Consider the following 134575-nt stretch of genomic DNA (forward strand, 5'->3'; position numbering starts at 1 on the left):
CTAAGTAGTATTTTCACCATTTTTTGGTTGATAAAGAGGGTTTCATTAATTAATAGAGATATATCAACCAACAAATTTTTAGTTTTGTGGTATTTTTTATCTTTTCAATGTCGAAAGAGATTCCAAACTCAATCGTCATTATAAAAATTTAATAACATAAAATTGAATAATCGCCCATTGAGATCCTATCTATGGGTAAATTGTCAACCATATCATTGTTCCCAGCCCTTCAAAAGTAACTATCTGAATCTTCAACTATATTTCCTATGCCTATCCATGACATTGGATAATCAAGTACACTCTTTTTTCTTCTTTACAAAAGAGGATCAACTGGTGGTTTCGTCACGGCAATCAATTCTTCTGGAGGCTGGAAAGACTTACAGAGGCATTTCACCCTCTCCTGATCATCATTGTATGATTCACTAACGGTAAGAATCGAACCCAGGATGAATTGTGGGGAATACGAATCTGGAATTTGTCCCAACCACTAACCACCCGGTGATGATTAATCAAGTATATTCTTAAACCCTTAGTTAATTACTTCACCAAATTGTATCTGCAACACTAGTGACTAGGGAGCCATCACAATTCATCAATTTGGTTGAGACTGTAAGGACTTTTAAATTTGGGAATGTGATATGAGCTGCTTGGAACTTAGTTGACTTGACGGGCACGTGAAGCATGCAGAAATCTCACGCTACCACGCCATCGTTCTTTAATTTCATGGTTAGGATTGCCAAAGCCATCTCATCAACCCTAAGAGCAACTCCATCGGGACTCCTAGCCCGATGGACCGGTGACTTTTGCAACCCAATAGCTAGAGCTGTAAGCTCTAGCTCATGCGGGCGTGTGGATGAAGGGGAGGGGGCGCCTGAGTGAGAGCCCAGCTCGAATCGATGGCCCAAGAGCCCGAGGACTAGGTGACGCCAGGCTGATGTCAGGGCAATGCCAGCCACAATATAAAATTAATAAAAATATAAAAAATTAATAAAAAATAATAAAAAAATGTAAAAAATTAATAAAAAAAAATAAAAAATTAATAAAAATGTAAAACCTAGCAGGCTTCGAACTCAACGGCTCTCGCCGGAGTTCGTCACCAAGGCTAATGATACAGCCACAGACAAATGACAGAGACTAAACCCAAGGGTTTCAACTCGAAACGCAAAAAACTAGAGAATAACTCAAGCAATTGAAGTAGGGCAATAACCTCACCTGGGTTTGAGTAATGGAAGCTTGAAGCTCTCGGTTTCAATGGTGGATCACCCAAATGGTGCTCTGATGATGCATGCAAGGATATATTCGAGTTCCTCTCATCCAGGGGATTGAGATTTTAGAATTTGTTAGTTTGATTTGCTTCGGTTTCGAAGAAGAGGAAGGATGAGAGTTCTCGGAGCTGTAGAAAGAGAATGAGAGTGTCGAGAGATTAAAGAGAGAGAGAGATTTCAGAAATGAAGGGCAAGGGTAAGAGAGAAAAAGTGTAAGGGAAATGAGAGAGAGGACTAGGTGAGGTAACTGGTTAAAGTAAAAGAAATGACGGAGTGAAAAAAAAAATTAAAAAAAAATTGATTTAATTTTCTCTATAAATATATTATCATTATCTTCTAGCTTACACCATAATTTTATATTTTCTCAAATACTTTGGGTTGTAATTTCTTATTTAATGACAGGTGGTACAACGAGACCGATTAAAAATTCTATCCGAAATTACAAATAAAATTATTTTGTATTCTTTTATAAAATAAAAAATACTAATATTTTATTGCCTATTGCCATGGCTATTCAGTTTAGGGGTGGAGATGCAAAAGCCAGTTACTGTTCATTAAAAGCAGTGACTGTTCACTAGAGGCTATTCAATAGTGAGTTGCCCTAAGGGGCCTTTGCAACGCTAGAGTTGCTCTAATGAGGTTAAGTATGTCAATTACAAGCGCAACTAAAATCTCCAAACACTTCTCTTTATAGGCTTGGTCTTAGGCCTCAAGTTGGCAGGCACGCCCGCACTCACTCAGAAGGATCAAGAGATTCCAAAATCCTTGACTTGTGGCGGAGACCAATTTTGAGACCAACAATACTAAAAGTTGTGGGGAAGGTGAGGGGATATTTTTGGGACTCCAATCTTTATTTTATTTTTATTTTTATTTTTGTGGAATATGATATTACAGGCCCTTTATACAAAGGAAAAAAATGGGGATTAGGTATAGGGCTCACTCCATATCGTATTTCAATGATCCGAACCGTCTATTTTGTTAGTCTCGATTCATAGATAATCGTTACAAAAATTTAATTCAATCTGAAACCATTTGCCTATTTAATTATCAAGATCAAATTTCATTGTTTCTTATATAATAAAATATTCGTTCATTTTTTTGAACCCAATTAGATGTCTTAAATATTTTCAATTTGGCTAATATTTTGCAAGGGTGATCTATAAGGTACAACTTGAAAAATGGACGATTTGGATCGTTAATATTCGATGTGGTGTGAACCCCACAAATAATCCCCATTTTTATAGAAAAAAAAAAATTGGGGATCCCTTCGCTTAAAGGCTTCCTATGATATTATATTCAAATTGTTGGGTTTCAAGCATATTATTGGGATAAATTTAATTCAAATAATTAAATACGGAGCAAAAAATAATAAATAAACGTACAATATATTATTCCGATTACATATCTAATTGGTTGTAAATTGATAATGCAACAAATAAATATAGTGAAGAGAATTACTTACAAGATTCTTTAGTCATGCGTGTGCCACTTTGTAAGATCATATATGTACTTGTATTCTTCCACTTCATGATTGATCACGAGAAAACTTCCCAAGTGTTGAGCCTCTAAAATTATCCATATTGATACACCAATGACGAAAGGTGGAGTTCAATTGTGCAATCAAGATCCCTCACCTGGAAATCTCTTAGGCACATTGGGATAAACTATGAAGTTTTTCTCTCTTTTTCATCACTAAGGAATTTTAAAATGATGGAAATTAAAATGACAAGATTTTATTTTCTAAAATTTGTGAATTTTCTTGTTTAGTTAACTTAAAAGAACAATGAATATGAATACGAAATTTGTTATTTTTAAACCCTCAATCATAAAAATTGGGAAGTGACAACAATTTACATTGAATTTAAACTTGGGAATTGGAGGTCTCAAATTCCAAGTTTATTTTCTTGGTGGAATTTCTAAATTTCTATATTTATGAATTCAAATAAGGGATCGATGCATATCAATTTATAAATTCTAATTTTTATTCAAGTTTCAAGTTTAATTCTCTTATTCAAGCATAATGTAAGGGATAAATATAATAATTTGGGACATAGAAGAGAACAATGGGTATTTAGAATATCCTAGCTGCACCTTTAGCTGGCTTGACACCAAATAGACTTCATCTTTGCACCAAGTATATTCCTACTTTCCCACTCGGGGTTGAGACTTGGATATGTTTTAGTTAACTAAAACTCAAAGCTTATTTTAATTAAAACCAAGTCCAATAGGTCCAAATATTTAATTTAATATAATTAATAATTAAATATATTTTAATCATCATATCATATAATACCGTTAGTACTTTAATAGGTGTGTGACCTCTTAGGTTCTAACTAAAGTTGACAATGAAATTAATTTAATTACACAAGTCATGAGCAACACCTAACAATATGTTATAGTTACCAGCATTAGATGGAAGTATTCGTGAAAAAATCATGATACTCTTTTAAACCTTGATTGTAGTTACAATGCAACTCAGTTCTTCTATCTTCCATATCCCGATCAAGAATTATATGATAGGAAAAGTGACAAATCACATATAGATATCTTTGATCACCGTGATATGAAATGTTGAAGCAGTTCTTACAAACATATCTTGATCAACAAGTGTTTGTACCATACTTCACTAATTCTGAAACTACCGAGCATCGGTCAACTAAATATCTTTGAAGACCCATTAAAGAGTTCGTGCTGAAACACCCATGCCGAAGCACATGAGTTCGTCTCTAATCAAGAGATCAATCACAATGCGACACATGTCAATGTTGAAAATTATATATTATAATATTAATTATTATATGTAATTTAACATTTGAATGGAAAATTGTAACCGTGAGTTAGTTTGAATTCAATAGGCGCGTGTTAGTAAAATGGTGTCTACTTTTAGATTGAAAGTTACATCCTTTTAATAAGCAGTACTTGGGTTCTATATAATCTTATGAAATCATTTTCATGATATGGTAGAAATTAGAGTTAATTTCTACTTTTGAGAAATAAGGTTCCCCATTCTATTTCTCTTATTCTTCGTTCATCAAATTTCGAGTCGTGTCTTGGGGGTACGAAATATATTGGGTTCGCCAGAGCTCGAAGATAGAAATGCTTTGACTTGGGATCATAGATTGTTGAATCTTGGGAGACGGACACCTACCGAACTACAAGTAAGTACAAGAGTAGGGGCTTAATTCTGTCTTTGGGACATTGTATTTATGCAAGACTCAGGGCTGGTTTGGTATTGCTGTGCTTTGAAAAAAAACTGCTTCTGCTGTGCTGTGAGAATAAGCAGCTGTGAAATAAAGCAGCAGAGTGTTTGGTAAACTTTTTTGTAAAAGTGTTTTTGAAAAAAAAAAAAAAAAAAAAGCAGTATTATAGTGTTTAATTAACTTTTATGTAAAACAGATGTGAAAAAAAGCCAGTTTTTCAAAGCTGGGTTTTGCAGCTTCTTGTTTTTGGTTTTTTTTTTCACCCAAAACTGTGAAAAAAAAGCTGAAGCTAAATGTTTACCAAACACAAAAACAGATCCCAGCTTTTTTTGATACCAGCTTTTTTCAGAATCACCTCAGTACCAAATCAAGCCTCAATCTCGAAGTTTGTCATTATTTCTTACTTTCTATGTTGTTTGTATTAATCTTGTATACAATTTATGCTATGATTTTCATTATGATTATTATCATTGAAATTTTTGTATTATTTTCGCATTTTCTAATATTGCTCCATCAGTCAACACCACAACAAAACTCATAGAGTCACACATCAACCGCAAACGAAAATAAGGGACTTTGCTCAACCATAAAATGAGATCATTCTTCCACAATTAATCCCTAATGATCATTTGAACTCTTTGTATTTAACCCTTTGTATCATTTGAACTCTATTATTAATTAGAACTCCTCTACTCTCGTGGACATAGCCCAACTTAAGGTGAACCATGTACAGCTTGTGTTTGCTTCCCTATCTCTATTTCTTTACATATTACCTTCACTTGGTGATCATAGCAAGCTTGCGAATGTCACACCTTGACACTTTATGTTGTTCAAAAGTCAACACAGTTTGATGCATCAACAACAAGTACTTTAGTTGAAAATCTATGAGATGGATCTTCAAATGGCTTTGAGGGGTATTTCCTTTGACTGAACAATTACCAGAAGATGATAGATTCCTTATTGCGCATTCATACGTCTCCATACTTATACACATGAACCCAAGTAACACACTAATGGGCCTTGCGAGGTATGAGACCATACTAATATTAGCAAGATATACACATGCCTTACCATATAGTTAATGTCCAGTTGACTTTCCAAACGTCTAAGAACTTTGTTTAAGAACTAAGGACTATGTGATACAAGTTTTTATGCCCTAATCTTGCTTAGGATATTGCTTCCACACCTTAAAACCTATGAACTTATTCATAATGTACATTATGTCTATACTATAAAGCCAAAATCATAAATGAATTAATCTTGCCCTTATTTAATTAATCTGAAGTTGTTACATAATATTCAATATTACGAAATTGACTTTTAGGGCACAATTCCGACACAAACATCATAAAATGAAATAGAAGGCAGCCTAAAATCGTTTATCTAAAACCCAAACATGAAAATCATGACATAAAATGTCTTTAATATAATGTGTTGCTCAAGTACTATCACATCACAAAGATAAAACAAAAGACATTCCTAAGTGTCTTCAATCCTATTTACCAAATTTTAAAATCTTTTTAATGATCAAAGTGTTGAAAAGTCTAGTGGGTAATGAATGCCCACATAGAAACTGAAGACATTGGGTAGATTTTCAATGCCCATAAAATTAATCTTGACATGGGAGATGAAGAAAGATTATATTGTCAAAGATGTGTGCTTGGAGTTGCCCTATAAATAGAGCACTCCGTATGCTTTCAATATAGAGCACAGAGAAAAAGAGATGAGGGCAGAGAAAGAAAGGAAGAGGAGAGGAGAGAATACATAGAGTTATCTTTGTACTCCTATTATTCCAAATTATAATGAAAGCATCATTGTTGCCCGAGGACGTACTCCAGTCACACTGACTGTAGAGGAACCTCGTAAATTTTGTGTCTTGTTTTATTTATTCCACTGTACACACATCGTCGATTTTACAACACGTTATCAGCACGAGAAGCTCTCATGTCAGTGGAAAGCACAACGCCATAAATCCGGTGAAGCACTATCCACCTCTCACCTCCGTCATCTAAAAACTCATAGAATAAAAGGTATGTCCATTTTTTGTCTCTCCCACTGCGCCAGAAGTGCCCCACCGAATTCCGGTGAGAATTGAAATTTACGACCTGCAGTCGTCACGAGATGAGAAAACTCATACTTGACAACTGGTTTCCAGAGATCCAGAAGAATCTCATCAGACTTGGAAACCCAGATCACGTTGTTTTCGACGGATCTCATGAACTCCCATGAATACTTGGTTGTTTGAGATGGTGATGGCAAGAATGAATCCACACAGGCCTCCCTCTCTTGTGCCTTCGTTAACCCCAATGTCATCTATGTCTCTGTAGGGAAGTTCTTGCTTAATGATGCCATGTTCCCTGGGTCATGCAAGAACAGCGCCAGTCTCTAGTAGCCTTTTGGTTTGAATTGAATTTGGGCAACCTCCATAACTACCCAGCTGGCCTTGTGTTTCGAGACTGGCAGAGACAAAGAAGGAAGAAAAATAATAGAAAATGGGGATTGATGGAATGGCAAGGCACATGTGAAGAAGAAAAAAAAGGATGTTGACTGCAACCTAAGAAAAAATATATATAAAAGGATTTGAATGGTGCATGACACCATTTGGTCAACATAATATAAATGGTTTCTGTTGGTGCATGGCACCATGCTGCAGAAATAAGAAAAGTAATAATAATAAGGTTTGAATAAGTGCTGACAAAAGAAAGAAAAATAATAAATAAAAGGGGGTATGATACTTCTTGTTATTTATGTGAATTGGTGTTGGTTTAAAACCCTTTCACAAGTTCTATTTACTTTAAAGCAATTTATTTATCATGGACGGTTTTACCGCCTACTGCTTTAAGTTTTGATTTATGTGAATGGTGCTGAATTAAAGCCCTTGTCACAAGCTTTATTTACTTAAATGTAATTTATTCATTATGGCTGGAATTACCGCCTATTGCTTTAATTTATTTATTGTACTTCTTTTTATTACGATAAGTACATATTGAACCCGAAGTTCCTTGATCAGATCAGAACCTGCAGTTTCTTGATCCTCATCAAATAAAAATGATTGGACCTGAAGTTCCATCAAACAAAAAGATCGGGCATGAAGTCCCTTGATCCTCAAGATCAGGACATGAAGTTCTTTGATAAGTACCTTAAGTTTGAAGTGCCGCAGTGCCTCAACTTAATTGCAATAAAAGCCATAAGAGTCTCAGTCTACAGACTATTAAATAAGGACCAAAAGTTCCTTATGTCCATACTCAAAATGGTTTAGCAGAAGCATTTATTAAGCGGATGAAATAGATTATCCGCGCTCTGCTCACGAAAATAAAATTGCCAGTTTTTACATGGGTACATGTTATTTTACATGATGCATTATTGATTTGGTTGAGACCTGTTGACAACCATCAATACTTTTCAGTAAAACTTGTGTTTGGGCACAGGCCAAACATTATACATTTACGAGTTTTTGGTTGTATTATCTATGTGCCTATTGCACTGCCACAACATATTGAAATGAAGCATCATTGCGGATTAGGCATTGATGTTGAACATCATCTATCATTCAACATTTAGAACCCTTGACTGGGGATATATTTACCGCGTGGTTTGCGGACTGTCATTTTGATAAGACAATTTTCCCGCCATTAGGGGGAGAAAATAACTTCGTTTCAGAAGAACGATGAGCAAATATCATTCTAGAAGAATGATGTGAAAAAAAAAAAAACCGTTGCAGAAGAACGAAGATAATTTGTCTTATTTTGATTCATGAAGCAATCAATATACAAACGAAGTGAGAATAATTGAATGATGCAACAATATGCAAATCAAATGCCAGATGCATTTAATGATGCAACGAAAGTGATGAAATCACATATGCTTGCTGCAAATGTGCCTACAAGAATTAATGTCCCTGTTGGACAAAATAATATGGCAGCAAATGATTTATCTGTTGCACGCCTGAAGCGTGGCAGACCCTCAAACTCAAAAGGTTCAGTCCTTCGAAAGAAGAAGAATATGGCACTACTGAACTATTGCATAACTATCACATGCCAGACGCATGACAATTGCCGCAAGGAAGCTTGTCCCGAAAAGGTCAATCTACGGACATGGGAATATTGATGTCTCATGCATGAAGCATGATAGACGTATAGGTTCCAATGACTCAACTCCCGAAGTGGAGATTAAAATCCAAGCTCTATAATGCTCAAGAGGAGGTTATGATCCGCATTCTCTAAATTATGACTATCCTGGAAGAGATAGTGTAATGCCCTTGAAGAGGCAATGGATATCCCAAAAGAAATGAAAAGCTTTTATGCATGCGCATGCACATGAGAATATGGGATCACAGATTGATGATAACCAATGGTAATTTTGGTTTTTACAAGTAGCTACTAAATTCATCAATGAGCTGTGGTGATATTGAGTCCCGTTCTTTTTCCATCAACAAAATTATGGGCTAAAAATGGATAAAGGCAAATCCATTACAATTTTGTAAGAACGTGGAAAAATAGACCTATATACTTGGATACAATACAAATAGCCAAAAGATGTTGAACCTAGAAGGTTACAAAAGATGTTGAAGATGTTATTCTTTATCACAGAGTCCCCAACCGTAAGAGGACCATTAGAAGATGAGAAGGACGGGCGCCATATGTTATCCTGACGCTGCTCGTCTGTATCAATCTTGAGACTCAAATCTAAGCAAATGTTAAATGGGCAAGCCATTTTCAGAAATGATGAAGGAAGTTAGATAAAATCTCAGAAGTGCAAGAAAGGGAAATTTCTGCAGGCAACAATTTCTGAGTGTTTCTGAACAAAATTGATATCTCTATAAAATGAGGGGCAACGGGACCACTTATTCAAAAATCGAAGAGACACCGATTTTCGACTTTCAAAAGCTGGATTTCCCTGCATGACGTTTGCCAACATTTCTCAAACGCAATCTCAGCTCTTGGATATCACGTGCAACTTTGTCAAAGATCTCTGATAAAGTTGAACACGCGTGAATCTTACTGTTCTAATTACACCACAGTTGCTGACAAGAGTAAAGGCACAACACTACTACCTGCTATTGGGAAATCCATATATATGTTAACCTCTGTCCTCCATGGCAAGGCAGAACTGAAAAATATTTAACTCTTCCTCATCTCCGAGAATGCATCTTTCACAAAGTATCTCGAAATACTCAGTTTTCTTCCTCTCCGAGAATACCTCTGCAAACAAGTCACACCAGAGTAAGAGTATCTCATATCATCAGGGACGAGAGCAAGAGTATCTTATATCATGTAATCTCCCTGTCCTTTTCTTTGTCCTTGTTCTTACCTGCCAAGACAAGGACAGAGAAAGGAATATGTCGGAACCTCCACTCAAACTTTCGCTGCCACTAAGAAGTGATGATCCATTCAAATGCAAGGTTTGCATTCCACTCCTGTATCAGAGGACAACTACTACATGAGAAGATGCCAAACCTGCATAAGGAAAATACCACTTCTGCAAGGGAAGCAAGTAAGGCAAGTGAAAATGATACATTGAAGCATGTGGAGACAAGCACAACAAACACATGTCAGTTCATCCCCGACAAAGTCTAAGATCACTTGTCACATGAAGCTCCTCATGGTCTAATTTCATTCAAGATCAAGCCTAGACGGCCTTTGAAGAAATCACAAGTCCGATTCAAGATCAAGTGTCCACCACCCTTAAATCAAATTTAGCTCCAGATAAAATAGGTAAATTCAGACCTTTGGAGGAAGTCTAGCAGAAGGCCCTCCAACCCAGTTCAAGAACAAGTCTGTGGAAAGTTAACAACAAGTGAAACACCTCATTCGGCAACTATCACCGCTAAAAGACTAAAGCAGCAGGATCAATGATCAGCCTAAATAATTTGAAATCAGGGGGAGATACTCATCAAGGGGGAGCATCCAAAATAGATCAAGATCTTAACGAGGCAACTCATGTTGATATGTGGGCATCCAAGGGGGAGTGTTGAAAAGTCTAGTGGGTAATGAATGCCCACATAGAAACTGAAGACATTGGGTAGATTTTCAATGCCCATAAAATTAATCTTGACTTGGGAGATGAAGAAAGATTATATTGTGCTTGGAGTTGCTCTATAAATAGAGCACTCCGTATGCTTTCAATATAGAGCACAGAGAAAAAGAGATGAGGGCAGAGAAAGAAAGGAAGAGGAGAGGAGAGAATACATAGACTTATCTTTGTACTCCTATTATTCCAGATTATAATGAAAGCATCACTGCTGCCCGAGGACGTACTCCAGTCACACTGACTGTAGAGGAACCTCGTAAATTTTGTGTCTTGTTTTATTTATTCCACTGTACACACATCGTCGATTTTACAGCACAAAGAAACTAATTTTTCAAGAGTACCACGTATCATTCAATGATACAGAATTTAGAGCTATTAGAAACATAAAGTTATAGATAGTACACTAATGCACTTGATAAAAAAAAAACATCTCGAAGAGAATCAAATGGGAAAATTTAGAATAGGAAAAAAAGCTTTGCACATGCCACAATTACAACTCAAGTGAAAAGGCCAGTAATCTGAACCTCTTTAATCTTATCTACCTTTGTAAGTTTTCTTCTTTTCAGTAAATGACGAATAAAACAAGCCCAAACTAACAACTAACCACAAAAAGACGGAGGGTTGTATGTCCATAAAAATCAATAACTTAGGAAAAATACAATATTGTATCCCCAATATCCATGACGGCCTCTAAGGTGTGCAAGTGATGCCACCGGATATTTTATCCTCTTTGTACATAGAGCATACATATAATTTATAGCCCAAACTAACAAGGAATATTGCTAAATAGGAAAACAACTGACTGTTGAGCTTTGTTTACTTTTGAAAATTTTGGTTGTGTTATATATTTTATAGTCCTATACACGTGTCTTTTTAATAAAAATTGAAAATAGAAAAATCTGTATTCAATTGAGATTTTGAAGGTTCTTAAAAGTTTGATGAAATTTAAGTGAAGTTTCATAGACTACTAAGTCGTTATTCAATTGAGATTTTGAGAGATTTTAATTCTTTCAATGAATCTAGAGGTATTCAGTCAGGATTTTAAGTAAAACTCTGAAATTCAAGGTGTACTTTAAGATAGTTCATTAAAATCTGTACAAGTCCATGTATTCAATTAGGATTTTAAAGAAGTTTATAACATTCCAGGTGTATACAATTCTAAATTCATGTTAAAGATTTTAAAAATTTGAAGAATTCGAGGGAATTGGAGAGATTTTATAGTGTATTTTAAGCATTCACAAATCTCACATCTCACCCTAAGATTTTGAGAAAATTGAATCAAAATTTTACATAGAATCTTTATAAATTAATTAAACTCCATCAAAATCCATTAAAATCCGATAAAATTCCAATTGAATACACCCCTTGCATGTGAATTCATTCAAAATCTTAAGGAAGAGACCTGATTTCCTAAAGCCTAAAATTCACTATAAAATCCTCATCCATCAAAATCCTTAATTTAAAAAAAAAAAACTTTAAAATTAAATTCCTAATTGAATGCACATGGAGTTTGTTGACTACTTTAAAATTTTTATTGAATACATTCATATTTCTATGGAGTTTTATAAACTCCTTTAAATTTTTTATTAAAGACTCATGGACTTTCATGGATTCATTTAAAATATTTTTTGAATACCCTTAGAGAGCTACTAGACCCACCTCATTGTCTTATTTTGCCACCCACGTTATAATCTCACCCACCTTAAAAAATTAAAATGCTATTTCCCCACCCACTATTATTCTCAAAATAACCTTTAATATATACATATATTCGAAATTATTAAATTGTCTCTTAAAAAATTGTTTTGACTCAAAATTACACCATTGGCTCAAATAATCAAGGCCGTCAAATGATTAGAGATTTTTCTTAACATTACTATTGTTTTTTTTTTTTTTTCATAGTAATTATCTTGAAAATATCCTTAAAGTGTACAGGGTTGTGATACGTGTAAAGCTCCATGTAGAAGAGGTTATGTGAAATGCCGTGTAACATTAGAGTCCTAGCTTGCATGCAGAACCACATGGAACAATACCACAAGGATGCAATTAATATTGGATGATCAACATGTGGATATGCCTTTTGGATTAGTCAAAATGAGGTGATGTGATGGGATCAGGGTGGTTTTGCAGATAATGCAAAACTATCAACCATGGTATTTTAATTATCATGCATGCATAGTTGCACTTGGACCAATATAGTGGAGAAAGAGAAGTTTCGGTTGGAATAGGATGCATTCATTTGGTCAAGCCACATATATGGGAAGATATATTTAATATTTTCAAGGGAAATTAAGAGAGCCCTTATCATATCTTGGAGATATTGGACGGCTAAGGTGATGGGACACAAGTTTGAGTCAAGTGATGTTCTACAAAGTTAGAGCAACAATTGGACTCTACAAAGCTATCAAGCTATGCCAAGAAAAAGACAGCTACTATAAATACAGAGTGGCAAACAACATTTGAGGGCCTTCAATTCAACACACAAATTGCTCTGCGCAAACCTCTTAAACATCTTGAGATTTTTTATTTTCCTTTTCCGCCAACACACCTTCAGTTTGGATAAACAACAATGTGAAGGCAACCAGCGAACATCAATTTGGATAAACAACACTGTTACCGTAGAATCAGCTGACCGAGAAGCACCTTCAATTTGGATAAACAACACTACGTCGAGGCTGATTGGTTACCTATCTAAGTCTCGGTCGAGAAGGGTTTCCGAATCCTTATTGGCAGAGGTCATCTTATTAGCCTTCTTGACGAAGTAAGGTGTTACAAGTTACTACATTCGGCACATTGAACACCGAGTGATTTTATGATTGGATACTCACAAGTGTGTTTCAAAGTTCGGCATTCTGACGGCTTAACCACATTTACCATCAAGACATACATCTCTTTTGAGTACATGTGTCCGTATAGTTTGGAGTCGGTTCGACGTGCTTATACTCTTACGAATATAATCATCGTGACCGAACCCGGCGCTGACGATTTATGAACTTCGCAAAACTAGCAGCCTTGTTTTCAGGCTCGAGAACCTGAAGGCTGAGACGTGTTCCTTCCTCGGTTGCAGTTGCATGATCAAGAAGTCAATAGCGTGTTCAACGCAACATCACAAATTTTACTCCTCAGCCAAGCTTGGCCGACGAGTTGGCACGCCCTGCATCAATCGAAGGACGTAATTAGCTCATTAGTTACTCGGCCTGCGCGCCACGTAGGCTTTGTAGTTTTTAGGGTCAACAAAAATATAAACAAATAATATGTAAATGAAAACCACTAAGGTCTGCAAATTCAAATGGAAACGATAGAGGTATCCAAATTCAAAAGAATTCGACAACGACAAATTAAAAAATATGATGAACAAATTCAAATGACCCACACACAAATTATTCTTCTACCTTTTCAATAATGTGGGTGAGAATATAAGACATTGGGGTGGAAATAACATCACCCTACCCTTAAATTTGTTAACTCTTTTAAAATCTTTTAAACTCCTAATTGAATACAACTCCCTTAACCCTTTTAGAGATTTTTTTTTCCCGCTAAGAAGAACACTAAAGAGAATGATTTGATAAAACGTAATAAATATTGGAATAAAATTGAAATATGTACCCTGGTGTGAGTTTGATTCCTATTGATTCCCCCCTAAGAATAAATATATAACCCACCAACACTATCGCTCTAGTCAAATATTAGTGAATTAGAGCATCACCAATCATGCTTTTATTTTATAGGTAAATTTTAGCTAAGAGTTACCAAAAGTTATTTTAAAATCTCTATAAAAAAAAGTGTTACTCCAATCATAATTTATAGATTAGAGAGTCACCATGACTATGAACCAATAGGAATTAATAATAATAAAGGAAGTCGTGGAGCTGGTGGCCTTCGTTTTTGCTCTAGTGTGGATGGCAGCTGTGAAGGTTATTTGAGCAAAACTTACTACTTGCTTAGAGCAGCACGTTATAAAGGTGGAGATGGATGTTAGACTTAAAATGTTCATGCATGATTAAAACATCATTGTACTAACCTTGTGAAGACATCCTTCCAAGCACAGCAAGCATTAAAGCTGCAACAAGCACTCTCGAACACTTTGAATAGGAAAAAAGGTCTTCTACACTCTCACCACCACTGTATTACTCGAACTTATAGGGAGTTCTCTAAGTATGTGTTTCAGTGGTGTATGCAGGGACCTTCCCTTGGTATTTATACTACTACAACCCTAGTGCCCTTATTCTCTAATTATAATCGGATTATATACCTTTACTTAAAGTCCAAGTTATAGCTTATAACTAAACCCTAATTGCACTTACATTCCACATCAATCCTTATTAACTATATTGACCTATTAACCGTTGGATTAGAGTTTAACATCCAACATTCTCCCACTAGGTCAATTAGTTAAATCAAGAAAAAACTTTAACGATTCTTTATTGGCCAATGGATTCAGTTGAGCTATTAAACTTCTTGCATACTTTTGTCAAGCAAAGGTTACTCATTCAGAACTATCAGAGACTATGAACTTAAACAAGTGTTCATGAGCTCTTATAATCACTGAATAAGGTCTTTACTTACATGAAGTAATCAATCAAAGACTTGGTAAAAAAGTGAGTTACAAAACCGTAAGTAAAAAACATCGACTCTATCACTTCCAGGTCCACTTAATCAATTTTATACCTGACTATCTAATGCTTCCTATGAAACTCTCAAGCTATGAGAATAGCTCATATATATTTTTGTGAAAACTCAGTTCATATGCCAAGCAATCTTATGATATAACCAACTACAGCTAATAACCTTTTGCTGTTGTATTATTCCATCGAAAAACACTTTAGTTGCCTTCAACCTTTCAGCAACCTTTATTTCAAACAGAAAACGTGAATTAAAACTACATTGAAACAATGTAATGAGTTACTGAAACAACATCCCTTTATTAAACCTTCAATTCAACCAAGTGCAGCAACTAGCAAAACATAAGACCAAACTCAATACTAACTGTCACGATACAAACTAACATGCATAATTAAACTACATATTATCATTACTCCCATTAGTTCAACAAATCTAGGGTTGCAATCATTCCCATATTGACTACATGCTTATGAAAAATTGCATTTGGTAATACCTTAGTGAGTGGATCAGCAAGCATTGCATGAGTGTCAATGTAATTAACCTTGATTTCTCTAGACTTTACTTTCTTCCTTGTCAATGCATATTTGGTGTTCAAGTGCTTAGTTCTAGGAGATCTTTTATTATTCTTAAAATAAAAGACAACAGCTTTATTATCACACCAAATTTGAACATGCTTTGCTATGGAATCCATAATCTTGAGACTACTAATGAAATTTCTCAGCCATATAACTTATGATGTAGCTTTATAACACGCTACAAACTCAGCTTGCATGGTAGAAGTGGCAACATTATCTTGTTTCACACTCTTCCATGACACTGCCTTATTTGCCAACATAAAAATATAAAATGAAGTTAACTTAAGTGAATCAAGGTAGCCTGCAAAATCTGAGTCACTATAGCCTACCAGTTCAAGTCTTGAATCTCTTTTGTATACTAGCTGATACTCTTTAGTTCTCTGCAAGTATCTTAAAACTTTCTTGGCAGCTATCCAGTGTGCATTACCATGGTTAGACTGAAACCTTCCCAGTATGCTAATGACATATGCAATACCAAGTCTGGTACATACCTATGCATATATGAGACTCCCAACAAGAGAAGCATAAGGCTTGCTAGCCATTTCTTTCCTCTCAAACTCAATCTTGGGGCACTGATCCTTACTGAGCCTTTCTTCTTTTATCATTGGAACATCACAGCCATTCGAGTATTCCATATTGAACCTTTTAAGAACCTTTTTAATATATGCTCTATGTGATAAACCAAGTAGCCCTTTACTTCGATCCCTTGTGATCTGAATCCCAAGAACAAAAGCTGCCTCTCCCATATTTTTCATCTCAAGGTGTTTTAACAAAAATTTCTTGGTGTCACTCAACAATGATGCATTATTGTATGCTAATAATATGTCATCTACATAAAGAATGAGAAAAATAAAATAGGTTCCATTCCTTTTCATGTAAACATATTCATCACTAGGGTTCTTTTCGAAATCATATGGTGAAATGACCTCATCAAACTTCAAATACCACTGTCTCGAGGCTTGTTTCAATCCATAAATGGACTCTTTAAGTTTACAGACCAAATTCTTTCTCCCTTCTTGAATGAAACCCTCTAGTTGATTCATGTAGATCTCTTCTTCAAGATTTCCATTCAAGAATACAGTCTTACCGTCCATTTGATGCAGAAATAAATCGAAGTGAGCCACTAGTGCCATTATCACTCTAAAAGAATCTTTTGTAGAGACTAGAGAGAATGTTTCATTATAATCAACTTTTTCTTGCTGATTATAACCTTTTGTTACAAGTCTAGCTTTGTATTTTTCAATATCACCCTTTCAGTCTCTCTTAGTCTTGTAAACCCACTTGCAGCCTATTGGTTTACATCCTTGTGAAAGTTCAACCAACTTCTACACTTTGTTCTTATTCATGGAATCCAATTCTAATTGCATAGCTTCTTGCCAATTTGCATTATTTAGACTCTTAATTGTTGTCTTGAAGTTCAATAGATCTTCATCTTGACTGTTAAACTCAGTTTCTTGTAGATACACAAGGAAATCATCTGAGATTGCAGGCTTTCTTGCATGGGTGGATCTTCTGGTTTCCATTTGCACAGGCTCAATGTGCTATTCTTAAATGACTGGTGTGTTGTTCAACTGCACAGGTTCTTCTGCAACCATTTCTTCTTATTGAGTAGCCTGTGTTGGTTCTTTAACTTGTTCATTTTGCACTGTAATTGGTACAACAACTTCATCTGTCACAACATCACCTAGGTTTTATCTTGCATTGCTATGATCTCTTCATTCCAGTCAAGATTCTTTTCCCATTGATCATCATTAACTTCTTCAATGAACTTGGCTTTCCCAGTTTCAATGAACCTCGAGGTATGATTGGGGCAATAAAACCTGTAATCCTTAGTTATTTCTAGATACTCTACAAAGAAGCATGTAATTATTCTAAGGTCTAGCTTCTTCTTAATTAGATTGTATGCTTTTGCTTCTATTGTGCATGCCAAAATTCTCAAGCGATTCAGCACTGGTTTTTTGTTAGTCCACAACTTGAAGGGTGTCTTGGGAATAGACTTGCTAATGACCTTATTCAACAAGTAGTGTGTAGTTTTCATTGCTTCTCCACAAAGAAAAGTAGGCAGCTTCGAAGTACTCATCATACTTTTTACCATTTCAATCAAGGTTTTGTTTCTTTTTTCACTAACTCTATTTTGCTTAGGGGTACTAGGATTGGTGTATTGAGCAACAATTCCATGCTCTTGGATAAACAAAAGGGACCAGGTTGTCTACCAGATTCTCCAAATATTCCATAGTACTCTCTACCCCTATCAAATCTTACCACCTTGATTTTACAGTCTAGTTGATTATCTACTTTTGCTTTATAAATTTTGAAAGTAGCAAAGGCAAAAGATTTCTCAATCAACAAGTATACATACCCAAACCTAGAAAAGTCATCTGTAAATGTGATGAAATACTTGTAGCCATCATGTGTTTGTGTTGGGAATGGACCACAAATGTCTATGTGGATCAATTCTAGTAGCTTGGTACTTCTAGTTGAACCTTTCTTTTTCTTGTTTATCAATTTTCCCTTAATGCAGTTAGTGGAAAATTTCGAAATCACCATAGTTCAGTGATGGCAGGATTTGTTCTCTAGTCAATCTATGCATTCTTTCTCTAGAGATATGCCCTAATCTCTTTTTGAGTTTTGTAAGTACTCTTCAATTGAGAGTACTTAGGGGGTAAGGATTTTAAGGCGAGATAAACTAGAAAGGGATCATTTATCTTAATGTTAAGTGGATTAAGTTTTGCAGCTGCATCAACCATTGAAAGAATGTGCTCTCTCACATCACCACCAAGGTACTTAGTGGTTATAAAGGTGTTCATGAGTGTCCCAGTTTCAGCCTTCTCAGATTCCTTGAACTTGGCTTTGATGGAGTCAAGATATGCCTTAGCATTATCTGATTGAATGATTGCCCCTCGAACCAAATCAAACATTAACCTTTTGATTACTAGTAGCGTCATTCTGTTAGCCTTAACCCACTTTTCATATTCATTCTTCTTTTCTATAGTTGCATCATCAACAGGCTTAGCTAGTTCATTCTCTCTTAGAGCTAAATCAAAATCCATAAGCCCTAGATTTATTTCAATATCTTGCCTCCACTTCCTATAATTGGTTCCATTGAGTGTTTGAATTGAATTTAGGGAGCTAATTACTGAAAGATTTTCAAACGAAAGTGAGCATTCAAGACTCTATATGATACAACATGAAAGCCATCCACCTTTATTTGGCAATTAACTTTCACAACTCATGCATCTTATATGTTCTCACCGAGCTATCAGTAATCGAACCAATATAAATTAGTCACACCTTTATTTGGGGATATAACCTCATTGTTATGGCTACTAATACAAGCTAATCAATTAAACCTTGAATTTTTAGCAGTTCTTGAATGATTGAAACGAATTTGTTGTGTTTCATTCATCCAATTACATCTCAAAAAACATTGATCATGTTATAAATTTTAGCATGCTATGAACCTTAAAAACTTTCGATCATTAAACATGCTTAACAATCAAGACTTCTGAAGATAACAATTTCTAAGTTTTAACAGGCCAAAAATTAGTTCTTACACCAGTTATGCATGGTAGACAGTTTTAAGGTTTCTGTGAATACCAGCATAATGCAAGAATTAATTATGGCACTTGTTTACTATCTTATATGTATATTACTTAGTTATATACTCAGTCGAGATTCATATAAATATGTAGGGATAATATCTCTCAATTTGTACATATATGTATGCATGCAAGCATTAAATACAGCAACGGAAAAGAAAATAGGATCAAAACTTGAAGAAATATTAGTTCATTCATATTGCATGCATGATCTCATGTTCGTTAGTTCTTTATGGATTTTAATCACACAAACGTTGGCTCTGATACCAACTGTTAGACTTAAAATGTTCATGCAAGATTAAAACACCATTGTACTAGCCTTGTGAAGACATCTTTCCAAGCACAGTGAGCACTGAAGCTGCAACATGCACTCTTGAACACTTTGAATTGGAAAGAAGGTCTTTTGCACACTCACCACCATTGTATTACTTAAACCTATGGGGAGTTCTCTAAGTATGTGTTTCGGTGATGTATGTTGGGACCTTCCCTTGGTATTTATACTACTACAACCCTAGTGCACATTCCCATTATCATGCATTAAAATCCCTTATTGTACAAGGATACAATCTACCAAATCTCAATCCAAATAGGATAGAATCAGGAGCCCTTATTCTCCAATTATAACCAGATTATATACCTTTACTTGGAGTCCAAGTTATAGCTTATAACTAAACTCTAATCGCACTTACATCCACATCAATCCTTATTAACTATATTGACCTATTAGCCGTTGGATTAGAGTCTAACATCCAACAATGGAATCAGATACTAAAGAGATTTTGGATAGTGACGATAGGGAAGATCAAATGGATGCATGTGGAAGGGATTATCCACAATATTCGTGTCTTAGTTCTGATTCAGAGCCAACAAAATTTTGTATTTTCCCTCCAGCTTGTAATAAGGTGGGCACATTCAGTGGTTGCTTTTGTCATTAGAGAGTAAGGTGTTTTTTCTATGTGACGACTTAGAACCCGCTTGGATTTTCAACTTATTAGCAGCTAGTGTTAATGCATCTGTCCGTATTTGATCATTAACATTTGAGAACAAACATATGAATTAATTGCCACGTAATACTATGGTCTAGTGGTATTCCTCTTCATTTGTAAGTAAGAGGTCTTAGGTTTGATTCTCATCAAAGGCGAATTTGAAAGCCCATTGTGAGGCCAAGCGCGTCCGCCTCCCTTATAGTGTAGATAATATCGTTTGTTAAAAAAAAACCTATGAATTAATTTTTTTGTTCAAACTAATATTAGAAAATGGAGCATTAATTACAAAGAGTTACTAATAGCTCAACCCTCCCTAAATATAGGAACTCTTAAGGTGTGTTTGTTTCCTTTCACTAGCTCTCAGGCCATCTCCAATCGAAGGGTCCAAAAGGCCAGAGGGCCGAAAATAGCTCGAAAACCGTTTCCAATTGAGGGCTAGGCTAGAGAGCTTGTGGGCCCTATGGAATCTGAAAGGGCCAAAGGGCCAAAAGGTTGGCCGCATGCAGCCCGGGACTGGCCAGAAATTCCAGCAATCCTATCGGATATAACCGACATGAATGCTTAAACAAAAATTTGAATCCAACGGCTAGCTGACGCCAGTTACCGTTGGATTCAAAATTTTGGGCCAATTTTATTTATTTATTTTTTTGGGTTTTTTGGCCAATTTTTTTTTTTTAATTCTTAAAAATTCTAATTTTTTTTCCTATAAATACCTAAACCATTCCTACACCATTTCAATTCTCATATTTTCTTTCCTCTTTCAAAAATCTATCCTTCAATTTTTTTCAATAATTTTCAAATGGCCTCGTTTGCAATGAAAGATAGGGCTTGGACCCAAAAAGAAGATGAAACTCTTTGCAAGGCTTATAGATGGGTGTCAGAAGATAGTGTGAGGGGGAATTGTCAAACAAATGACGGTGTTTGGACTGGTGTGTCCAAAAAATACTTAGAGTTCTATCAAGGCACTACTCCACTAAATATCTGAAACAACAAGAGTTGATCTTGATGGAAGAAACATCTTCAACCAAGTTTGAACAAATGGCATCAAGCATTGTTAGCAGCCGCAAGTCGACATGAAAGCGGCGCTAATTCCTACTACGAAGTAAGTGTTTTCACAATTTATTTTAAATATTTAATTATATTACATTGAATTTCATAAATTAATTTCCTTTAATTTTTGTAATTATATTTTCTAGGTATGCCAAGTGGAGGAATTGTATATTTTCTAGTTTTAAATTTACTTTGTAGTTTTTAAATTTAAGTTGTAGTTTTTAAATATAAGTTGTTGTTTTTAAGTTTAGGTTGTTGTAGCTTTTAAATTTAAATAATAAATTATGTTTGGCCCTATGACACTTTGGCCCTCGGTTGGAGATGATTTTTTGTAACAGGGCTAAAACGAGCCATATGGCCCTTTGGCACTCGGTTAGTAATGGATGCAAATATGGCCTTGTACTGTTCATTAAAATATTAATATTTTGAAAGACCATAGGGCTAAAACGAACCTTCTGACTAGTCCTCGATTAGCCCCATGTTTGATAGCAACCAGGACAGCGTTTAATGGAATTAGCTGGGATTCGCATCGACTAAAACCTTCGTTAGTTGGTCTTAGCGAAGAACCCCCAGAATGAGGGGACCGCTAGTCCCGCCCTCTCCCTTCTCCTTCGCATAATCGCCCTTTCATCTTCTTCCTTGTCGCACCATCGCCCTCTCTTCTTCTGCTCATTTGTCAGTTTCCAGCTGTGTACTCTACGTTCGCCACCAAAGGCCTCCTCGAATGGGCAGATAAGCACTGCGTTCGCCGCAAAAGGCCCCCCTCACCGATCGATTCTCCAACCCCAACAGCCTGTTAATTAAGTTTGTGTTAATGGGGTTTGATGAATTTATGTTAATTTGGATAAATCTCGTTAATGAGGTTTGATAAATTTATGTTAATTTGGATAAATCTTATTGGATATTTAAAGCAGCAGAGAAAAAAAAATGGGAGTTTCAATTGTTTTGGAATCATTGGTTTTGGCATTGGAAGTCTGAAGGGATTCTTGGTGGGTTTCCATGTTTTCGTCAATTCAAAGCATGAGGAAGTGAAGAATCTTTCAGTGGAAATTATTATCCCTATGTTTTTTGTTGTTATTCATGGTGTTTGCTCAAACGATTGGGTATTTTGTGTTTAGAGATTTTGGATTAAGCAAATTGGTTGAACTTGTCAGTCTTGCATGTATTTGATTGCATTTAGTATCACCTGCATCTCATGAATCACTGAATTTTGCAGGGACATTGTTCTGTACCTCTATGAGAGGTACAATTGCTTGTGTATGATTCTTAGAATTGATGATTTGTATGTTGATGCGAAAATTAACTTAACACACAAATTAAACTCTCTTTTGACAATTGTAGTGTGTGTGTGTGTGTATATATATATATATATATATATATATAAAAGTAGGGATCGTTCTTAAACTGGGGATTATGAGGGATTGCTAAACACTTTAAACTGACTCAAATAGATAAAACTAACCTTTAAAACACTTAACTCAACTTAAAAGACTCAAAACAAGTTCACAAGACTCAAAATAAGCTAAAAACACTCAAAACTGCCTAAAAACACAAACTGGGCAGATTTGACTCTAAACACAATTTTGGATGAATTTTGGTTCTAACTTGACTCAAAACACTTGAAAACACAATCTAAAACAGATTCTAACTAGTTAGACACTCTAAACTAAATGGGGATTTGGTTTTGGACGAAAATAAAGTAAACAAAACAAGAATTTAAACTAGGCAGATTTCACAAATTTGATGGAATTAAGTGGATGGTAGGCTAGCTAGGAGGTCTTTCTCCACACATGACTTACTTGCATACAAAACAATCTCCAGTTGCTTTTTCAATGAATCATTAACCTCAACACCCCAAGTTAATTAGGTACGCTTAAATTAACCCTCAAATTTTCCTTAAGTCATTGAATTGAATGGAATTACCGCATTGCAATCAAGTTATTCCTCAAAAGTTCTCTACATGAAAGCGCATAATAGAGAAACAATCAAAGATCATTAAATTCTATGAAAATTATAAGTGTTGACGAGGCATTCGTAACTATGAAAGCGCATGATACTTATGCCAAGAATTTACTTAACATGATTGTGACTAACAACCTTTACTACTTATGAATATAAGTTCCCAACGATTAGGTGAAGTTTCCTTATAGCCTAGCATCAGATTTATGCATGCAAATTAAGTGTGCACTCTTAATCCACATACACAAACAAGTTTGAATTCAAATAGATAAGTAAATTGAATTCACCATTCATGAAATCACAACTGGAAGTAATCAAATCATAATGCAAATATAGCCATGGTTTCGAAATTCCCCCTAGCCAAAAGGGGATTAGGTCCTCATACTCACAAAGCAAAGATTCTTGAAATTAAACATTGAAAAACACAAGAAAGATTACACCTAAAACGTTCCAGCAACTCCAAGTTGAATGACATGCACGTCTAGGGCTTTCCTCCTTCTTCCTTGCTGCGGCACAAGGTGTGGGTGATGGTTTTGGGGGTTATGAACGATGTATTCTTGCTTGGGATGATGAATGATGGTTGGTTATGGTGAAGGGTTGCGGCAGATTGTGTATGGAGGTGTAGGGATTGAATGGATGATGGAGAATGGAGGCTAGGGCTTGCGGCAAGGAGTTTCTAAATGGCCTAAGGGGTTGATGCGAATTTGTGGCTGAAAATATGTATTTATAGTTCGGCCAACCTTAGGGTTAATTAGATTAGGGTTACAACTTAGCAGATTTTATGGATTAGGGCCCTAGGGTTCGACACAAGTAACTTAAATCCACTTAGGAGAGGGTTTGGCCTAATTAATTTCAGAAAAGGATTTGTGTAACCCAAATCCACAAGGAATGAGGCCCTATAAATCAGAATCCATAAGGGATAAGACCTAGAGGGGTGCGGCACATATTGGAGGGAAAGAGGGAATGGCTTGCAAGGCAAGGCAAGGCCTTTTAGAAGGGAATAGGCACCACCTTTGTAGGGTTTCTAGAAATAATGTGCTTTATGGCTGATTTGGGACTTCTAGAAGAGAATGCTTCTAGAAATAGGTTCTAGAAATATCTATTTAGGTCCCCTTGCAGCTAGGATTAAGGCATGATAAGGTTAGGATAGGATAAGATAAGATAAGGTTTTGGATAAGGTTGGATAAGGTTTTGGATAATGTTTCCTCTTTTGAGCTAATTCTTTATCCACTTTGTCTTGAGTTTAATTTCTTCATCTTTTTATCAGATTTCTAGCCTTTTGAACTCCAAATTCGTCCATCCATGTTGGCCCATATACAAGCTATCCATTTAGTGCCCAAAACTGCTCCAAAATGCACCAAAATGCACTTTCTTGGTACTTTAACCCTTTGGACCTACAAACACACGAAAATGAATTGAAATACTACATTAACTAAGAAATAATAACACAAATGCACAAGAATAAGTTACCTAAGTCGCCTAAATATGCTCCTATCATATGTATTTTTAGAATCTTAGAATTGATTTAAATTCCAATGATGTAGGTAGATGTGAAGTGGGTTAATTTAACGGTTGAATTGGTGGGGTGGTGGGTGCAGGTATAGGTTGACATGCTGGTAGAGCTGGTTGGAGTTACATTGGGTTCAAAAGGAAGGAATGTGGTGCTGCAAAATAAGTATGGACCTCCAAGATCATCAATGACGGTGAGACTCTCCTCAAATAGGTAACTAGATCCACATTTGAATTAGCCAATTGCTGTTTTAGTATTTTAGAATCTTAGAATTGATTTAAATTTTAGTATCGATATAAATTGAGTTTGGTGGCATTAGTTTAACTTTAGTGTTCATAGATGACACTCAAAATATTATCTACCAAATTATCGTTCATTGCTCATGTGTTCTACTTGGCATTTGTATCTAGAAGTCTACATGAGCATCTCTTTATGGTTCCCTTTGTATTGCACACTGACTGCCCACAAAAGTTTGATCTTCCAGTTCCATTTGTATTGCACACTAAGGGACCAGAGACAATTGTTGCATTCTATTTATGATGATGTAATCTGTGCATTTGAAAGGCTTGGCTACATGTATAGGTGTAACAAATACAACATTAAACCAGACCTTGTATCTGTGGCAAAGGCTCTTCTGAATATATGCCAATCAGCCTTCTTGTGAACCCAGAAGTTTCAGATGTCATGCACTCTCACAGCATCAAGCTTGGATCTTTTTCTCATGGGTTTACATATTCTGGACACCCCGTAGCCTGTGCAGTTGCAATTGAAGCACTCTAGATCTGCATAAGTAGTTGAAGGGCACTGAAGAATATGTGAAGGAACTCAAGTTTAAGCACAAGTAGTTGTAACTTGTAAATGTATTGATAGCTGATGGTGAAAAATATATGTAGGCTTTCATGTAAAGCAAAATCCTTTCCCCATTTTGTTTATGAGATGAATAATATTTTCAATAAAGCATCTTTTATATCTTAAAAAAAAAAAAATTAGACAAGAAGGTGGAAGTTTTCATAATTAAATATAAAAAAAAATAAAAAATAAAAATTTAGTCTTGGCTAATCCGGCACTACATCAAACACTTTACAATTCTAGTACTGCTTAGTCCAAATCAAGACAATCCAGCTTGGTCCTTGAAACTAGTCTAATCCGAGTTAATCTGGTGCAACAAACGCACTCTTAGAAGAATCCCTATTATATCCGGCGGATCGAGATCATACTTGGAGTTTTATTTTTGTCAAACAGTAGTAATTTTATTTTTGAAACGGGAGTATTGGACAACCATCGACCATTCAAGAAAGATTTTAACTAAAAGCTCATTTAAAATGTCCATTAAAGATGCTCTTGGCTCGGTTTGTGGTTTGAGTTTGAAAACCAATGCTCGAACTGAATAAACTTATTGCTAAATATAGCAAATGTTTCATAAACTTGGACCGAATACTCAAAAACCTGATCAGGCCAGTACTTTAACTATTACATGAGAATAATTTATATGAAACGAGTAAACTAACACGTGGAACCTTAGTCTACCAATAGATATAGTGTAAGAATTTTTTTTGATGTGACAATATATTATGGCATCAGAACGTTTTAGTTGGGGACAATGTTAGAGAGAACAACTTTTTACCAAATTTACAAACGAAAAAAATGAATAATTAAGTGTCGATAATGTATTTGTTTTTTATTAGTAACACATCATTTAATTTAAAAGAAAAAGGAATTGATCGTGATTTTGAACCTGTTCTTTCCATGAGGAATACTTAAAGGAAGAATATTTTATATTATAAAAAATACAAATACGCTATATTATGTTATGCTTAAAAAAATCGAATGAATAAAAAAAAAATACAAATAGATGTCACGTAACGATCTGGGCAGTGTCTCGGAGAGAGGCTCGGTGAAATAGACATGTTTGTGAAGATGCGGACTACCTGCACCTAGACAGAAAGACCCTATGAAGCTTCACTGTTCCCTGGGATTGGCTTTGTGCCTTTCCTGCGCACCATCATTTAATTTAAAATTTTAATCTTACTAACATTATTTATTAAGGAAAACTAATAAAAATAACTTGAAAACTTTGAGTTTTAATGATAAAGATAAAATAAAAGGTAAATTAAATAGTATCAGAATTGACTTTTTAGTGTAAAAATATGATTTTTCCTCGTTAAAATAAACCGTACATTAGTTTTTCATTAAGATTCTCTATTTATCAGTAACTGTGAGCACGTTTCATGGAAAGTTGATGCGTACACAAACGCAACTGACACACGTGTCGGTACGAAGTCGGGTTCCCATAGAAGTCAAACAATACTGCGCGCCAGTCAATCAGAAGTCGGATACCGAAACGCCTCGTCGTTTAACATCCACCCTCGTCTACTTTTCGTTTCTTCTTCTCCGCCCAAATCTCTCTTTCTTCCTCTCACAGTTCAATGCCATGGCCTTCCCGCCCGCCGTCGACCACCACAGCCCTAACCCTAACCACCTCCACCTTGAATCCCTCCCTCTCATTGACCTCGGCCTCCTCTCTCAATCAGACCTCTACTCTCTCTCCCTCATCTCCTCCTCCTCCCAATCCCACCCCACCCGCCGCTTCGACGATGACGTATTGATCCCCAAAATCGACCGTTCCGTCTTCAATGAATCCGCCGGCAGCCGCAAGCAGACCTACTCCCGCCTCCGCCTCGCTCCTCGCAACTCCCAATTCCCAATCCCAAACCCCAAATCGCAGAAAACGATTCCCCATTTCCACCCCCAAGACTCCGAAACCCTCCAGATTATCGCTCTCTTGAAACAGCTTTTTCCCTCAGAAAAAGCCCCAAACGAAAATGACGGCGTACTCGTCCCTGTCCCCGTCCGCCTCGTCCAATATGACGCCACGCCCGGCCCCTTCGTGGAAAACTTCCCGGCTGGACTCTCCATCGATATCAGTACGAAGAGGAAGAGAGGCCGCCCGCGTAAGGATCACAATGCCATTATATCTTACCCGAGCCTCAACGCTGATGTTTCGATGAAGATGCGTGGCGGTGACAATACGCCGCCCGGGATTGTTGTTCAGAGCAGTGAGGGCAGCCGGAAGCGAGGCCGGCCGCGGAAAGATGAGAACAGAGTGGTTTCGGTGGCTAAGCGTGAGAAGAAAGTGACGGTCAAGGAAGGGAAAGTGAAGGTGGAGGAGGCTGAGATGGTGATGGTGAACGGAAATGGAGTTGTTGTGGACTTGGCTGCGGTAGAGAATGCGGACGGTTTGTTTGGGGAGGAGTTGAGAAGGAGGACGGAGGGGATGGAGACCCAGGCGCAGTTGTTAGGGTTTCTGGGAGGGTTGGACGGGCAGTGGTCGAGCGCTAGGAAGAAGAGGAAGATTGTGCCTGCGGGTGAGCTTGGTGACGTGTTGCCGATGCATTGGAAGATTTTGCTATCTCTCAAGAGGAATGGAGGGCTAGTTCGACTCTTCTGTAAACGATACATAAGGTAGTTCTCTCATTGTCAATGAAAATGCTTGAGTTTAAGTTTATGAAATTTAAATGTTATTTCGGTGCACATTGCTAATACAAAGTTTTGGGTCATACAAGTTAGAATTCCTTTGCTTTAACACTGCAAAGAAATAATGTTCATCTATTATAGGTTTATCTTTGCTTTTTCTTGCTAATTTTAGGGTGCACGTAACCAAGGATTTAAGTTTCGATTTTGTAGCCCAAATAGAGAGATATATGGAAAGGTATATCGATGCAGATAGAAACAGTGGTAAAAAAGAATAAAATGAAAAAAGAGTAGCTATAAAAATTTAAATTATATGTGAGCCTCTACAAACTCCAAAACAAACTAATAATATGTTCACTCAACATATATAATGATGGTTACAAAGATAAAGTACAAAGCAGCCTCGTGAAAACCTTGCCATAAAAATCCTCCTAAAGAAGGAAACTCCGGTCTAGGAAAGAGTACAATAAAATCTAACTACAAAATAAAGCACAATAATTAAAACTACATATGCTAGGGGAAATGCTAAACACACACATTTTATAGCTTCCTACACACCCCTGGCTAATCATGTCTGTTGTTTGTTTGATTAATTCAATTCTATGGCCTGGAAGAAAGAGTGGTGTGGGAAAAGCTATAAAAGGTGTGTGAAAATCAGCTCCTGCCTATAAAAATATGAGTACATAAACTCTTCAAAATGCATCCTCTACATTACATACAAATATTCTAATATTTCTAAGTGATTTAAATTTGTTCAAACAAAACAAAAAAGTGATTTGAATTTGTTTCTGTTAATTTGGATCGGGGTTTTATGATCAATCCAAAAAAAAGGAAAATTAGGATGCCTGCTAATTTAATGATTGAACAACCATTGGAAATTGATTCCAGCCATAATGATTCAATTTTCAATACATTTCCATTTTGACATTGGCAATTGCTCTACCTTTTAAAACAAAACGACTTCGTTTCGTTCAGGGTTTCAATTTTTTATTTTTGTTTCTTCTTCATCCTCCTCTGGACTGCCCTCAACTTGCCCCACCATCTCCGCTTCCTTGCCTCTGGGCAATTTGGGTTTTGAAATTCCACCAAAATTTAACTGATATTTCCATCAAAACCTCTGAAATTTGGGAGATATTCAACCGAAGAATGGATATCCAACCAAAACCACTGAATTTATGTGGAAAGTCAGTACATATATGATATATACCTTGACGCCCCTTTTGATTGTCGGTTACATGATTTTTTTCGAAATTTTGGGATATATTGGAAATATAAGTGAAATTTTAATCCTTCGACATAACTTCAAAGAGTAAACTGATTTCCGGAAGTTGGTGCATTTGATACCCATTTTTGATTTGTCATTTTTTTGGGAGAATGGAGTGGGAGGTTATTCAAAATTTCTATTTGTTTTTCTCAGGAGATGTGTTGTATATTGTTTCATTAATTCATAGCAAAAAATATCAACTATTTCGGGATAGCTACTATTAATTTTTGATCTTGCATTTTTAAGTTAGATGGTTGCCTGGCTCTTATACTAGTTTCCCTAATTTGGTATTATTCAGCCCTAATGGGCAGCAGTTTGTGTCGTGCAAGGAAGTTAATTCGTACTTGATCTCTTATTTTGGAGTTGGAAACAAGTCAATTCCTGGTCATACTGGTGGCAGTATTCAGCTTTCTAATAAAATGGTTTCTGGAGATGTAAGTCACTCTGCATTTTTTTGTTCTTTTCTATCATTTTGCTTTCTTCATTCATGCTATTTATTCAGGGTATGCAACAGGATACAAATCTTACCTTTGAAGATGAGAGCAAGGTTAATGAGCTTGCTAGCCACTCGCTAATGCCTGTTACTTCAGTATCACCTGGTCATGAGAAACAAGAAAACTTCTTTCATACAGAAAATTTACAGGAATTTCAAGCAGGAGAAGAAATGGGCATGACTAAGAAGGTTGACCCGATAAAGACTGGTATTCTGCAGACATCTTTGAAGATTTATGAGTCAGGTCAAATAGACAGGGAAGCATCTTCTGATGCAGTAGCCAAATATGAATCGAGTGCTGGTTTTCCTTGTGGTAAAGTGAACAATGATATCACAAATTGTTTTGGATCGAACAATAGTGAATCAAATTCATTGTCTTGTGAGGATCAAGCTTTGAAGAATAATAAAATTGGTAAGGATTTGGGATTTTCTGAGCAGGGTAGTGCAGTTATTATGACAAATGATAAGTTGGTGGATGAGCCTACTGGTCCTGGTCTCAGCTTTGCTGAAACAAATATTTTGGACTGCTTTCATGATGGAATAAATGATGGTTTTAAGGCTTCTGTGAGTTCAGTTGATTTGCCCAATGTAGACACTGATACTGCTTTAAATGGTACACAAAAAGAACGGAGGTCTGAGAATATTGATAACAACCAATTAACTAGCACAGAAGAAAATACAAAATTTGATGATGTGGATGATCGTGGGAATGGCAGGTCAATATCTGGTATTAGTGAGAGTTGCATTGGACCCCAGAATGTTTGTACTAATGTCGTGCAGCAAAGTACTTCTGAAGCCTGCTCGCTTCTTCCTTCAACTATCATACAGTCTCTACAGAAAAGAGGCTCTGAAAGAGGTTTATGTAGTACTACTGTTGAGAAAACATGTGATGTCAGGGATGATTACAATAGTGAGTCACTCTACACATCTTATGGACCCAAGTTTGATAATATTGATCTATCTGGGAATGACGACAAGGCAATCAGTTTAAGCAGCGACCATGCCATGCCGAATGTGGGTGCAGTGGAAATCAATGAGCATGTTAGAAGTACTGGGAGCTGTTCAAGCGGTCCAGGTCTGGATGGACACAGTTGTATCGCATTAAGTAATGCAAAGAATCCTAGTTGCATAGTGGAGGAACTCTGGCAGGAAAAGAGTTTTCAAAGCAATGTGTCTGTTCCATTTGTTAAACCGGGCAGGGGTTCTTCTGAAACCGGTATGATTTACCCCTCTGGCTATGCACGCAATGTGAATAGCACAAACTCAAGCTCAATGGAAGAATCAAAACATGAGGATTCTAAAAGGTCTTGGAATAACGAGGTAATGCTTTCTTTTAGCAGCAGTTACGCTGGATCAGTTGCCAATTCTATGACAAACACTCTGCATGAAAGGAGTTCTGGAGGACCGTCCCTTGTTCATTCAGGGAATAGTCAAACATTTTCCACTGGAAATAAATTAACTGGCATTTTCAGTAGCTCAGTATCGGATGATAAACTCAGTAGAGGTTCTGTTGATGGTTCAATACATCCAAATGGTGAAGAACAAATCCCTGGGATAGAACATAATATAAACAGGGTTTATGGCAGCATAATGTGGGAGCAGCCTAACACTGAGAATGCAGAAAAGTCCAGGAACAATGAGCCCCTAAATCATTCCCAACCTTCTGGGGATGTCATGGCTGAATTTATGTGGAGAAGTGATGAGCAAAATGTTCAGCAGAGTGGACTGGTTGATACACCATTTGAACTCATGCAATCATCTGGCTACTATCCGAACAGTGGTCTGTTGTCTGACAAGGTATGCTGTATATAGAGAATATATATATATATATATATATATATTAGGGACTGATGTACGCATTTATTTGAGACTGCAATATACCTTTCAATGTTTGTTTTACCTGCACGATTTCACTTGTTTTATTCTTAAGAGCACAATTTTTGACTTGTTTGGAACACACAGTGAGTTCCTTTGCTAGTCTGTCCGTCTTCTTCCTCCATTGAATTATTTCAATTTTTTCTTTACAACTAAAAGCTGCAAAGAATCTGATATGTTGTAATTTCAGTAGAAATATTTTTATATCAAATTTTTCTTAAATGAACAGGGTGCAAATGGAGCTTTAAGTGTCAATGAAAAGCGTGACAACGTGTCAGGTTTGGAAGGATTGAAACTGGGTCAGTTTGATTACAATTTCCCAAAAGTGCAAGCAACCTCACGTACAAAGGAATCAAAAGTGTTGTCATATGATGGAGAGATGGAACAAGGTTTCAGTTCATCGGATTGGCTTGAAAAGGAATCTTTGCCCTCAATGCCAAATAACGCAAGCAGGTATGAGATTAACACCTGTGTCTGGTGCAGAAATGAGTTTCATCATGAGGTTTGTGAACGGACACAACCTGGTTCTGTCGGTTTGATGTGTGCAACCTGCCAGGCCAATTTCTCAGGCAATTTTTTGTAGTTATTCATTCGTGCTGTTGCTCCCAGTGATGGTTTTCTTGTTATATATCCATCCTCCTTGCAAGAAGAAGAATTCTTGGTTGAGGTAATTATCTTATCTAACTTTACAAACTTGAATATATTTGTGCATAGATTTTTTTTTCTTTCTTTTTTTTTTTTTTTGAGGGAGATTTTGTGCTTAGAATTAACTTTACAAACTTGATGAATGTTGGATATACCCTGGTCCAGTACACTTGTGTGCTGGCCATTTTTCATTCTTTCCCTTTCCTATTTTTCTTTATTTTTTTTTTTATCAATGGGGGAGAGGATACGAATTTGGTCGTATTTCCGATCTTTCTGGGTTAAGTTTCTTCCAATTTTAGTTGTCATACTGAGTGTCAAAGGTTTGGACTTTAGTCTGTTTTGGCATTCAAGATTCAAGTCTTTATGTGTTTGCAATGCAGATTAAGCCCCAATATGTTCCATTTTTCAATGAAAAATGAATCATTTTAATGAAGATAATGGTGTTGTGAATGATTATGGATTGTTCTTTTGTGTTATGTATGATGCAGGCTTTGATGGAACTGTTTTGAAGATCACTTTTGCTCGTTGATAGATCTAATGTTCCCATGCAAGAGGCTGATATTTCCGGTTCTGGTATGGAGCTCTATGTCCATTTCTTGCCAGAGGTTGCTGCAGCACATTTACATTTTGCTTTGCCTCTCTTTAGGTCTGAATGATTGTTTCATAATCTGGCCTTTTCTTTTTCCTTTCCGGCGGAGGACATTTTTCATTTCCTCCGCACGAGAAAGAAACTGAATGTCCAGTTAGGTTTTTTGGACTAACTTGTGCATAACAACTTCGATAACATTTTCTACTCCAAATATTAGTCTCTCAAACAAAACATTTATTTTGTTAACGAAGATGGTGACGATAAGAATTCTTATGCTGTTGAGAACATGACTATTTTGTCTCAAGTGGCTCGAGATCTACTTTGTTCTCGTAGTAGAACTGGGGGAAACGTTTAAGGGCGGGTTTTAAACAATAGAAATGATTTCTGTTTGTCCTTTTTTTGTTCCTTCTGCGCGCTTTCCTTTTTCAGGCATTTGGAACGAATAAACCAAAGGAGAACCAACGGACACAAGTACAGAGAGGTATGCAGAAGAAAAAAATGCGGAAATCACTTGCATTAAGCAAGTGGTCGTTTGCTAGTTTCCGCTATCACCATCTCTCCCACCCTCTTCTTTTACATCTTTTTTTTCTTTTCATTGTTGAGCTCTTACGGGATTTTAACTTTATTTTTCCATTTCCCCCCCATCTCATGCGATGGAGGGATATGGATTGAAGGAGAGATATTATGAAGACGTTCACAGCAGTGAATTGTTGTCTTTCCTCTTAGCCAAAGGTTTAGCTTTGTAAGCTGTCTGGGCAATAAGCTACGTTTTTGGAGTGTTACTAACAAGTCTCATTTTAGCATTCACCATCGAAACTTTCAAGTGTAGATGGTACAAATGTGATATGAAAAGTATGATAAAAGTAATATGAAAAATGAACGAGCTCCTTGTTTTTTTTTTTTTTCCTTCCCTTCTCTCCCCTCTTTGCCCTTCTCTCCCCTCATTTTTTTAGTCGTTTAAAAGCACATCCAAACCAACGAGTTCAATCAAAAGTTGGTATGACAATTTAATTGCTAATTGCTATTGTATCCAAGGTTTTAAAAGATGCTAGGTACTAGTCGGGTGCCGGGTTAGGGCCTAGTGCCTAGGTAGCTAAGCGGAGTCTAGGCGGGAGCTTAGGCGGATTAGGCAGATTTAATTAAATCTATTATATTTCATATAAATAAGTGTCTATTTATATTTAAAATATATATATAATTTCATCATAAACTACAAAATAGAATGATATATATAATGAGTTATTGGAACATAATAAAGTCATGGGGAGCAAACATATAATGTGTTCATTCAAGTATTTAACAAGTCTCTTACAATTTATTGGAAAAAATAAAATGTAAAATGAACGTTATCTATTTTCTGTCTAGGTGAGTTGCAACCTAGGCGGGTTTAGACGGGTTAGGCGGGTGCCTAGGTGGTCTAGGCAGGCGCCTCAGTAGGTCTAGACGTCATTTCTTAATTGTCAAACGTCTAGACATTAATCAGGACGATGGTTAACCGCCTAGTACCTAGACGGAACTTAGGCGGCGCTAGGTAAAGATTTTTAGAACAGTGCTTACAATATCTCCAGCCTACAAGCTGATAAAAATAATAAAAACAAGTTTACACTGTCACTGACATTGGTATTGGTATCAACAATGTTGCCGCGTGGGGTGCTTTGATAGCAACCATTTGTGTTTTTTTTCTTTTGTTGAAGATGCTATTTTGTTTAAATTGCTTAAAGAATTAGTTAAAGACCTGTAAAATTTTTCAATAATTATCAGATAGTTTTTCTTGGAGAGGGACCCATATAAGCCCTTTTTCTCATTTCAATCAACTGTTCAAATAACAAGATTAGGTACTTCCAGATAGAATCAGCTCGAATGATTTGGGTTCGACTCGTCTTTAGTTTGGTCTAACTCGGTTGGTAAATGAAACTAGCCGATTTATAACAATATTAGGCTTGTTAGAAAAATGAGCTAAACTTGAGTTTTGATATATCAACTGATGACGCTGAATGCAATCATTTTAATTTATATAACTCATTAATTTTTATTTTTTATTAAATCAAACAAATGTAAGCTTGAGCTCATTCAATAAAATAAGTTCAGCCAACTAACTAGCCACCCAACAGTTTTGATTTATAAATGAGTCGAGTCAACATCAAACTAGTTTTGATTTATAAATGAGTCGTGTCAACATCAAACTTGAAGAACTAGTTCAACATGAGCTAAGCATACGTTAACGCGTTTTTTTGAGCTTAAGCACGAATAATGGTATTCGAGTCAAGTTGAGCACCTTATTACTTGGGTTAGCGGTCACTGGCCTACTGTCTCTGTTTTGGTGTCTCCTTCATGTCTACTCCTTATTTGTTTGACATGTGTTCATTCACTTAATCCAAAAATTAACAACATTAATGTTCAATCTATTAACATACAAAACTAAAAATAAAAGAAGAGATAAAGCCACCATCTTTGTTCCCCTTGAGGTCGGAAGGATCGTAGATGAATTGAGCTATAAAGTGTTAAATTTTTACTTAAGTGAATAGATCCATGTCAATCAAATAAAGACGGAACATTAAAGAGACAAAAATGAAGACAACAGACCTGCGACTCTCGTTTAAGGGACCCAAACAACCCACCCAGTAACTTTTTTGTTTTAAATTATATATAAGGAGACTTAAAACACCATTTCATAATCATCACATTAAAAAGTAGAAATTTTTTTAGAATGTTTTATTCCCAAAAGCCAAATTAAAACACCATTATATGCAAAATAAATAAATAAAGGAGATAAATATTTTTCTTTAGTAAAAAATAGGGCATGAACCACTTGGTACTAGTCTAATAGTATTTACGGGGATGTTCTATCAACATATTATTTTTTACTTATCGCGTGTAAACGTCTTATGTTCGATTCTCGCAGGCCACGTTTTTGCTAGTTCTGAGGCTGAACTCATCCCGTGCATAATATCAGGCATGGAAGAGGAAGACCAGTTGAGAACCGAGTTGGCAAATACAGAGACGCACACCAGTGTGACCCAAACAAAGAACTCACCGATATCTCCACGTCTCGGTTTTCTCCTCTGCTCTCCACCCCATAACCAAACTACCCACACCAAACCCCACCCCCACCCCCCCCACCACCCCCCCCCCCCCCCCCCCCCCCCCCCCCTCACGATACTTCCAAACAAACCAACCCATTTTCTCACAAAATTACCATTAATAATCCAATCCAATCCAATCCAATCCAATCCGCTTCCCCAACCAACAACCCTCGACGCTAAAATGCGCCGGGTTTTCTCCCCTGCGCCCCCTCCTCCTTGTTCCTCATCCGCCGTCGCGCTGTTGCTAAGCAGCTCCCTTTTTTAGCTTTTCGTTTTTTTATTTTGGTTGTTTGGTGTTTGGGGCGGCTTTGATTCTTAAATGGGGATTAGGGTTTGGGAAAGTGGGATCGTGATATTGGTTTTATGCGTCCGGCTAGTTTGCGCCGCCGAGCCCGCCTCTTGCCCGACGGAGTCCGTTGCCGACACAATCTTCGGCTTCCGGTATTCCAATTGCCCCCTCGACGGCGCTTGCAGATCCGTTGAATCCATGGGTGTTATTGTGGTACGCAATTACTTATCTATTTACTGTTTATTTTCTGGGAAGTTATGTGTTATTTAGAGTATATCATTGGGGGTGTATTTGGGTTTGAGGCGCTGATCAGGGAGATGCTGTTTTTATTTATTTATATGTATTTATTAAAAGTTCGGGTTTTTGGTAGGTGCATTAGGGTAGTAATTTGTATTGTTCTTGTAAAAGACCGAGTTGGGCAATGCCGATTTTTCAAATGGTGCTCAAAGTAGCTGCCGGCCTTTATCCGAAATGGCTTGATTCATAGAGTGTTTCCACGAGGATCATTTTTGGTTTTTGAGTTTCGCTATGTTTGTGTTTTGAGTGCTTTGCTGACCTCTGATAGCGAACCCTTTTCCGAATTTATATGTTTGGATAAACCAGAACAATACTTGTCCCAAATGCAGTTACTTGAATAGTAGAATCCTGCAACCAGTTTCTCCTGTGAATGATGTAAATATCACATGCAGTTTAGTTTAGAACCTAAAAGTTCTCCTTAGGGGTGAGGTAATGGAAGTGGTTTTCTTCCGAAAGTAGAATTGGAATATATGGTACTGAAGATGAATCTGCAATGCATAAGTGACAGAAAATTCAGCTTTTATCACAATTCCTTAGATTAGTCTATTGCTGGGATGACAAAAAATGTCTTTTTTTTTTATACGTAGTCTATTGCTTGGATCTAACGGAAGACATGATGCAAAACTGAGTGCAGTGGCGTTCTAGGATTCATTCAGCCAACCCCACTTAGTGGGATAAGGCTTTGTTGTTGTTGTATTGAAAGTTGAAATTTCTTATCTCTTACATTTGTTATTCTAATTTTGTTTATGTCTTGCTGCATTGAAGGGAGATGAGGTTTCCTTACAAAGGGCATTAAATATGGTTCACAAGAATACTCATGATTATGTGGCGGTGCTCTTCTATGCGTCATGGTGCCCTTTTTCAAGGATGTTTAAACCAACGTTTTCCATCCTGGCTTCTTTGTATCCTTCGATCCCCCATTTTGCATTTGAAGAATCAGCCATCAGGCCAAGGTTTGTAAATATCTGTAGAGACTGTATATTCTGAACGATTTGTCATTAGAAATTGAACAGAACTGATTAATTGTTTGCAGTATACTCTCCAAATATGGAGTGCATGGATTTCCTACACTTTTCATTTTGAATTCTACTATGCGTATTCGGTATCAAGGTGCCCGCACTCCTGGTTCTCTTGTTGCTTTCTATAGTCATGTTACTGGTAAGTCTTTTTGTTCAGATCGTAGGCTTTGATTGTGAACTTTATTTCTTATCTTTTATAATATTTGGTACGATGAATAAAAAGCAGTCAAAAACCTTTCATTGAGTGATGTGTACTAAAGAGAACTGGATTTTTATTCTAAATAAACTGTTTTAGATTATGTGTGACCCACCGATTCTATTTAGTCCTACAGAACAACTTGTTCGTTTTCCTGATATTCTGCATTACCGTCCAGAATCATGTTTTTTTAATATCAGATTTGCCATTCTTTAGTCTCTCACTGTCGTTGTATTTATCTTATATAGAAAACTGTTTTCCCCTGTGGTGTAGTTATTGACCGAGGTGAATTGGTGCAGGCTTCAAGACTGTATCACTGGATCAATTGTCACTGGAAAAAATTGGATACCCACTAAATCATGAGAAGCATGATAGCACTGAGCAGGAAAGCTGCCCGTTTTCTTGGGCTAGATCTCCAGAGAATTTGCTTCGGCAAGAAACATATTTAGCTCTGGCTTCTGCTTTTGTGCTTCTGAGATTGCTCTACTTCTTTTTACCTGCTCTGCTAACGTTTGCTCAATCTGCATGGAGACGGCATATTCAAGACATGATATTGGGGAGCTTGTTGGAGCACCCTTTGGCTTTTCTAAAGCGGGCAGTGCAGTTGTTTAATTCTCTAAAAGAGCCTTGCAAGAGGAGTAATTTGCAGGAAGGAGCAATGAACGCCAGGGTGTGGGCTTCCAAGTCACTTGCCACAGTTTCTATCGGGGATGCAAGCACCAGCAGGGGTTATAGCACTGACTGAATGCCATAGACGGTTTTATCTGAACAGTCTTTGATGCTTCCATGACGAAGGGTGAGGCTGCAGAAAATGTATTGTGCTAGAAGCGTTTGCGAATCATCTCAACACCCCTTGATTAGGGTTGTCTTGCAACGAAGGTGAAATATGTCGTTGTATCTTGTTGCTGTTGCGGATCATTCCGTCCTTGTCTATATGCTTTATAGGTTACGATATGTTTATCATTCAAACTGCTGAATTTGGACTCCAATTTTTGAATAGGTTTAATAACTAGTACCCCTTTCATGTGCCACTTACATTCGCTTGCGTTCGTTGTTTGTCTAAAAGAAGTGTGAGGGGTTCGTTGCAAGGTACTAAAAGGCGCTAGTCGGATGGCCGGCAAAGGCCTAGACGTCTAGGCGGGGCTTTGGTGGGGTTAGGCAGTTTTTTTAATTTTAATTAAATTTGTTATATAGTATAATAAATATCTACTTATACTAAAAAAAAATACATAATTGTATTTGGATACATGAATTACAGAATAGAATGACAATAGAGATAGGTACAGCATGGCATAGGTTAAAAACGAAGAAGATGTCAAATGAGTGGCGAAAAGGCATTTTGGTACCTATGTACAAGAGTAAAAGTGACATACAAAATTGCATGAACTATAGGGGTCCTAAGTTAATAAGTCGTTCCAAGAAGCTTTGGGAGAGAGTAATTAAGTATAGACTAAGGCAAGAGATACGGGTCTTAAGCAATCAATTCAGGTTCATACTAGAGCGCTCGACTATGGAGGCAATCTATCTCTTACGGAGGTCGATAGATGATAGATAGATATGCAAAAGGATTCGCACATGGTCTTTATAAATTTGGGGAAAAAAAAAACGTATGATAGGGTCCCAAGAAAAATTCTATGAAGGATTCTAGAGAAGAAAGAAATATGAGAGCATATATCCAAGTAATAAAGGATATGTATGATAAAAATACGAGAGCATATATCCAACCAATAAAAGATATGTATGATGGAGTAAGGAATGCAGTAAGAACTCATGAAGGACAAATTGAAATCTTTCTCATAACCATAGGGTTAGACCAAGACTCAGCTTTAACTCCTTAGCATTTCGCATTGGTAATTGATGAGTTAAAGAGACATATTCAAGATGATTGCCTAAGTAGGTAAAAAACAAAGTCTATGGAGTGTAAGTTTAGTGGCAAGTTGGGAGTCCAAATGAGATAGGGGTGAGGATTGGAGATCCTGAAGTACCAAAGAGCAAACGTGTTTGTTATCTTGGATCTATCTTGTAAAAGAGCGGAGAAATGAATGAAGTTCTCATTGTAGAATAGAAGTTGGATAGATGAAGTGGAAGAATGCATTGAGTGTATTGTGCAATTGTCGTATGTCACTAAAGCTTAAGAACTTTTTTATAAGCCATCAATGCTTTACGGCACAGAATGTTGAGCCATCAAGCATCAACACGTGTAAAAAATGATTGTAGTGAGATAAGAATGCCTTGTTGGATGTGTGGGCACACGAGAAAGGACATAATTAAGAATGAGGGTATCCAAGGTAAGTAGGAGTGGCCGCAACTGAAGATATGATGAGAAAATCGGTTAAGGTGGTTTGGACATGTCAAACGAAAACCTATAGATACTCCGGTTAAAAATTGCAATTATGAGACAGAGACTCAGGACAAAAAGGATATAGGAAGACCTAAGAAGACGTGGAAAGGGACTTTAAGAAAAGACATGGAGTACATGGAGTATATGGAGCTAATGGAAGACTTGGCACAAAACCGAGCACAATAGTATTCTAGAATTCATACAGCCAACGCCACTTAGTAGAATTAGGCTATGTTGTTGTATAGAAGTTTGAAGCATAAAATGAGATTTTTAAAGTGTCAATAACAGTATCCTAAAATGTTGTCTTAAAAACTCCCTATAAAGTTTAACTCTCGTCTTATAGGAGCCCTGGAATGCTAACTAGGATGTTAACTTCTCGTCTATACTCTCTTTAGAAAATAATCTCATGATCTATATCATATATATTTTAGGTTCTCATTCGCAGATCAGAGTAAATATTTATTCAAATCGGAAATTGTATTAAATATTGCAAATTTAAAAGATAGATTTTGTCCCCCAAATACAGTTAGCGTAGTATTAACAAACTGAATGACTAAAATTTTGAGCGATGTGTATAAGGTGGTCAATTCAAAAGTTCATCGACATGTGAGCTCTTGCTAACATAAAATCGTATCCTATATAGGGTTACCAGAATCAGTACCCAAATTTTGTAATTGGTAGGCATAAATGATGACAAATAACTAGCCATAGGTTGCTCCATTCACTGCAAATATTCATGCCATTTGTGTATAGAATCCACGTCATAAGATACATATCACCAAAATATATTAGTAAGCCAATACTCCTGTCTCCCTCTTCAATCCATCGGTTCTATATTTTTAGATATTAGTGTAAAGTAAAAGTAACGAAAAGTTTAATATCTCCATGCAAAAAACTTCTCTTTACATGTCATTGAAAATCCAAAATAAATAAATAAATAAAGATAGTCTAAATTTCCTGTTACATAGCATGCATAGATCACTATAAATTCCGAAACACAACCTTAACGCTCAACCATCAAAGCTTCGATCATCCACAACGAAAGAAAGATTAAGAAGTCTTCAATTCTCATGGCTAATAACAACATTCCCTACAATTTTATGCCAACCAAAGCTGAAGAAGAGAAGGCAAGGGCCAACATGACGGTGAAGAACACTTCTTACTACAATTTTATGCCAACAAAAGTTGAAGAAGATGCGGCAATGGCCAACAATCGCAAGCATCTAGTAACGCACACTTGTGTGGAAATCAGAGAGTTTTCGGAAACGAAGGACTTCCTTGGTTCTTAGATATTTAAGACTAGAGTGTTACCCTTTAAGTTTGTTTAGGATGTGAGGGTGTTCTTTTATTTCGTTTCGTTTTTGTATGTTTACCTAGTGGAGTTAGATTTTGTTTTTAGGACGAGGTTAGAACTTAGAACCTCTTTTATATCATTGTGTTTTATGAATATTAATACTACAATAATCTTTTGGATTTATCGTATGAATTTAAAGACCTAATTTACTTTCTTTGTTTTTTAAAGAGACCTGCTCCGGATGTTGTTCCCTCGATGTGAAACCTGTTGGTTCCGTAGTTTTAGAATTCTTGGCAAAGTAGCTAGGCTGATGGGCAAGCCCCCTCCTACCGCAATGGCGTGGGGTGTCACTGTGTCAGAGGCCTTTACACCGCGGCCAACTCAAAGGAGTTGAAGTTCGACGTAGAGCTTTTTGGTTGTTTAAGTCAGCTTTATTTGTGTCGTCACTCAATTATTATTTACAGAGTCAATATTGAGGGGAGACCCAAGAAACATGAATATTTAAGAATTTTATGAATTGACACAGAGAGGACAGACATGTTCATCAATTCAAAAAACATGCACGTTGGCACGAGGAAATTTTCGAAAATAATCATGAACAAATTATAAAACCATACCTAATTGATTTCTAAAATGATACCTATAAACAATAGCATCTTCAAATGAGACTTTAAATTCAAAATATCAAATTTAAATTTAATGACTGACTTGGCAATTTGATATAGGAGTGTGATATTCACACACCCTATTTTACTTCTCACACACCTTTTTAATTTTTGGCCGTCGGATCAGATGAATTAAATAAAATCAATATTTTCCTTTCATCCGGTATGCCAAAATTTATTGCTTCATTTATGTTTTTTTTTAAACAAAAATAATAAAATTTGGGTTGTTATTGGTCTAAAAATAATAAAATAATACTTAAATATACTAGCACTTTAAGGTAAGGCAAGCGGAATGCCTTTGGAAATAGTAAAAATCAAATTTGAAGAGAGCTTCAAATTTGACATCACTTTGTCCATATCAACTTAGTTTTTTTTTTTTTTTTTTTTTCCATGTCATCTTTGACATCTCGGTTGGAGTAAATGATATATCATTTGTTACCATTATGTATCTATATGGCATTTTTAACATCTCCTTTGGAGATGGTCAATATGTGTGCTTTAGGCTTGGTTTGGTACTGAGGTGATTCTGAAAAAAAACTGGTATAAAAAAAAGCTGGGAGCTGTTTTTGTGTTTGGTAAACATTCAGCTTCAGCTTTTTTTCACAGTTTTGGGTGAAAAAAAGCCAAAAACAAGAAGCTGCAAAACCCAGCTTTGAAAAACTGGTTTTTTTTCACATCTGTTTTACATAAAAGTTTACCAAACACTATAATACTGTTTTTTTTTTTTCAAAAGTACAGGCTCATTTGGGAAGTGTTTTAAAATGATTAAAAACATTTTCAGAGAAAATATTTTTGGAGCCAATCCTTAGTAAAAATGCAAGTTAATTCTGAAAAAAACACTTGAAATGCTTCTTGCAAGTGCTTTTGAAACCCAAAACTTTTTCTCTAAAAATGGTTAGTCATTTAGAAGCACTTTTCAAATGAGTTAACATTCTCTTACAACTAATATATCGTATCAGTGATTCATTCGCTTATAAATAGATTTTTGGAGAGCCGACTGCCTCGTATCTAAACTTCATCAGCGGTATTTCTTTCAGAAAAAACAAATCTAACGCAATATAAGGCCTAGATGAAGACTTAACATAATGAAGTCCTTAAACATATCACATTATCATTTGTCAGTTCATACAAGACCCAAAAATGGAATACATCTATTGGCATTATAAGCTTCCTTAAAACTAGAGAAAAGTCATATGGCGGCAAGATGGAACCATCAAGCTACAACTTAGATACAGTCAGATCCAAGTTGGCAGCCCGCCGCTAGTCGTCGACATCCACGGAGACAACCTCTTTGTTCACAATCTGCAAGAATGGATGCATACAGATACTTAGCATAGCATAATCAAGACTTCAGGTTTGCAGAAACTAAGCAAATGAATTTCACTGGACATAGATAATTAGATATAGACAGGGAAAGCTCTGAGCTTTTAGTACAAATCACACAACTATGAATTTTTTTTTTCTGCAACAAGGCGACAAAACAGCCGAACAAGACTTTCTCCCGAGCTAATTCCCCAGAGCAATATAAGAGTGTTGTAAATAAGTGGCAGCACCCTCGGAAAAAAATGTTCTTTCAAATGGTCTTTAATATCTTCTACCTTTTATCGTCTTCTATACTTTTACTATTTTCTTTTGGGATATGGATGAATTTAGAGAATGTTTCATCTGCATATGCATACTTGTCTCTAGGGTTTTCGGAATAATTATAATCTCCTACTAGTTTGACGCTCGTAGTTTCTACCATAGTCTTGCAACCTCTTACAGTTACTTAGGGCTTGTTTGGTATCCTACTTGAGTTCAACTTACTTTTTGAGTTTTAGGCGTTGAACTCTTGTTTGGTAGGACTCTTTTTCAAAATTGAATTCAAAACTAACTTAAAAACATAGTCTATTTCTTAAAAACACTAAAAGTGAGTTTTTAGAGTTTTTTCTGCTTTCTCCTCAACATCTCTTTTTTGCTATCTCCTAACCCTTTCTTTTTCCTCTCCTAACCCTCTCTTTCTTCTCTCCTAACCTTCTCTTTCCTCTCTCCCCATGTCACACTCTGGCTTCTCTCTCTCTCCTCATCCTTTGTCTCATCACCCTCTCTTTCTTCTCACTCCTCACTTTCTCACTGTAATTTTTTGCTCTCTCCCTCACCTCCTCGCCCTCTCCGTCTTTCTCTCCTCCAATTTCTGCTCAAGGTAGTTTGAATTCAAACTAAAAAATTCATTTTTAAAAACTCAACCAAACAGATTTTTTAAATTTTGAGATTTAAAAGAAAACTGTTTTTAGTGATGTTATCTGAAAATTATTTTTAGGAACAATCAAAGTTTTTGGGTAGGATACCAAACGGGCCCTTATATTTTCTTCTAGTTCTTTATTCTCAAAAACATAGTATTTCCTCATTTTCTATATGGAACTGCTTGTATAATTTAATCCTATTCTTAGACTTCCTCCCCCTTCTAAACTACAGGACCCCTCCTCATCCATATGATGGGCTCAGTCACTCTCTGCGCTGTCAACTCTAGTAAGACCGATCTTTATTCTAGGATAGAGAACCAATGTGTACTTTCTTAACCTTCCTTAAATGCAAACTTAACGTTTTGTTTCTTTGCAATCTTCATGAACTCTCTACACTGTTCATTGTGTTACTCTGTCTACAGCTCTACCTTGCACAAACTTTCAACTTTTGTGTCTGTGTACAGTTTGTACTTTGAATTAAATGAGTGGAGACACAAAAACTTGAACCTCTAACAACACTATGAATTCCCAAAATAGAGGACAAACATGTTCACCAATTTGAAAACCGTGCAAGTTGACATGAGTAAGTTTCCAAATATACTTTTTCTCTGTTGAGGGGAGATATATATACACTCCAAACAGAACTTACTTTTAGTTGCACAAGATACTTAATCATGAATAATATTCAGAGTCATTACGTAATTGATCTCTAAATCATACCTCTGATATGTGTGCTTTAGTGCTCTCACTAATTGGTGCATCTAAAGCTCTCTCCGCAAGCTCATAAAACAAAGTATTGCCTTCAGGTCCACTTACTTTGTCTTTCTGCAAATATCTAAAATGAAGAACAATACTTGAGATAGATACCCACAGACACAAAGAACAATAACAAAGCCTTATCTCATTGCGAATAAACAATCTTTAACAAGCCAAACCTTTGCTGGACAAGTGTGTCCAGTGCTTGCTTTATGTTTCCCAGGACTGGATGGTTTTCATTGCTTTCATCCAATCCCATTCGTCTCAAATTACGCCAAAGATCCTCTGCAGTTTCACCAGGACACCAAAAGTTGGTTGTCTCACAACACAACACAAGGTAACAGAAAATAAATAATTGCCCACATTGGTTTTTAGCATTTTAAAGACAATATGTGGTGATGTCTGATCCATGCACTTTGCTACACAATCTCATTATACCAGATGTGGAAGAGCCCATTAAGCAAGCAGATCACCAAATATCAAAGTACATTCATCACAGAATTTGGCTTATAGTTTACCAAAAAAAAAAAAAAAAGAATTTGGCATATATATAAGCAATTTCCCAACTAAATGGTTCTGCCAGCTATCCTGGCATCTTTCCTTTCGCAAATGATTAGCTTGTAAACATAAAACTATAAAATAAAACCCAAAGGCAGCCATACCTTCAGTCATTTTACCGCCGGAAATATGTACAAGACTCAGTACGACAAAAGTGAAACCATTGAGAGGAACCGTACTATCATTGTCGTTCAAGACATACTTCTTATACACATCAGAAGGAAGCTTACTCGTGATGATATAGGATTTTGCCTCCGCAGCACCTGAATAATGTGTTCATAAACTACTGTCAAAACCCGAATCCTCGAAATTACTAAGGAATGATGGGCACATCGTAAAATTACAATTGAACTTGTATCAAAAGGGAACATATAACCTACAATTGAGAAACCCACATTTCCTGCAACTTAGGAAACCTCAAATTCCATTATATATGGTTTGGCCAATACTGGCTCATATGGGTATCATATGGATCCTACCATACTCGGACCAGAACAAATCAAAACAGAATTACAATTCAAATAAATTTTGAACCTTGAGCTTAATTAGCAACTTAACCATCGAAATTTCGAAAATAAAGAATCTTACTCTGTTGTGAAATGCGTCCCTGATTAGCGGAAGAAGGACGAGACCTCTGAAGCTCCCGCATTTCGTACCCGAAAATGGAGGACAACTTCTGTATGGCCTCGTTGATGATGAAAGTAGGAAGATTGCGCTGGCGGTAGTTCTTGGTGAGCAGCTGGGTGAGCTCTTCCCTCTTTATCGGACACCCCGAGCTGTGGTGCGTCTTGAACAGCACGTATCGGATTACTTCCGCTACAAGCTTGTCCTTTTCCTGAGAAAAATAAATACCCAAAACGAAAAATCTTTCTTCTGAAATTTGGGGAATCCGAGACGAAGACTGGAATTGAAAGTGTGCGAGTGCGTTCTTACCTCTTTGGAGATGTCGAATTGAGAGAGATCTACAACTGGTTGCGACATGATAGAGGGAATTTGGGGATTTTGCCTTCAATCTGAAACCCTAATCCCCTTTTTCTTGAGCGATTTTGTGGCGGGAAATCTGTTTTCTCACCGACGAGCCACCAAGGCCATGATGAACAGAAGGCGCGCTCTTCAAGATATTAATATTTTAATAAACAATAAATGGTTATATTTACTTTCTTCTTCAATTGAGAGTCAAAGGGTTAGAGGGCTCATTTTAGCTCTGTCACAAAAAACCGTCTCCAACCGAGAGTCATAGGGTCAAACATAATTTATTATTTAAAACCTACAACTTAAATGTTGTTTAAGTTTCATGTTGTTAAATGTTTTTTTATGTAGTATAATTTTTATGTTGGTTAATGTTATTTAATGTTGTTTCATATTGTTTAATGTTGTTTCATGTTACTTAATTTAATTTAATGTTGTATAATGGCTTAGGAAGTTATAGGAAAAAAATAGAATTAAAAAAAAATATGAAACAAATTTTGTGAAATAGAAGTTATAGGAAAAAAAAAATAGAATTTAAAAAAAGATATGAAAAATAGAAGTTATAGGGAAAATTTTGTAAATAAAAAATAATAATAAAACTGTAAAAAAAAAAAATTCAAAGCATTCATGTCGGTTATAACTGACAGGATTTCCATTTTTTCTGACCTATCCTTTGGCCTTTTCAGATTCCGTGGGGCCCTCTCAGATTACACAAGCCTTCTGGCCTAACCTTCGGTTGGAGACGGTTTTCGGGCTATTTTCGACCATCTGGCCCTCTGGACCTTTCGGTTGGAGATGACCTTAGGTTTGGAATGTGAAATGTTCCTTTTAGCAGGTTCTGTTGGGCCTGGGTTGGAGGGCCGGGTTTTTTTTCTTTCAGCTTCAATGATTTCATTCATTGTTTTAAAAATCTCCGCCTAGAGCCACCTAGGCCCTGCCTAGGGGCTAGGTGGCTCACCAACTCTCCGATTAATGTTTAGACGTTTGAAAATTAAGAAATGACACCTAAACCTGCTGAAGCACCCGCCTAGCCCGCCTATACCCACCTAGGTTACAACTCACATAGACAGAAAATAGATAAATTTCATTTTGCATATTATTTCTTTTCAATAAATTGTAAGAGACTTGTTGAATACTTAAATGAACACATATTATATGTTTGTTCCCCATATTTTCATTATGTTCCAATACTTCATAATATATATGTTATTTTATTTTGTAATAGTTTATATATATATATATATGTATATTAAGTATAAACAGACATTTATTTACATGAAATATAATAAATTTACTTAAATCCGCCTAGACGCCCGCCTAAGTCCCACCTAGGCGCTAGGTCCCAATCAGCTGCCCTACTAGCGCCTAGCGTTTTTTAGAACCTTGATTTCATTTCATCTCTCATAAATATTCTATTTTCATATGCTATATTCAATTTCAAGTTACAAACTTTTATTTTATGGATTGATATTCTAATATTCTTTTTTTATAAATGATATTATTTACACTAAGAGGGTGGGGGAGTGGGCTAAACCTCACAATGGACTAGCAATAATGTGGTTTAAATTCACCTTTGACAAGAATCGAACCGAAAATCTCTCACTTACAAATACCTTAAGATATGCAGATTGTTAACCTTTTAATATTATATTCATGTATTTTTCTTAGGTGATTCTGTACATATAAAGTCTCAAATATGAATGGGGGTAATGAAATAATTCAGGAAGACTTGTTGGAGGACGAAGACATTGAGGGGGAAATAGGGGATGAAGAAATTGAGGAAGATGAATAAGAAAGGGAAATGGAGGACGAAAAATTAGAGCAAGAATTGAATTTGTGGCTAGCATTTCAATGATTTCAATAAAGATTTTGTTTTTACCAAAAGAAATTATTGACCAATGACTCTATTAGACTCCATAAAATCGCTTTCAGTTCTTTTAAAAGTATTTTCAAGCAAGCCTTATAATATAACAAAGGTATAGATAAGTCATTTCTTGGTTAAGATCTCTCTTGGTGAAACCATAATGAAAAGGAGTTGACATAACATGCAAGCATATATACAAAATGGAGCCCACTTGCAGTGCACCACTCACCACTCTCACCCTTTCCAACATCAAACACCCATCAGTGGTCGCCCCGTTCAATAGCGCACCCAACCACGTTGCTCCATGTGATCCACGTTCGAATCTAATTCCATCACCGGCCCTTATCTCGCCCTCTGAGGAAAATCCACAACCATTTCAGACCATTGATCCTAGTACCTGTCCACTAACCATATCCAACGGTCTGTCGGTCGAACTATTTGAATTGTCATGTGATGAAAGAGATAGACGGAGGGTTGTGACGAGATATATATAAGTAGATCATATTATTTAGTTGCAGAATATTTCAAAGTTGCCAAAACCAGAGTTTCAGAGAGAAAGGCTATGGAGATAGAGAGAGAGAAGCATGCTTACCAGGCGAAACTTGCCGAGCAAGCCGAAAGATACGACGGTTTGTTCTTCTTGCATGGACCCTTCTTACTTTTGTGAATTGTGGTGGCGTGAAGTGTTTGTTATATTCTCATGGCTTTTGGAATACTAGACCAAGTTATGAGTGGCATCTAAGTTTGCATCATAACTAAACCAAGTTAATTACTGCGTGTTTGATCCTATAACAATGATTATCTCAAGTTTCCGGCTTGATCCTTGATAGCTTAGCCTGGTTTGGTTTTTCGATCCGGAAAAGAGGAAATGGAAGAGTGATTACATATATCATAGGTGTTCGTAAGCAGAAATAAAATTTCCAGTTGTTTACAAGCAAAACTGGTTATGTTAAACATTCTTTGATTGCGATACATGTCATACCCCGTCCTCGATCACCTGTTCATTCTGAGACTCAATTCGGTGCCATTTATTTGGTTTGTGTGTGGCATGTGTAATATCATCTGAAGTTTAATGGAAATAGGGTATTGGTCTTATCATTTTTGCAACAAATTTTCAGGAACGTTGCTGATTTGAGTTTTGGTCATCTGTGGTGGCAGTGGTGCAAATAATTTTCTGTTTTTGGGTCATTTCTACACTTGCATAATACAAATTAATTATATTTCATTTTCTTTGTTTCAGAGATGATTGAAGAAATGAAGAAAGTTGCCAAGTTGGATGTGGAATTGAGCGTGGAGGAGCGAAATTTGTTGTCAGTTGGGTATAAGAGCGTGATCGGGGCAAGAAGGGCGTCATGGCGGATACTATCTTCCATTGAACAAAAGGAAGAGGCCAAGGGTGCTGAACAAAATGTGAAGAGGATAAAGGAGTACAGGCAGAGGGTTGAAGACGAGCTTGCGAAAATTTGCCATGACATACTAACAGTTGTTGATTATCACCTTCTCCCCTCTTCGTCCACTATGGAATCTACTGTTTTTTACCAGAAGATGTGAGAACAACTATTTCGTTATGAATTTCTTACCTTTGGTTACTTTTCGCGTGCATTATGTTCGGAGGATCTTCGCTTCGACGCCTATTCCTTTTGACAGACTAACACAATGCAAAGTAATGTTGCAGTTTTCTTTGGCAACAATACGGCATGTGTGGGAGAGAGAGAGAGAGAGAGAGAGATTTGATTTGTGACCCTTGTTGTTCTGTGTGACAGGAAAGGAGATTACTATCGATATCTAGCAGAATTCAAATCTGGTGATGATCGCAAAGAAGCTGCTGATCACTCGCTTAAAGCCTATTTGGTAAACTTTGATTCCGCTTCTTTGCTGGATGTCTTCTTCCCTATCATGTTTACAATTTCTTTTCATTGTCATGTTATATTCACGTACCAATAACTATATCATAACGCAATTTACATTTGTGCTGCAGACTGCCCTTGATACTGCTGCCTCCGAGTTGCCCCCAACACATCCAACCAGGCTCGGCCTGGCTCTAAACTTCTCTGTTTTTTACTATGAAATTCTCAACTCCCCGGAGAGGTTTCCCTAACCTTCCTCTTTCTGCCCCACTTGCCTGCCTCCTTCCAATTATTTTTACACAGCGTTTACTTTTACAACATTGAGTCACCACTTTTATGTTCCATTTGCAACATTGCACCGTGCAGGGCCTGTCATCTGGCTAAGAAGGCATTTGATGAGGCTTTTGCCGAACTTGACAGCATCGACCAAGAATCTAGCAAGGACAGCACCCTCATTATGCAGCTTCTCAAGGATAATCTCACATTGTGGACCTCAGATCTGCCAGAGGGAGGTAATTTTACGAGTCGGTTTCTTTCTGCATTGTTTGAATCTTGTGTCAACTTTCTATATTATCTTCAAGCCATGTCTTTGTATGATTTCTACAAGTCCTGATAATCCGTCTTAATTGGATTCGTCGTGTTACAAGGTAAAATCTTCTTAAATTCATTATGTTCTTTTCTCACTCTTGTGTTAGTGTGTTCTTTCGTTATCACAGAGTTTAGTTCGTCTAAATTCTTTTCCTTGTGGTGAAATTTAAATTCTTAGACCATTCTGTGTTGCTTTCACGTAAACAAAAAGAAAACGAATACGTTTGCTTTCTTCAAGAAATACTTTCCATCTGATTATGTTCTCCGATTTACCAATCTTTTGTTGTTGCTGCTTGTGTAATTAATGGAAAGTAATCAAGAGTTTATGCACTTAATTCGTGATTACTGTTTTTTTATTGAATTCTCAGGTGAGAAACTTAAAGTTGAAGAACCCCTTCCAGAGGTAAGCCAGATAATATTATGAAATAGAAAACTGCAGTTTCATCTTGGCAAAATTTCATTTCCACCTTGTGCTGTTTATTTTCGGACGTAGATTTTCTGCTTTTGTTTGTTAAATTGCCTTGTTTCCTTTAATCCCTAGTTAGTAATGAATCTGCAGAGTTAGATGGGGATCAGAGAGACTAATTATTTGGGATTGGCTTTCGGCAACGGAGCAACATAAGCCGTGTGACTCAACGGATTACTAAGTTTGTAGCAGAGGGAAAGTGAGTAGTATTGGTTTGTATCTGTGTATGTATTGTCTATCAACATAATCACACTCTGCATTTGTGATCCTGTTGGAATTTGTATGCCAAACTGTTAAACTGTTGAACTCATTTATGTTTATGTTTCCTCTCCTATCAGAATTTGCTTTCGTCTATGAACGAGACACGCCTATTGCTTGTCGACCATTAGATGCGCTTTTTTTGTTTGACTGCATTGGAAGGAATCGAACCCTTGACCACTGTGACTCGTTTGTCAACTGTAAAATTCCGAGAATGTTTGATACGAATCTGACATTGAATGTATTAGTTTACCGGGTAGGGGCGCAGATTATGTGCCCCTTACGCTAGGAAAATTACATTAAATAGGGTCCTTCAAATGAATCCCGTTTTTGTTGTACACCATGTCCAAACTAGCTAGTATGATGTTTGTTTTCGGTAGAACACAAGCTTGTTCTTGGAGCCTTGAACGAATCAGGTGTTGGCAATGTCAACAATGCGCGCGTGGGCAACTCCCGGCAGTTGATTCTTATGGGGATCAACTTTCAGAGCCTCGCCCATTGGCGCGGCGACATCTCTATACAGATGATTAATTAGTGAGTGACTGGTTTAGCAGATGGAGTTATCGGAGGGGAACGGGGCAGCGAATCGACTAAGAAGGACTTGATGTGCTTGTGGTATTCCTTGGGCTTCTCTGCGTTTAGTGCATGCCCTGCATCCTTGATTACTACAAGCTGAGCGTTTTCTCCGACGTGCCTGTGTTTTTCCAAAGAATTCAAAACCCACAAGGGTGAGCGACCGAGTGACTAAACAAATGCATTTGGTCAAAGACTTTAACGGAGACACCCCGACCCGATTAACCTTCCAGCTAAGGGTGGAAATGTGCTGGCCATTAAATTAACGATAAAACCCTATCGTAGGAGTGACAAAATACCATCAACTTAATGACTAGCCATAAGTAAGGAAATTGTGATGTGAAATATTTTGAGCTAAGCATCAGAAAAACTGACCTTTTTAATTTGTGAGCAAACTCAACTGGAAACACTTGATCATGTTCTCCCCAAATAAGGAAGGTTGGCTGTGAGAGAAAGTGAACAAAATTCGAAATTTATTGTTACTAACATTGTTCTAAATTTTGTGAATTTCGCACTCGCATACTTGGAAGATTTTTAACAGTTGACCCAATATGTATTAACGGTTGAAAATTACATAGTTAGTGCCGCGACTAACTTAAAGCATTGTTTTTTTTTGGGAAAAGACAAAGAAGAAGATTGAACCTGAGGAATCTTGGGGAGTTCTGAAAGTTTACGGTTTTGGGGGACGGCCCGGATCAAGTCTTTCTTCTCTTGCACAAATTCGGTGAACATTGCCTGTTCATTTCAAATATTTTAATCGTTAGATCTTTATTTAGAAATATAAAAATAAAAATTTAATCGTTAAAAAAATTAAATTATTTTATACTCCGCACCTTAAATTTTTTACGTTATATAATAATTGCAACAATCACTTGCATGAAATTAATTTATTATTTCTTTTAAGACCGTTTTGTACCGAACAATGTTGACCGACAAATCTTATGACTGATTGTTTGTATGCGTATACACATTATTTACACTTGTCAAAGCACAAGAAGATACTGCTAAAAAATGGACATATTCGACAAAAAAAGGACAATAAAGATACTGCCAAATGAAACGACTAAAATTAAATGCATGAAAGATTAAAAAGTGTGTATTTACGTTTTTTGGTTTTACTGAAACTTTCATGGGCTATTAAAATTTTATTATATTATTAACTATTTTATTAGAATAATTTTAGATAGATCATATTTTATATATTATATAACGTGATTATCGATAATTAAATATCGTCTTTAATTATTTTAAAAAGTAAAGATAAATCACCCTTTTTGTTATGAATATACTTTACAAGTAAGCAAAGATAAATCACCTTTTTTTTATGAATATACTTTACAAATGAGTGAAGATAAATCATGCGACAAGTGTTCCAATTATGTATAATGTAGTTAAAAATTCTCATTTAGCCCTACATTTATAAGAAAATTATAAGCCACACAGAGGACTAACCTCAATCTAAGAAGAATGATTTTCCATGTTAAGGGAATTGGAATGCAATAAAAAAAATGAAACAAACTTGTTTTGTAATATTTAAAAAAAAAAAAAAAAAAAAAATCACGTGGTTTCACCTAATAATTATTGTGTGATTCATCAACAACAGAAATTGAACTTAAAACGTAAATACTAACATGAAATTCGTTCCTAACCTGGGTCACTGGTGGTTAACTTGTTTTGTTAAATGGGTAATCTCTCAGTCGGATTCAATTAGGAGAGTTTTAATGAAAAACTTACGGTACTGTTCATTTTAACGAAAAACCACATTTTTACACTAAAAAGTCAATCCTGATACTATTCACTTTACCCTTTATTTTGTCCTTATCATTAAAACTCAAAATTTTCAAGTCATTTTTATTAGTTTTGCTTTCAATTAGTCTAATAATTTAAGGACTATTGCAAAACAATTAAACAGGGATTAAAATATTAGCAAGCTTTTTACCTGAATGAAGTCCATGAGCAAGCAAGAGGGCAACAGCCAAACTGGAGGTGGCCTGAAAAACGTGTACCTAACCAACTCCCTCAGCTTCTGCGGCGTCTGCGGCGTCAAAATCCCCGCCGCCTCATCCAAATCCGAGATCCGAAACGCACCTTCCCGGAGGTCCTTCTCCTCCAGGCACACGGCGGCGCAGCATATCACAACCCTCTCCACCGCCTCCTTGTACTTGGCAGCCAAGCTGTACGCAACAAACCCGCCGTAGCTCAGTCCCACCAGGCTCAGCCTCCGCACCGAGTGCGCCTCCATCGCCTGCATCACGCACTCCGCCTGGAACGAATCGGACCGGTCAGGCTGGGTCGTATAGGAGTCACCGAAGAAGACGAGATCCGGCACGTAGACGTTGTAGTGAGGGGTGACATGGCGGAGCAGGTCTGCGAACTGCCACATTGCGTTGAGGCCGAGGCCGTGGATGAGGAGGAGGTTGGGCTTGGAAGGGTTTGGGGATTGTGGGACCCAACAGTGCATGGTGGTGGCGCCGTCTTTGAGGTCGGTGATTGCGGACCGGAGGCCGGCTCGGGCGAAGGTGGACCGGTGGCATGAGTTTTTGGCCTGGGTGAGGCTGAAGCATGACATTTTGGGTTGTTTTCGGGACTCTGTGCGGAACTAAATTGAGGACGGGGTGAGATTGCGTGATACAATTTGGGTCGGTTTGAGGTAGGTGATGGTGATGGGTGGGTCGGACTGGGTTGGTTGGCTGCACAATTTTCATGAGGATGTAATTTTGCCTGGAAAGAAATAGGTGCAGAAACATGGAGAATGTACGCATATGCAGGTTGAAAAGTAGTTGAGAAGGAGGAATAGGATGTTTTGGGGGAGTAGACCAGTCCTAGTAATAGTGTCGACATGGATGTGGTCGTTGAGCCCACAAATGGAGAAATTAGTTTCAATGTCAACGTTTGTATATCGCCACCAGACGCTACAGTGTTGGACTAAAATTATAAGTGTGAGGTGTTATGAGGAGTTTTGTACGTCTGTGATTAGAAGATCATGTAATCTGGTCATCCACGCCAACGAATCTTTCAACTAAATGAATAAAACTATTGATCAATTGATTTTTGCCAAAACGTGTTCAAGTTGAACTAGAGAAGCAATGCCAATAATTCTTATGCAAAGATGGCACTTCCTAATATAACAAAGTGGTTGAGATGGAGGGACAAAATGATCTGGATCGCATGCTTCATGAGGATATCGTCCTAATAATATATCTCTTGAATCTAAGCATCGATCGGTTATCACAATATCTGCAAAGCAAATGTTAAAGACACACTCACTTTAGCTTTTCACACACTCTAATGTAATCATGTTTATTGTTTTCATTTGATTTATTTAAATCGATAACTAGAAATAAAGAGTGTTTGAAGTTTAAATAAAAAAAACGTGTGTGAAAAATCACCTCCGTATCTCCAAATAGATGACCTTTCGCAATGTTGTTTTCATTGACCCAACCAAGTGAACAATGTTGTTTTCATTGACCCAATTCAAATTATAACCAACCTGAATTTGGTTGGGATATAAATTGTAATAGTATATTAAGAATAAAAGCTTCCAATAGCTGGTGTCCATATTATCTATGGAATCGCGGAGAATGCTTCTGTAGACAGCAGATGATGGAAGCATTGTTACGTTACAATTATGTTCGAACAGGAGGATGTAGACAAGTTTGTAGTTTGTGAATGCAAACTGTACAAATTTCATCACAAAAACAATGATATATTTATTTACTTAAAGTCTTAAAAGTTAACATGAGAATGAATGAGTATGAGATATGAGAATTATTTCCTACTTGGTTTGGTCTAACTTCATGTTTCCTACTTTGATATGGTCCGACTTCCTACTTCTTACTTCCACTCTTCTTCGGCATTGTTTTCATACTACAAAATATATCAGGATTTATTTTTAGATCTTAAGTTCTATATTTTTCTTTTTTCTCTCTCTTTCTTACAAGCGATGTTGGGAGAGACGGCATATATTTTCGAATATGTTGATCATTCCGAACTGAAAAATTGTGATTACTCCGATCTGATTTTTGAAATTTTGAAACGAAAATTGAAAATGTTGTTTCTAATGCGATCATTCCGAAAAACACTACTAACTAAGTAGCACCCTCAAAGTTGATGGACCTACCCCAACTGATATCCTCAACAAACATCTTTATGAGACACCATAAAAACGTTGTTTCGAAACCATCCTAACTAACTGGCACACTGAAGTTAGAGTGTAAAAAAAATTGATGCCCCTACACCAACTGGTATCCTCGTCAAACATCTTTATATGACTCCCCCAAAATCACTCTGTTCCATCAAATGTATCTCCAAGACCTTGCAATGCCAAAATCACTCTGTTCTGTCACCTAATGCTTTTCACTCGATCAATTGTTGTCAAACTCTAGAAAGCATGGTGTTGCGACTTGCAAGTAATCAGATACGATGAAGGCAATGGCGCCTTCGGAAATCTACAAAGACCAACATGTTCTTAGTTTCTCGGAAGATTTGTGAGCCCCAACATATTTGCGTGATACATTTTGTCGATCTCAATGTGGTTTGGTTTGAAACAGAGAATGAATCACGAACGCTGCCTCGTAATCAATCCGGGATGGAATGGGATTCGATAACACAAGATTGTTCGTGTTTCTCTTAATTACAAAGCTGTTGCTCCTTCCACTTATATAATGGAAGAGTTTCGTATATACAGAAGATCTTGTATTGGGGAAGACAACGGCTCGTGGCATTCGAAACTCGAGAGACACCAGCATTACCTCCACCTGATTTAAGTGTAAGTGTCTATGAAGACGTTCATTGTTTGATAGTGGAGGCAGTAACACAAGTAGATTTGACTTGAAAAAAGAAGAGTTTAATTGGATGCCTCGTCCTATGAACAACACTTTCTCTGAGAGAGGATCATTTACAGCCATCCTTCATACTTGCTCATCGTATGATGAGAACATCGACAATGAGATGTGGATGTTGCAAGATTTTGATAAGAGTGGACGCGAGAATATTACACCATAGTTAGGCGTAATTGGTTGGGACCAAAGAGAGAAGTCGGACAAAACCAAAGATGGTAATGCGCCTGCATTCTTTTTAGATCCATCTCCAATAGAGAGCGCTAAAGGTAATGCATCATCGGAAATGAGGTTACCCATCGTTCAGCAAAGTTTGCTTTCCCTGTTGGTTGTAATTCAAGACTCATTGTAATATTTCTCTTGGTTAATGACATTATCGTTTTTCTTTCAAAAAAAAAAAAGTATGAGATAAATAACCACCTGATTATTCTATACCAAACTTTTTAAGGTATGTCATACCCAAAATTAATAAATGCATGATATGGCATGATTGTTAATGATATCAGAAAAATATACTCATATTTCGCTGATAAAGCACATTACAACTACAATAGATAGTTGTTTCAGCGAGGAATTAACCTTTGAAGTTTGAACATGAAATGTGCAATGTGACTAGCCACAAAACAAACCTACTCTAAATTACGCATGTCAATTATGTCAGTTTTCACACCAGTGAGATTTTCGTCGTATCTACGTCCCTTTTTTCATCGCATGAGCTGCCTTCTTCAAAACCCTACATATCACCTTCGTGATAATAAGGGTGTCTCTCTTCATCTCATTCCCGCCACCCTTGCGTTCTCCGTTGTAGTACCCTAGATTGCACCCTTCTTTCCGGCTGTGGGAACTGGATGAGCACTGGCTTAGGGAATTAAAGATATCGATATCGCTCCGGTATGCATCGACCAGTAAGTGGCTTGGTTGTGATTGTCTGTCCAACTCGTTCAAGGTAATGCCATATTCTAGATAATCAGCACCAGCCATTGCAAGAGCTTCAATTGAAGGCGGCATGTCGATTTTATTTTTGGGACTGCGGAAAGAATCTTAACTGTATTGAGGACAAGTCCTTCAGGAGTATATATAGAGGAAATTAAACGTATTTCCTGTCCAATTGTATTTCGGATTGGGTAATATTCTCTATTTTCTTTTGGATTTTCAGTTAGGAAAGAATTACCAGTCCTATTTCCTACTTGGTTTGGTCTAACTTCATGTTTCCTACTTTGATGTGGTCCGACTTCCTACTTCTTACTTCCACTCTTCTTCGGCACTGTTTTCATACAATAAAATATGTCGGGATTTTTTTTTAGATCTTAAGCTCTATATTTTTGCATTTCTCTCTCTCTCTCTTTCTCTTACAAGCGATATTGGGAGAGATGGCATAAGATTGACACGTCTAAACCTTCATCTTCGAAGCAGAAACAAACGTGGCCGAAACATATGAAGATTGGCGTAGTGTCAAAGGGACAAATCTATATCTCTTAGAGTGATTGCAGACTAGATGTAATGTAAAACATAAGAAAAAAATAACACCTAAATTAACCACTTTTCATGTTCTAACTTATTCTTAATTAGTTGCAAAGTTTCTTTGGTGTCATTCTTCCTCTACAAAATCACCGGAGTTTTTTTTGTTTTTCCTAAAGTTAGTCTTGAGTCATTGAGTATTACGGTCTAATAGTATTTTTCTTTACTTATAATTTGTAAGTAAGAGATCTTAAGTTCAAATTTAGATAATGGTGAGTTCACAACCAATTTACTCTCTCGTCCCTTAGGCTCCATTTGTTTCACCTTCATAGCTAGAATTGGACTAGTGTTAGGGATTAAGCTAAATTGACTTGGCTTGGAGTAAGTAGTAGAAGAATTATGAAGTATTTGGTGCAATGTCAAACAAAGCTATAGACTATAATATTTTGAGGACCAAAATTTTTTACGTTGGAATGGTGGTTCCCATAACGACATTAAAAATTTTGAATGAGAACCCGAAAATTTTGAAATTGAATATTTTTCGAAAAATCGAAGTGCATTTAGAGATTTCGAGAATTCTGAATTATCGATCCAAATTTTTCTGAAGTGCTTCGAACATATTACAATAAAAAAGCTTATGAAATAATCCAACTTTTTAAAGTTATTTACTAAAATTATATATTTTGTAATCAACCATTATATTTTATTGTTAGTTTTGGATACATTTTGTTCTTTGTTTTTATATTAAACATGCATTTATATATTAAAAAAGAGGACAGATCCGTGACACCACTTCTTTTATACAACTTTTTACATGTTGTAGGGCCCGCTCCTTAATTCAACGGTCATATAAGTTTAGATTTTGGTGATTTTTGGTAGACATGATCTTTGAGGGAAGACTTAAAAGATAAACAGTTCGGATCTTTGAATACATTACAAAGTGGTGCCCAAAAATTGTGTGTCAAACTTTGTGTAAAAAAATATATATACCAAATATTAAGAAAGAACAATAAATTGCATGTACAAAATAATTTTAGAGTATTTAAAAACTTATAAATTGAAAGCGTTGTTTATGATGCGATAATTTTGAAAAACACTCCTAACAAGTGGCACACGCAAAGTTGATGGACCTACCCCAACTGATATCCTCAACAAACATCACCCTCTTCCCCCTAGAAAAAAAAAATCACTCTGTTCCATCAAATGTGTCTCCTAAAAAGAAATTGATTGACAACCAAGCACAACCAATTGGACAAGATAGTTATAGAGCTTTGATTAATTTGAAGACGAAGAGGATTCTCCGACCACACCTTGGTAGCCCACGGACACAGAAAGAGTACGTGCTCCATGGACTCATCACTTTCTGCACAAATGGGACAAAGAGGGGACCCGGAGCATCGACGATGGAACAGGTTGAGTTTGGTGGCATAAGCATTACGTAGCGCCCTCCAAAGGAAGTACCGCATTTTTGGTGGTACCTTGTAACCCCAAATCCAAGCCCATACCCGAGAGTCAATACTTCGGGAAGAAGACGAGCGGTCATGATTATGTCGGGGTAGCCGGCTTTGACACCATCTATAGCCTGATTTAACCGAATAAGAACCATGCTTTTTAAGAGGCTAGACAAGCTTATCCAAAGAGAAGCGGAGACCCGCATGGATTCAAGAAATAGCCTCACAAACTGTCTCTAGGACTAGATCAACAAGCAAGTCCAAATTCCACTCCCTAGTAACTGGATCAATTAGTTCTGCAAGCCTACAGTCATTATTAGCATCCCCAGGATGGGATGCCCCTCCGTTAAGCCTGCGATCCAATTATCCAACCAAAAACAAACATGCTGCCCTTCCATAATTTGCCAACTAGCACCCTTTAGAATAACATCCCGACCATCTAAGAGACTCGCCCACGCCCATGAAGCTCTACAACCTTTTTTAGCCTCTAGGAAAGAATCATTTGGGAAATACCTACCCTTCAAAACCCGAGCCCAAAGCGAATCGGGATCATGAATCAACCGCCAACATTGTTTGGCAAGCAAAGCAAGATTAAAATCTTTAAAATTACGAAATCCCATACCTCCCTCCTTCTTTGGCCACCCCATGTCCTTCCAATTGATCCAATATAACCCACGGTCCTTATCAGCTCCTGCCTACCAAAACTTTGCCATAACCGCATCGATCTCTTTACATAAACTTTCTGGGAGCCGAAAAACACACATGGGGTACATAGGAATAGCCTGGACCACCGCTTTAATAAGGACTTCCTTCCCCGCTTGGGATAGGAATCGACACTTCCAATCTGAAATTTTTTCTATAACCTGATCCTTTATATACTGAATAGCCATCCGCTTCGATCTCTCTCAGATTGTGGGAATACCTAAGTATTTACTCGGGTCCTCCACCTTTGGCATATCTAAAATATGACAAAGTTCTGTCGCCAAAAGGGTCGGGATATTTGCTCCAAAATAAACAATCAATTTCTAGCAGCTGATTTGTTGACCAAAAGCTCTGTAATACACATGAAGAAGAATGGCAAAGTTCCTACAATTCAGCTTGGAAGCCCTCAGAAAAATGAGGGTATCGTCCGCAAACAGAAGATGTGAGAGCACTGGCCTTGAAGTCGAAATTTGAATGCCCTCCAAATAACCTTGTTGAATCGCTCTTTTAATCACCAAGGAAAGAACTTCACTGATAATGAGGAACAAGTAATGGGAGAAGGGGTCCCCCTGCCGAAGACTCTTGGTGGGTTTAAAAGCTTTCTCTGGTCTCCCATTAATCAGAATTGAGAACTCCATAGTCTTCACACAGCGCATCACTATGTTTATCCATCTCCGATGGAAGCCAAGATGCTCCATTACAGCTTCCAGGAAATCCCACTCCACCAGATCATAAGCCTTATTCATGTCAAGTTTGATCCCCATTTCGAATTTAGTCTTTGTCTTCTTTAGCTTCAAAAAATGGAAAATTTCATGAGCCAAGATAATATTGTCCTGGATTTGCTTGCCTTTGATGAACGCATTTTGACTTGGTGAGATAATATCATCCAGCAGTGGCTTCAATTGATTCGCCAAAATTTTTGAAAGGACTTTGTAAGAATAATTACACAGTCTAATAGGTTTGAAGTGACTAACAACTTCCGGGTTAGGGACCTTTGGGATTAAAGCAATGTTGGTGGAATTGATTTGGGAAGGGCATCCCTCCCCTACTAGACACTCAGCCACAATACCATAGATCTCAGTAGCAATAATATCCCAAAAAGAATGAAAGAAGATGCCTTGAAAGCCATCAGGTCCAGGCGCCTTAAACCCACCCATGTTAAAAACTGCTTCTTTGATCTCCAAATCAGATATAGGACTACACAGCGTAGCGTTCATAGCTTCAATAACCATCGAATCCAGGCAGTTTAGAATGTCACCACAGTCTCGTGGCCCCTCAGCCATAAAAAGATTTTTAAAATGGTCATCAACCGTCCTCCGGAGCCCTGCAAAGTCCCCCTGCCAAATCCCCTCCTCATTCCATATTCTATAAATTTTGTTCCTACGATGCTTAAACATAGTAGACTGATGGAAAAAGGCGGTATTCGAGTCGCTGGCCTGCAGCCATCGAATTCTTGATCGAACAGCCCAGTAGGTTTCCTCTTGGGCCTCAAGATGATTCAACGTTTCCATTTCCTCGCCAATTTCTCTATTGTTCACCTCACAGTTTAGTTGGAGATACCCAAGGTGAGAGTTCAACTTTTGAAGTAGTTTTCTTCCCCTAAATTTGTCTGCACTCCACCTAAGAAGACCACTTCTAGTAGAGCGCAGTTTAGATTTCCACCCATCCACTCCCCCACCAACACCTTCCACATTCCAACATCTGGCAATCGTCTATCTACATCCCTCATCTCTACACCAGAAAGCCTCAAACCGGAACATCGGTTTAGATTTTTGAATCGACGAGTTAGTATTAAGAATCAACAGGCAGTGGTCCGATGCCCTAGCATTTTCATGAAGCATCACATAATTTGGTCATTTACATTGCCAACTCCCGTTAATCAACCCACGATCCAGTCTTTCCTACACTAAGTTACCATTCCTGGTTCCTCTCCACATGTATTTTGGCCCCGAGAACCCAAGATCCAACAGCTCTATGTTGTTAATAAAAGATTGCAGAAAAGGAGTAGCCGTCTGATATCATTGGCTTCCCCCAGATTTTTCACCCTCAGATAACATCTCATTAAAATCTCTCGCATAGATCCATGGGCATCCGTCGGACTTAGTACCTTGGACATCCACTGCCATAACTCGTTTTTCTTATTTCTATACAGCGTTCCATAAACCCATGAGGCAAGAAACCACTCATCCTTTCCTGTCAACCGCATCTCAGTGTGAATGAGATTCCTAGTCGCCTATATCACATTCACCTCAATACAGTTGTCCCATCATAAACTCAAGCCACATGCAGACCCAACCAGAGGTACATCCCAACCACTCACAAACCCCATTCTTTTTCGGACACCACCTATTATGTGGTTTTTCATTTTAGTCTCAGATAAAAAAAACCACAGAAGGTCGATGTTTTGTAATGAGCCCATGTAAGGCTCGAACTACCATGTCCGACCCTAGACCACAGCAGTTCCAGATCAAGTGTATCATGGTTGATTTGAGGCTGTTTTGGGCCAACCACCACCGCCACCATTATTATGTGCTAATCTCTATCTCCTTTTAGTTGTCTCATCTTCCACAATATCCTCAAGGTGAGGCCATATATTTTCTACTTGCACCGGTACCTCTAGCAGATTTTCCTCCCCAATTACACCAATGTCACTAACCTAAGCAACCGTTGACCCCCGAGGCTCAGCATCCTGGGTTTTACTATCTCCCTTCACCACTCTCCCTATTGGTGTCAATTGTCTCATTATCTTTTTAAGCAGCATTTGGGCTCTGCTGTTGCTTCTTTCGTTTGCATTTTTCTTCAATCCCATCCTATTGAACAAGTCCACTTCTTCCACCTGTTCCCCTGGAAGACTAGTTGTTTGTTGCGTCCCTGTCAAATATGAGCTTACCATCGGATCCGTATGAACTTGCTGCTTCCCACCGTTTGTCCTCCCCGAGGGATTTTGTAGGCTAATCCTCTTAACATTATCTCACATTCCAACTATCATCCCAGACCCCCTGACTGTGCCCGTTATTCTCCCAACCTGCACCCCTATCCCCACATCCCCTCATCTCTACAGCTGCAACCCCCCCCCCCGGCTTGTAAGCCACTATTAAGGACATTGAAAGTTTCCGCTTCCCCCATTTCGGGATGTTGCGTCAACCTCGGTCTGCTCGGACTCGTCAAATTAATGGACATCCTTGTGGTTCTCCTCCTACCATCGCCTTCTGTCAAATTTCCGACCTCATTCAGAGTGTTGATTTCCCTACCAACCTGAGCTGGAACCCCTATTTCCTTGCTAATCCCCGCTTGTCTCCTCCTTCCTTGGGTGATATTTGTCCTTCTTTGAGCCTCTGTTTCATCTATAATCCTCCAAGTTCTGGTCCACTCCCCGTATCTAGTTACATCGGTATTACTTTCAGTTACTAAGCATTCAAGACTAGCGTGGCCAATTCTGCCACACTTATAGCAAAAATCATATAGGCGTTCATATTGAAACTCAACCCACGACTCCTTTAAACCCTCCCTAGTAACCTAACACCTCGAAGCCAGTGGTTTAGAAGTATCCACCATGATTCGAAGCCTAAGAAATCCCCTGGCTTTGGTTAGGTTCTTCACCTCTATTGGATCTCCACATTTATTTGCCAGACTGGATATGTTTCCATCAGAGCATAAACTTGGTGGAATCCCTTTCATCTGCACCCAAAAAGGAACCATATGCATCTGAACTTCCTCCATTGCAAGATTTTCCGTCCATCTTTTCATAGACAGGTTTTGCTTCATCACTGCCCACGGTACCAGCTCTAAAATACGATTTGCTACACTTTCATCACATATACCACATACCGGTTGTCCTCTACCCAGTTTATCTGTATTTCCCCAAACTTTTTCCATGCACTTTTTAGAATATTCCGAAAACCCCATTTATTAACTGGTTTTTCCACCAGGACCTTCATAATAAGCGTCACTTCTGACTCCATATTCGATAGCTCCAGGCCATTTTCCAATTGCATAGCCAGCTCTTCGATTTCGATCGCCATCTTCTCACCAGTTTTTATTGTCTGATCCTGCTTTCTAGGCAGTCTACCTATCTGTTTTCTTCTTCTTTTTACCAAATGAATGAGCCAATAACTCTGATTGTTTATGCAAAACGTATAGAAAAGAAACTGACCTATGCTCAGGTAGTTGGGGCCATAGTCAATGCTCTTCCTTTTAATAAATGCCAGTTCGACCCTGCTACCTCCATGGCCCCTCAATTTGCACCAAATATGTGTATCAAACAAGACCTCGACCCTCTGTCAATAAGTCTGGTTACAATTGTAATACACATAAGGTAGGAAATAAACTAACCTCAGGTTGGTGGAGGCATAATTAATGCACTTCTTCTTCTTAATTGCCAAAACTCCCCTTCCCCAGTTATAACCCCCAAATATGCACCAGATCAGAGATTTACACCATTCATCAACCCACAGACCTGCAGAAAGTAGTTGACCTCTCTTTGGTGAGGTCATAAATTCTTTTTGTTTCTTCAATTTCCTTCTAAGATATAAGTAAATAACCCCCGTGAATCTAGGGTTAGAGGTTTTACCCAACCCCCATTGTACAAATTCATGATTTTCCCAGAGCATTAAAGGCCAGACACCTAGACCCCAATTCCCAAAATACCAATTGTCAGTTGGCTTAGACGAGGGCATACCTCGATCTGGTTGCGAGTACAGAAAGAAAAGTGGGATTGCACAGTCCAGGCAAAACCCTACCGCCTCCCACGACAATCCCACGCAATAATCGAGAAACCAGGGGGAAAATGCACTATGTGAAAGACTTCAAGATCTGATAACCACGCCCAATAGCAGATCCAGAGAAAACAGAACTCAGATCGAAAACAAGGAATATGAGATGTGACCGAGACCGGAGAATCACGGAGAAGCCACTCTCACTTGGAAGAGAAACTCAGATCACCTTCTCATGTTGGTTCATTTGGAAGTCACGGTGTGAAGCTGTTTTTAATAGGATATCTCATTCTCCCTTTAGAACTTTGCGCTCAATAGCTACTGCTTTGGCTACCTTTCAAGAGGCTTTTAATACCCGGAGTCTGATGGCCACGATTAGCACGGGGCTATCTCGTGTTATGCTCTGCCCTTCTCTATGGTCTCCTCCCCCTGTTAATTGGATCAAGTTGAATGTTGATGCATGTTGGAAAGGGGATTCCTTATGTGGGCAGGTTGGGGTTGTTGCCAGAGATTGGAACTCTGGATGCATAACAGTGAAATGTGTTCGGGTGCATGCTTCTAAGGCTGCGATGGCGGTCTTGGAAGGATGCTTACAGGCGAGAAACTTACAGGTGCAGGAGTTGGTGATTAAATCTGATGCTCAAGCTATTATTCAGTTCCTAAATTCCCCTTCTGTGAGTTGTGATTGGGAACTGCTCCCAATCCTGTCTCGTGCTTTGGAGGTCGGGAGGAGTTTTCAATCATGCTCTTGGTTGTGGTCTCCACGATCAGCAAATATGGCGGCAGATTTTGTCGCAAGAAACTTGTCTCCGGAGATGTGCGGCTCAGGCTGGGTGGTGACACCTCCATCTTCGCTTATGGGTATTCTAAACAAAGATGGTCTTCCATGTCCTCCGTAGGGGGTTTTTTGTTGTGGTATTTAGGAAGACGCTGGGGGCCTTTGTGGCGGCGTCTATTGTTTCCTGTTTTTCCTTGTTCTTGTTTCTGGGTGTGCTGGGCACCCTTCTGTCTATTTCTTGGCCTTAGGCCTTGTTGGTTCTTTGAAGTTCTTTCAACCAAAAAAATAATTAAAAAAGGTATATAGTAAATATTAAGAAAGAATAATAAATTGCATGTACAAAAAAGTTGGAGAATATTCAAAACTTACAAAATATATGATTTTTCCAAAATTTAAGATTACTCCAAATTGTGATCTAATCTGATCTGAATTTTGAAATTCTAGAACGAAAACTAAAAACGTTGTTTTGAAACAATCCTAACTAAGTGGCACACTCAAATTAAAGTTAAAAACAAAGTTGATGCCCCTTCCCCAACAGGTATCCTCGTCAAACATCTTTATGTGACTCCCCCAAAATCACTCTGTTCCATCAAATGTATCTCCAAGACGTTGCAATGCCAAAATCACTCTGTTCCATCACCTAATGCTTTTCGCTCGATCAATTGTTGTCAAACCTCTAGAAAGCACGGTGTTGCGACTTGCAAGTAATCAGATACGATGAGGGTAATGGCGCATTCAGACATCTACAAAAACCAACATGTTCTTAGTTTCTCGGAAGAATTGTGAGTCCCAACATATATGCGTGATACATTTATCGATCTCAATGTGGTTGGCTTGAAACAGAGAATGAAACCCGAATGTTGCTTCGTAATCAATTCGCGATGGAATGGGATTCAATAACACAAGATTGTTCGTGTTTCTCTTAATTACAAAGCTGTTGCTCCTTCCACTTATACAATGGAAGAGTTTCGTATATACAGAAGATCTTGTATTGGGAAAGACAAACAGCCCGTGGCTTTCGAAACTCGAGAGACACCAGCATTACCCCACCTGACTTAAGTGTAAGTGTCTATGGAGACGTTCATTGTTTGATAGTGGAGGATAGTGGAGGCAGTAACACAAGTAGATTTGACTTGAAAAAAAGAAGAGTTTAACTGGATGCCTCGTCCTATGAACAACACCTTCTCAGAGAGTATCATCTACAGCCATCCTTCATACTTGCTCATCGTATGATGAAAACATCGACATTGAGATGCGGATGTTGCAGGATTTTGATAAGAGTAGTTACGCGTAATTGGTTGGGACCAAAGAGAGAGGTCGGACAAAACCAGAGATGGTAATGTGCCTGAATTCTCTTTAGATCCATCTCCAATAGAGAGGGCTAAAGGTGCAAGAGACAAAAAATGGCCTGATTTGTATGGCCTTAGATGAAACGGGCATTAACCCTGCTGACAGTGGATAGGGTTGCCCAAGTCATTGGAACTACGCAGTCCAATATTAGCGTAATTTCTGCTAATTTGACATGCAGGCTCACACGTTTAGAGTCAAAACAGGATGGAGAGCTCCATTGTTGCCGGCATGGCCGACGGTCGATGCATCCACGAGAGGACATGAGTTTGTTCAGGTCTGTATGACATGAAGACATTAATCTCTTCATGTTCATGTATATGAAAGAAATTTGAGTTCATTCCTTTTTATTCATTGCTAGTTTCATGTAGGTCCCGTAAAATTCACTGTCGATTCACTCTCAACAGACCTCCTCACGTGTCACATCATCAATTAAGCCTAATATGGGTTTCACACTCCCAACGACACCATGCAATGTCTCTTGATTTCCCGATTCACACTCCCAACAAGCTAAACAAACAAGGATTTACAGTTTTTTATCTTCATAACTTTGGATTTTAAAAGCAAAGGGTGAAAATAACAGAAATTAAAGTTATCGTCATTTCAAATCCTTTTATTGCAATTAACTCCACCAAATTTTGTGACCAATCCCCACACACCAACAAAAAAAAAACACAAAATCCATCAATACGCTAAAAAATTAGGGTTTATGGTAAAAAAAAAAAAAAAAAAAAAAAAAAAAAGGGATTTTACACAAGAAAAAGAAAAATTAAAGAAAAAACAGAGAATTTAAAGGGAAGATTGAGATGTTCCAAGCAAGGGATAGCCAGAAAAGCAAGAAATACTAATCCGGCATTGAACCCCAAGACTATGGAATCAATTTATGCCTCCAGAACAAAGCATTGCAAGAAATTGATCGAAAGATCTTAACCCTTGCAGCCGAAAGAAGAGGCATTTCCACATCAATTAATTCGCATCCTAATCATGCTTAATTATTGCTTAATGTACACAAAAAACAGGGAGAAACGGAGAACGCAGAGAGAGACGGAGAGAAGGGAGAGGAGGGAGAGATGTTGAAGGATGTGAGGTTAATCTTGTGTTTATATAGGCGCCAGCTTAAAACCCTAGCGGCGATGTTTGGGATTTTTGTAGACCGAAACTGTGGTGTATTAGCCGGACCTCCTGCTTCATATCATATTTGCATATTGGTACCCCTGAAAAGTTGGGATTTATGATTTTGCCTCGTTTATTTGTTGCTTGAAGGAGGCACGTTGTCAGCCCTTCTCTTTGGGTGCCTTTCCTATCAATTTTTTTTATTTTGTGCGGTCATGGTTAAACAACATTAATATTTTATATTGATTTTATTGTATAAATAATATGATTAAAAATAATAAGAATATAAAATATTAACGTGTCTTAATAGTAATCGCACAAAATAAAAGAGAATGGGGAAAATATCCAACTAAGAGGGCAATCTGCCTCCTTGTTTAAACCTACCAAATGTCATGTCTGAAAAATAATAATTTTGAAACCTGCCAAATGTCATGTGTGAACAATAATAATTTGAAGAAAATAGGAAAAGTCTACAAAATATTTTGGCTGATTTTAGCTACATGGAAACTCAATTACTTTGTTTCATTAAATTCAAAAGTGGTTATTTTATTTTTTGAAACTCATAATGTGCTCCATTTTTATTTTGATCCTATTCTTTTTTCTAAAACTTGAAAGTCGTCTTTATAAAATTCAAAATTCATTACACATTGTCTTAGATTTGTTAATTTCTTATGTGGGTTTGATTTGGGTTTGCCAAGCTAATCATTTTTTTAAATATTTTTACCATCTCTTTAATTTCTTTTAAACTTAATATTCTATCATTGTTGAATGTTAACGCATAATGGAGATTTATAACCAAAATTATTGCACATGTGACATAGTCTTATTGGGTGTTGGATCCCACATATATTTTAGAAGACGACCTATAAGTTTCAGGAAGAAGAAAGAGTCCACAAACTAAAGTGGAACGATTTTTGAGTTTCAGGAGGTAAAGTGTGACATTTGAGTTACAGAAAAAAAATGATGTCAAAATAAAGTTGTAGAGACGTGAAAGTAAAAATAAGCCAAATATTTTTTTAATACGGTCACATGTCTCACATCACATGTTAGCCCAAGAACACACACAAAGAGAATTGCGTGCACTTAAGGTCCCACACGGATCAATTTTAGTAAGCTCGAATGCAAAGAATTCTCTGGTGTGTGTTAAATGAAGGGGTAATAAACATCTAGTATTTATCTAATTGTTTCATGAAGGAGAATTTCCCCTAACATGGCAATGTTTGTTCTTTTTAAAAGCTTTCAACGTTGGAGAAATTCACCATGTTCACTGAGAGGCAAACATTGTTCCTTGTGCTCTAGCAAACCATAACATACTCTACCTAATGCTTGTATTTGGTTTTGTAACTTTTCCAAAGTTGTGCCTGTTATAAATGACGGATTCGATATCAAATTATTATTAACTCATTATATGCTTAGTTAGAACATTGAAATAAAAGTAAAGTTAGAAAGGATTAATTGGTGTAGAGTGAGATAAACGCATAAACGCATATAAAAACATCGTACTTTCGGTGTTTTTATACTTCACAATAACAACGGGGAAGAAGTATTTTTATAGGGTAAAAGGGAAAGAGGTGGTCCAAAACAAAATGCATTTCGTCCAAATCACAAACAGAATACACGTCAGACTAGTTCACCTTCTCAAACAACTCAAACAATATCAACTGCCTCTTGATTTTCCATGACCTGGATTATCACAGCAAAAAGTAAATTCTAAATGCTAGTATTTGTTCTTTAAGAAGATGCAGCTGCTGTTTAGTGAACCCATGGCGTTGTTGTCCCATCTGAGTAGCCAATCCACCTCGTGACTGGTTCTTGTTGCCAGAACCCCATCATTAGGATCCACAGCTTGTGGAGAAGATCCACTCGACTACCGATGGGCGATGGTATTGCGTCTGCAATGTATCTGGATTGTTTTGTGAGCTTTTTACATGGAAAGAGTTGTCACAGCCTGGCTTGTGTTTGCAGATGACCGCGCGGGATGGGTACAAGTAATTTCATTTCCAATAGGAACTGACTGCCTAGGTCACACCTGGTTTTCTCTGCCATGAACAAAAAAACTGCTGCATAGGAATGCTGTTATTATTGTTAAAGTTACTACGATTTAAACCTCAACCAAAAGGGTTAGCCGCCGCAACTGTCTGCTTTGCTTTTGCATAGCTAGACTGCCCGGATGCACCACTTGATGTATTAGCATGAGGAGAACTCTCACTCGCAACTGGGGGAGAAGTAACCTGCTGTTTTGACGCTGAAAAAGGTAAAGATTATGCAGCCATGTTGCTTTCATTAGCTTTTCATTGAGCAGCAATCCTCAACTGCAACAGTGGAATGAGCTGTGGCATCAAGTTGGCATTTCCAGGCTGTGAAAGATCAAAATTGTGCTCAAAGCGCAAATGCTTGCAACTGAGCAGCCAATGCAATGTGGTTATTTGGCATGTTTGGGCACTTGGCTGAGATTGTGGTGCCAGCCCTAGCCTTAACATGTTTTCGGGCATGAACCCGTGACTGACGGCTGGGCTAAAGGCTTCGATTGTCCTTGGTCTATCTGCTTTTCTCCACGATTAAAATGTTCCAGTGCCTGATTAGTATGCAGCTAACAAAAGCATGTAACAATTATCCGTAATTTGGACCAAACCTCACAGTTCGAACAATGTCTATGCACAACTTAAAAGTTCTAAAACGAATGCAACGAATGCAATCTTCGACTACAGTTGAAAAGTGTCCTCCTGGTAGAGAAAATATTGCAGGAAATGGTTAAAACACATAAAGCAACTCAAGTGTCGTAACGACTATAACATATAAAGCAAACTCATGCAGGTATGTTACACTCCATAATAAAAAGGGAGGACTGAAATTTTAAAATACAATAACACCAGTGAAAGGCATAATCACAGTTCTGAAAGATTTTTAAACATCATCCAAACAGTTTAACCGATTGTGTTTCGATAACTAAAGTTGAAACGAGAAATCCTGATTATTGGAAGAGTTGGTGCGATGAAAGTCATTCTCGCTACTTCTAAGCTTGGATAGACCATGACATCAGACAAACAAGAAGGCATGCTGAGTGCAGAAACCAACTCCAAGGAAACAAACTATCAAATATACAAAGATGTTAACAGAAGGTAGATCCTCCAGTGCTTGACCCATGTCCTTTTTAAGAGAGAGGTCCTATATTTGATGAGACTCCCTGTTATCTTGTGCATTGTATCATCCAACCTTTAGTTGGTAACATGAAAACCCAGTAATAATGCAATTTCACAAAGCAAGCACAACGCAGTTAAAATAAACTGCAAAAACGCAGAAAATTAATCCAAGGAGATCAGTAAAGTTATATTCTAAGGCAAAGTAGGTTGATCCTATTTAGGGTTTGGTGCTTGTATTTCGGTTTATTTTACCATACCCAAATGACAATATTTTCTTGCAAAGAAAATGGCTTATGGTATTGCTTCTTGATTTACCACTAACTAACGGGAGAACTTTGCAGGATAAAACTCGAATGTACACAATATACTATAAGATGAAGCACAACTCTAACAAGGAAAATAGTGAAGATTGAGTACTCATTTATTCAAGAAAAAACCAGTCATGTCCATTCAAGTAGTTACGTCATTTCATTAGTATTTACACATTGATTGAACCTTCTACACATGAGAGCTGTAAATACCTGCCATGTTAAAGACATATCCACATCTGTTTTCAATGCTGCCTCGTTCGGTATTAAGCTCACGTTCTGTAGACATCTGCACTGCCTGATAAACTCTCTTGGAATAACTCTGTGTTGCTAGGTCCATCTTCCCTTGCATACCTTCTTTTCATAACATCCGCTTTTTCTTGTTCCCAAAACAGTTTTGAATCAGAGGACATATTGTTTAGATTCTGGGACATAATTTCCCGATCTCGCTTGTCCATCCTTTCTCTCAGGAGTACCTCATCTTGTTTTCGTGCATACTCCCTTTCTCTCGCAAGTGCCTCGTCTCTTAACCTCTCCCGCTCAATATTAATTTCACCTTGGCGAACCAGTTCTTTCAAGAACTTTGCACACTCATTGAAAGAACCCCCCTTTTTACCTCTTTTCTTCGCAACCTTCTTACCCACAGGAATCGACCTTTTTTCAGTTGGTGACTCCTCTTCAACTGGGGACTCCAACGGCAAATCTCCATTAGGTGAATTGTGCCGTGGCACCTCGTTTTTGACAACGGTTGGACAAGTGGAAACAATTTTAAATCTCGGACATCCCTTCACAACGGCCCAACAATTGTGATGTTTGAATGACTTATTCTTGTTGTCTGCACTATACAACAAGAGTGCTTGTAGTGCCTACAAAAACATTGCAAGAAACAAAATTTAATCATCTACAAAATGACATTACACATTTAAATTTCAAAAAAATGAAATTTAATTATCTACAAAATCACATTACATTGGATTAAATTCTACTACCTGATGAGTAAGATTTTTGCCACTTTGAAAATCATCTTGGGCTTTTTCCAAGGCGTTTCTCCAGCTGCGTAACTTTTTGTTTAGAGTTTTCCACCTGCTACAAATACTTTGCTCCGTGCGAGTCGAATTGCTCCTCTCGGAAAATTCTGCACGGATTTGTTTCCACATTTGATTAAGCTTCAATTCGCTACCCGTAAGCGGGTCATGAGCAACACGAACCCAACACTCGCACAACAAAACATCCTCCAGAGTCGACCACGAGGTGCCGGGTTCCATGGTGAAATATTGCAAGCAAAGAAAATGGTAGCAGCAAAGCAAGAAATGCTAATCCGGGTTTATAACCCTACAACTATGAAATCAATTGATGGCTCCAGAACAAAGCATTGCAAGAAATTGATCGAAAGGAGAGGTATTTACTACTCTTACCAGGGTTTCAAGACCCATTAAACAAAACCCACGTCCTAATCAACATCCTAATCATGCTTATTGCTTAAAATACACAGAAAGTACACAGAGGGAAACATGAAGGGATTTGTATTAGGATTGGTTAGGCTAGGATTGGAATGGATAGGTTGGGATTATTGTCAAGTGTTTGGATTGAATCGAAGACTGTAACCCAAAAATGACTCTGCATTTCCAAATCCAACATGAGCCCACCTGAAAATCAGACCCGCAGCCACTCACCCAGTATCAACCCACCTGACGAACGCTGGAATTTAGAATTTCAATACCCACAGATCTGAAAATAGTGGTTGAAATTTCAATACCCACCAATCTATAGAGAGAGAGACAGAGACAGAGACAGAGACTTGTATTGAAAAAGTCGGTGGGGGAGTTTTGATTACAGTCGGCGGACGACAGCCTGTTCAACTGCGGAATCACCAGAGACCGTTGAGTTCAATGTCAGCTCTCCCAGATGAGCTGTGGAGGAGAATTCTGGAAAATTAAAGTGAGAGTGAGAGAGAGAGAGAGAGAGAGTAGATAACGACGGAAAGAGGAAGACGATAAGAGTATAGAGCGGCGCCGCGCGACTCGTCTCAGTCTCAGGATTCATTCATAGCGCTTGAGGTTTCGCGTAGATAGAGCTGTAAACGGATCAGGTTCATTGGGTTTGGATCGGTTCAATTTGACTCGTTAATTTAACGGATTATTCAAATCTAACCCTTTAAGTTAACGGATGATCTGAATCTATCTGTTAAGCTAACGAATTATCCATTTCATCCGTTAACTTCTTTTTTTTTTCTTTTTTTTTTTTAACATTTCATCCAAATCAATTATAACCCTGTTTTGTATAGTAGAATTCAACTTTCTATCAATTACATGAGTCTCCGAATCTTAGCTTGGATCGGGAAATTGTTTAAGTAAAACATAATAATTCTCTTTCTTTAAGTTTCAAATAATGTCTCGCTACAGAGTCTACAGTGGCTCTATTTTTCTTCTTGCATTGCATCCTCTGCTGCTTTTTTGCCTTCAACATTCACCTTTATTGTAACTGATGAAAAGAAAACAAAGGAAAATAAACAAGAAGCATAACAACAACACAATCTGAAGCCTGTGAAGAAACAACAAAACAGAACCCAACAGAAACAAAACAAAAGGACAAAACTAATTAACAACAACATCCCTCTTAGAATAAATAAGTAGCACCGGTCCTTAATATTTAAAGAAACTAAAGCCTGTGAAGAATCCCAAAATACACTCCCAGTAAAAATCCACATCTTCCAACTTAGGCCTTTAAGAAATCTCCGATAATAGGCTTCTCCAAACAACCCAAAGCAATTTCAGTGCATCACACTGAACCTAGCACCAAGCCCCCTTTCCTCTTCTCCAAAAGACAGAGGCTTCTCCAAAGTAATGGAGCACAAGATTCAGGGATTCCCCAGCTTAACCTTGTCTCCCTAAACAGCCTTGTCCATAAAGCTTACACAACTGGACAATGGAGCATAAAATAACAATAGAACCTAAGAACCAAGAGCATAATTTACTATAAGTAAATTATTCATATACCGCTTTTCCACCATAGGCTTAAAAGTTGATAAAAGTTGAAAAATATCTTTAAAGGACAAGTTAAAATACATACCATGCTTAATCAAGACTAATACTATTAGAGCATTGTCCTGTGAAAATTTTCTTCAGTGAGTTTCCACCATGAAAGAATATTCAACTCTTATTTTTTTATCGAGTCTCTTTTCTTCAAGATATAGATGCAATTTAGTTTTTTCAACTGAAGTTGACCCATCTTGGTAAATATTATCAAATTCCTACATATAAAAACAAAATAGAAACAAAGATCAACGTACAATATAAAGATGCATATAAAAAGTATAAAAGAGGAATAACAAATATAAATACTACCTCAAAAAGTTTGTCTCCTACTTTTATTTAAGTAGGAGTTTGATTAACCGGGTTGGATACAAGAAGATGAGAGAACTTGTCCATGTAACGACCAAAGAGTGCAAACAATGTGTCACTAACATCCTTCAACTCTCTCGACTCCTTACCATAAAGCTTGTCATAACCCCACTCTACAAATTGCAATTTATAGCGAGGATCAAGAATCACCGCAATGGCAATGATCAAACTATACTTTGACCAATACTTTTTAAACTTCAAATTCATATAATTCCCCATCCATCTCATGAAATCATCACAATCTTCCATAGCATCTCAAATACAATAATGGACTTTGAACACTTTTGGGAAGAACAAGTTTGATGTAGGGTAATTTGTTCCAAAAACTAAGCAAGTAACTTCATAAATATACCCCAAGAAATTGGAAATCTTCTCTATTTTATCTCACTCTTCCAAGGAAGGACATGAACTAAAATTAGAATCAACAAGTGCCAAATTGAGAAAAGCATAGAAAATAGCACTATCAAGCATTGTATATGTTGAATTCCGTCTGGTAGGCACATATTGTCTCAACCCTCTTTTACTACCTGCCAACCCTACTTGCACAACACAAGCAAAAAACTTATTTTTTTCTCCCTTCTGAACATTTTATATATTTGATGCATTCACGAACTTTCGTCACTGATGCATCAATTTCCTTTAGACCATCTTGGACTATCAAGTTTAGGATGTGAGCACAACAACGAACATGGAAGAACTTTCCATCCATTAATAGCAAACCTCTAAAATTTAATTGTTTCTTCAATAGCTCAACAGAACAATCATTTGCAGAGGCATTATCCAGAGTAATGGAAAACAATTTCCTTTCAATCCCCCACTCAACTAATAAGGTGTTAATTTTTTCAGACAACATAGTTATGCCTGGTCAACTAGAAAATACAATCAGTACACACATGTAAACAAGTCTAACTAATCTTGAACTCCTAGGTCTAGCCTTTAGTAGTCCAATTTATAGAGAATGAAACTACTATTTTAATCATCATGTAAAAACAAGACATATGAATACTAACAGCACAATGATGAAAATTACTTCTCTCAAATCAACATATGAATACCAATGTTCTAAAACGCGATCTAGGCAGCCGTCTAGGAGTTGGGCGTCGGGCCAACGCCGCGTTATTTCAAAAACGTTCAGGAAATCGGCATGGGTATTAGGCCGTGCCTAGATGGCCAACTAGGTAGGCTAGGTGGGCTAGGCACCAGGCTAAGCGGCCTTTGCGGCGGTTTTGTTAAAATTTTCCGTCAAACTACACTGCAATGGTGACGAAAGAGAAATCGAGAGAGCGTGAGGGAAGAGCAAACGTGAAATATATGTAGAAGGAATTAGAATAACAGTGCAATTGCAGGAAAAAAAAAAACGATAACTTTGACCTGGAAGCCCAAATTTCTTCACCGGAGAGGATTTCTTTGCTGTGCTTGAGGAAATTGACTAGACTCATGATTAGGTTTTGGAAAATTATACAGAGCAAGAAGATGAAAATTAGGTGGAGAGATGGGGAATCAGGCGGAGCAATCGAAGAAGAATGAAGGGAGAGGAAACGAGAAACTTAATTAGGTGGAGAAGATAGGGAATTGGGAGGAGCAATTGAAGAAAAAAGGGAGAAATTACAGAGGGAAAATGGAAAAAAGAAGAAGAAGAAGAAGAAGAAGAAGGGGGAACGAAAAGAAGACGAAGAGGATGAGGAAAAGGAAAGAATAAAAAAGAAAAAAAAATTTTGGTTTTCAAGGCGTCAAAATGGACTCCTTGGTTTGGGAGTTTCTGACTGTCTTGGTTGATGTGAGGCATGGGTCTTGGCTGATGTGAGGCATGGGAAGTTGGGAACGGACAGGTGAAAGGATGCATATGCACCTTTTTAGAATTCTTTTTGTTATGAACCACCTAACCGGATTTTTACTTTTAATCTTTAAAAATTAGATATAATCATTCAAAATGTATATGCTTAATATGTTTTTAAATTCTGGATTTGCTAGATATTTTATTTGCATTTTATCATTATTTTATTATTTTATTTATGTATTTTATACAAGTATAATTTTTTGTAAGTGTCAATATGCACTTATTTACAAGATATACAAGAAATTTACCTAAATCCGCCTAGACCCCGCCTAGCCACCTAAGCGCTAGGCACTAGCCCGCCGCCCGACTAGCATCTAACGTTTTTTAGAACCTTGATGAATACTAACAAGCTAAGATGCAATTTGAGAGAAGAAAAGAAAACGCTACTATACTCAAAGAGCAATAAAAAATTTAAGGGAAAAAGTTGAGGAAGATAGCCGGAGCCAAAAGGGAAGGAGCACAACAATGAGCGGTCTCTCAATCTTAGAGAGCAACGTCGTAAGACGGTGCGAAAGAGAGTGAGTCATGAGGGACCTGAGGGTTTTCTATTATGATTATTGAAATTACACAAAAGTCCTCAATAACGGGTGTTAACGGCGTGGTTAACGGGTTTTGCGGGCACCCAAAATGACCAGTTTTTTAATGGGTGATTTGTGGGTTAACCCGTTAACCACCCGACTCGTTTATCACTCACTCGAATACTAATTTTAATGGGTCGGGTTGAGTTGAGCTAACGGGTCCGGTGGAAAATGACAGGTCTAATTGTCGACTGATATTATTGTGTATTAGCCCTCATGACTTGGCAAACGGTTTCGTGCCATGTTTGTGTCTTTTTCCTATCAACACAGGAAAATGATCATCTTCTGATTCTTTTGTGGAGGGATCCAAGGGATCAATTAATCATGTCTGTTTATCGTACATCGTGTGGTCAGAAATCATTTTAAATTTGAAATTTAAGAATATAAACAGTACTCAACGAAAACTGACCGCACGATGTACTATGAACAAACATGATTGATTGATCCTCCAGATCCCCACAAAGAGGATCCGGATAGGATCCTTTTCCATCAACACATATCATCTTAATGATTTATGTCATGTTAATTTTTTTATTTTTGAACAAATAATTATTTATGTCATGTTAAACATGTGTTTTAACGAATTTTAAATTCAAACCCAATCCATTACAATAAACGAGTCACTCAATCCATTTTATCCGTTAAAGATAGTATTTTATTACTTCAATAAATAATCAAAAGAAAATCTTCACACTAAATTACCAAACATTAAATGAATTCAAAAGCTCTCCTTGATTCCGAAATACAACTATAATTATTTCACATCTATATGCCACATACATCGAGGGAGAGACTAATAGGGCTAAAACTCTAGTTTAACGGGTTACTCATGGGTAACGTGAATTAACCTGTTATTTAATGGGGCTTAACATGTTGTCTTGATAAAATCCCTTGACGCGTTAAGCCTCAATCCAAAACTTATTTCTTTCGTTTCATTTCGTGTCAGATTAACGAGTCGTGATTGTCAGGTCTGATAGGAGTGTATTTATGCGACTTTGTTATCTTATTTCTTTACAGTTACTTCGTTAATTTCTATTTATTTTGGTAATTTATGTTAATTTCGTATTACTGCAGGTCCAATTGGTAAAGACAACAATAAATGGCCAAATGGAGCAATTTGGAGCAGTTTTGGACTTGGATTGGATAGTATTTTGGTAATTTATGTTAATCTCATCTTATTTCCAGCTGCAAAAGGAATCCTTATCACATTCTAAAAAGTTCCCATTTGATTCTAGGAGTCCTAAGATAATTCAAACACCCTAATTCTTTTTCTCCTTGGATTCAGCCATGCCCTACCCTAGATATATATATATATATATATATATATATATATATATGTATGTATGTATGTATGTATGTATGTATGTATGTATATATTCTTGCCGCAACAAGCAGGGGGAGACTGGTGCTGCATGTTTTATTAAAAGCTTGTGCCACAATCTGCAAGGGCCAGAGAAGAAGGAGAGTGTCGTGTCTACCATTCATCCATTGAAGTTGTTGGAATTTTCAGAGTTCTTTTTATCTTTGTTTTAAGTTTCAATGTTTATTTTAGATTGCTTTTCTATTATGATGAACATGTGTAACTAAGTTTCTTTTTAGCTAGAGATGAATTCGAAACCATAATCATATGTTTTATATAAATTGATTACATCCAGTTATTGTTTCGTAAAACATGAATGCGATTTACTTATCTGCTTTATAGAGAACTTATTCTTGTATGTTTATTAAGGGTGCATACTTAGTTTGCATGCAGGGATTTGATGCTAGAATATAAGGGAATTTCACATAATCATTACGAACTTATATTTGCAAGTAGTAAAAGTCACTAGTCATTATTGAGTTAAGTTAATTCTTGGTAGAAGTATCATGCTTTTCATAGTTACGAATGCTTTGTCAATGCTTATTATTTTCACAGAACTTAATGATCTTTGAGATGTATCTCTATCATGCTTTTCATAGTTAGGGAACTTGAGAAGAATAATTTGGTTGCGTCGTTGAGTCCAATTCAATGAACCTAGGAAAATCTGAGAGTTAATTTGTGCAGTTCACAGTTAATTTGGGGCATTGTCATTCATGGTTTATAGAAATAATAACTGGAAATCGATTTGTATGCATATGTTTCATGTGTGGAGAACAATCCTCTAGCTAGCCTCTCACCTATATCTCATACAAGACCTAATTCGTTTACTGCAATTTACTTTATTTTTCTTAAAATTCGTCCAAAAATCCCCCCTCTTTGTTTTGTTGTTAGTTTAAATTAGTTTTCAGTTTTATAAGTTTAATTTGTGTTAATTAGCATTCATTCTAATCCCCGGAATAGAACGATCCCTACTTACTCATACTATGATTGCATAATTTATAGGGTTTAATTTGTGTGTTAGTTTTTATCACATCAAGATCTACTTTATACCGTGTATTTGAATATTGATATGACCTTCGCCCTTATTTTGTATATAACGATACAATACACTAAAAGGGTGGATGAATAAATTTTGAACTTGGATAACCATTTCGATTTTAGTTTCATGTTTCTGAAAATTTAAAGTGGTTATAAAATATGAAAACTGAAAACAAAATGGCTATTAACCGACCCCTTAATGCATCTCTAAAAGAGATGTCAAATCTTATGAGGAGATGCCACTGTGCATTTTTGACATAAAAATTCTTCCAATTAAAGTGTTATTTGTTAACTGGATTTAAAGCATTTGTGATTAGGAGTCAAATTTGATTAGTTTAATGGTAGGTCTCTTATGCCACTTGGTACTATGATCTAGTGATTTTCTTCTTCAAATGTAAGCGAGAGATCTTAGGTTCGATTTTCACCAAAGGCGAATTTGAATCATATTATTGCTAGCCTATTGTGAGGTTAAGCCCACTCCCACCCCCTTAATGTAGATTGATAACAGTACTACAAGTATCAAGAAATTACCAGCAAAAAGGAAGAAATGCATAAATGAAAGAAGAAGAAAGATAGAATTGTAGAGAGAGAGAAAGTTATGAATTTCGGTGTATATTTCACTAACTGAATTGCAATGATAGTTTACACACTTTATATAGCTCACTAATTATCTTGCACTGTAAGCTATTAGCCATAACAACTCTAACTAACTGTCACATCAGCTAGATATCTAATTGTTTTGCCATATCAACATAACTAGTCTTTGGACAATACTACCCTTCAATCGATATCAGTCAATATCCCTTCAATCTGAACTTGGGTTACCAAGTTGAAGATTATAACCGTGTTTGACAAATGAAGGACCATGTAACCCCTTGGTTAATATATATGCAGACTGATCTTTAATAGGTATGGGATTATTGACAAGAAAGACAATATATCCAATCATAGATCTTTGAGTATTCAAGCTCGCAGCCCAATCTGAGTCTGAGAAAGCATTAAGAGTTGGTTCTGCATCTGATGAGTACACAATACCATACTTCAATATCCCTTGGAGTTACCTCAGTATTTGTTTCACGGCCCCAAGATGAATATATGTTGGTGTTTTCATAAATTGACGCACTGAATTTACTACAAATGAAATATCTGGCCTAGTGAAGGTCAAATATTGCAAGGATCCCACTATACTTCTGTAAAATGTAGGATCATTATGAGGAATTGTTTTTGTCACTAGCAATGAATTATGTGGTTTGCATGGTATTGAAGCAAGTTTGCAGGAATCCATACCAGGTTTATGAATTAAGTCTTTGATATACTTTGATTGATTGACAAAGATATCACCATTTGACTGATATGTAATCTGAAGGCCCAGAAAATAGGTATGTTTTCCTAGATCCTTTAGATCAAACACCTCAGACAACTCATGAATAACCTGATGTACTTTGACAGAGTTGGAACCTGTCAAGATGATGTCATCAACATAAAGAAGAAGTACGATAATATCAGTCCCATCTTTCTTCATAAACAAGCTTGTATTAGACATAGAGGCACAGAATCCCATAGCACTCAAATAGCTTGTAAATTTAGAATTCCATGCCCTTGGTGCTTGTTTAAGGCCATATAGGGATTTGATGAGTTTACAAACATGATTAGGATATGTAGAATCAATAAAACCCTAAGGTTGTTTCATATAAACTTCCTCCTGCAAATCACCATGTAGAAATGCATTCTTAATGTTTAACTGTTTTAATTCCCAATGATTCATTGCAGCTACTGCAAGAATAATTCGTATTGTGGTATGCTTAACAATCGGGCTAAATGTATCAGAATAATCAACTCCATACTCCTGAGAGAACCCTTGAGCAACCAACCTAGCTTTGTATTTGAAAACACTGCCATCATGATTCTTTTTCACCTTGTAGACCCATTTACTTCCAACAATCAACCTATCAGTTGGAGGTGGCACTAATATCCAAGTACTTTGTGCCCTGAGAGAATCATATTATTCTTGCATAACATTCTACCAATGTGGTACACTTGTAGCTTTTCAAAACCTAGATGGTTCTGTGGTATCAGAAATCTCAGTGACAAATGAATAACCACTGGAGAATGGTTCATCTTCAGTAAGGTGTAAATTTTTCGACTCTGGAAAAGTTACTAGATAAGTAGCATAATTCTGTCTTTCAATAACCCCACTTTTCAACCTTGTAACCATTGAATGATGAGGAACTGGATTTGTAGTTGATGCATGAGTTTCAGAAATTGCATTCAATTGAGGTGAGAAATGAAAAATTACCTCTAATTGAGAACTATGATAGATAGGCATCAAAGGTGATTCATTTGTTGTAGGAGTAGAGTGATGGTGATGGGAAGTTGATGCTGAAGATGGTTGTTGCATATTTAAATCACTAATAGGTGAAACTGCCACATTCCCAATATCAGATTCTTGCTGCTTATGTGAAGATTGTTGTTGATAAGTAGTCTTTGTTAAATATTCACTCTGTAATTTCTGAATTGGAACACTGTTTGATTGTGGTACTTGATTTGAATTGCAGGAATTGGCATTTGAATCACAATAGTATTAATTCTTGCATTTTGTGACTGTGTAGAAATATTGGAATCTTGAACTGATGCAGTTCTATATGGAAATTCATCTTCATTATGAACTGCATATCTTGATAGAATCAACCTTTTACTTTCCAAATCATAATAGATAGCTCTTTTATATCCCAAAGCATAACCAAGGAAAACACATTTGGAAGATCTAGCTTGAAGCTTATTCACAGTGTATGGTCTCAAAAGAGGATAAATTGCAGTTCCAAAAACTTTGAAATTATGAATCTTTGGAACTTTACCAAATAAAAGCTAATATGGAGATTTCAAATCCAAGCATTTAGATGGCATTCTATTGATTAATAATATTGCATGAGAGCAAGCATGATACCAAAACCTTTGTGGCAAGCTTGCCTTAGTCAATAGCGTAATTGTAGTCTCTATGACATGTCTATGTCTCAATTCAGTAATTCCATTTTGCTGAGGAGTATATGGGCGTGAAACCTTGCTAAGAATTCCTTAAACTCTCTACTCATATATTCATCTCCTCCGTTAAATTGAAAACTTTTAATTGAAGCATTAAACTGAGTAAACACAAATGCTACAAACTTAACAAAGATTGGAAATGCATCTGATTTATTGATCATAGGAAATATCCACATGTATCGTGAAAATTCATATACAAATGTGATGTAGTATTTATTCCATTCTACAGACTGTGTTGGAGATGGTCCCTATATATAAGAGTGGACTTTCTCAAACAAAAAACTGGCTCTATTACATCTAACAGAAACCACTTGTCTACACATCTTCCCTTTAATACAAGAGGAACATACAGTTTGACATGAATCTTTATTAACTGGAATATTAGCACTCTTCAGCATTGAAGTCAACACTTCTTTAGATGGATGGCCTAGCCATTTATGCCACATTGCAGTTCTCACTTTCTGTCCCAAGAATGCGGCACATCTACTTAAGCTTGCAACAAAAGAATTAGCAAACACATTTACTAGAATCTTGAAGATTTCCCTACCATCACTCCTTCCTTGGTACAAAATCACCCTTGTTGCCTTGTCCTGTATAAAGAAATCCACATCATCACAAATAAACCAGCATCCATTATCTTTGCATAATTTCTTCACAGAAAGAAGATTCACAATTATTTGAGGCACATATAGAACATTATGCAATATTAAGGCATTAGAATGAGTAATAATGGAAGTAGAACCAATATGCTTGACAACCAAACCTTCATTGTCTCCAATTGTAATTTTCTCATCTCCATTGTAAGGATTGACTTGAGAGAAGGCATTGACATTTGCTATCATATGGTGTGTAACACCAATGTCTAAGATCCATGCATCACCATTAGAAAAACTATGTCTGTTGTACAGTGGTGGACCTTGACCACTATGAGCCTGTGCAGTCATTACAGTTAGAGATGGTGGTGGTGGACATCCTTGGTAAGTGAAATTATTTTGATGGTAGCATTCAAGAACAATTTGCCTTTTTTCCACAAATCTGACAGATGATGAACCCTGTGTTTCTAGTATCAGCCCTATGATAACAATTGGCAACAGTGTGTCATATTCTAGAACATATATGACACTCAGGTGAAATACCAAACCTATAATTCGTATTACTATTCCAATTATTACCTTTCTGAAACCTATTTCTAGAAAAAGTACCATTTCTAGAGAAATTACCACTCTATGACTACAGACTCTTCCCATTCCCAGAGTGATTACCATTAGTGTTTCCATTAAGATTCCTATTACCAAAGTTGCTCGAAAAAGGTCTTCAAGTATTGTTATTGCTCCCAGTATACTTCTTGTTACCTCCAGAGAAATTAGGCTTGTGAAAAGACTTACTAGCATTCCCTATGAAACCAAAACCACCTTGAAATCCGGATTGATAACCATGTGGTTTCTCTCCTTCATAACCATCTTGAGATCTTTGGGAATTAGAACTCTCACCAGTTTCAAAACTATTGTAACTACCTGAAAACCCATTAGAACCGGATCTTTCTCTTTAAACATACATTGCTGCCATAGAAGTGCTTATAGATTTCATTCTTGACTCAATACTCGATTCTACTCCAAGAAGTTGAGCTCGCAGATAATTATATGAAATAGTTGAATCCCAAGCAAGTATGACAGTTTTGATCATTTCAAATTCGGGTGGTAATCCAAACAAGACAACTATAAGAAATTCATTCTCAGTAATCTTTTCTCCAGCAGATACAAGTTGATCTTTGATAGCCTTGACTCGTAACAGAAATTTATCTATTGATTCCCCACCTTTCGGAATGGTGTGAAATTCACTTTTCAATTGATTAATTCGCACCATGGAAATTGATGCAAACCTTTCTAGTAAACGGGTTTATGCCTCATGAGAAGTCTTGCAACCGATAATATGCTCCATAGCATCATCAGACAAAGTAGCTATGAGCAAACTCAGCAAAGCCAAATCTTTCTTTACCCAATCTTTGTAAGCCGAAGCAACCTTTTTTGTAACTCCTATCTCTGTATTGATCTCAATTTTTGGAGGACATGGAGCATCTCCCGTGAAATGATAAAAAATATCATAACCTCTTGAAAACTCTATTTAACAAATTTGTCATCTTGTAATCTCACTGTGAGCATACCAAGTAACCCTTCAATCTTTACAGTAGAATCTGCCATTTGAATACAATCGCAACTAGTTTTGATCACACAATACTTGTTCTTAACAGAAAGCTGTGTTCTTCAATATCATGAACCAAACTACAAATTTCTCAAGAAACAGCTCTTTGGCCATCGGCCTTTTTCGAGTAAAAAATTAACAATCTTCAACAATTCTTATACAACTTTAACAATTTTGGCTATTGGCCTTGTATCTTTCATAAAATGGCTATCGGCCTTTCAATCTTGAACATAAATGACAGACATTTGATACCGAAGCATTAAAGTAAATAGTTGGCGTGCACATAAAAATTAGAAGCATAGAACCTAATATACACTGCAATCTTGATCATGAACGATCAAGAACTTCAATCAACCAGCAAAGAACCTTCGATCGACCAAAAGGAATCGCACAGCGGAATCAGCATCGAGGATCAACGGGCTCGTGATACCATGATAATAGTACTACAGGTATTAAGAAATTACCAATGAAAAGGAAGAAATGCAGAAATGAAAGAATAAGGAAGAGAGAATTGTAGAGAGAGAAAAAGCTATGAATTTTGGTGTATATTTCACTAATTGAAATGCAATGACAGCTTACACACTTTACATAGCTCATTAGCCATCTTGCACTGTAAGCTATTAGCCCCAAAAACTCTAACTAACTACCACATAAGCTAGATATCTAATTGTTTTGCCATATCAGCATAACTAGTCTTTGGACAATACTACCCTTCAATCGATATCAATCAATATAGATAACATCATTTATTAAAAAATAAATAAATAATAAATGGTAGGTCCCTTATTCCACTACCTTCCAACGAATAAAAGTTTGATTTTAACATTTTTTTTAATAAATACAACCAATTAAAGTTCAACATTAAAGAAATAATATTTGACAATTTGGTTGGAGAAACACAAAAGTTTATATAAGACTTCAGATTGCTACATTAGCCATCAATTGTATTTTGACTATTATATAATTTGATATTTTCATTGGACATGTTAAATAATAAGACTAAAAGACATCAAGGTATTCTTTAGTGGAGATCTAATATAAGATGTGGCAGTTAAGTCATTTGACTTCTTATTTTCTTGCTGCCTTTTTGTACAACAAACAAAGATAAAGTCAAATATATTTAATTTATCATGGGTTCCATTGACAACTAATATGATGACAAAAAAAAAAAAAACAATCAATATGATGAAAACTAGAATCAATTTTAATTATTTTTGAATAGTTAATATAACTATGAGTCCAATATATTAATAAAATAAATATTTGACATATCCATTAAAAATGAAGAAAATTTGATATTTAATCAATTGGTCACATCAATCATCAAATAAAATTATATTATATTCAACATATCATTTGAAGATTGTCTTAATTGCGAAGTCATTTTTTTTTTCGGAATTAGAACCTAACACCTCAATGAAGAGGAATATCATTGGACAATATTACTAAGAGTCGCCTCTTAGTATAAATAGGAACATACATAAGATTTATGGATACCATCGTATTTGTCCCCTACTTGTTTGCCAAAGATGCACACATAAAGGAATTTCATACATTTCAAGTTCCATACGAGCCCATGTGGAACCTAAATGTAGAAGATGTGTGTCTTGTGTGGACATATCTAAGATGAATAATGCTAGGGAGATTAAATTTGTAACTAAATTTTGCAAACTAAATGACATGGACGTTGATGGCTGAATTTTTATTTACGTGTTGATTAACATGCTTATTTCTTATTGGTGACACATTATTTAGTTCACAAATTTAACCTACAAATTTAATTTACCTAGCATTACTCATCTAAGAATTCTCAAAATCTAGGAGAGTTGTCATGACATTCTTCCAAATTCTATAGCACAAAGATATATTCTATTGGCTTTAAGGGAGTACAAAGATACATTCTCTCCCCTCCTATTTTCATCCCCTTCCTTCCCCTCCTCTCACATATTGTTTTTTGTCTTATTATCTCTATAAAATAATCAATATAAGATGTTGAAGTGGCTAAACCGTAACCGTTCAAATAGGATGCGAGGGAAGGGAAGAGAGATTAGGAGGGGAGAGAATCCTCCGCCGGCTTTAAGTGGGTTATCTAACAACTTTATTGAAGGAGATTATCAAGTTATTATGGAAATGACAAATGTTTGCACCCCTTTTGAGAGCTTTCAATGTCCGAAAAATTTATCATGTTTACTGAGAAGCAAACTCTGTTGCTTACGCTCAACCAAACTATGGACTCACTTTTACTAATCTTTGTATTTGATTTTGTAATTTTCCCATGGTAGTATGAACGTTTGTGCAAGAGTAGGCAGATGTAGCTCCAAGGGGAGCTTCTTTGTCGCCAAAATGACTGTTCACCGCCACTTGTAAGTGAGAAATCACGGGTTCAACACCCCTGAATGACGGTTTTGAAACCAATCTATTGTTGACTTATTATATGGCTTGATCCCAACCCCAGCGGCTGCCTTCAATATCGTTGTATTAAATCAACTTACCATGAAAGGGGAAGGAGAAGAATCCCAGTACCCCAGCTAAGATGAGCGTTCAATGGTAGGCAAATTTCACAATTCCATAGAGTAAATGGGATAAACCTGGTCCAAAACAAAATGCATTCCTCCAATCACAAACAGAAGTACGTCCACGTCATCGCACAGCCACGTTTGCTCATTTGTGTAAAGTAGAAGGCCATATACACATCAGACTAATTCACCTTCTCAAAGAATTCAAACAATATCAAAACACCAAACATAAAAATAAGAAGCATAAATTTACACTGACAAGCATCCCACTATTTCTCTCTTCCTTTTTCTTTCGCCATTTCCCTCTGCAGAAATTCGCTGTACCGGAACCCCCCGAACCAGGTAAGTATTCGTTGTTGTGTAATCCATTCATAAATCACCCTTGCATATGAAGTAACTTCAATTATTCCTATATAATGCACCCAGAAAGCAATACGGTTTTACTGGTATCATCCCCTCAGTCTAACAACAACGCATGAAATATCATCTTTACTGTCTCTTTTCAGTGCTTCGGCAGTTAGTTGCTTTGCTGCCTTCAGAGGGTCTTTAGTCCTTCTTGCCATATTAACTACCTCTTGATTCTCCATGACCTGGATTGTCACAGAAATAAGTCATTGCTAAGAGACTTTTCAATTTTATCTTGTTGCTATGAAACTAAAGCATGCAGTGTTTAGGCGAATTCCTCCTGCTTTTTCTAGAGTGCACAATGCACCAAGAAGAAGAAGGATCAGGTAAAATGATTCACCTTCCAAAGACCATCACTGGCAAGGATTAGAACATCAGTACTATTGTCTACGTAGACATCTTGTATGTCGGGATCCGATCGCAAATGTGACTTGAGGCTTTTGTCTCCAAAAGCACGAGAAACTGCCAGCTGCCCATTGACTCTAGGGACATCTCCTGCAAAGAAAAGGGTTCAATAGATGTCAGTTCAACGAAAGACTTAACATAAGCTCAATTGCAACCTCGTGTTACAGCAATAAATACCAATGCGCTTAATATTCATTAACAGAAAAGGCTCATAACAGGCTGATGTAACTTAGAGCTGCATCAGACAAGTATTTCAAGACTTAATCTCTTTCGCACAGATGGTAAACTAATATTAAGGTAAAAAAGAATCAAGTCATGAAGGACAAATTGAAAGCTTTCCCATAACCATAGGTTTACACCAGAGCTCAGCTTTAAGTCCTTACCTTTTTGCATTGGTAATGGACAAGTTAACGGGACATATTCAAGAAGATATCCCTGGTGTATGCTTTTCGCAGATCATATAGTGTTGATAGTTGAAACGCAGGAGGGAGTAAATGCGAAGCTTAACCTTTGGGGGAAGTGTTGGAAGCTAAAGGTTTTCTTCCAAGTAGGTCAAAGACGAGTATATGGAGTGCAAGTTCAGTGGCGGCCCAAATGAGGTAGGGGTGAGGATTGGAGATCAGGAAGTACCAAAGAGTGAACATTTTTGTTAGCTTGGATCTTACAAAATAACGGAGAATTAGATGGAGATCCCAACCATAGAAGATGATGGATGAAGTGGAAGAGTCCATTGGGTGTGTTGCGCGATCGTCATATGCCACTAAAGCTCAAGGGAAAATTTTATATTACGATAAGACCCGTGATGCTTTATGGCATGAAATGTTGGGCGGTCAAATAGCAACACATGCAAAAAATGAGTGTAGCGGAGATGAAAATGCTTCGTTGGATATGTGGGCATACGAGAAATGATAGGATTAAGAACGAGGATATCCAGGGTAAAGTATGAGTTGCCGCAATTGAAGATAAGATTAGAGAAAATCGGTTGAGAAGGTTTAGACATGTGAACCGAAGACTCACAGATGCTCCGTTTAGAAGATGCGACTATGAGACGGAAGCTTAGGGCAAAAGAGGTAAAGGAAGACCTAGGAAGACTTTGAAAGAGACTACAAGAAAAGATATGGATTACTTGGAGCTAACGGAAGACTTGGCGCAAAACCGTGTGCAGTGGTATTCTATGATTCATATAGCCGACCCCATTTAGTGGAATAAGGCTTTGTTGTTATCGTTGTTGTTTAATTGGAACTTGTGAGTTTTTCACTACCTTGTGGCATACAAGTGTTCTATTACTGTAATAACCACGTCTATACACAAACAAACAAACAAATGAACAAGCAAACGAAAGTATAACGTTCTAGGCTAAAATGAAAGCAAGGATTGCATTAAACCACAATTGAAAAGTGTCCTAATGAGAGAGAAATATTGCAGGAAATGAGTGAAAAATGTAAAGCATCTCAAGTACCGTAAAGATAGAAAATAATGCAGGGGATGATTATAACCTATAAAACACTGAAAGGACACAATAACAGTTTTTCTAGAAGATGTCTAAACATCACAGTTGAACAACCAACAGTACAAGATGTCTTTCACTGGTTGTGTTTCGATAGTTAAATTTGAACAGAGAAATCTTGATTTTATTACTTCAAGAATTTCATTACTTCAGAACATATAGGAAGAGTTGGTGCATTTGAAAGTCATCCTACCTACTTCTAAGCTCGGATGCACAATAACATTGGACAAGCAAGATGTCCATATTGCTGAGACAATTCCAGGGAAACAAAGTATCTACATTTACAAAGATGTTATTTTCTTGCAAACAAAATAGTCCATCGTATTGCTTCTATCTATTTGGTGGAAGAACTCATCAACAATTTTAACTGTAATGCAAGGAGGTGAAAAGAGTCGTTGGAGTTTACAACTAAGGGAAGAACTTTGCAGCATAAAACTAGAATGCATACAATATATGAAAAGATGAAGAACAATTTAAAATGAAAGTAGTGAAGATTGACAACTCATTCCTTCATGAAAAACCAGCAATGTCCATTCAATTAGTTACATCTATATGAGTATTTACACATTGCTGAACAATTTAGACATTGGTGCTGTAAATACCTGGCATGTTAGAGACAAAGCCACCTTTGTTTTCAATGCTGCCTCGTTCGTTGTTGGGCTCATGATCTATAGACATCTGTACTGCCAGACCTGCCCTTGAAAGAACTGCCCGTGAATCTCCAACATTTGCCACCAATAACCGCCGACCGTTTAACAATATTGCAGTAACAGCAGTAGACCCGCCACGCCCCAAGTCAGAACTATGTGAAAGAATTGCCTGGTCTGTCCTCTCATAGGCTTTTGAGATAGATCTGTTAGGATCAACCCAAAACTCTTCCTAGAATAGTTACATGAGAAGTGTAAGATAGCGTCATTCCACTTAAATGCACCTAAACAAGACCAATAGATGAAACTATCTGAAATTAGTAGCAATACCTCCTTAAGGATATTTGAAAATAAATGCTTCTGTAGGTATGCTGGCACATTATCTCCCAAATGGCCATCATAAATAGCAAACAATCCTAACTCATGTCCCTGGATCTGAACAAACTTAGCAACATGATAATCCTCCATTGGATGATTTGCTTTTCCTTTTACCAGGCTGAAGCCATACTTTATTATCCCATCATTGTTTCTTCCCTTACCAGAGCCAGATGAATGGCCCCCATACTGCACAGAAAAATTAACATAATACAACCTCAATCTTGTGTATCAGGGACGGGAAATATTCAGAAGGAAACAACTATTTTCGATTCTTTTTCTCAGAAAACTGAAAAACTTTCAGTTCCTAATCCATTTAGCGGGGATAGATTGGAATATTAGTTTCAAGCGCGCAGGCTAGCATAGAAGAAAATTGAGCTTAAATCTATTTTTTTACAATTTATTTTCCCTTCATAAGCTTCTTTTAACAACAATGAAACATAACTCTAGTCTCTGCCTATAGAGTATAAAACAACATACTTATACTAACTGCACCAGACCGACAACAGCAGCCACTTAGATACATGTTGATTCGGTTTTTAACGGCCCTAGAGTTTTAGTTATTCAGAACATCAGCTGCAGCTACAAAAATTATCAGTCAACTAGAACACGAAAAGCAGTTCAATTTACCAAATATTCCATAGCAATCCATTAAGAGCAGCCCAGAAAACCAAAATACAGAAAACAATCGATCGAAAAGCATGCATGAAGGATCATGGTCCCTCTAAAGTCCCAAAAAGAGTCTATCAATCCATCTCACCATAATAACACAGAATTTTCACATCTACCCAAAATCTAACAAAAATCCTACTAGAAAACAAAGTACATGAAAAAAAAATAGAAGTCAACCGGATTCAACATGGTCCCAGAAAATAATTGAAACCCATGATTCATAAGACTTATGATTGAGCAAATAAACACCAAAAAAGAGAAATAAAAAGTGCAGAAAAATGATTACCTGAGAGCGGGAAGAACTAAAACAGCATAACCAATCCATAAAACAGAAAGAAAAAAAAGGAAGTAAACTGGAGCTAAATCTGCAGCATCCACCACTTGTAATCACCTCCAATCCAAATTCCAAACCAAACCCACCTCCAAAACCACAAACAAAAATTGCCCAGATTCTCAAACTGCACGATCAGACCCGAATTCAATCAGTATAAACAGACCAACCAAAAACCCTTTTCAGAAAATATATAGATAAATAAACATCCGTAAAACCCATAAAAAAATCTTAAAAACGAGTAAAATCAGAAGGTGGGTGTCCTAGATTTTGGTCATACCCATCCAATCAAAGGTAGAAATTGCTTGGCGGTCTCTTATTTGCCGGTGGTGGCTGCTTTTCCTTTTCTTCTTCTTCTTTGTTATGACTTCGTACACACAAGATAATAAAAACAGAATGGTGATGATGACGAGTTATAAAGAAAATATAAATAAAAGGGAGAACATTTCAACCTTTTCTTCTTCCAAAAAAAATAAATAAATTTTTTTTTTAAAAAAATTGTTTTTCTTGGGAAGTTTTGTGGGAGTCCTAGGAATTGTGTTTGATGATTTATAACCGCTGTCGTGGGAGTTTGGGAATTGATATTAATTAATTAATTAATTGTGTTTTTTATTTTAATTTAATTTAATTTAATATTGTGAAAGGTCTTAAAGGAAACCGGGAAAAGGCTGCCATAAAAGACTTGTTGGCTGTTGACTTTTGCTGCCTGCCCCGCCTGCTTCCCTTCCGTCTACTCTCTCTCTCTCCATCTCTCTCTCTCTCTCTCTCTCTCTCTCTCTCTCTCTCTCTCTTTCCCTCTCTCTAGTCTGTTTCTTCGTAGACTGCTTTTTCGTAATTTTAGCTTCTTTTTTTTTTTTTACACACGCGGTTTTGTACTTTTCTTTTTTCTTGATATTCAACAGGGACACGCGCTTTTGTATTTCAGAATTTGGTACGAAATATTTGTACCTGAGTATTAATAATAAATAGGAAATTTTGACCAATAAATATGTTATTTATATAGCTATAGGTAAAACCTAAACAACAATTAAATTAGACCAAATAACTTGGTTATTTAATTCACAATTTACTTGGAGGAATTTAATCTTTACAATTGAATATAAATATTATTATTTTAGTATTAACACCTAATTCGATTTACTTTTATTTATTTATTAAAAACTACAAGTGTTTAGTAAATGCAAAATATCCTAGTTATTTTAAAAATAATGGTCTCCACACAACAGTTTTTAGAACAGTATGTATGTTGATTTTAAAAGTTATTTTAATAAAAAGTAGAGCTAAGTTGAGTTTTTAATAAATATTTTTAATTTCTATATTACTGTCATTAATTTAAAAAATAACATTAATTATCCTTGCAGACACATTTTATCGTAGAGAACAATGTGACTACTAGTACTTAGTACTTACCACTACAAACTCTAACATCTTACAACACCATTGCCATTACCACCACCTTTGTTGTCACCACCACCACACCACAATAGCGCCACCACCATCACAACTGCCACTATTATCGTTGCCTCCACTGCCACCACCACACCACCACCATCGCGGTTGTTGTTGCACATACCACTATTATTACCTCTGCAGCATAACCACCACACCCCTTTATTGGCACCACCACCACCACCATCACAACCATTGTCATCGTCACCATTGTCGTTGTCATCGCCCACACTATAATTTATCAAACACTCAATTACTTTATTTTTTTAGTTGATTATTTTTAAAACATAACAAAAGAATTTTTTTTCAAAAAAAAAATACAGCATCCCAAACTGCCTTATATAGAAGATCAACATAATTTTTTAATAATCACTAAAAGCCAATTTTGATTTTGGTCTTGGTCAATGGGGGTGCATTTATTATTTAAGTCCAGGCCAATAAAAAATGCCACATAGGTTTCACCCGCATAAAGGGTTAGGAAAATAAATTTTCTGCCCTTAATAATATTATTGAGACTTAAATTGAACTTGCGCGTCCTTGAAGCCTTGATCAAACTCTACTTTGGAGTTTTTATTTATAGTTATATGGATTCTGACTATACGTTAATTTTTTTTTATGCATTCGTTAATTTGCTCCTTAAACTTGTAAGGTGTTGTGAATCTCCTATAAAGTTTAACTTTCGCTAAATTTCTCATGAAGTTTTATAATTATCCAAATTCATTCTACCGTTTGATTTTCAAAATTTTCAACTAACATTTCGTCCATTTTTTCAAGCATTGTCTACTTTCGGAAACTTATAAGGCCAAACAATTCTGTTCTCTGACTCATAATTAATTTTAAGCAAACAAATGGGAGAAAAGGTAGAATTGGCTGCTGGTATGGGTGTTACTGAGGGACAACATGACTACTTTTTTTACTCCCAAGTCTCTCATTGGACAACACGTGACGAAGATGAACAAGATGTTGGATAAAAAATTCTAAAACCTAACCGCAGACGAATTTGGTTAATTATAAAAATTCAGAGGTGTAACTAGCTAAAACAGAGAAATTAATCAGATTTTACAAATTCGGAGAGAAAGTCGAGGAATACTTCTTTTCTTTTTAAGTGAACTATGTTATTGCATGTCCACCAAACAAAATAGGGTGTGGCGTGGGTATGTTAGGTGAGCATACAGAGACTTGGTTATATACAAATTAGGGCAAATATTGTTTAATATTCTTATAAAAAATATTGTTTGAATGCAGAAGGGTTATGCCTTTTGGCAGAAGAAAGAACCTTTTGACCAATATATTCTCCACTAGACCTGTTTTGAGAGATAAGGAAATTCCACCCAACTGGACACACAGGTCAATGGTTAAGACTTTGCATTAGCATCCATCCAAATCATATATATACCATTCATTCATTGACACAGTAGAGCTTCTGCAGTTAAAGAAGCTAATCACTTTTAGAGACTAAAGAATCTCTACAATTTAGGCTGAGGGATCACAAAATTGTTTTCGAAAAACAAAATTTCACAATCTTTTACTTCACGTTTTTGCTGACCACTTCAAAAACAGCTCATTTTGTCTTCGGCTGAAAACAAATTTAAGGCCTTAACAAAATTAAGGATACATAAATTAGGTTTGGACATCTAAAGCTGATTTTTACAATAAAACTATCCGAATAAGAAGGAAAGCTATTAGAATAAAACTGTCTAATTCTAAATTGGTTCTAAAAAATGCTACCCGCTAGTAGAGCAGTGGGCTGGAGTCAAGGTAAATTTAAGTAAATTTATTATATATCATATAAATAAGTGTCCATTTACACTAAAAAAGAACTATACTTGTATTGAAAATTTAGGAAACTAAATGCAAAATAGAAGTATGAATAAAATGCAAAATAAGAAAACATAGACTATAAAATACTACAGTTTTATTAAATTTATTATACAACATATTTATTTAAAGGATATTTAGCCAAAGATCAATAAAATCTTTATTAATTAGCCATATATCAATGTCCAATTTTTTTTTTTTTTGACATAATCAATGAAATATTTATAATAACTATGCATAAATCAATGAAGCATTGCCACATAGGTTTAAGTTAGTTAGAAAATAACCATTATGCTCTTCTCATTTTATTTTATTCCATTCCTTATCCCCTCCCCTTTCTCGTCCTTATTTATGTGATTCTCTCCCAATTTTCATGTCTTTCTCTTCCCTTCTATCTTTTCACCCTCCTGTTTATCTCTCCTCTCCCTGCCTCTCTATCTCTCTTTCTCTCTCCTCCCTCAAACCCAAATATATACTTTGACTAATCTCAATACTCCGAAACTTTCCCAATACCAAACACAATGGCGAGAGAAAAGAAAGGAATTCCAAGTGTTAGTGTTTCTACAATGGCTTTTATGAAGTGCTTTACATCATGTCATGCTTTTACTATAAATACACTTAGTGATGATGTGGAGATTTATGAAATTATGGTGGCATAATCATACATATTATATCTGTTTATCATGCATGCTTATACTAGTGTCTATAATAATCATTTAGGTTAGGATCAGCTTCATGTATATGTTCACATCGAATTGTTAACTTATGCTCACATTAGATACATTGGAGGTATTAGCCTACGACTTGTATGTGACGCACTTAGCGTCAACTTCACGTGTATGTAATAGTCAAGATTCTAAAAGACGCTAGGCGCTAGTCGGACGACGAGCTGGGGCCTAGCACCTAGGCGGACTAGACGGATTTAAGTAAATCTATTATATTTCGTGTAAATAAATATCTGTTTGTACTTAAAATATGTATAATTTCATTATAAACTATAAGATAGAATGACATATATAATTGAAGTATTGGAACATAATGAAAACATGGGGAACAAGCATATAATGTGTGTTCATTTAACTATTCAGCAAGTCTCTTAAAATTTATTGAAAAAAATAAAATACAAAATGAAAATTATCTATTTTCTGTCTAAGTGAGTCGCAACCTAAGCGGGTGCCTCATCAGGTCTAGGCACCCTTTCTTAATTTTCAAACACCTAGGCATTAATTGGGGCGGTGGCCAGTCGTATAGCGCCTAGGTGGGGATTTTTAAAACAGTGGTAATAGTCGAGTGTGGATTATCACACCCAGCCTGTTCATGTAGCTACTTTTTGAATGGACTTGTGTGTATGCATTTTTTATGAGCACCTTGTATTACATTGTTAAGATATTTGTGATTTATCCGTATCCTTAGCGTAACTACTTTTACAATATATATTGGCCTTGACTTTTCATACTTATTTGTAGTATAATTTGGAAACTATACAAGTTTAAGCGAGGGGTTACTATGGTACGAAAAGCAAAGGTTTTTAGTAAATCATTTTTTCCCAACTCACACTTGCTGTTATGCGCTCCTCTAGGCTTAGAAGTTGAATTATGTGGCGAACAAGAGATCACTAGTGGTTTTGACATCAGTTTCACTTAATGTAGGAAAATTATTTCCTGTTAGTTTGTATAATATTCATCCTACCTAGGGTATGAATATTCTCATTTTTGCTGCACTTTTTAGCTATGCTCTAACACTGCATGTATTGTAATAAGGGTTCACCCTACACTTCACACTTTCACTCTCACTTAAGTTTAGTTCTAGACTTTGGTTTTAATTTAATCGTACTTTTTACACATCAGTTGCATGTGGCTTCGTCACCTTCCAGATCTTGGTCAACATATCTCAATTTTGGTATCTATTTGGATACCCAGGTCACATGGTGTGTCGTGTATATATTCATCATGAATAAACGATATCAGATTTGATTGATATTTTATAGAAAGTAGATAAATTAAAAAAATGGACAATTTCAATTATGATATTTGTACTGGAAAGATAGGTATTCGTAATGTGGTGAACCCTACGGGGTAGATGCAAGTATTTCCGTTCAATTTTGCCTTTGCAAGGAGACCAATGAAGAAAAAATTTTGGATAGTGGTTTTGGTCTTAGTCGAAGATCAAAATGTTTTTAATAGGCTTATGTTAGAAAATGTAGCGTTTATTGACCCACAACGAAATAGGTAAATTATTTATTGACCACTAAAACCAAATTTCCATGTTTTTAATTTGGTACAACAAGAGATTTCGATTAAGCAACATAATAGTCCAGCCATAATTAAGTTGTTGAAACGTAATGCTAGTGACTTTTACTATAATGTTGAACACTTTAATTTTTAATACTTGTCTTAAGAGCAACTCCACCCCTATCCACTTTGCGCCAGCACCCAGCCCATTTATCCACTTAATTGAACAGTAATAGACCCAATGAACAGTAATAGGCCAAAGCATCTCCACCCCAAAAAAAATGCGCTGGCACAAACGATCTCCACCCCTACAAAATGCGCTGGCACCCAGTCCATTTAAAATATTAAATAATTTTTTTATAAAATAATAAAAAAAAATAGTTTTAATTTCGGATAGGATTTTTAACCAATCTAGTCACGCCACGTGTCATTATCCAAACGTACTATTTTTTGAATAGATTTCCGCTAAGATTTTCAACCAATCCCGACATTCACACAACGTAACATCTTTACTGAGCTTCCACGAAGTCATTTTTTCTCTCAAAGTGTACAAAATATTCAAATGTAGAAAATGTAGAAAGTATAGAAAATATTGAAATGTGGTGTAAGGTGGAAGATGAGAGTTAGGTATTTATAGAAAAAAAAATTAATTTTTTAAAATTTTTCTGTATTTTTAAAAAAAATTTTGACATTTTTTAATTAATTTTTAATAAATTTTAATGTTGTAATTAATCTGAACCGTTGATCTGTGATCGTACGGTCCAATTTAAAAGTGAAATTGAATTTTTTTTTACCGTTGGAAATCCAACGGCCTACATAAACTAGCCGTTGGAAATCCAACGGCTCTGAGGAGGGCCACATAGCCCCTTCACAGACGCAGCCCACTTGCCCTGCACCGCGGGCCCCACTGCTGCAGACGCTGTCGGCTACTCGCGCTTTCCACCGCGTGTGTTGCACGCGCCAGTACACGGACCGGGCTCTGGGTCTGTCCATTTTGGGCTGGCCTCTTGACTGGCACGGGCTGGGTGCCAGCCTATTTTCCGGGCTGGAGCTGATGGACACAGTGCCGGGCCATTTTCTTCACTTGGTGCCGGGCCATTGAAGAAGGGCTGGACTTGCTCTAAGAGGGCAACTTATATGGAATAGAACGTTAGAATGGTGGTGAACCCATTTATATAAGTTCTTTCCTGCATTGGTTGTACCGTTGGATTCGGATTTTAGTTGATTAGTATTGTAGGTACATTTACACTCATAGATGTATCAAAATTCACTATAACATTCGAGTCTAATGGAGAAACAAACCTTATTCCAAGACAAATTAACGTTAAACTTTTCCTTTTGGTTTTGTGAGCAAGATACATAAGCAGAAGAAAAGACGAAACTATTGCCCAGTTAGAGTTTAGAACAAAAAAAAAAGGGACTATGGAGCTTGATAGGTAAGTGATGAGATGAAGCACATTGTCCAAATGTGCTGCAGTAAGTAGGGGTATGCATGATTCTATTACATTGATTTTAAGGAGCTAACTACAACACAATTGGCACAGTTCAGCTATAACAAAAATCATTGAGAAACTGAACCAAACCAAGCTGATTTTGATCAATTTGATTTGGGCGGTCTTGCTGAACCAAACGATCTTTTTAGTAAAGGCTGCCTTAACCAACTGTGCAATCCACCACTTGCTATCATACCATCTTTAAACTTTAACTTGTCATCAAACTTCAAAAATCTAAACTAAAAGGGAGGAGAGGAATGAGGGAGGAGAGTGGGGTGTTCCTTATGGTATCTTTTTCTTAAGTCTTTTAGAGCCGGCCGTCTTTCTTCTATGTTGTAGAGAGCTTTTGTTTTCCCCAGTTTTGTTGCTAGGCTGTTTTGTCGATCCCTTAGTTGTCTAGGGGCTTCATATGGACCTTTTTGGATTGGATTTTGTTTGATTTACTTTGTTTGATCACTTTGGATGTGCATGTTGGTGGCTCTATGGTGTCGATCTGGTAGATCTTTCAAGTTAAACTAATTAAGGAAGATGCAGATCTGATAGGAGCATATTTATGCGACTTTGTTAGCCTATTTCCTTACATTTACTTAGTTAGTTTATATTTATTAGAGTGTTTTAAGCTATTTTCATGTGTTTGTAGGTTCAATTGGCAAAAGTGGCAAGAAAAGGCAATTTGGGGCATTTTAGAGCAGTTTTGGGGTTGGAATAGATAGCACATGCATGGAGCAAGATGAATGGACGAATTTGAAGTTCAAGAAAGGCTAAGAATATGCTTAAGAGATGGAAGAATTAATTCAAGACAAAGAAGATTTGGAGCTCAGCAAGCAAGAAGGAACATGAGCCAAACTACCTTATTTTGTCTTAGCTTAATCCTAATCCTACACTACCTAAGTTCCAGCTGCCAAGGGGATCCCTAATTATATTAGGACACCTAAATATATGATTCTAGAAGGCTTAATCCTAATCCTACAAGGGTGCCGCGCCTATCCTTTCTAGAAAACCCATTCCTTGCCGTGCACTCCTTTCCCCTTTCCTCTAGGATCCTGCCGCACCTTTCTTTCCCTTTCCCTCTTGGATTCTGCATTTAATTAGCCTTTTTCCTTGTGGATTTGGAGTGCAAATTCTTCTCCAAAAATTAATTAGGGTTTCTCCCTATAAATATAAGTTTCTGTCTCACCAAAAAGGATACCACCCATCCATCACACACAATAGCCCAATTTCAGAGCAAACACCTTTGTGCCGCAACTTTGCAAGGAAGGAGAGGATAACTTGGAGTCATACGTGCCATTCAAGACTTTTAGATTGTTGGAGCGTTTTTAGGTGTATTCAATCTTCTGTTTTCAATGTTTAAATTTAATTATATTTGTTTAGTTGCAAACATATGGAACTAAATTCATTTTAGTTAGAGGTGAATTCAAAGCCATGAACATATATGTGATATGAATTGATTTCCTCCAAGTTTTGAGTCAATTTGCTTGTTTTGTGCTGTTTTGAGTCATTGTAGTTTGTTTTAAGTCATTAGAGTTTTCTATTTTTGAGTCTAGTTTAGTGTTTTAGAGTTTAAAATTGAGAGATTAGCATCTCTTCTAATCCCCCGCCTATAACGATCCATACTTATTCATACTACAACTACATAAAAAAAGGTTTAAGTTTGTGTGCTATTTTATATCATATCAAGATCTGAGATTTATTGTTATTTCGAGACCTTCTAGTGGCTAGAAGAAGCTTTGACATTCTTGAGTGTCTAAAGATTTATTAACTTCAAATCTTGTAATTGCCCGTGTGGTTATCAATGAAATTGATTGTTGTTCTAAAAAATGTAGTTACAACTCGAAGATAGTATGTTTTTAAGTTACACCAAACTTTGGAAATATTTTTAACCACCTAAGGTGATGGGGCGATGCTTACCACCCGATTGATTACCGTTGAATGAGTTTTATTTAATAGAAAACTTCATTTTAATCTTTGGCAAAGATGACTTTTAGATTAAAATTATGAATAAGATCAAAATCTAATTTTAATCCCTTGATACATTAATAACCTCATTTATTAATTATATTTTGATTTTTTTAATTATTTCTCTTTTTCTTCTTAATTTTTAATGTTCTAATTTTATTTCATTATAATTTTCATTTTCATTTCATTTATCGTAATATATTTTGTTGTAAACATTTAGATAAACTAATTTTTGTTATACAATATATTTCGATGTACTTTGTCCTCTTTATTTAGGTACATTAAATTCATTATAATACATTTCTTTGCATAGATTTACGTACTCATAGTTTGGTACATACATTTCGATACAAACATTTAGGTACATTAATTCAATATAATATATTTTGGTACTAACATTTCGGTGCATACATTTCGATACACACATTTAGGTACATTAAGTTAATATAATACATTTTGGTGCATATATTTCGGTACATACATTTCGATACTAACATTATATACATTAGTTCAATATAATACATTTCGGTATTAACATTTAGGTATATTAATTGAGTCTTTCAAATTTGAAGAATGTTAAATAAAATTAATAAATTAAAAAACTCTTTTTTATGTTAAATAAAATTAATAAATTAAAAAACTCTTTTTTAGTCAAATAAATTAAAATTTGTATATTAATAAATTTAAATATTTCATGGGAGACATTAAATACAATGCAAATTAATTATTTTGAATTAAGGATACATCAAAGGATTATAATCAATATGTAATTTAACACCATGTTTATTTTAAATTTCAATCTTCTTGAAGGATTAAAGTTAAAAAAACCCTTTTATTTAATCTATTAACTACACAAATCTTGAAATTTAAACTAATTTAATGGTAATTAATAGGGTGTTAAGCATGGCGAACAAAAAACACTCACAAACTTCAAATTAACATCTTTATCTAGTTAATTAATAGCCAATTGGAGCACTATACATGTAAAATAAAATCAAATAACAATAAATATGTAAGAGCATCTCCAAGGGAAATGTCAAAATCCTAGGTGGAATGCCACTGTACATATTTGACACCAAAAGTCTCTCCAACCGAAATGTTATTTGCTTACTGGATTTGAAGGCTTAGTGATTTGATGTCAAATTTATTTTTAATTCATTTTAATAGTGGGTCCCTTATTCCGCTAACATTTCAACCAATAAATTTTTTTTTTCAACATTTTTTTAATAATTACAATCATTTACAGCTCTATTTAAATAATAAAATAATATTTGACAATTTGGTTGAAGAAGTACAAAATTTGACATAAGGCTTCAGATTGCCACATCAACCATCAATTGTAATTTGACTCTTATAATTTGATATTTCCTTTAGAGATGGTCTAAGTGGTCACTCCCGTCTAAATTAAGCTGGTTTATAAAAGCTCAAACCACAATCAAACCAAACCAATAGCAGCTCTTGCTTAGGTTGGAGTTGGATCATCATAATTCTGGTGGAGGGAGAGGGAGAATTTGTAACATCCCACATCGTCCAGGGGAGTGGATCATGCAAGCCTTATATGTATATTCCCATCTCTACCTAGCATGAGGCTTTTTGGGAGCTCATTGGCTTCGGGTTCCGTAGGAACTCCGAAGTTAAGCAAGTAGCGCGCAAGAGCAATCCCAGGATGGGTGACCCATTGGGAAGTTCTCGTGTGAGTTCCCAGAAACAAAACCGTGAGGGTGTGGTAGGGGCCCAAAGTGGACAATATCGTGCTACGGTGGAGTCAAGCCCGAGTTATGGTAGGGGCTAGGGCCGGGATGTGACAATTTGGTATCAGAGCCAATCCTTGGCCGAATGTGTGCCGATGAGGATGTCGGGGCCCTAAGGGGGTGGATTGTAACAACCCACATCGCCCAGGGGAGTGGATCCTGTAAGCCTTATATGTATATTCCCATCTCTACTTAGCATGAGGCCTTTTGGGAGCTCACTAGCTTCGGGTTCTGTAGGGACTCCAAAATTAAGCGAGTAGCGCGCGAGAGTAATCCCAGGATGGGTGACCCATTGGGAAGTTCTCGTGTGAGTTCTCAGAAACAAAACCGTGAGGGTGTGGTAGGGGCCCAAAGCGGACAATATAGTGCTATGGTAGAGTCGAGCCTGGGTTGTGATGGGGGCCGGGGCAGGGATGTGACAATTTGGTATCAGAGCCAATCCTTGACTGAATGTGTGCCGATGAGGACGTCGAGCCCTTAAGGGGGGTGGATTATAACATCCCCATCGCCTAGGGGAGTGGATCCTGTAAGCCTTATACGTATATTCCCATCTCTACCTAGCACGAGGCCTTTTGGGAGCTCACTGGCTTCGGGTTCCATAGGAACTTCAAAGTTAAGCGAGTAGTGCGCGAGAGCAATCCTAGGATGGGTGACCCATTGGGAAGTTCTCGTGTGAGTTCCTAGAAACAAAACCGTGAGGGTGTGGTAAGGGCTCAAAGCGGACAATATAATGCTATGGTGGAATCGAGCCTGGATTATGATGGGGGCCCGGGCCAGAATGTGACAGAATTAGGTTTATTTTGTTATAAAAAAATAGATTTAACTTGGTTAATCAGGTAATCCTTAGAAGGCACGTGGTCTCGTAAACTTTTTTTGAGAGCAAACTAACCACAAATCAATGATATGAATATAGAACTAGCTAACAATTAAAGATTTGATCCACCTTGAGATGATGACAAGTAATTCTGTTCTAATTGGCCACATTGACAGCCATAGTAACCGCAAATGTCTGTGACTATCGGCTGAGGCCTGAAAGCCAATAATCTCATAGCCTGATGATCTTGACTGAGTCTCAGAAATCCATAGGTGTATGTGTCTTTACCTAATCACAAAGAGATAAAGGGTGTCATATTAGTGCCAGAAAGACTACAAATAATTATACTCCTCGTGAATTTTGTAGTCTGCATTTGCGCTCTGTTTTACTATTTATTTAGGGTAGCGCCATCACATACTTTTCTCAAATTTTAATCCCTGAATCGAATAAAATTAAAGAAGATTAATAAAAGTGCATAGAAGGTTAAAATATGTGTGCACATAGTATAATTCTTTATTTAAATAAAAATAAACAAGTTTACAATCTAGTTATCCTTTAGTAAATTTGATTTGTTTACAGCTTTCTTCTGCATTGCCATTTAATACTATAGTTTAATAGTATTTATTTTCGCTTGTAAGTGAGATGATTTAGCTTCAATTATTTGCAAAGGAGAAATCGAATTAAATTATTATGATTACCTCATTGTGAGACTTAACTTACTCATCCACTTCCCAAGTATAGATAATATCGTATGTATTTAAAAAAAATCACCCCGCACTTCAATTTATAAAATCACAAGGTTTATTTTTTATTTTTTATTTTTTTTTATAAAGAAGAGTGTAAAATGACATTTTTAAAATATGCCCTTTAGCAGTTATAAGGTCCTGAGTCCCGAAGAAAAAGTAGGAATTGTAAAGGGATGCAGCATCTCTAATCTTAAGTTATTACATATCATCTTCTATACATATAATAATCTTTTAAAATAGATAAACATAAGAAATTCATGACCAATACTTTACGCTTTGTTACTCTCATAGCTTTCAGCTTTTCATATTTCGTGGTGGTATATAACTTTCTTTATCCCCCATCAAATCATTTGCGCATTTTCCGACTAGGTAATGTATTGGTGTTGACTTCTGTACTAGTGGCCCTGAATCCGATACTTCTTTTCTGCTAAGAAAAATTGAGAAAATGCAGGTTTTGGATGCTTTTTTTTTTTTTTTTTTTTTTTCAAAAGAAAGAAAAACAAAGCAGTAAAATATTTAGTTTGAGAAAATTAAATACTACAATATATATATATATATCACAAATACAAAATACTTGTAACTTACATATTCGAGAAACCATTGTGGAAACAATTCTCAGTGTTTAATGACATACAAATGTGATGGATGTTCTCGCTTCATCATCTCTTCATACTCATCTAAGTATGTCATTGTCTCATCACAATTGTTCAGTAAGAACCAATGCGCTACCTTCATGTCATTTTTGGAAAACGATTCGCCTCGTACAGAATCTCCAAAGGGTTGTGCGCTTTGGGCAAAAACAGAAAGTTTCTCCTTTCTCATATCCCCGTCATTATTGCGCTGAGAATGATTGAAAGTCATCTCCACATCTTTTAAATACATTCCACAAAAAGTAAGCGACTCATATTGAACCCAAGCCTCTATAATTGATCATTCGGGCTTCGCCCTATTGCGTACACTTTTTTTCAGCTTCCCAAGAAGTCTGCCAAAATAAAACGATACGATACGATACAAATTAGTAAGCGTGGGCTAATGATGCATAAACAAATGATGAAGATTATATACCTTTCTATTGGATACATCCAGCGATAGTTGATAGGACCATCAAGCAAGGCCTCTTCGGGCAAATGAACCATCACGTGGATTATACTTGTGAAGAAGGCTAGAGGGAATATCATCTCATAATTGCACAGGACTTGGACAATTTCATGGCCCAACTGATTAATGTCTGTCTTTCGTAACATTCTTGCCGTCAGTTGGGAAAAAAATGTGGACAATAACATGATTGGTTTCACTACATCTTCCGGCAATAGGTGTCGAATACCTACAGGAAGTAGGTGTTGCATAAACACATGGCAGTTTAGTCCAGGAAATTTACCCCCATCAACATTCATGCTATGCACGATATTAGAAGCATGCCCATCGGGAAACTTTACAGATGATACAAACTTTAAAAACTTTTTTTTGTCATTCGGTTTCATGGAAAAAAACACAAGAACCCTTATGGCTTTATCACTGTCCCTATTCATCTATAAACCCCTTCGTATGCCCATTATTTCCAAATCAAGACAAGCTTTGATCGTGTCCTTTGTCTTGCCCTCGATATCTACAATCGTGCCCACCAATGTGTTAAAGACATTTTTCTCAACATGCATAACGTCGAGGTTGTGTCTCAATTTTAGTTTCGACCAATACGGGAGCATAAAAAACATAGGCTTGTACTTCCAGTTCATATGTGTAGAAGGTCTAGTTCGACTCACTGTTTTCCCGAACGAAGCAAAATCCAAACGGTTAAGCTCTTCCAAATTTTAATCATCAAACCATTCTCTAGGTCTGAGGCGATGCTTTGTGTTCTCGTCAAACTCTTTATCCTTTTCTCGCCACTTGTGGTCCCATGGCAACCATCTCTGATGACCAAGGTAACAAACTTTTCTGGCGTGCCAACCAGATGTTACATCATCCTTGCATACAGGGCAGGCCATATAACCCTTAATGCTCCACCCAGAAACTATTGCATACAGGGCAGGCCACATAACTGTTGCCCGCAAAGTGAACATCTTCCCATTGGACTTATCGTACGTGCGCACACCGTTTGTCCATAAATCCTTTAGCTCATCAACTAACGGCCTTAAGTAAACATCGATTGACTTGCTAGGATCCTCAGTTATCAAAAGAGTCATCATCATGTATTCTTTTTTCATGCATTTCCAAAGGCAAAAAATTATATGAGAATACGAAAATCGGCCAAGTGCTGTGGTGTTGGTTTAGAACCCTGAACGGATTGAATCCGTCAGTGGCAAGTCCCAATCTAACATTGTCGTGGATCAGTAGCAAATTTGGGGAATGTTCAATTGAACTCTTTCCATGCAAAGTCAATAAAATCCTCGATTCCACCGAAGTATTCGTCCGCGCATCTATTCGGGTTCTATATCCATGTCTTGTCCATAATTCTTGGAACCACAATAATAATACAGCAATCACAACAACTTCATTCAAAATGATAATGTCACCTTATGCCTCCGGTAAAGGCCCTATCCCATTAGGGAATGCACAGTTATGTCACGTAATTTATGGCTACATCAGATTAGATTTCGACGTGGATGAATTTCGGCAACATCTCGATACAGTTCTTCAGGTGTATGATGTAGATATAAAATACCTATGTACCACCCGAATAACGTATAAAGATGACACCAAAATCTCCACAACCGAAACCTAATCCTTCAACCATAAACTACGCATCATAACTGTGCATTCCCAAATTATCCAAATAATGGGGCAATTCAAGAATTAATTGGACCGCAGTCATGCTTTCGCATCCATGTGCGAAATCCAACTAATCCTCGAATGAGAAACTAAGTTTTACTAAAAATAAAAAACAAGTACGAAGTTAATTTCAATTAACTCCGTACATCACAACACATATTTGTACGTCACGTACAAATTTAACAACATAATATAAATATAATTTCATAATACAATATAAACATAACAAACTAAGTTCAACATAATTTAATTAATTTTATATTTTTTAAAAATAAAACGAATAAAATACCTTCTCAATCGTTCACCACCAATCTCTAATCACACATAATATCCCTATAGATAACGAAATTAATGGTGTTAGTATGAATTTACATTAATACTTTTACCCTAACGACAAAAAACACTTATCAGACACACCAAGATAGCTCGATCAACCTAGAGAAGAAGATGGAGGGATTATTAGATGATGAAATTGAGAGAAAATGGAAATGATGGATGTCGAATTGAGCAAAATCGAAGGGATGAGTGTAGAGGCACAATCTGCAATTTTTTTTGCAATTTGCCTCTGCACATGGCTGAATCTAGATTCAAAAGTTTACTTTTGGACGAATGATTTTTCGCGAAGAACAAGGTCTTCGTTGCACAAATATCCTTTGAGCGACAAACATGGTCTTCGTCGCATAAATGTTATTTGCGCGACAAAAAAAGAAACATTTGTCGCGCAAGTTTACCATTTTTTTATTTTATTTCCTTTACTTTACAATTTATTCTTTTCAACAAATTGCGCGACGAAAACATGTATTGTCGCACAATTCATATTTTTAATTTTTTTTTTATGTTTTTATGTTTTATTTGTATGTATTGTAAATTTTTATTTTATTATAAATAAAAAACTCAAACCTAATTAAACATTAAATTAATTAACAAAACTAATTTACTATTCCAAATAGAAATTATAATTAATGTAAATATTAATGCTCATCTACATAACATAAATTTATTAATTAAATTAAATATAAAGTCCACAAAATATTTTTATTAAAAAAAAAAAAAAAAAAAAAAACAACCCTCCTCAAATTCAATCCTCCCTCGCTCGCAACACATCAAACCTCCATTGCTTTGCTTGAAAAGCCAATCCACATATATCCGTTGCTTCTCATCGGTTTCATCAACATCCCAATGAACCTATATTAATGCCAATAACAATAAATTAGTTATTTAAAAAATATTACGTTTTAACAAAAATAATTGTTCATTATTTACTACAAACTTACTGATAACTCCCCCAGTATGGATGTCACATCCTAGTCCGCATAGTAAGATTTGTCCGCTTTGGGCCATGCCCTCACGGATTTGTTCTTGGGTTTCAGCACGAGAACTTCCCAGAGGGGCACCCATCCTAGTACTGTTCTCGCCCAAACTCACTTAACTTCGGAGTTCTTATGGGATTCAGAGCCAGTAAGTTCCCAAAACGCGTCTCGCAATGGGAGGCGAGCATGTACTTCTTCAACTCCTTAGGGACTTTTTTCCAAGACTCAAACTCGGTAGAACAATCCCTCCCCACCAAATTCCCAATGTCATACACAAATTCGACGTACGCCTCAGCCATATTTTTGCCTCCAAAGTACAACACTTGCTTCCGTCGATACTTTTTTAATCGCACTACAAGTTTCTTTTTGCTAGAACCTTCTCCAGAATCAGCCATTCTTTTTGAAACAAACTTTTTTTGAAAACTAGGGTTCTGAAACAGTGTTTATATAACACTAGGACACCTTTGCGCGACGAATGGGTATAACACTAGGACACCTTTGCGCGACAAACCCATTCGTTGCGCAAACCTCCATGTTCATCGCACAAAATGTGTCATAAATGTGCAATAAATAGGAAGGTTTGTATGCAGTCTGACCGTGCTTTACGCGACAAACATATGATGTTCGTCGAGCAAAGCTATCTTACGCAATGAAAGCAATGTTGCACAAAATATTGCGCAACGAATGAAATGATTGTAATTATAAAGTTTACGTAAACATAGATATATGTTTATGTAAACTTTATAATTCTATGTTTATGTGAACTTTATAATTACAAAAAAATATTCAGAAAATATTTAATACCTTAAATATTGATTCTAAAAATAATTAATACTTTAAATATTTATTCTAAAAATAATTAATACTTTAAATACTTATTCTATAAATAATTAATACCTAAAATATTATTCTATAAATAATTAATACCTTAAATATTTATTCTATAAACAATTAATGCCTTAATCCATACAATTATTTTCAGCATAAGTACGATATTCATTGAAGATTAAAAACACATATAAACTGAGGATATGGTGCTTACATTAGATCTCAATAAAAAAAACCTAACAGGAATTGAAACCTAATTAAGTCCAAATACATAACTTATAAACAAAAACCTTAAATTTAAATATTGTCATACAAAACATAAATTTAAAACTACTATTTGGATGGTCCTGGTCCATTCCGCAAGACTTCATAACGCCACCGATTGTAACCTCCCTCCAATGCATCATCCATCAACTTCATCAACTATTCGTTCGTCTCATCGTCAAGAGTATACTTATACTGTTACACATATATGCAAATAATTAATTCCAACATATAACTAAAAATTTCACAAGCTTAATTATTGATCCATCAACAATATACTTACTAATAGGTCATCCATTACAACCTTCTTTACATTCTTGGGCACATCTTCCCAAGAACGCCACTAAGCAGTGGGACAATTATTCCTCATGGCTACAACAATCGCATGTGCAAACTCAAACTGTTCCCTCAAATCATGCGGGTTGGCATCGCTCACACTCTCATCCTTGTTTTTATCCGCCATCCCATCACGAACATAATTGTGAAGAATAAGGATAGTAGAAGCGCATATTTATAGGAAGGTTAGGACCTTTGCGCGACGAAGGCTTTGTCGTGAAAACATCTATATTAAATGCAGTATTGATTCCTCTGATTCACCTGCAGTAAATGGTCAAAATTGACAGGAACTTGCGCGACGAATCATTGGTCGTGCAAATGCCCCATTTTTGTCGTGCAATTCTTTTCGCACCAAACAAATTACCCCGTGTTTTCTTGCTGACTTTACGCGACGACAACAAGCATTCATCACGCTAAGTATCCTTGCGCGATTTTGTCGCGCAAATTTTTTTTTCCCTATCCTTTCTATTTTGCACGACAAAGTTTTTTTTCCGTCGCGCAAGTACGTCTTGTGTGACGAAACATTGTTCGTCGCACAAGTTGTTTTTTCTACTAGTGTTTACATGATAGCAACTTTTTATGTTCAACAACTATCGTTCTTGAGCTTTGTTTTAGTAGACCAACAGCCTTTGGCGGCATGGCGATAACTAAATGTTATGATCATCTACTCATCAAGAGTTTAATTAATTTATTCGTTTTTTACTATATACATGCGATCGATGTCTTTGCTTATGTGAATAGATGATAGCGGAGCTTGTGGGCACATACATTCTTATATTTATAGGCTGTGGACCTGCTCTCGTCAACAAAATACAACCCCTTTCAATCGTGGGAATAGCAATCGCATGGGGTCTTGTTTTTATGGCCGCAGGATATGCAGTTGGGCATGTCTCCGGCGTACATTTCAATCCTGCAGTTACTATTGCCTTGGCTGCTGGCCGCAGATTTCCAGTCAAACGTGTGAGACACAATTGCACACCTTCCTATATTTGTTACAAGGAATTTTTTGAGGGCTTCTTCATTGAAATAACTTCTTTACATAAAGTTATAAAAGTTTAACAACCTTTATTCTCTTATAAAATAGAAAATTGGCTTATTTAGATTTAAAAAGACTAAGATGGGGCAAGTGATGTGGGTTCCATGATGGTTAAGGATTTTTCACCTACTGTGTTTCAGGTTGAAGCTCTTCTTATTCTTTTAATGTAGATTAGTGTAGAATATCACTTGTAATGAAAAAAAAGAACTAAGATGGGGTTGAGTTCTTGTATCCTATCTTTACATAGTGTATAGTTTCAAAATTTGGTTTGGTTTTTCAAAAGAGTCTTTTAGCTAGTGAACTAGATTAGTTTTTTTAATAGAAACTAGCAGAGAGCACACATTTTGTGTTAAACAATTTCACTTAATATTACATAATTACTGTTTTTTGTCCTCTTTATTTAAATATTGTGTATCAAAAGTGAAGGTAAAATAGAAAAAATAGGGATATGATTGTCATTTTTTCAAAAGGTACAAAATTACTATTTTGCCCTCTTCATGTCAATATTGTGTATTGAAAAGTAAGAGCAAAATTGGAAAAAATGAGAAAAAAAGTTGACAAGGGCTCTTCTCTTAATAAAATAGATAGATGATCCACCACAAAATATGGGTAGTGATTTTCACTTTCAGTTCAGCATGAGTGTAAAAAACAATAAAAGCATTAATTTGGAGTCACGAAAGCTAAATTATGAGCGTCAAAGTCGTTTTTTGAAAGCATCATGACAAAAACTCTACAAAGTGAATATAAATTAATTAAAACATAAAATTAAAGAATTACTACTTTTCAAGTGTCTTTATAAACATTTTCAATTACAACTTGCTAAAAAATGCTTCGTAAATATTGTTGTGCTATAGGTACCTATGTATGTGATGTCACAATTGTCTGGTGCAACATTAGCAAGCTTGACTCTCAGGCTGTTGTTTAACGATCAAGACATTATTCAAGCAACCATGACTCAATTCTTTGATCCAACAACTTACCTGCAAGCCCTCACTTGGGAATTCGTTATCACGTTTATACTGATGTTCACCATTTGTGGTGTTGTCACTCATAACAGAGTGGTATTATCCTTTACTTTTCTCAGTCTATTTCTCGGTTCGGTTAGGGTTTTGGCTCTATTTTATTAGCCGTCTATGTCGAAACTAAGTATGTGTAGTGCAGAAGGCTAAAAAAAGTGTTAAATTGTTTTTTCGTTGACAAAGCACTAACCATATGCTTGACTGATAAAATTAGGGCCAAAATTCTCTCTGGTATTGCAATATGTGGTGCATTAGTGGTGAATATCATGATTGCTGGGTAATAAACTCCTCACTAGTAATCTAAATATCCTGTGTATTACCATTTGCATTGTATGTATCGTCACTCTTAAACATGAGAAATGCCCTTTTCTTATGTATTGGATTTTGCAGGCCAATCACTGGAGCTTCCATGAATCCTACAAGGAGTTTTGGACCGGCTATCGTTACCGGAGTTTATAAGAACATTTGGGTTTATATTGCAGCCCCTATTCTTGGAGCCATTGCTGCTATTGTGCTGTACAGTGTGCTCAGGGTACCTAAGCTAGTAAAATCTGATGAAAAGGCTGATCCAATAATAGCAATAACCCTATCACAAGTATGAAATGTTCAACAGGAGTAGAATTTTATTTTAACAAACGTAGTTTAGAATACCTCATATTTTAGAATATAAAAATACTAAGGGGACTCTCCATGGACTTTCTGTCGTCTCAAAGTTGGCCTTGCTAAGAGGATCTCAGAGGAGTTTCCAAACTGGACAAGTCCATTATCTCTGTCAGTTTCGATCCCAGGACCTATTGCATTCGACATCCTCAAATCCAACTATGTACTAGGGAACCGGCTCAACAGGAGTAGAATTGGCTGTACACAAAATATCACGAAAAGCACTTCGATCACTCCTGTCGTGCCAAGTAAAATAAACGATAAAATGATTTCTTATTTATCCCTCTTACAACGAAAAAGCAATTGTAGCATGGAGGGTTTTTTTTCATTTGCTTACTTATTTCTTTTAGAGAACAAAATTCATTAGAAATAGTAAAAAAGTACATACGACAAACATATTTAACGTATCTTAGAATAACTTAAGAGACTACAATGTTGTAAGAACATCATAACCCTACCATTACAAAACACATCAAAAATACAATACAATTCTTCAAACATGGAGGAACCTTAGGCCATCTCCAACCGAATGATCTAGAGAGTCAAAAATAGCCCGAAAACCGTCTACTACTGAGGGCCAAGCCAAAGGGCTCGTGAGCCCTACTAGACAAAAAAGGGTCAAAGGGCCAACCGGCTGGCCCAAAGGAATCAGCTAGCCAACCCGGGGCGGGCCACAATTTCAAACACAACGGCTAGCTGACGTCAATTACCGTTGGATTTGAATTTTTTTTTTTTTTTTTGGCCAAATTTTTTTTCAAAAATTTTAAAAAGTTCTCATGTTTTCCTATAAATACCTAAGCCATTCTTCCACCATTTGTCACATAATTTTCACCATTCCTACACCATTTCAATTCTCATATTTTCTTACCTCTTCCAATAATCTTTCCTTCATTTTTTTCAATAATTTTCAAATGGCCTCATTTGCAATGAAAGGTAGGGTTTGGACCTGAAAAGAAGATTAAGCTCTTTGCAGGGCTTATAGATGGGTCTTGGAAGATAGTGTGAGGGTGACTTTTCAAACAAGTGAAGGTGTTGGGACTCGTGTGTCCAAAAAATACTATGAGTTCTACAAAGGCACCACTTCATCGAATACCCGAAACCACAAGAGTTATTCTTCAAAATGGAAGAAACATCTTCATCCAAGTTTGAATAAATGGCATCAAACACTGTTAGCAGCCGCAAGTAAACATGAAAGTAGCGCCAATTACTACGACGAAGTAAGTGTTTCCACAATTTATTTTAAATATTTAATTATATTACATTTAATTTCATAAATTAATTTCCTTTAATTTTTGTAATTATATTTTCTAGGTACGCTAAGCGGAGGAATTGTATATGGAGGGCAGCTCGAAACCCTTTCAGTTTCACGGTTGTTGGGAAATTTGTAAAGGGTGGATGTTATTTGAAGATACCCCTCAACATAGAGTAGGTCCTAACCTGGTGTTTGGAACTGCATCCTCAGCTGTAGATGGGGATGAAGGTGGATTTCCTACCATTCAAGAAATAAGGGTAGAAAATCCGTCGGGTGAAGGTTCCATACCTAAGGCTATGGGATGAAACAAGGCCCGAAGGCTGAAGGAAAAGGGCAAGGCAAAGAATGATTACGCCGCTCAACAGGAAGTGGCAGCCTCATTGCGATTAATGGCAAAGAAAAATGCCTTTACCGCAGAAGAAAGGAACCGTAGGCATGAAGAATGGGTCAAATAAATACAAGAAGAGATGGAAGATAGGAATATGCAAAGGAACACTTCAGATTACACTCTAATGAGTAATGCCTATTTTGATAGGAAAAAAAGGGAAATTATGACCCGACAACAGTTGTTTACCTCCGACTATACTCCTACAATGGCAGATGATAAAGATGATGTTGATTATGGACTTTAAATTTAAGTTGTTGTGGTTTTTAAATTTTAGTTGTAGTTTTTAAATTTAAGTTGTTGTAGTTTTTAAATTTAAATAATAAATTATGTCTGGCACTATAGCCCTTTGACCCTCAGTTGGAGATGGTTTTTTGTCACAGGGCTATGTTTGGCCTTGGGTTGGAGATGGTAAGGCCATCTCCAACCAAAGGATCCAGAGGGCCGAAAATAGTCCAAAAACTGTCTCCAATTGAGGGCTAGGCCAAAGGGCTCATGGGCCCTACTAGACAAAAAAAGGTCAAAAGGCCAACTGGTTGGCCCAATCCAACCAACCCCAGGCCGTTTTGGATTTGTCATTATTCATGTCGGTTATATTTGACAGCATTATACTTATTCTCGTCGCCCTCTGGCCCTCGTTTTAGCTATCTAGCTCTCCAAGATATTAATATTTTAATGAACAGTAAAGGGTCATATTTGCTTCAATCTCCAACCAAGGGCCAAAGGGCCATATGACTCGTTTTAGCCTTATCACAAAAAATCGTCTCCAACCGAGGGCCATAGGGCCAAACGTAATTTATTATTTAAATTTGAAAACTACAACAACTTAAATTTAAAAACAACAACTTAAATTTAAAAACAACAACTTATATTTTAAAAACACAACTTATATTTAAAAAGTACAAATTAAATTTAAAAACAACAAATTGAATTTGTAAAAAAAAAAAATTTGGCCCAAAAAAAAACAAAATTTGAATCCAACGGTAACTAGTAGTTGTATTTGAAATTTTGGCCTACCATTCCTGTCGGATATAACCGACAAGAATAATGAAAATTCTGGCCCGACCCGAGGTTGACTGCTTTGGGCTAGTCAGTTGGCCTTTTGGCCCTTTTTTTTTGTCCAGTGAGGCCCACAAGCCCTTTGGCCTTGCCCTTGGTTGGAGACGGTTTTCGGGCTATTTTCGGCCCTTTGGGCCTCTAGACCATTTGGTAGGAGATGACCTAAGAAATATGGCCCTGCACTATTCATTAAAATATTAATTTCTTGGAGAGCTAAAGGGCTAAAACGAGCCCTCTGGCCAGCCTTCGGTTGGAGATGGCCTCAGAGGGCTTGTTTTAGCCCTCTGGCCCTCCAAGATATTAATATTTTAATGAACAGTACAATGCCATATTTGCCTTAATCTCCAACCGAGGGTCAAAGGGCCATAGGTCTCGTTTTAGCCCTGTCACAAAAAACCATCTCCAACCGAGGGCCAAAGGGCCAAACATAATGTATTATTTAAATTTAAAACTACAACAACTTAAATTTAAAAGCAACAACTTAAATTTAAAAACTACAACTTAAATTTAAAAACTACAAATTAAATTCATAAAAATAAAAATAAAATTTGGCCAAAAAAAAAAAAAAAAAAAAGAATTCAACATGAATAATGATAAATCCAGCCCCGACCGACCCGGGGCTGGTTGGTTGGTTGGATTGGGCCAGCCGGTTGGCCCTTTGACCCTTTTTTGTCAAGTGGGGCCCACGAGCCCTTTGGCCTAACCCTCGGTTGGAGACGGTTTCCGGGTTATTTTCGACCCTCTGGACCCTTCGGTTAGAGATGGCCTGACCATCTGTAGGTTGAAGATGGGCTTAGTCATAAACCCTAGTGACTAGTCACAAGGACTACGAAAACTCGCATTGATCAAGCGAGAGAGCGACCACAACCACGAACTGAATGCTCTCTTCACAAAGCGAAAGAGGGACTACAATAGAAACAAAGAAAAAAAAAAAAAGTAAGAGAACAAGAGGAATTGCCGCCAACCCCAATATCAAAATAGGAGTTGGCAACTAGAGATTCTTTCTTTACTTTTCTCTAGCCGCAATAAGCCTTTTGTAGAGTAATACTCAAATTAATTGTGCTCCAGTACAAGAATTGTAAATGGGGTGCAGCATCTAATCTAATTTATTAAGAAAAATTATCTTCTTCCTATAAAATAAAATTAAGAGATAACAATTTCAAAGCATCTTCTTAACAATAATATTCCGGGAATCGGATTTTGTTGTGAATGCGTTGGCGGCAGTGGGATATTCCTCCAAGCTCGTATCCTTCTATTTGGCTTAATACTTTGCCTAGTTAAGCCAAAGCAGTATGGTTTTGGAAATTTCACTAATCTTAGCTGTTTTAGGAGCTTTTCGTTGTAATCTTTTATTTTCGTTTAAGGAAATAAAAAACTTAAGAGATAACATATAAGAAATTCAGCCACTTAGCGCTACAATTTAGTGGTATTCCTCTTCGCTTGTAAGTGAGAGATCTTAGATTTGATTTTGGACAAAGACGAATTTGAACTACATTGTTGCTAGTCCATTGTAAGGCTAAGCCTACGCCTCATTCTTAATATTGATAATATCGTTTGTTCAAAAAATAAAAAAATAAGAATTCCATGGCCATTACCTTTTATTTCTCATGAGTAATAAATATATTGTGTTGACTTCTAAATCATACACTTTCTCCTACTGCGAAAATTGAGAGAAAAAGGCATGGTAAAATACATATTTTGATAGGCTTTATGCCCTAAAAGACGAGAGATTTTTTATTATACTAAAACACAGGATAGTACATTATGTGTCGCTATATAAATAGTAATATACTTGTGTTAAAAATTTAACAATTTAAAAGATAAAAAAATTCACCATTTATATAATAACGGTGATGGTGCATATAATCTCTACTATGAGCAATTGTGCATCTCATTATTTGTCCTTCTATTTTATGAGTGAGGCGTTGTCTTTTCTCCCCAGTTTTTCTACTTTTCAATCTGAAGAAAATGTAATAAAGCTAAAATTAAGAGAATTGTTATTAACACTTTATAATTCTTATTTTGCACTTCAAACTTTCTATATTTAGAAAGAAAAATACACTTGTGAGGAGTGCCAAATGAGATTTTTGAAGTGTCAATAATAGTTTTCAAAATTAATTGTATAAATATTATTTGTTCAACTCACAACCAATAAAATTATATCATTCTTACAAAGTCGTGGATTGTTCGGGTAGTTCATCTCCTTCACATCCAAATTGCATTAGGAAGTAAGAATATAAGCAGATAATTGTGCTCCAAAATCCAAGTTAACAGACCAGTAAAATTTCAAACCTATAAGAAGAGGTAAATGTGGATACATAGAATATGTTACAAGCATCTGTTACCAATAGAATGAGAGAAAAAACCCTGAGCTTGTTCAATGATTACATATCTTATTTCACTCTCTTCCTTTATAAATACAACATTGCTTTACACCGGAGCTATATTATGGTGGAACCAAAAAAACAAAGATAGCTAATAAGTTGCCTGCATTAATTAGAAAATATCATTCACAGATCTACTGATGTTGAGGGCACTCGTGGAGGAGAAAGGGTCGGAAGTTTAATGTGGACGGCGAGTTCCCTATCCGGCTGCATTAGATAGTGTGCTGCGTGCATCATTACGCCTCACATCACTCTTTTCGTTTTCCTACTTGCATCTATATGTTTCACCTGTAAAATAAGAAACAATGAGGAAAAAAATGAGACTGCCTGCGTGTGAATGTGAAGATTAAGTCTATCTCAAACAAGTTGGCATTCACTCATTGCTTTGTGATATATCATTTCAAAGCTTAGAAGCTTGAGAAATTTTAATAATGCATGCGAGACCAGAAGATCGATTCCATTTTGTGATACGTCTCAAAGCTCTTAACTGCTAAGGCAAGATGCAGGTTCAAAATTGTTTGTTTGGATAAAGAACCCAACAAACTGTTTATTTTCAGTCGTAGTTTCTGTGTGGATATTGGTGAATCGTTCAAGAATTTTACCCAGTTTGAGATAGCCGCCTCCAATTCATTATTTGGTGAGACTGAGGATGTCTCTGCAAGTACGAACTTGTTCCAATGCTATTGTCTTCACTCCCAAACTGCTATGAGTAGCTAGAACTGTTGGATTTATCCAATATAAATCAACCTTCAAGTGGTCTATTACATGTAATAGGAATGTAATATTGGAGAATAATGTTGATTGTGATTTGATCTCTTAAAGATATCAATCGTATATAAGGTGTCTTATATTGGAAATAGGATTGATGGAATCCTTAATTGAATATGATTATGATACTTGACTTGGAGGCTAAGAAAGTAGGCTAAGAAAGTAAAGTTTAGGTTTCCTTTATGGATGGAAACCCTAGCTTTTAGCTTATATATAAAAACACCGGTCTCTATAAGCCCTAGAACACACAATATAATGCTTCCCATAGAGTAGTTGTATTCGGCTAGGAGTTTATAGAAGATCTTGGTGTTGCTGTGCTCTACTACTTTTGTGTTCGACTTCCATGGCCGCTGTTGGAATCAGGTCAATCACTCATTCGTTAGTGTTTTAATTGTATAACCTTATAAGGCTAATAAGAACTTGAAAGAGACCAAACTGAAACTACACCTCCATCCATCTCTTGCCTAGTGCTACTGGAAGATGTTGGATTTTTTTGTACCAAGCTAGAGCATTCACAAGATTTCATAAAAGATGCGCAAGATTTGGATAAAAATGGAGAAGAGAAGAATTATGTGAAAAATGGTCATTGCCAACAAAACCAGAAAGTTGGCATTTGGCTTTCGTTGTTGACTTCAACGGAGAGAGAGAGAGTTTCAAGGGAGAGATTTTCTCTTCTTACAATACCATGGCTTCCTTAACACCCTTCCGCTAACTTATCTGCAGCCATATTGGTTTTTCAAGACAAAAGCAAAACACCAACGTAGCCTTCACAAAGCCACACAAGTCCTAATGAAATATTACACAAAAGGACAATTGAAGTTCTTATAATTACAACTTAACATTAATATATATTTAACACTCCCCCTCAATGTGAAGTTGTTGAACACCCAAGAGTGTTCTCAAGTATTGGAACTTGATCTTTGGCAATGCTTTGGTGAAGATGTCAGCAACTTGCTCTTCTGTTATGCAATATACTAGGTTAACCTATTTTTCTTCAATAGTATCTTTGATGCAATGATTCTTCAGTTTGATGTGCCTAGTAGCACCATGGTTGACAAGATTCTTGGACATTGCTATGGCAAATTTGTTGTCACAAATGAGAGGAGTTAGCTACTTTTACTTCTCACCAATATCATTCATGATCTTCCTCAGCCACATTGCTTGAGTGCTTGCCAAAGTAGTTGATACATATTTAGCTTCCGCAGTCAATAGAGCAACATTGTCTTGCTTCTTTGAAGTCCATGAGAGAACACCAGTACCTAATAAATAAGCATACCTCGATGTACTTTTCATGTCATCCATGCTACTTGCCCAATCATTGTCACAAAATCCAACTAATTTTGGCTTAACATTTATCTCATACAGAATGCCAAAATCCAGTGAACCTTGAATATATCTTAGTATTCTCTTTAGCAGTCCCAAAATGAATTTGAATTGGTTTACTCTGAAACCTAGACAACAGTGAACTTGCATACATAATATCTGGTCATGTAGCAGTTAAAAACATCAAGCTTCCGACAATGCTCTTGAACTATGAGACATCTACCTCATCACTTCCATCTTCTTTTTGTAGCTTCTCATTAGCCACAAGAGGTATAGATACAGACTTACATCCTCTCATTCCATACCTTTCAAGGAGATTCTTAGCATTTCTTGTGAGATAAAGATGCTTTCATTGGTTTGGCACTCACCAATTCCTAAAAAATGATGCAACAAGCCTAAATCACTCATTTCATACTTGTTCATCATATCTCTCTTGAAATCAAAATTCATTTTTTTCACAACTTATAGTAAACACCAAATCATCAACATAGATGGAGACAATAAGAAATTTTGAATTACCTTTAGTTTTTGTGTACAAAGTAGCCTCACTCTTGCTTATTTTAAAACTCGAAGTAAGCATCAATCTCCCCATACCATGCACAAGGTGTTTGCTTCAACCCATAAAGAACTTTCTTCAACTTGTACAATTTCATTTCTTCATTTTTACGACAAAGCCTTCTGGTTGATCAACATAGACTTCTTCTTTCAGAACCCTATTCAAGAATGCTGACTTGACATCTAGCTAGTGCAAATACCAACCCTTATGAGCCACCAATGCAATTATGACTCGAACAGTCTCAAGCCCTGCCACAAGCCCTGTCACCGGTGAAAAAGTATCATCGAAACTCTAGGTTTTTGTGAACAGCTCTTTGCAACTGGCCTTACCTTGTTCTTTTGGATTGAACCATCCAAATTCAACTTTGTCTTGTAAATCCACTCAACACCAATGACACCTTTATCACTAGGCCTATCCACCAATTCCCATGTGGAATTCTTCTTAATCACTGAGATTTCTTCCTCCATAGCTTTCTGCTAAGCTACATCTTACATAGCCTTTTCAACTTTCTGATTCAATGACACAAAAATTACAACTTGCATACACATCACTAAGTCTTCTCATCCTAATAAGAGTTGAGTTAGGTGTAGACGCTTATGATTGTGGTGATGAAGGGCTTGCATGTGACTGTGGTGATGAAGAGCTTGCTTCTTGAGGAGGAGATTATGGTGGAACTTCATTTTCAACTTCAACTTCGTTTTCTTCATCTTCATTGCTATTATCAACTTGAAGTGAAGAATTTTGGGTGGATTTGTTCTTCTAATCCCAAGATGTTTTTTCATTGAAAACAACATCTCTTGAAATTATAATTTTCTTCTTCAAATCAAAAAGCCTATAACCCTTTGTATGACCACTGTACCCCACAAAGATACACTTCTCACTGTTTTCTTCAAGTTTGTGCCAGAAGTTCTTGGGAACATAAGCATAGCAAATCGACCCAAACACCCTCAAATGATTTACAAATGGTTTTCAGCCATTGTATGCTTCAAATGAATTCTTGTCCTTTAAAGCTTTAGTAGGAAACCTATTGATTAGGTAGACAACAGTATATACTGATAGGATTAAAGGCACACCACAAAGTAGCACACAAATGTCCTATTGATTTTCCTTATTAACACTAAGATTTGTCAATTGTAGCATATGAAAATAAGGGTCTTTCCCGCAGAAGATTGTTTTATCTAACTACTTAAAATGTCACAAAAACTGTGTTGCTATCCCTACTGACCAGTCACCGAAAAATAATTATTAGACCGACTTACACTTATCTAAAGTCTACGAAATTTTACATGAAGACACTAGACACACAGAGCTACACTCACACAAATTTTTGGGATTTTTGGAGTTGATTTGCTATTTAAATTAAATCGAACAAAAACAGGACAAAAACAGATTTTTAAGTAGTTCACAAATTAAGAAAAACGAGTTAGGGGAATTGTTATCCACCACCAAATAATCATGCAAACATGTTGTGTTTCATTGAAATTCCTTTTATTTCCAGATGAAGATGCTCAAGTTGGCTCAATGTTAGAACTCAACCTATTACTCTTTCTTATGTAGTATGTTAAGAGAATGACGTTTTCAACTTAACTTAGTCCCTAGCATGCAATCTAGAATGGTGTGTTCATAGATTTAACAAGTAGAAATCATTAAGAACGAAAAGAGTTTGAGTCATCACAAGGCATCGTAAGTACTGGCGTTGTCTTACTTATCCTAGAAATTGATTCACATGTTAATCGCAATTAACAAGTACTACTCTAGAACATATGTAGGTCCTCATTCGACAAGGGTATGCACACACATATTCATAGCATTAGAATCCTAGATATGCTTACTAAGTATGCATCCGTAGAAAACACATAAAGAATTCATCAATGAGACAAGTAGTGAACCAATTTTCATCCATTATAAAAGTAATTCAAACGAAATGTCATAACAAACTTGCAATCATATTTAGGGCTTCAAACAGCCCCTAACTACTAAAAATTTAGTTACACAATCCTTAAGTTAAAACAAAAGAAAGACATCTTTTTCTTTCACCTTTTTTTCCCACCCTTTGCTGCTGCAACCTGCAGCCCTTTTCTTCTTTTCTGCTGCCACCATTTTTTTCCATAACTCACCCCACTAACAGCCATTTAGTGATGACAATAAGTGAGAGGAAATACTAAAACAATTGTAACTCTTTGGGCAGCCTTTATGCCAATTACTCTCACTTAATTTTCCATTTCCTCTGATATTTGAATAGGGGTTAGCTGGCTTGTTCTTGGCTGCATCAGTTTTGGCTGTTAGTTTTATTGGATTTATTGCTTTCAATGCTTTCTTGTCAGTTACAAACTGCTCAGCCTCTTGGGAATCTTTCAGTGTTAAAACGGCCATAACTTCTTCTAGAAAAATTATATTAACAATCCGCGAAATGCTCCAGAAAATAGACATCCGTAGCTTTCCATGCATATAAGGCTCATTCTCTAATTCAATCTGAGCTGTCCACAACTTGCTTCCAAAGTCAGTTGACCTGCACAGGCAGTTTTGACGAATTTGTTACTTAAAATTCCACTTGTGTTATTTTTCTTTTCTTTACTTGACAAATCCTACAACACACAAAAACAAAGTAAATAGCTCAAAAATATAAGGAACTAACTAAGAAAAGACAAGTGAATTTGATGTAAAATATATATAAATATGAGCTTATCATATACGGCTTCTCCCCAAAATTCATAAGGCATCCCCTTCTCATGTAGCATAGACTTTGCCATTTCAACAATAGTCATGTTCTTCCTCTCAGTTACACCATTTTGTTGCGGTGAATAAGCTACAGTCAGTTGCCTTTCAAGTCTCATATCCTCACATGATCTTCCAAACTCATTTGAGGTGTACTCGGCACCTCTATCATATATAAGAGTTTTATTTTCAAACCCTTTTGATTTTCAACCATTGATTTAAACTTCTTAAACACATAGAATACTTCTAATTTATGCCTCAAGAAATAAAGCCATGTCATTCTTGAAAAATCATCTACAAAAATCAGAAAGTATTTGTCACTCTATGAGTGGTGGTTTTCATTGGTCCACAAACATCCGAGTGAATGAGCTCCAAAGGTTTAGATGCTCTCCATGCTCATTTTCTTGGAAATGAGTCTCGGTGTTGTTTCCCTATAGCAAAACCCTCATATGCTTCTTGTGCTTCATGTATAGTAGGGAGCCTATATACCATGGCATGTTGCATGTTGTTGAAGATGTTTCAAACTTTGGAAATTGAGATGCCCCAACCTCCGATGCCATAACCATTGTGACAACCTGTCCCTAATTTTACGATTTTATTCATTTTAAAAGAGGGAATTGACGAAAATGCCTTTTGAGGCGAGATTGTTGACTTTCGTTTACCATCATTTCGTGACACATACAAGATACTATTTTACCGTATTCTCGAAGTACTCAATGGTATGAACATGTAGGTGCAAGCAGAATTGAAATTGAAACTACGGTTAAAATTTTACAAACTACGATTGTAAAGGGCGTTTTAGTGATTTCAAGTTTACGGGAGATAATTTGATTTTGTCTTTTTGGCCTTGGGTTATGTACCAAGTGGGGCCCACACCCCATACTCCGCCTTCAGTCCTGTGTCTTCCAACTCTCTCAGACGCCTCACTCTTTCTCTTTCTCAGATTCCCTTAACTCTATCATCCATCACCTTTCATTTTTTTTTTCAAACTCTCTACCCTCTCTGTACAACCCATGTCGAGGACCACCAACACCAGTCATCACTCTATCTCCTCCGATGAGCCTGACTAAACCACCATCTAAACATCACAACTCCGTCATCCTTTCCAAAACTCAGAAACGAGATGATTGGGATCCCTTACTTCTCCCTTGTTTCCCTTATCTTTCGTTTCCCTGTCGATCTTAGATCACTACCATGCCTCACATGTTCTCCCTCGAGCTCTGGAGCGAACACCGGCGTCGTGTTTTCCTACGAGTTTCCTCATTTCTAACATAGGTAAGCCTTGGGACTCTTTCTACTCTTCATTGTAGATCGATCAAAACCTAGTTATGACCTATCTCAAGCGTTTTGGTGAAGATTTATAACGAAACTGACATGGGGGAAGAAATTCTCCAGATTTCCAGCAAGAACCTGTGACCATTAAGCCACCTTTAGATCATTTTGTCGGCTAACACCGATGATAACTTGGCTCTACTTTGGTATGGACTTATTCTCCACATTTCTAGCTTCAATATGGCTTTTGAATCATAGATTTTGGTTGACTATTGAGCTCGAAATAAGTTATGGAAGTCGGAGCTAAAACCTGCAAACGCAGGCCTTCACGAGGAAGGCGAGTACAATGGTACTTATAGGCACATGGGCGCGTGTGGGCTCATGTGGGTTGTTGGTGCGTGCGGCTAGTGGATGCCAGTGCAACCACCTTATGGTGGCGCGTGTGGCTGTGCATGGAAGAACTCGAGGCCCCTCCTTAGGTTTCTTGAAGTTCCGAATCTAAATCCGCGGTCCGTTTTCCAAAATTCGACCGTTTTAAAATAGTTCTTTTATTAGCTGTACTTTGTATGAAAATGCGTAATTACGTTAGTACGTTATATTTCCGTAAATGGTTTCATTTCTAGGTGAAGCGCATTGCAAGGATATTTGATGCCTGTGAGGCGTGTTTGACCCGACGACATGATCTTTATTAATGAATTTTCTACATGATTCCCATAATTAAATTAACGTTTATAAGGAATGCCTTATTGTTGGGAAATTATGAAATAATCATACGGGGTGTATAGGTAAGCTTACTATAAGGAGATGCCTTAAATATATTTATGGTCAGGAATGATATTATATTGACTAGAATTGTTGAATTACTATGGCATAATCATATTTACGTTATCTGCTCATCGTTGCTGCATCGGTGTTAGTACTCATCCAGGCCAAGGCCAATTTTTCACGTGTATGTTCACATTGTACTTTACCCTCACTTTGGATCCATTTTAGGTGCCAGTCCTGTCTTATATTGCTATAGGTAATTAGGACTCGTATGCGACGCGCATAGCACTAGTCTTCATGTGATTGTAGTACTAGAGCGTAAATCATTATTACACCCAGTCATGTTCATGTCAGAATACCTCTGCATGAACTCCTGTGTCAGCATGTGTCGATAAGCACTCAATAGGATATGTTTGTTTATGCGAGATTATGTGATATCGGTTGTTATGTGTTTATTTACGCAATATTGCGACGAATGGCATTCTTGAGATATTACAGGCTACGATAAGTATTTGCATACTATACGTAGTATGTATATTTGGAAGCTATACTTGTTTTATGGCGAGGGGTTATAATGTTTTCAAAAAAGGTTTTTATAAAACTTTATTTTTAGGCCCACTCACCCTTGTTTTTCGCCCCTCCAGGTTTTAGTAGCTGAGCTTTCATATCGACGAGAATTCTTGGCAAATCTTGATATTGGAGATTACCTTCGATGGTATAAGTCTCATCTTACTTTACTGTACTTTACTTATGCTCTAACATCATGTGTGAAATGGGTTCATTCCAACACACAAGCGCATTCTTATATTTAGGCACTTTAGGTTTAAATTTATTCATATTTTCCATACCACTACACTTTATGGCTTCATCACCCTCCTGGGGTCGGCCAACACAGTTTGATTCGAAGTCCAGGTGACCATTCCGAATCGAGGTGTGTCAACCATGATGAATGAGCTACATCCACCTTCATTGCCACCGAGTTAGAATACTTCAATGTTAATGGAAAATCTCCTTGAGGGCATTTTTATTAACCAATCCCACTGATGAAGTGGTGGTTTCTTCAAGTTAATGGAGATTTTTCACAAACCAAAATGATTGATAGTGGACAAACTTAGGTACCACTACTATTAATTTTAAATGTCATAAACCACTTCTTTGAAAGCACTATGCCACTACCCATATAAACCTAGTAGCCACCACTGAGGGGGACTCTTTCAGCCTTTTCTTTTCGTCGTGTGAGAGTGGAACCAAGGCAAAACTATTTGCCCGAAACTTTAAAAAAATTGCAGTATTATGAGAAGTCCTGAGCACTAACAAACAAGTGCACTAAATAAGCCAAGATGAAGACACTAAATAAGCCATAACTGCAAAATATGAATAATTGCAGTACTGTAAACAATGTTTGCATGTTTGTTTAAAAGCACCTGCTCAATATAATTCAAGATATCAAGCTCAAATCCGTACCTATGGATTATCAATCATCGGTGTCCAAGCTTTGGAATCTTGATTCTTAAAGCTTTGTTAACTTCCATTATACATTTCTTGTGTTGTGCTTGTGTCTTCTTTGTGTTTCTGGGCACCTTCGACTACCCATGTATGTGTTTCTCAAGCTACAAATTGTTGCACATAAAGTGTTCGACCTTTTTCCTCAAAAAAATCTTCCTCTCAATTTTCTCAAAATGGTCACTACAAATTAGTTGCAAATCTTGCAATCGCCAATTACTGTTTGATTTCTTCGGTCTCTACATCCATTTCTGTCAAGTTGGACGAGGCCAATTACCTTCAATGGCACTTTCTATTGCAGTTGCTGCTTGAGGGCCATGGCATTATGGGATTTGTTGATGGATCAAATTTGTGTCATCCTCAGTATGCAGCAACCTATGTACATTCAGTACTCCCAAATGGTTCATTTGCTAGCCCTGAAGAATATAAGTTTAAAGCATGGAAAACGCATGATTATGCTCTGATGTTGCTCCTTACTGCAATACTTTCTTCATCCGTAATTTCCTGTATGATTGGTAGCAAGAGCTCTCGGGAGATGTGCAGTCGTCTCAAAAACCATTTTTTCTACCAAGTACAAAAACCAGTATAATCCAGTTACTGACTTTTCTTGACAACATGAAGAAAGGATCAGATTCAATATCCCAGTTTCCTCGAAGAATTAAATAAGCAAGGGATGGACTTTCTGTTCTTGGTGTCACACTTGCTGATGAAGACTTTTTGCTCATTGCGTTGAATGGACTCCCTGCAACATGCAACACATTTAAATGTGTAATTAGAGGGTGTGAAGGTGTAAGGGTGTTATTTCACTCGAGAACTTTCGTCAACAATTGCTCACTGAGGAAGTCATTGTGGATTGTGCTTCTGTGGCACCCCTTATGTCTACTGTGGTAACTAAATTTGGTGACTGTCAGACACAAGGTTCTTTCTTTCCTCTCTTTCTAGCTCTCAGTTATATGCTTGTTCATTGGTGGTTATCATGCTCAATCTAATTTGAGTTCATGCCAATCTAGCTATATGATAATGGGGTTTACAATGGTCATATTGGTGGTCAGTCAAGCTATGGTAATAATGTTGGTGGTTATAATGATGCATATAGGAATTTTTAGTCTAAGAATCGTGGTAAAGGGTGTTTCCATTACAACAATGGTCCAAGATTTAATACTTACAAGTCATTTCCTCAATTTTCACCAGCAGTTCTTGGCTCACCTCCTTCTTCATATCCTAATTCTCCACCACCTGGAAGTACTACATGTCAAATTTGTTCACAGAAATTTTTTTATGGCAGGAAGGAGATTACATTCTAATAAAACATGGTGTGATTAACAACACAACTAGTGAAAGAGCTGATAAGGAAAGAATAGAAAACATGTTTGATGATAAGCTGGAAATGGTGGCAACTAAGAAAGCTATTTTATCTATTGACTTGTCTGATTCACACAACCATACTCCATTGACGTCATCATCTCAGTGCTCAGATCATTTGCAATTAGATGAAGTCGATATGAATCCTGATGATGGCATCCCCTTAGTTGAGGGCGGTAAAAGGGATACTGATGTTCGAAGGCAAGTGTTGGTAGTCCAGATTGGGTTGGTCGAAAAGCTAGTTGATCAAATTTTAGATCAAATTTTGGCAAAGAAGTCATTTACAAGGGCATGGGAATTACTTGGATCAAATTTTGGCAAAGAAGTCGTTTACGAGGTTGCAACTGAAGGTGCTGGCGGCATTCTTTACTTAACTTTGGATAACAAGTTGAATGAACTATATGAAGCTATAGCATTTCATCACATAACCTAAATCCTGGGAATCCAAATAGGACTCAAAATAGGAATACATCCTTGAAATTTTCCATTCCAGTCAGACCATTGGAAAACTTGACGAAATGCATACCTTGAGTAGGCTATATGATGGTGCAAGTACTGTTGATCTTAAGCTAACGTACCATATGCTAATTACTGACCAAGGTAGAGGCCCCAAGTTTTCTTTCAAAAGCATTTATCATGGATTTTGAGAATGATTTCTTCCTTCTTAATTGCTGGGCTGCAGCTCTATCTACAGCTGCTGCATAATTGGATTAAATTCATGTACTTCCTCAAGTCTTACAAGCTCAGTTGCCTTAGTCTCCAGTGATCTTTTGTGACAAATTATCGGTCATAGCCTTATCATTCAATTCGGCGCAGCACCAGGGGACTCAATACTCCACTCTTCAATACTCTTTGTTCCAACCTCATGCTTGGTCTTTTCAAACATGAGTTTGAGGGGGCATGTTAGGTAATGAAGAGTATGGAAGGTCTAGATTGAGGCACATGTCAATTGATGAAGAGAGGAGTTAGTTAGGTCGTTGTGTAATCTGTTAAAAAGAACTCAATACTTCACTCTTCAATACTCTTTGTTCCAATCTTATGCTTGGTCCTTTCAAACATAAGTTTGAGGGGGCATGTTAGGTAATGAAGAGTATGGAAGGCTTAGATTGAGACACATGTCAATTGATGAAGAGAGGAGTTAGTTAGGTTGTTGTGTAATTTGTTAAAAATAAATGATTGTAATAACTTCTTGATTAAGAAAAATAATACTGAATTCTCTCTCTTTGTTCTCTGCCACTCTCTCTCTCATAACTCTGCTTCCTATGGCTTCTATATTTCTTCATATTAACGGTATTGAGGCCAAATTTGGCATTACCTTTTTTTTTTTTAACCAAGATAAAGTTAAGCAGTAAAAAAATGTTTTTGAACAAATGATATTATCTACACTAAGGGGGAGGGAATAACTTAGCCTCACAATAGGCTAGCAATAAAGTAGTTCAAATTCGCCTTTGGCGAGAATCGAACATTAGACCTCTCACTTACAAGTGACGAGGAATACCACTAGATCGTAGTACTAAGTGGGAGCAGTAAAAAAATGTTTGGTAAAAATAAAATGTCCTACTTAGTTTAAAAGTAATGACCTCTAGACAACAATTTTTAAAAGCAGCTTGTAGGTTAATTTTAAGAGTTGCTTTAATAAAAAGCTAAGTTGAGCCCTTACTTAATATTTTTAATTCCTATAATATGTTTATTAATTTAAAAACTAACATTATTTTTCCATGTAGGCACATTTTATCCTAAGAGATAAAATGACACCACTACAAACCCTAACCACTTGCAACGTCATTGTCATTACCACCACCACACCACAATCTCACCACCACCACAACCGTACCCACCCCACCACTACCACTACAACCACAAATGCTACTACCCTCGTCACCACCATTGCCACCACCACCACCACCACCATAAGCACAACCGCCACCACTACCACCATAACCACAACCACAACCAAAACCGCACTTCGCCATTGTCGCTACCCCTACTGAAGGAAATAATTTGTGAAAACAAGTTCATTTGAGCAACATCTATGCATGAAATTAACAATTAAAGGTAGAATCATGCTTGTATGCACTCAAAAACAAAACTTTACCCGTGAAATTCAAGGCCTAGTAGTTGTGGTGAACCAAGACTAAACTCAAATCTTAAAGAAAAGAGTTGACAAACTTTTATTCCTTTCAAGTACCTCTTTGCTTAGCAAAGGATATTCACCTATGTGAGGGCATTCTTTCCTTAGTCTCCTTGCTCCTTGGCTCCAATGATGTGGATGGAGGAACTTTGCTTCTTGGCTCCATGACTTCTTGGATATAGATGAAGGAATGGATTCTCCAAGTTCCCAAGAAAGGGAACCTTTAAGTTACCACACCAATGAGAGCATTGAGGAAGAGATGAGTGACCTTGAAGGAGGATTGATACTAGTAAATCCCCACCAAGGGGGCCGGTCTCCTTGAAAGAAAAGGAGAGCTTTTGTTCTCTCCAATTTCCTCAAGAGAGAACCCTAATGAATTTTGACTATAAAGTCCTTTATATAGTCACTTCACTTAAGTGACAAAAAGAACCAAAACCTTTTCATTCATGATATGGCTGGCCGTCTAAAGGCTTAGGGCTGTTTGGGCCCTTTTGAGTCTTTAGTCATTAAGTTGTCATACAACTTAAGTTAATGGGCTTGACGGCTCTAAGCCCAATGGGCCTTGAGGTCCAATAATTACTCAAAAGCTAAAACGAACTTACTCATTTAATTAATTAACATATTAATTAATCCTAGCCATAAATAATTAAACCATTTAATTATCCTTACTCATCTCTGTTATTTCTTCAATCTCTACCTTACACGGTGTACGATCCATTAGGTTCCTTTTAGCGAGGTAATGGGCAACTAAAACTCTTCAAATCGGTTGCGAATTGAAACTTATTTTCAATTCTCCCTTTAGTGATTATACACCTTTAGGGCTTCCATAAACCATGAGTGACACCTAGCAGTATGTCATGGCTACCCAAGCTAATCAGAAGAGGTGGAGAACCTATTCAGTTTAGGATTACAATGCAATACGGCATTTCTCTAATATAATACTCTTGACCACATTGTTTGTTTTGATAGTTTATTCATGTCTACTATCCAATGTGATTCTCTTACTTGTATGATTACCTTGAATGTGATTTGAAACGAATTCCTAAATTTCATTCATACTCTGGCCAGAGATTCTTAATCATATCATAGAGTATTCTCCCTCAAACGGCTTGAAGGTTAGAGATCCCTTGTTGTGCATTCACTTGCCTTCATGGCTAAGTGGCTTAACCCTAACTATGTCATGGACACCCTTTGACGGAGTGAGTTTGATATAATCAAAGATCAAGGACCTAACCACAAGACAACTATGATGCCTCAGGTCAAATGACTACTTCACATTATCCCAACCATAAGTTCTCATGTGACATGAGTATGAGAACTCCTCGTTGATCACGTTCAATAGACTTATTCTCTATTGAGCACCTACATGCTTGTCTTGGTGTCAGTCACATCAATGACTCGAGACCAGTCACTCTCTCTAAGAGAAGACATAGCACGTATTGATCTTAACAGACTGTCATACCCAATTGGCAATCCTATGATCAAGAACGTTTAAGATATGTATACGAAAGAGAATGGTCTCATGAATCTAACTTCTTTAGATCATATTCTCCCAATTACATATTCCTTGAACTTATCGTTTAAGCATATAACATTTGTATGAGACAACTTTAAAACAATAATCTTTGCCCTTTATATTAAACTAGATTAGTTTAACATGTGAAATGTCAGTAAAGTATCATCATATGATTGGCTTTAGGGCACATTTCCAACACCTACCACCATTGTTACCTCTATAGCCCAACCACCACATCCCTTTATTTGCACCACCACCATCACCATCACAACCATTGACCTTGCCACCATTGTTGTTGTCGTCGCTTACACTATCATTTCCAGTTTTGTTATTGGATACAATTATATCACTTTTACATTAAAATTTACCAAATATTTTTGCACTGTTTTTCATACTCACAATACTTTCAAATACAGTTTATCAAACACTTAACTGCTTTATTTTGCAATTGATTATTCTTAAAGCACGACATAAGCAATTTTTTTAAAAAGCCTAATAATCCCAAACTAGCCCTAAATTGAAGATCGATATAGCTTTTTAATAATTATTAAAAGCTGATTTTGATTTTGATCTTGGTCAATGGGGTGTACTTATTAATTACTGTCAAGTAAATGAGGAATGCCACATAGGTTCCAGGCCCTTATGAAGAGTTGGAAAATGAAGTTTCTACCCTTATTAATATTAGTGACACTTAAAATTGAACTTGAGCGTCCTTGAAGTCTTGATCAAACTCTATTTTGTAGTTTTATATCTAGTTATGTGGATTCTACCTATGCGTTAATTATTTTACGTTTTTGCTAATTGCCTCTTAAACTTGTAAGGCGTTATGATTTTCTCCTATAAACTTTAACTTTAGCTAATTCTGTCATGACCTTTGATAATTAGCTAAATTCGTCCTACCGTTTAGATTTTCAAAATTTTCAGCTCGTCCACTTGAGGAAATTTATGAGGCTAAACAACTCATTTTGTGTGACTCATAATTAACTTCAAGCAAACAAAAGGGAGGAAGGGCGAATTGGTTGCGGATATGGTGTTAGGAGGGACAACATGACCACTTTTTTTACTCAACCTCTTATGTGGACAAAGATGGACAAAATGCTGCATGAAAAATTCTAATACCTAAAACAGAAAAATTAACCATGTTTTACGAATTCGGAGAAAAAATAGAAGAACGTTCACCACACAAAAAAGGTGTGGCATCGGTATGTTAGGTTAGCACAGAGAGACTTGGTTACATACTAATGAGGGCAAATATTTGTTAATGTTCTTACAAAAAAATATTGTTTAAGATTGAATGCAAAAGGCTTGGACATCTAAAGCTGATTTTTATGAATAAAATTATCTGAATAAGAAGGAAAACTTTTAGAATACAATTGTCTAATTCGAAACTAAGATTCTAAAATACGTTAAGCGCTAGTTGGGTCGATAGTTGGAGCCTAGCCCTCTCTGCCTAAGCGGATTTAAGTAAATATATTATATATCATAAATAAGTGTTTATTTACACTAAAAAAAAGCTATACTTGTATTGAGAAGTGGGGAAAAATAAAATGCAAAATAGAAAAATACATAATTATAAAATACTACAATTTAATTAAATTTATTATATAACATATTTATATGGGAAACTGTTATTGGCACTCCAAAAATCTCATTTTGTATTCTTCACAAGTGTATTTTTCTTTCTAAATACAAAAAAATTTTTAGCACAAAATGAGAATTTTGGAGTGCAAGATCATACATATTTTATATGCTTATCAGGTATGCTTACACTGGTGTCTATAGTACTCGTTCGGGCTAAGACCAGCATCACATGTATGTTCACATCGCACCATTACGCTCACATTGGATCCATTGTAGGTGCCAACCTGTGCTAGTTGCTTTTACGTCCAAGACTTATATATGACGCGGTAAGCGCCAACTTCACGTGTATGCAATAGTTGAGTGTAGATTATTACATCCAACCTGTTCATGTAGCTACTTTCTATACGGACTTGTGTGTCTGCATTTTTTTATGAGCACCTTGTATTACATTGTTAAGATACTTGTGATTTATCTGTATCTTTAGCATACCTGCTTTTATAATATTGGCCTTGACTTTTCATACAATTCCTCCGCTTGGCGTACCTAGAAAATATAATTACAAAAAGTACAGGAAATTAATTTATGAAATTAAATGTAATATAATTAAACATTTAAAATAAACTATGAAAACATTAACTTTGTCATAGTAATTGGCGCCGCTTTCATGGCTACTTGCGAATGCTAACAGTGCTTGATGCCATTTATTCAAACTTGGATGAAGATGTTTCTTCCATCTTGAAGAATAACTCTCGTGGTTTCGGGTATTCGGTGGAATGGTGCCTTCGTAGAACTCTAAGTATTTTTTGGACACATGAGTCCAAACACCTTCACTTGTTTGAGAAATCCACCTCACACTATCTTCCGAGACCCATTTATAAGCCCTGCAAAGAGCTTCATCTTCTTTTCAGGTCCAAGCCCTACCTTTTATTGCAGATGAGGCCATTTGAAAA

The 134575-nt window shown here is 36.6% G+C and overlaps 10 protein-coding genes across 21 annotated transcripts; 5 read left to right on the plus strand and 5 right to left on the minus strand.

Annotated features, from left to right (window-relative positions):
* Positions 1-18290: 18290 nt before the first annotated feature.
* On the minus strand, positions 18291-18743 carry LOC148694647 (uncharacterized). The gene has a single exon (XM_088699065.1). The coding sequence runs from the start codon at positions 18741-18743 to the stop codon at positions 18291-18293; it is 453 nt and encodes a 150-aa protein (XP_088555191.1).
* Positions 18744-27140: 8397 nt separating this feature from the next.
* Positions 27141-33380, plus strand: LOC137718792 (uncharacterized). 2 transcript variants are annotated; one of them, XM_068458326.2, is made up of 5 exons: positions 27141-28259; positions 29831-29966; positions 30035-31822; positions 32130-32567; positions 33034-33380. In XM_068458326.2, exons 1-4 carry the CDS (start codon positions 27229-27231, stop codon positions 32481-32483), a joined length of 3309 nt encoding a protein of 1102 aa, XP_068314427.2. In that variant the 5' UTR covers positions 27141-27228; the 3' UTR covers positions 32484-32567; positions 33034-33380. The 2 variants fall into 2 exon arrangements, with proteins under 2 accessions (XP_068314427.2, XP_068314428.2); XM_068458327.2 differs by having other exon boundaries at positions 30047-31822.
* A 2629-nt stretch (positions 33381-36009) lies between these two features.
* LOC137718798 (5'-adenylylsulfate reductase-like 4) lies at positions 36010-39049 on the plus strand. The gene is made up of 4 exons (XM_068458332.2): positions 36010-36719; positions 37569-37756; positions 37837-37961; positions 38318-39049. The coding sequence occupies exons 1-4, from the start codon at positions 36537-36539 to the stop codon at positions 38761-38763; spliced, it is 942 nt and encodes a 313-aa protein (XP_068314433.2). The 5' UTR covers positions 36010-36536; the 3' UTR covers positions 38764-39049.
* A 4346-nt stretch (positions 39050-43395) lies between these two features.
* On the minus strand, positions 43396-46948 carry LOC137718800 (uncharacterized). Of its 2 annotated transcripts, none has more exons than XM_068458336.2 (6): positions 46788-46948; positions 46443-46689; positions 46085-46117; positions 45476-45581; positions 45261-45375; positions 43396-43620 (listed from the first exon to the last, which is right to left on the minus strand). In XM_068458336.2, the coding sequence occupies exons 1-6, from the start codon at positions 46833-46835 to the stop codon at positions 43579-43581; spliced, it is 591 nt and encodes a 196-aa protein (XP_068314437.1). In that variant the 5' UTR covers positions 46836-46948; the 3' UTR covers positions 43396-43578. The 2 variants fall into 2 exon arrangements, with proteins under 2 accessions (XP_068314437.1, XP_068314436.2); XM_068458335.2 differs by having other exon boundaries at positions 45959-46117.
* Positions 46949-48968: 2020 nt separating this feature from the next.
* Positions 48969-52184, plus strand: LOC137718799 (14-3-3 protein 7). Of its 3 annotated transcripts, none has more exons than XR_015965188.1 (8): positions 48969-49316; positions 49928-50234; positions 50451-50538; positions 50666-50775; positions 50901-51046; positions 51491-51525; positions 51682-51787; positions 51927-52184. XR_015965188.1 is itself a non-coding variant. In XM_088698395.1 (8 exons), exons 3-8 carry the CDS (start codon positions 49930-49932, stop codon positions 51685-51687), a joined length of 690 nt encoding a protein of 229 aa, XP_088554521.1. In that variant the 5' UTR covers positions 49200-49316; positions 49806-49847; positions 49928-49929; the 3' UTR covers positions 51688-51908. The 3 variants fall into 3 exon arrangements, 2 of the variants coding, with proteins under 2 accessions (XP_068314434.2, XP_088554521.1); XM_088698395.1 differs by lacking the exon at positions 51927-52184 and adding an exon at positions 49806-49847 and having other exon boundaries at positions 49200-49316; positions 51682-51908; XM_068458333.2 differs by lacking the exon at positions 51927-52184 and having other exon boundaries at positions 51682-51908.
* Positions 52034-55214, minus strand: LOC137718797 (uncharacterized). 2 transcript variants are annotated; one of them, XM_088698394.1, is made up of 5 exons: positions 54359-55214; positions 53062-53154; positions 52795-52862; positions 52637-52695; positions 52404-52540 (listed from the first exon to the last, which is right to left on the minus strand). In XM_088698394.1, exons 1-4 carry the CDS (start codon positions 54986-54988, stop codon positions 52677-52679), a joined length of 810 nt encoding a protein of 269 aa, XP_088554520.1. In that variant the 5' UTR covers positions 54989-55214; the 3' UTR covers positions 52404-52540; positions 52637-52676. The 2 variants fall into 2 exon arrangements, with proteins under 2 accessions (XP_068314432.1, XP_088554520.1); XM_068458331.2 differs by lacking the exon at positions 52637-52695 and having other exon boundaries at positions 52034-52540.
* Positions 55215-65741: 10527 nt separating this feature from the next.
* On the plus strand, positions 65742-66479 carry LOC148694648 (uncharacterized). Its single transcript, XM_088699066.1, has one exon. It carries the CDS (start codon positions 65742-65744, stop codon positions 66477-66479), a length of 738 nt encoding a protein of 245 aa, XP_088555192.1.
* A 3911-nt stretch (positions 66480-70390) lies between these two features.
* On the minus strand, positions 70391-74305 carry LOC137717884 (uncharacterized). Of its 5 annotated transcripts, none has more exons than XR_015965164.1 (3): positions 73256-74305; positions 72480-73132; positions 70391-71541 (listed from the first exon to the last, which is right to left on the minus strand). XR_015965164.1 is itself a non-coding variant. In XM_068457381.2 (2 exons), exons 1-2 carry the CDS (start codon positions 73529-73531, stop codon positions 72539-72541), a joined length of 870 nt encoding a protein of 289 aa, XP_068313482.2. In that variant the 5' UTR covers positions 73532-74305; the 3' UTR covers positions 70391-72538. The 5 variants fall into 5 exon arrangements, 1 of the variants encoding a protein (XP_068313482.2); XR_011065832.2 differs by having other exon boundaries at positions 70391-71360; positions 73256-74300; XR_015965166.1 differs by having other exon boundaries at positions 70391-71408; positions 73256-74300.
* LOC137717733 (putative protein phosphatase 2C 10) lies at positions 70391-93342 on the minus strand. 3 transcript variants are annotated; one of them, XM_088698382.1, is made up of 6 exons: positions 92857-93307; positions 92532-92703; positions 91529-91762; positions 91154-91430; positions 88980-89134; positions 70391-70501 (listed from the first exon to the last, which is right to left on the minus strand). In XM_088698382.1, exons 2-6 carry the CDS (start codon positions 92568-92570, stop codon positions 70466-70468), a joined length of 741 nt encoding a protein of 246 aa, XP_088554508.1. In that variant the 5' UTR covers positions 92571-92703; positions 92857-93307; the 3' UTR covers positions 70391-70465. The 3 variants fall into 3 exon arrangements, with proteins under 3 accessions (XP_088554508.1, XP_068313297.2, XP_088554509.1); XM_068457196.2 differs by lacking the exon at positions 70391-70501 and adding an exon at positions 88308-88824 and having other exon boundaries at positions 92857-93342; XM_088698383.1 differs by lacking the exons at positions 70391-70501; positions 92532-92703; positions 92857-93307 and adding exons at positions 88308-88824; positions 92054-92144.
* Positions 93343-111079: 17737 nt separating this feature from the next.
* LOC137717133 (nodulin-26-like) lies at positions 111080-112994 on the plus strand. Its single transcript, XM_068456437.2, has 4 exons — positions 111080-111298; positions 112229-112412; positions 112577-112670; positions 112784-112994. Exons 1-4 carry the CDS (start codon positions 111080-111082, stop codon positions 112992-112994), a joined length of 708 nt encoding a protein of 235 aa, XP_068312538.2.
* Positions 112995-134575: the final 21581 nt, after the last annotated feature.

Source organism: Pyrus communis, chromosome 8, assembly GCF_041283825.1.
Source record: "Pyrus communis isolate YQ-2024b chromosome 8, ASM4128382v1, whole genome shotgun sequence".
NCBI classification, from domain to species: Eukaryota; Viridiplantae; Streptophyta; class Magnoliopsida; order Rosales; family Rosaceae; genus Pyrus; species Pyrus communis.

Coding starts and splice junctions, on each gene's coding strand:
- LOC148694647 (XM_088699065.1), bottom strand. CDS start 18,743: ATGGATTTTGATTTAGCTCTAAGAGAGAATGAACTAGCTAAGCCTGTT.
- LOC137718792 (XM_068458326.2), top strand. CDS start 27,229: ATGGCCTTCCCGCCCGCCGTCGACCACCACAGCCCTAACCCTAACCAC. Junction 28,260..29,830: donor TTCTGTAAACGATACATAAG/GTAGTTCTCTCA, acceptor GGTATTATTCAG/CCCTAATGGGCAGCAGTTTG. Junction 31,823..32,129: donor GTGGTCTGTTGTCTGACAAG/GTATGCTGTATA, acceptor TTAAATGAACAG/GGTGCAAATGGAGCTTTAAG.
- LOC137718798 (XM_068458332.2), top strand. CDS start 36,537: ATGGGGATTAGGGTTTGGGAAAGTGGGATCGTGATATTGGTTTTATGC. Junction 36,720..37,568: donor AATCCATGGGTGTTATTGTG/GTACGCAATTAC, acceptor GCTGCATTGAAG/GGAGATGAGGTTTCCTTACA. Junction 37,962..38,317: donor TTTCTATAGTCATGTTACTG/GTAAGTCTTTTT, acceptor GAATTGGTGCAG/GCTTCAAGACTGTATCACTG.
- LOC137718800 (XM_068458335.2), bottom strand. CDS start 46,835: ATGTCGCAACCAGTTGTAGATCTCTCTCAATTCGACATCTCCAAAGAG. Junction 45,376..45,475: donor GACACACTTGTCCAGCAAAG/GTTTGGCTTGTT, acceptor TCTTCATTTTAG/ATATTTGCAGAAAGACAAAG. Junction 43,621..45,260: donor CTAAAGCACACATATCAGAG/GTATGATTTAGA, acceptor CCATTCTTGCAG/ATTGTGAACAAAGAGGTTGT.
- LOC137718799 (XM_068458333.2), top strand. CDS start 49,250: ATGGAGATAGAGAGAGAGAAGCATGCTTACCAGGCGAAACTTGCCGAG. Junction 50,235..50,450: donor ACTGTTTTTTACCAGAAGAT/GTGAGAACAACT, acceptor TCTGTGTGACAG/GAAAGGAGATTACTATCGAT. Junction 50,776..50,900: donor ATTCTCAACTCCCCGGAGAG/GTTTCCCTAACC, acceptor TGCACCGTGCAG/GGCCTGTCATCTGGCTAAGA.
- LOC137718797 (XM_068458331.2), bottom strand. CDS start 54,988: ATGTCATGCTTCAGCCTCACCCAGGCCAAAAACTCATGCCACCGGTCC. Junction 53,155..54,358: donor TGCTCATGGACTTCATTCAG/GTAAAAAGCTTG, acceptor TGAAATGAACAG/GCAATGTTCACCGAATTTGT. Junction 52,541..52,794: donor TTTGCTCACAAATTAAAAAG/GTCAGTTTTTCT, acceptor GGAAAAACACAG/GCACGTCGGAGAAAACGCTC.
- LOC148694648 (XM_088699066.1), top strand. CDS start 65,742: ATGAGATGTGACCGAGACCGGAGAATCACGGAGAAGCCACTCTCACTT.
- LOC137717884 (XM_068457381.2), bottom strand. CDS start 73,531: ATGGAACCCGGCACCTCGTGGTCGACTCTGGAGGATGTTTTGTTGTGC. Junction 73,133..73,255: donor GCAAAAATCTTACTCATCAG/GTAGTAGAATTT, acceptor ATGTTTTTGTAG/GCACTACAAGCACTCTTGTT.
- LOC137717733 (XM_068457196.2), bottom strand. CDS start 92,570: ATGGATTGGTTATGCTGTTTTAGTTCTTCCCGCTCTCAG. Junction 91,431..91,528: donor TTTCAAATATCCTTAAGGAG/GTATTGCTACTA, acceptor TAACTATTCTAG/GAAGAGTTTTGGGTTGATCC. Junction 89,135..91,153: donor CTTTGTCTCTAACATGCCAG/GTATTTACAGCA, acceptor TTTTCTTTGCAG/GAGATGTCCCTAGAGTCAAT.
- LOC137717133 (XM_068456437.2), top strand. CDS start 111,080: ATGATAGCGGAGCTTGTGGGCACATACATTCTTATATTTATAGGCTGT. Junction 111,299..112,228: donor GCAGATTTCCAGTCAAACGT/GTGAGACACAAT, acceptor GTTGTGCTATAG/GTACCTATGTATGTGATGTC. Junction 112,671..112,783: donor GTGAATATCATGATTGCTGG/GTAATAAACTCC, acceptor TGGATTTTGCAG/GCCAATCACTGGAGCTTCCA.